Source organism: Mustela putorius, unplaced genomic scaffold (assembly GCF_011764305.1).
Source record: "Mustela putorius furo isolate JIRA1106 unplaced genomic scaffold, ASM1176430v1.1 tig00000129_pilon_pilon_pilon, whole genome shotgun sequence".
Taxonomy (NCBI): domain Eukaryota; kingdom Metazoa; phylum Chordata; class Mammalia; order Carnivora; family Mustelidae; genus Mustela; species Mustela putorius.
Genome location: NW_025421290.1, coordinates 51526955 through 51649207, shown reverse-complemented (window position 1 = coordinate 51649207; position 122253 = coordinate 51526955). Strand labels below are relative to the sequence as shown.

Here is a 122253-nt window from a genome sequence, read left to right as displayed (position 1 = left end):
CCTGCTGGGATCAGAGGCTCCGCGGTGCGCCAGAGACAGAGACACTTGGTCACAGGCCGGGTGAGCTCGGAGCGCGGCCGGAGGCCAGGGAGACGGGAGGGACTGGGCGCTGTTCTCTGAGGGCGCACTGAGGAGCAGGGCCCGAGCTCTTGGCTCCTTGGGGCCGGAGACTGGGAGGCCACAGTTTTCATTCCCGTCCTCCAGAACTCTACGGAAAGTGCTCAGGGAACAAAACTCCCGAAAGCCAACCCCAGCGGATGACTCAGCCGGGCCCCTGCTAAGGGCGGTGCAATTCTGCCTCGGGGGCAAAGACGCTTGAGGGTCGCGCAACAGGCCCCTCCCCCAGAAGATGGACCCGAAGTCCAGCCAGGACCAAGTGCACGGACCAAGGAGCGCGCGGAATTCCAGACGAGGAGGAAGCAGAGCAGGGAATTCATGGATTTCTCCCCAGGATTCTTTAGTCTTGCAAAGTTAATTAATGTTTTTAATTTTATATTTTTCTTCTGTTAAATTTTTTTTTACTTTTACCCTTTCCTCTTCTAACAGTTTTTAACTAGTTTATCTTAACAACGCCGTTCATTAGAAAAAAAATCCTTCTAGAACTTTCATTATTTTGTCCTATTTTACCCTTCATTGTATCTAACTTTGTTTTTTGTATACACATGGGGTTTTTTCTTCTAAAGAAATCTGGGATACTTCTAATAGATCAAAATATACCCTGACTCTACACAAGGCTTTGTTCTAATCTCCAGCCTGAACAAAGTCTCTCCACTTTCTTCTTCTTTATTCTCCCAACCAACTTATTTTATCAACTCCTTTTTTAGAAATTAAAAAAAAATAAATTTCATCTTTAAACTCATATTCCATCCCTTCATGGTGTTTACCCTTATATATATTTTTCATCTTTAAAATTTGGGGAGGTAGTTTCTTCTAAGAGACCAAAATACTCCCAAAATTAAGTGAGTGACCCTGTTCTCGTCACCAGGCTAATACATATATCTTTTATTATTCTTTTCTTTTTTTTTCTGAACTTTTTACCCCCTTTGTTCCCCCCATGATTTGGATAAAGTACATTTTCCTGGGGTCTTTGCCATCCTTTTAGTATTTTATTCACTCCTTCATATATTCTTATCTGGATAAAATGACAAGACAGAAAAACTCACCACAAAAAAAAAGAGCAAGAGGCAGTACCGAAGGCTAGGGACCCAATCAATACGGACATTGGTAATGGGTCAGATCTAGAGTTCAGAATGACGATTCTCAAGGTGCTAGCTGGGCTCAAAAAAGGCATGGGAGATATTAGGGAGACCCTGTCTGGAGAAATAAAAGAACTAAAATCTAACCAAGTTGAAATAAAAAAAGCTATAAATGAGGTGCAATCAAAAACGGAGGCTCTCACTGCTAGGATAAATGAGGCAGAAGAAAGAATTAGTGATATAGAAGACCAAATGACAGAGAATAAAGAAGCTGAGCAAAAGAGGGACAAACAGCTACTGGACCACGAGGGGAGAATTCGAGGGATAAGTGACACCATAAGACGAAACAACATTAGAATAATTGGGATTCCAGAAGAAGAAGAAAGTGAGAGGGGAGCAGAAGGTATACTGGAGAGAATTATTGGGGAGAATTTCCCCAATATGGCAAAGGGAACGAGCATCAGAATCCTGGAGGTGCAGAGAACCCCCCTCAAAATCAGTAAGAATAGGCCCACACCCCATCATCTAATAGTAAAATTTACAAGCCTTAGCAACAAAGAGAAAATCCTGAAAGCAGCCCAGGACAAGAAGTCTGTAACATACAATGGTAAAAATATTAGATTGGCAGCTGACTTATCCACAGAGACCTGGCAGGCCTGACCTTCAGCTCAGGTCGTGATCTCAGGGTCCTGGGATTGAGCCCTGCATCAGGCTCTCTGCTCAGCGGGCGAGCTGCTTCCCCCTCTCTCTCTGCCTGCCTCTCTGCCTACTTGTGATCTCTCTCTGTCAAATAAATAAATAAAATTTTTAAAAAGAAAGGGCAACCCAATTAAAAAACAGGCAAAACACTTGAACAGACATGGCTCCAAATAAGATATGCTCCAACAAGCACATGAGAGGATGCTAATCATCACTGGTCATTCTAGAAGTGCAGATGGAACCTTTCAAAAACTGTTACTTACCACACGACCCAATAATTTCATTATGAAGCATTTCCCCTAGAGGAATAAAGTGTGTGTCGTCCTAGAGGTTAATACACAAAGATTCATCACTTTAGTCATAATTAACCCAAACATGAAAACCACCCAAAAGCCCATCCAAAAAGGTAAACAGACCCATACAACATGCAACAGGCCCTGAGCGGCCACACACGGTCCTGCACAGGGACCTCAGGAACATGCTGAGTGAAGACGCCTGGACACGTGGAGGAAAGCCTGTGCGGGTCCACCACGTGAAGTTCTAGAAAGGGGAAATGTGTTCCACGGCTGTGGCTCTCGACCGGTGTGTGGCAGTGTCTGGAGGCGCTGCTGCTGTCACAACTGGAGAGTCGTGACATCTGGTCAGTGGAGCCAGCAGTGTTGGTGAAAAAGCACATGACAGCCTCCCGCACAACCACGATGAAGAGCCATCTGGCCCCAAAGGGTGACAGTGAGGAAGCGGGCTCTCTAGCGACAGAAGGAGGTGCGGTGGCGGCCATGGGCTGCAGAGGGAGCGGGGAACTACCCACAGCGGAGCAAGCACAAGGGGGTGTCCGGGGGCAACGGAAACGCGCATGACTGAACTGAGCTGGTGGTCTCTGGATTGTGGCATCAGTGGCCAAGGCCGCACTGCCCGCTCAGAATGGCCGTGCTGTGCTGTACGTGAGTCTGACCTCTGTACAGTTAGTTTTCAGAATGAAACCATCATGGCGCTAGAGGCGAGCGTGGGGGACATTTCCAGTAGATCAAACAAGGGGCTCTTTTCAGAAGACAGAGAAGACCCACACACCTGCCTCGTCAAAACAAAAGGTTACATTTTACACGTAAGAGGAAAACACGACAACATCGGAAGACAACGGGAAATACTAGTACCTCGTATCACGAGGAGCCGATTCCTCACTACAAAGGTTCAGAAGGGGACCTCTCACACAGAGATACACATGCCTCCGTGACGGGAAATACCAACGGCTTCGGGTGTATCAAGATGCCGGCCTCACTCGTGAGGACACACTCAAAGTAAAATGACGGACCTGCAGAAGTGGTCTCTCCTGCCACCCCGAGCTGTCCAAATACTGTGACGGAGTGACTGTGGGGGACAGGAACACCCCGTGTCGCTGATGGGAGTGCACACGCACTGGTACCAGCGGGACAGAAGGTGGCATGAGTGACAACATCCGCTAACTGAATCCTTTACTAAATACCCTGTAACCCGCAACTTCTACCTTAGGAATCTATTACACGTTCTGTAAACGTAGAAGGACACTCACGGCGACACTGCGCACAAGGCCAAGACGAGCAACGACCCGAATGTCCACTGTGGGGTCATAAAGTCAATGACGGGACAGCAGTAAGATATACCAAAAAGCGTGTGTGGAGATCAGGAACACGATCACGCCCAACCGCAAGAGGAAACAATGAGGGACAAAGCAGCGTCTGTGCTGAGCAAACACCCCAGAAAACCGACTGAGCCCGCGTCCGTGTGTCGGAGAGACCATCTCTGGAAAGCTGGGTGAGCTTTTTTGGCCGCCATATCCAGGCCCCACTTGCTGGGGCTTACAGTAACAGAAATGTGTTCTCTCCGTGTTCTAGAAGCCAGGGGCTGAAATCCAGGTGTAGGCAGGGACATGCTCCCTCCAGAGGCACCCCTTCCAGCTCCAGGGGGGCCGCTGGTGCTCCTGGGCTCACGCCACATCCGTCCAGGCTCCATCTCTGTCTTCACACAGCTTCTACCCGCTGTCTCCTCTGTAACTCTAAGGACACGCACCCCTGTCTGTAGGACCACCCTAAATCTGGGATGATTCCCATCTCAAGATCCTTAACCTACCCCACCTTCAAAGTGGTTTCAGAAGACCCCACACCTTATTTCCCAAGTCAGGTCACATACACGGGCAATTCAGGAGGTCAAGACGTGGACGTAGCTTCTGAGAGGCTACCATGTGGCCGACAGCACTGGTGGCCCTGAGACTGTCTTCTCTGGGATTTCTCAAACCTGGCCTGGGTGGCATCCGTTCTCCCACTGGAACACGGCTGAGAGTCGGCACCAGTGTCCCCCTGGGCCTCAGCTGCAGAGCGCTGACCCTGACCCCACACAGCAGCCAGGACGCCCTCTCAAGCAGTCAGTCAAGGCACAGTACAGTCTTGCTCAAAACCCTTGGAGAGCCACCCTCTCACTCAGTACGAGACACAAGCCACCCGGTGTCCCCAGACCTGACTTCTCGCGTGCGTCTCCCACCCCCCAAAGGGCTGCTGCTCCAGCTGCAGAGAGAGGCCTCCTGGCTGGCTCCCCAAGGACACCCCTTCCGCAGGGCCCCTTCCCCCAGATCCCAGCACGTATGTCACATCAGGCCTCCACTTGCTGTGTCCCCATGAGAAAGGCTTTCCCTCTTTCTCCTGCACCTGCCCCTACGGCAGGCTCGGCCAACCCCAGGCCACGGGCAGACTCGGCTTCTGCAGAGCACAACTGGCTGGCACACGGTCTCCCTTCTTCATGGGCGCACGGACTCCGGGGACTTTTGCTGAGCAAAACGGAGGCAACAGTCCCCATGTGGGCCACAAAGCCTAGACCAGCCCCTCTCTGGCCCTTCGCAGAAAGAGCCGCACACTCCTGCTGGATCCCTCACCCGTGGCACCGCCCGCAGCGTGGCCGTCTGGGCCGGTCTCACCCGCTGCAGCGCCAGCCCCGTGAGCACAGGAGACCCGCGCGCTCCTCTCCCAGCGACCAGCCAGGTCCACAGCAGCGCAGAAAGAAGCCACTGCTGAGGCTCGGTGGCAGGGTGGGGACAGGACGGCCTTTCACTCCCAACATTTCACGAAGTCTCATTTCATATCCTGTATGTGTATTATCTACTAAGAACAGAAATAACGCCTTAAAAACAAGGGAAGAGATGGTCAACTGCTCTTCAACAAAGCAGGAAAGAATAATCAATGGGAAAAAGGACATTTGTCTCTTCAACAAATGTTGGGAAACCCGGACAGCCGCGCAGGAGAGTGAAACTGGACCACTTTCTTACACCACACACAAAATAAACTCAAAATGCTTTAAAGACCTAGATGTGACACAGAAAACCATCAAAACCCTAGAGGAGACCACAAAAAGACCAAAAAGCAGAAACCTCTCCGACCTCAGTCACAGCTACTTCTGAGGAGACATGGTGCCAGAGGCAAGGGAAGCAGGGGCGAAGACGAGCTCCTGGACTTCATCGAGATCGAAAGCTCCTGCACAGCAAAGGAAGTAGTCAGCAAAACTGAAAGGCAACCTATGGAATGGGAGAAGATACTTACAAAATGTCTTGTCAGATCAAGGACTAGTATCCAAAATCTATAGAGAACTTACAGAACTCAACCCCCCAAAATAATCTAGTTAAGAAACGGGCAAAAGGCAAGAACAGACGCTTTTCCAAAGCAGACCCCGATGGCCCACAGACACATGAAAAGATGCTCACCACCACGCATCAGGGAAATGCCGATCCAAAGCACAGTGACGTATCACCTCCCGCCTGTCAGAAGGCTAAAGTTAACAGCACAGGCAACAACAGGTGCTGGCGAGGATGCAGAGAAAGGGGAGCCTCCTACACTGTTGGTGCGGCCACTCCGGAAAACAGTGTGGAGGTTCCTCAGAAAGCTGAAAATAGATCCCCCCTACGACCCAGCAATCGCACTACTGGGTATTTACGGCAAAGACACAAACGTAGCGATCCGAAGGGGCACGTGCACCCGAATGTTTATAGCAGCAACATCCACAATAGCCAAACTATGGAAATAGCCTAGGTGTCCATCCGCAGATGAATGGATGGAGAAGATGTGGTGTATATACACAGTGGACTGCTACGCAGCCATCAAAAGAAATGAGATCTTGCCATTTGCAGTGACGTGGATGGAACTAGGAGGTATTATGCTGAGCGAAATAAGTCAGTCAGAGAAAGACAATTATCATATGCTCTGATATGAAGAATGTGAGAAACAAGACAAAAGATAATAGGGGAAGGGAGGGAAAAATGAAACAAGACAAAACCAGGAGGGAGACAAACCATAAGAGACTCTTAATCTCAGGTAACAAACTGAGGGTGGCTGTGGGGGCGGGGATGGGGTGTCTGGGGACGGACAGTGGGGAGGGTGTGTGCTATGGTGAGTGCCGTGAATGGTGTAAGCCTGATGATTCACAGACCTGCACTCCTGGGGAAAATAATACATTATACGTTAATTTAAAAAACACATGGTACGCGTATATATATAAAACAGAATACGACTCAGCCACAAAAAGGAACTGAAGTCTCGCCATTTGCAACAACACGGATGATCTAGAGAGTGTGAGGCTGAATGCACTCAGTCAGAGAAAGACACACAGCTCCGTGATCTCACTCACATGTGGGATTTAAGAAAGAAACGAGCCAAGGGGAAAAAAGAGACAAACCAGAGAGACAAAGCAGCGAACAAACCGCGGTGGGCAGACAGGACGTGGGGGGCGGGGTGGGGATGGAGGGGTGCAGGCCAGGCGAGCGCCCGCTGGCGTTCGGAACGGCGGGATCGTGTACGGTGCCCCTGAATCCGGTATCACACCGCACATTAACTAGCTGGACTTTAAATAAAAACTCTAAAACACCACAGGACCAGGACACGTGCGGGTGAACAGCAACTTCAGGCCATGAGGGGAAGAGAGGCGATCAAGTGTGCTACTGGCTTTTGCAGGAGGTCGTGCGTACGAGCTCGCTGTTGTGACGACGGGGACCCTGCAGTGTGGACGCGGCTGCAGGGCTGAGGGCAAGCAGGGATGGAAGCGCGTGAAGCCTTCGGCCTGCACCGGGCCCGGCACCAAGTCAACCACGACTACGGCGGAATCGAGAATCCGGATTTACTTAACACAAGACTTAGCAAAATGCAGGCAATTCTAGACCAAAAAAAGAAGAGCCGGAATGGTTTCCTTTACGGATTAGAACCAGAGATACAAAGGAGCTGGGTTACTCAAGGCAAGCCGCCCAGCACTGGTGACCGCCTTCCCCCTCACCTAACTGGACCGCGAACACGCAGGAAGCACAGGGACCCCACCCGGCTCGCCGCGGCGCCCGCCGCAGACCCCGGCCGTGCGAACGGCCGATGCAACACCCCGCGTCCTTTCCCACGAGGCGCTGCTGGAAAGACAGGCGGAGCGCGGACCGTCAAGCCGGACAAACCCGCGACCGCTCGCGGGCATCGCGGAGAACTGGGCCGCCGCGTGGCGCCCACCCCCCGCCGCAGCTGAGCAGCGCATTCCCGGGACACCCCACCTGGACCTCCTCAGCTCACAGCTCAGCAAGAACCGGGGCACAAAGGAGACGCGGGCGACAGCACGAGGCAGGTCACGACGGCTCACTGTGACACACACACAGCGCTGGCCCCCCAGCAGGCCCACAAGGCCCAAGGGAGTGCCGGCTGGGCCCCCAGTTTACAGGAGCTCCCCAGACTGGAGGCTTCCCAGTGCACCCACATGAGCTCCCAGTCACCACCCCACGGACCCCCGGCACACACGCTCTTCGGGTTTTCTCACACGCTTCCAAGCGCCCAGCTGGAACCTGCTGGCCGAGGCGGACCGCTTTGCTCACGCTTCCACTCGCCCCTGCGGACCCCCACGGCAGCACCCCGACACCCACGCGAGCCGGCAGGGATCTCCTCCTGTGGGCTTCATGGTTGCTGCCGTTCTTAGGCAACCCCGACCCCGACCCTGACAGGAGTTCACTCTCACAAACAGGCCCGCACTCCTCTTGGTCAGTTCTCTAAATTCTAAAGCTTTAGAGTGAAATACATGGTAATCTTCTAGACTAAAAACTTCCAGAAACAGAAACTTAGTCTAAAGCTTTTATTGTTTTAACGTAAATGTACTAGTTGCCAGGTAATCAGATTTCCAGAATTTAGACTTAGAATTATAACATAGATAAAAATCTGCAATATACAAAACTGAAGTTAGTTTTACCAAAATTAAATATTTTCCCACACGGAAAAAAAAATTAGAAACTGCCACATGGTTCTGAGAAACACGCAGCTCTCCACTGTGGTGAACTGAGGTTTGGGGGTCACGGTTCCCCCGTCTCACCGTGACAAACAGAACACACTAGCACATACCGGAACCTTACGTGCTCAGCTACCTATGGTTACCTGAGTAGAGTTAAAGCAAAACAGAGCTCGTCTGCCCCACAAAGTCTTCGTTCAGTTTTCCCCAAAATCTTCAACACAGTGATTTTCTGTTTCTAGAAAAGACCAGACTCTCCAATCCTTCCCACCTGAACAGAAACACCGCTCTCCAGCCGCCGTCCACGCAGGAGGAGAAAGAAGGGGGAGAAGACCTTTCGGACGCAGCGGGCCAAGACTGTGACGTCCAGATGCCGAGAAAAGCCGGTCGGCAGGGGGAGGCTTCATCCAAAACTGTGTGTGCGGCGGGCCTCGGTGCCTTCGGGAGGAGCCTAGGTGCTGAGAACAACCAGTCTGTGGAGCTGGTAGAGAAAGGTGTTCTTCCCTCGGCCACTCTCCCGGTCAGCCTGCTCCATGACCAGCTTTGGATCAACCTGGGGACAGACAAAAGGACCAGTCGGACCCTTCTAGAAAATGGACCCTTACGGACATCAAGTAAAATACGTAAACGAGTGAATAAAATTAGACCCAGACACATGGACGTGTAGGACAGGAGTCAGGAGTCCATCAGTCTCCAAGCGTATTTCCAGAATGCTGCCCTTCTCTCTAGCACTGACTGCTGTACGTCTGACAACCCTCCTTTAACAATACAGTGACCTTCACTCGAAGGTCGCACGCACACACCCTTCCTGTGTATGCAGGAACTGTGACTTCGTTAAATATGGGTATGTTTTCCAAATCACGTCAACCACAAAATAAAGTTCTGTTTTCACAGAGCCCACAGGAGAGGCGGCGGGCGCCCCTGCTGTCGCCCAGACAGAGCCCTGTGACACAGGGAGCAGGCTCCAGGGTCGGGTCCTGAGCACTCTAAGGAGGGACCCCGGTCACACGCACACAGAAGGAGAGCTTCCTTTGGGCTCAGGATGGTAAAATAGCACCGCAGGGGCATCATCTCACTTCTACTGCGATGGTTTATTTACAAAAACACCCTTGGCTCGAGAACTAAAGTGGGAAGCCCCTCCTTAGGGTCCTGCCCCTTGAGTTAAATGTTACTGTTTCCAAAACTTGGCATGGAAATGTCCAGGCGCCCCAGATGGGCCCTGCCCTCCTTCCCCACTGCTGTGGACTGACCCGCACCCCGAATCCATAGGCTGAAGCTCTCATCACCACTGTAACGGTGTCTGGAGATGGGGCCTTTGGGGGGCGAGTGGGGTTACATAAGGTCACAAGGGGGAGGCCCCCACGATGGGCTTAGAGTCCTTCTCAGAAGAGCCATGAGGGAGAGACCCCCTCTCTCCACCACATGAGCACACAGCACGAGGGCACGTGTCTCCGAGCTGGGAAGGGGGCTCTCACCAGATCCGGGCCCGGCTGTGCCCGAAGCAGGAGAAGATAGCGTCTGCAGGCGAAGCCACCTCGGCTGCGGTGCACGGAGAGCCCGAGCAGCCCGGGGCAGCACCGACGTGCCCGGACGGCTCACCCGGACGCCTCCTCTGCTTCCACCAGAGAGGCAGGACTGTCGCCCGGGCCTCACAGAGAGCACAGCATCCAGACACAGCCACCCCAGGAACCAAAGAGCCGCCCACTCTGCCTGTCCCCTTCTATGCCCTCAGGACTTGCCACAATCCCAGCTCTGCACCTGCCAGGTCCGTCGCTCCCAGGGGCTCCCCGTGGCGCTATTTCTCACTCACCTGATTCCACTCATACGGCTTTTCATGCCACTTAGGGACAATTCTCTGTCTTGGCTTCAACTGACAGAACAAAACTAATTAAAAAAAAGTTATTTATTTTTGTAAAAGAGAGCGAGCGAGCACACGAACAGGGGAAGCAGCAGGCAGAGAGAGAGTAATTGATGCCCGTCATCCCAGTACCCTGAAAAGCACGCTATCATTAAAAAAATAACTGTTTTTTAAAAGGTTTATTTTGACCAGGGAAATAACCCCTGTCCACGCAGGAGATGCAGAAGACCAACCCCCCCCCCGCACCTCCACAGCAACAGCGCTGCCCGTCCCACACACGGCTGCCTGAGGGGACCTCGGTGTGTCCCATCTCCTACTCCTAGACACCTGGGTCAGGTGGAAATGCCATGAAAGGCACAGAGAGGTAGAGCCTCCCAGCATTGACAGAACAAAGCCTGGAAATCTCACACCCCCAAACAGCTGTAAAATTTGACAAAATTGTCCAAAAACCCACAAACCCCCAAACATTTGAAATTCACCGAGAACAGGTAGGTTAAGCATTCATTCCCAGAGCACTCCCGGATGCGGGTGAGAACAGCGGTGTCGTCGGGGCTGCAGCTCCTGCGGGGGCCTAGCTCCTCCCACCCACCGGCTCAGCCTCGGGCCCCAGCGCGGCCAAGCCCAGCGCCCTCACTGCCAGACTGAGCTCACTTGATCAGGTGCCGAGAGAAATGCTCCATCTGGCAGCCCCAGCAGCAGAAATAGTAAACCTGGTCAGAAAGAAAGGGAAAAGCCCACAGCTCTGCCAGCCTTAGGTCACGGTCCTGCTTGGGCCCAGAGCAGACCAACAGACAATCTCAGAGCCCAAGAGGGAGGTTTGGGAATGGGAGTACCAGAGGTCCACACAGGCCCCCCACACATCCCCTGGCAGCTTCAAGGCCACACACAGGCAGCCAAGACTCAGACGGCGCTGAGCCAGCCAAGCAGCCCGGGATGGCCAGGCGGGGGGTGCGCACAGCAGAGCCCTGGGGGAGTAAGAGCCCAAACTTGTCGGAACTGCGGCTGCTTTCCCCAAGCCACATACGCATGTCCCGGCAGAGGGCGGGATCCCCAAGCCACACACGCATGTCCCGGCAGAGGGCAGGATCCCCAAGCCACACACGCATGTCCCAGCAGAGGGCAGGATCCCCAAGCCACACACACACACACACACACACACGCACGCACGCACGCACACATGTCCCGGCAGGGGGCAGGAGCTTAAAGGCTTAGGGACTCAGCGCACTTCTGACTAATCACCCTCTGAGCACTGCGCGGCGCACACACAGGGACGACTCCCGGTGAGCCAGGCTGAACACAGACAGGAGAACCGAAACAGAAACAGAACGCAGGCATCGGTGGCCTCACAACACGGCGGGAAGCCTGCCCTGCGGAGCCCGAATGGGGCTTGGTCCCTACACTACTACACCACATCCCAGAAACAGGAGACATGAGCAGACAGATGCTCCTCCAGAAAAGACATCCAAGTGGCCAACAGACACACGGATAAGTGCTCAGCATGTCTCGGCATCAGGGAAACGCAAATCCGCACCACAGTGAGAGCTCACCTCACACCAGCCAGAACGGCAAAGTTAACGACTCGGGAGACGACCGTTGTCGGTGAGGACGCGGGGAACGGGGAGCCTCGCGCACTGCCGGCTCCGGCTGGGGCAGCCGCTCTGGAGACCAGCTCGGAGGTTCACCAGGAAGCGAAACCAGAGCCACTGTACGGCCCAGCAATCGCACTACTGGGTACTTCCTCAAAGAACACAACACAGTGATCCGAAGGGGCACGTGCACCCCAATCTTTATAGCAGCAACGTCCACAACAGCCAGACTGTGGAAGGAAAGAGCCGGAATGTCCGTCGACAGGTGAATGGACAAAGACGCTGTGGTCCATGTATACGAGGGACTATCAGTCGCCAGGAAGAATGAATACTTAGCATTTACATCGACGGGGATGGAACTAGAGGGTAATGTGCTGAGCAAAATAGGTCAATCGGAGAAAGACATCGATCATGAGGTCCCACTCATGTATGGAATATAGGAACCGGAACATATAACAAAGGGGGGAGGGAGGGAAAAATAAAATGAAATCAGAGAGGGAGGCAAACCATAAGGGACCCCGAACTCTAAGAACCAGAGGGCCGCTGCCGGGGAGGGGAATGGGGAGGGGCGGCGGGCGGGCATTCACGGGGCGCTGCATGGAGCGAGCGCTGGCTGTCACAGGAGACCGACGAAACACTAAATTCTACCCCGGAAACTAAAAAAATTTTGAAAAGTAAAAAAATAAAATGGGCACTTTTCAGCAAAAAACTGTGAGTCAGTTTGCAAGAAGTAGGAATGTATGACCCACACCCAGGGGAAAAAAGCAGCCAAAAGCAGCTGAGCAGGCCCGAATGTGGGTTTAGCAGGCAAGACTTCAGAGCCGCCATCGTGAGTACACACAAAGAATTCCAGCGAACCACTTCTAAATACGGGAAAATATGGCAACGACTCAGAGATAACCGCATAAGAATTAAAAACTACATAAAAGTACAATTACCGAAACGGAAACGCCCTTACAGCGCACCACAGCGGCGGGCCTGAGACAGCAGTCGGGGGGCAGTGCCCGTAATACAGACAGACATCCGTCTGGGGGCGCCTGGTGGCTGCGTCGGCTGTGCGGCCAAGTGTTAAGATTTTGGATCAGATCAGGGTCTGGGGGGGGCAGGGAGCCCCAGGTCGGGAACCCCTGCTCAGCAGGGGGTCTGCGTGAAATCTCCCTCCCCCTACGCATGCACACGCACACCCTCTCTCTCTAAAAGTAAACCTTCAGAAAAAGAAAAGGTTACAAAAGAAGATTCTCAACAACTTTCTGTAAATGAACTAGTCAATTCAAATGAACAAATCCCTAAAAGACATAAACTACCAAAACTGACTGAAAAAGAAATAGAAAATCTGAATAGACCTAAACACAAGAAATTCATTTAGTAACTAAAAATTTCCCTCGCAAAGCAAAGTCCCAGCTCAGATCGCTTCACTGGAAAATCCTGTCAAATATTTAAAACGCATTCCTGGAAGCCAGTTTCACCCTGATACCGAACCAGAGACATCACAAGACAAGGACAAACCAACCACCCTCATAAGCACAGATGGAAAAATCCTTTAACAAAACTATGTTGCAAACCATTTACAAGTCTATAAAGAGATTCCACACCATGTGGAATTCAAAACGGAAACTAAGGCTAGTTTGAACACCCCAGAAGCAAGTAATAAAATGTACCATATAAATTGGATGAAAATAAAGAAAACAAATGTAATTACCTCAAGGACAGAAAAAATATTTGGCAAAATGCCATGTCCCTTCTGACAAAAGCTCTCAGCACGCTGCGGACAGCTGGGGACATGCGCAACCTGGCAAGCAGCCTCCGTGGAGAAGCCGCAGCCAACCCCCTCCTAGCGAGTGGCCAAGACCCGCACAAGAGCAAGATTCCGCCACGCCGTCTCCACGCCCAGTGCGCTGCGAGCTCCAGCCAGTCCGGAGCAGGAGAGAAGTGAGGAGCACACGGGTCGGTTAGGAAGGAGAAAGCCTGCCTCACTCACAGCTACGATTGTGCATGAGAGAGAGACCCCAGAGAATCTACAGAAACCACCAGTACTGATAAACCATCTTAGTCAGGTCACAGGATACAGATCAGCACGTGAAAATCAGTTCCTCATTTCTAGCAACGAACAAGCCAAAAATAAAATAATTTCATTCACAATAGGATCCAAAAGACTAAAATATTTAGAAATAATTTACAACAGTCCAAGATCTACACGTCGAAAACGATAAAAACAAGTGAAGAAAAGTGAACCGAGAACCACCGAGCAAGCCCTCTTCGTGGAGCGCACAAGTCAGTACGGCTAAGCTGCTGATTCTCACCAGACTGGCGGTGGATCCAGCAAAATCCCTACCACAGGTTCCGAAGGCCAGCTGTAGACTAACAAGCTGGTCCTGAAACGGATGTGGAGGTCCCGGCTGGCTCCATAGGGGGACGCAGAGCTCTTAGTCTTGGGGTTGTTGAGTTTGCACGCCACGTGTGATACAGGGATTACTTAAAAATTAAAAAAAAAAAAAACAAAGAAAAATGTGTATGAAAAGGATCTAGAATAGTATGCATAATTTTGAAAAAAAACAAGAACAAAACAGGAAGATTAATATGAACCAACTCCAAGACCTGCCATCAAACTACAGCAATCCAGACAGTACAGTGTTGGCATAAGACAGACGTAAACAGGGCGCCTGGGGGGCTCCGTGGGTTCAGCTTCTCTCTCTGGCTACTTGTGATCTCTATCACATAAACAATCTTTTTTTAAAAAAGACAGACATAAGCAGAACAAAACAGAAAGTCGAGAAATAAACCTCTACAACATTTGTGGCCACAGGTGCCAAAGCAGGTCAGCAGGGGAGAGTGGGGCTTCCCAGCCGACAGGCTTTATAACGAGTTCATCTGTGACAAAATGAACTTAGAATTTCACATCTACACCACACAAGTGAAATCTCAAAACAGACCCAAACCCAAATACACCAAGCAAATGTGAGCGTTAAAGGGAAAAAGAGCAGAAAACTTCTATGACCTCAGGTTTCGCAAAGATTTTTCAGATATAACACCAAAAGCAGAATCCGTTTTTTAAAGAAGACAAGCAGATGCCGTCCAAATTAAACACCATGTTCTTCAGGGGACACCAGTAAGACAGTGAGGGTGAACCACGGGACAAGATCCACCAACGGCACACCCAGAGGAGCTTCCAGCCAGAACGCACGCTTCCACAGCTCAGTGATGAGACAACTCGACTTAAAAACAGGTTAAAGATTAAAACAAATATTTCACCCCAAAATACACAATCAGTTAATATAAAAAGACGCTCTCTGTCATCAGTCACTAAGAAACGCAAACTAGAACCACACCGAGCACCACGCCTCTGGCAGCCGGTTGACACGTGCGCGGATGACGGCCCCTGCTGGCAGGACGCGGTGCGCCATGGGCGCCACAGACTGCTGGCGGGGACGTGACAGGGCAGACACGCGAACAACAGTCTGGCTGTTCCTTAAGGAATTAACATGGACTCATCAGACGACCTCCCAGGGTCACTCCCAGATCTCTACCCCAGAGAGCTGAAAATCCGTGTTCACCCAGAGACCATGGACGGCCAGCGGGAGCGCCACTCAGCAGAGCCCAAACCGGCGACACCCCCACACCTCACCCACTGACAAGGACAGACACCAGAGTGTCACCCCGCAAGGGAACAGAACGTGCTACAGCACAGAGACACCGCGAACAGGCTACACTGAGTGAGGGAAGCCAGATTAAACCACCACGATGCCACTCACAGCAGGTTTTCAGGGAAAGCAAATCCAGAGAGACCCAGCGCAGAGCCACAGTCACCAGCGGCGGGAAAGGGGGGTGCCTCCAGCTCAGCAGGAATAACTTCAGTTTTTTTAAAACAGCCTTTCTGTTTTATTTATTTTTTAAAAGATTTTATTTATTCATTTGACAGAGAGAAATCACAAGTAGATGGAGAGGCAGGCAGAGAGAGAGAGAGGGAAGCAGGCTCCCTGCTGGGCAGAGAGCCCGACGCAGGACTCGATCCCAGGACCCTGAGATCATGACCTGAGCCGAAGGCAGTGGCTTAACCCACGGAGCCACCCAGGCGCCCGAGCCTTTCTGTTTTAAAAAAAACAGACGCCTGGGTGGCTCCGTGGGTTAAGCATCTGCCTTCAGCTCAGGTCATGATCCTTGGGTTCCGGGATCGAGCCCCGCATCGGGCTCCCTGATCAACTGGGGGGGCCTGCTTCTCCCTCTGCCTCTGTTCTCTCCCTGCTCACGCACTCTAACAAATCTTTAAAAAAACACCTTTGTTGAGATATCACTTATTACTATTAAATGAATCCACTTTAAGTATACAACTCAAGAGTTTCAGTGAATGTGTGCTGTGCGACCATCACAATTCAGTTTCAACACACTGCGTGAACTTTTGAGGCGGACGAAATGTAAGACGGAGTGACGGTCAGGGTCAGCACAGCTCTACAAACCTACTTACTACTGTCACTGAACTGTGATGCAAAACCCCTGCGCGGAAGGCCTAACTCGCCAGGAAGGTCACTCCTGCTGACAGAGCTCTAAGGAGCTGAAAAGGAGCATCGGTCGCTGTCCCTGCTTGCCCGAGGCAGACTCCGGGGCTGCCAGGACTCAAGCCGTGCTGGGCACGGGGCATCTGACCCGCTGGGGACATTCCACACCTTCCCATGGACATTCTGGGTGGATTTCTTTCAGCTTTATAAGGACGCTTCGTGTTTTCTAGCATTGTTTCGGACCTGGGAGCCCATGCCTCGGGCAACTACCCTGAGATGGCCTGAGTGCAGGCCGGTTCTCAAACTTCGGGGCAAAGTTCACAGAAAAACACTTGCATGTACAGAACTGAAGAGAGAGAACTGAAGTTAGCCTTTCTCACAATTGCTAAGGCAGCTTCGGATATGTAATACCTTTACAGAAAGGGCACAACTTACCCTAGAAGTTTCTGACGAGCATTATCCTGTAACTGTGCAATTCTTTCTGGCCCGAGAAACTTCGACCCATTTGGCCCATCACATACCAGCTTGTTGATAGCAGCCCTGAGAATATTAATCTGTAAATAAACAGCGGCACAAATATTCATACGGTTGCATGTAACTGAATTTCATTCTACATTTAAGTAATTCATAAGCATTCAAAGCTATTCACACTCGTTCCTTAAAGATTTTATTTATTGAGAGACAATGCATGCGCACATGTGAACACGTGAGCAGGGGGAGGTGCAGAGGGAGACCGAGAATCTCAGGCAGACTCGGAGCCCAGCATGGGGTGCAATCCCAGGACCCCAAGATCGTGCGTGACCTGAGCCAAAATCAAGTCAGATGCTCAACCAACTGGGCCACCCAGATGCCCCCAGTGTTCACATTCTTATGACTATCATCGATACGGTTTCTGGACCAAATTATTAAAACACAAATAATGGGGTGCCTGGGTGGCTCAGTGGGTTAAGCCTCTGCCTTCGGCTCAGGGTCCTGGGATCGAGCCCCACGTCGGGCTCTCTGCTCAGCAGGGAGCCTGCTTCCTCCGCTCTGTCTGCCTCTCTGCCTGCTTGTGATCTCTGTTTGTCAAATAAATAAATAAAATCTTTAAAAATAAATAAAATAAATTAAAATAAAACACAAACAACACCAATAACCACTCCCCTAATCTGAGAAACAGTAGTAACCGAACAAAGAAATAAGAATCAGCAAGAAAGGTTCAGAATGTTCAGTCTAATCACCCTCGTTTAACTCGTGGGGTCACACGGTTCAAAACCTACCTGTATCATACATACTCCTCTCGCTTCGCAACATTTCTGCTGAAGCCCCGGGAGTAGCTCACCGCAGAGGTATGACAAGTCATGTTTTGTGACAGTCTCTGTCACAGATCTGTAAGAAAACTCTCCATCCTGACCAGCCGGAGATGTGCAGCGTTGCTGCATAGACGCGCCGGACAACAAGCTGCCCCCGCACGGCCAGGAGGCGCTCGTACCCCCAGCACAAGCATCTCACTGAGAAGCCCAGGCTCCGTGTGGACGGCCCGGCTTCCCGGCACGTCCCTGCTCCGCTCCCGGCTGACCCAGGGCACTGCCCCGCGGCCGCGCCATGACTCCCCAGGACCACCGCCCTGCGCCCGCGCGACCCCCAGGGCCTCTGATCAGAGCACTCTCTCAGCCTTCCTTGTTTTTCAGAACTGGACGGTTCTCTAAGGAGTTTTGTGCAAGTCTTTCATGGGATATCCCCAGTTTGGGTTTGTGCGACGCTTTCCCATGGTCAGACTGAGGTGATGGGTTTTGGGGAGAAGCCCCCGGAGGGAAGTTACTTTCCCACCGCATCACACCAAGGCATGGGTGCCACCACCATGACAGAGGACTGTGACGCAGACCTTGAGCACCCAGCTGAGGTGGTGTCCACTGACTCTCCCCCTTCAAGGCCCCTCCTCTTCTGCTAGGAAGCATGTTGGTGAGTCCAGTCCACCCTCCAGGTGGCATCGCGGGCAGATTAAGCTCTGCTCCCTGGAGCAGTGTCTACAGGCATGTCTCCTCATTTGTTTACTGAGTCATTTCTATCCTTGTGGGCATGTAGACGACCGACAGTCACCTGACACTGAGTTACGGTCTGACACTAAAGCAAATGGTCCCGGCTCTGGCCAGCACGATCTCTCAGTCGGCCCCACATCCCTCTGACGTGCCCCTGTCCTTTAGTTTTCTGGGAGCTCCAAGGCTCTTCCTCTGTTCTCCCTGCTCCAACCCTAGAGAAAGCCATTTTTCCAAGGAGCCCTGGTTCCTTTCACTGGTAAATCCTATCAGAAACACAATCTGGGTATCAGGTCTGTTCAAGGCTAATGGGGTTGCGGCTCCTAGGCCCTCACACGGCTTGGTGACAGATGTCTGTATGTGAAGCCATCACGTACATACATGATACACATGTGTGCCTGTGTAAGTTAAACAGGAATTCATACGGATGACTGCCAGGCTCATGCCGTGCCCTGAGGTCCACTCCAGCCCTCCTATCCAGTCTGCAACTGCTCCCGGGACTGGCTCCCACGTGCGGGCCCCGGCCGGTTCAGCCCCAGCACCACGGACAGCAGCTGCAGAGTGAAGGAGCTGGACCATGGTGGGGACAGAGCTTACGCGCAGCTGCTTCTGGCGGCAGCTGTACAATTTCCAAAGCTCTTTTCCTCCTCAGTGCAATGGCCCGACGTCTGTGTGTCTGTCTCCATCGGGTACCTTAGCACCCCTCCTGCATGGGGACCGGTCTGTGGGTTGACCAGCGCGTGGGGTCATGTATCCAGCACCGGAGCAACTCACAGAGCAGCCCCTCTCTGCTCAAGAGCACAAGACAAGAAGCACCAGTCTGCTCACTGTCCTACGGCCCAGCCTTCCCCAGAGTGTGTCATGTGAACGGGACCATACAGCATGTGGCCTCCGAGTCCTGGCTTCTCTCCCACGGAGGCGGGCATTTAAGACTTACTCGAATCACTGCTCCTGCTTTTGTGCTGCCTTGCGTGGCTAGCGCACATGGCCTCTAAGCATCCCCTTTTGAGAGACATCTCGATCGCTCCCAGTCTCCAGCAAGTACGAATTATGAGTGAAGCCATCAACATTCACCTGTAGGCGTCATGTGCATGTAACTGTTCTGATCTCTTGGATAAACCCTCGGACGTGGGACTCTTGGACCTCATGGTAGACGCATTCAACTTCTACGAATCTTGTCTTTCAAAACAGGAGCTGCGCTTTGCCTACCCCCCAGCACCGGGCAGAGTCTCCATTGCCTCACATGCTTGCCAGCAGCCATTACAGCCATTACTGTCAGGTTCCAGATCGAAGCTGCTGGAACAGGCACACAGAGGACTGTCCTCGTGGTCTTGATTTGCATTTCCTAATCAACAGGACGTTGAGCATCTCTTCGTGTTCACTGCTGTCCAGAGTTTCATTTAGTTACCTTTTTAAACAACCAGGTCTTCAGACTTCCTCACGTATTATGGACAAAAGTCCTTTATCACATAGATGACCGGCAAGTGTTTTCTCCTGTGAGCAGTGCACCCCTCCATCCTCTTAGCGGGCTCTTGGGCAGAGCCAAGTTTTTAATTCCGACCAAGTCTGGCTTCCCGGTTTTTTCTCTAACAGACCAGCTTCTGGTGCTGCTTCCACACTCACCGCCAAACCCAAGACCATATGCATTTTCCCCTGTATTTTCTTCCTGAAGTTTTCTCATTTTACATTTTACAGTAACATTTTACATTTACATCTTTAAGCCGAGTACCAGCAAGTGAAAGAACGCAGTCAGGGACACAGAAGCCGCCCCGAGCTCCGAGCTGTGGCCTCTGGGAGACAAGCCGCAACGGCCGCCCTCGGCGCCGCCTTTTCCCACGCCCTCCGACGCGGCGATGCCCGCCGCACCTACTTTGTACAACTCCTGAGAACAAAAAGGGGCCAGGCACTCTGCAGCAGTGCTGCTCAGACTACGTGAGCTGAGGGCCAGCTTTATTTCTCACTTGTGACATGCAATAAAGCTGAATCACAACAATGAAATACAAGAATAAAAGCGTATGTATACCAGCCCCAATTTTTCATTATTAGATTCAAAAGCCATAAAATTACTTTGTCAAGCTGCTTCCTAAGTTGCTGAGTGCTTAACCCTAACTGCCACTGGGTCTTCCACTTACCAGGCCCCCCCGCACCCGTGAGCAGGGGGAGGCCAGGCAAGACTTCGCTTCCCCTCTCCCACCCCAACCCAGCAAGGATGTGCAGCGGGTCTGGACTGGGCAGGAGACCTGGACAGAGAGTCAGAGCAGTGCTACTGCCCTGGGGTTTACTTCCACTGCCCAGAAAAGCTTACTGTGCTGGGAGAGCCCAAGGGAGAAATTCCTAGAGCACCATCTCGGTCAGAGACTGAAGGGAAAGTGAAATAGGCAGGTGAAGAGACAGCAAGGCCCTCCAGGACCAGAGGCGCAGGTCTGTACGCAGAGTGCTGTGTCTGACGCTGCACTGTTAAATGGCTATGCTAGGGGCGCCTGGGTGGCTCAGTGGGTTGAGCCTCTGCCTTCAGCTCAGGTCATGATCTCATGGTCCTGGAATTGAGCCTCGCATCGGGCTCTCTACTCAGCAGGGAGCCTGCTTCTCCCTCCCTTTCTGCCTACTTCTGCCTACTTGTGATTTCTCTGTCAAATAAATAGATAATCGTTTTAAAAATAAATAAATAAATTCCTGTGCAAACCAACCACGGGAGAGACACGGCTGCTCCAGCGTGATGGACACACGCGCCTTACCTCCACAATGTCCTCCACGCTGAGCTGAACGTCAAAAGCCAGCTCGATGTCATGCTCCGGCAGGATAGGGGCCCCCGTAGTTGGGTTCCACCCCAAACCGCAGAGGACTCCAGTATAGCATTTTCCTTCCCGATCGACCCTAAATGAGAAGTTTTTAGAAAGAGTTACTATCTCAAAGTGATTAAACCACTGCTTTGGTATCATGGGAACAGGCCAGTGCAAGCACCCTGAGTCGTGCCGACCCCAGTCCAGCAGCTGATTTCATCTTTGCGTTTTCTCTTCCGGTTTTCATACCGGAAATGACGGAGGACACGCAGCTCTAAGGACAGTACATATGTCTTTTAATCCATCGTTTACGTTTCTACATTTCTCACTACGTCAGATAACAAAGTATATTTTACAGCATCAGTTTTTTCCCTACCTTCAAATTCTTCCCATGAGTTAAATTCTTGTAGTGTTAAATTCTCTGCAGAAAGGGTGACACACACATTTACGGCTGTGAAAGAAGTCTGGCACTTCGTGCAAGTTTACGAGACACTGTCCCACCTTCTCCCCCCCGCAGCAGCCATGCGCGAGCCCGCCCACTCCTCTCCGGCACCATGTCCCGCCACTTCCGCGTCCGAAGCCTCCCTCCCTCTCACGGTGCTCTCCCCCGTGGCCGCGGGCCGCATCTCACCAGCACCCACGCGGCCACGTTCGGCCCCATGCTCCCCACACGGACTCCTGCCTCTTCGAGTCTGGCTCCCACACAGCAAAGTGTTAGTTTTCAGAACAACTCCAGTCATCATCCTACCCCTTGCTTAAGGGCTTCCGGTGGTTTCCTGCGGCATTCTGAGCAAAACCTGAGCTACTCTGAGCCACAGAGCGTCCGGTCTCTGCTTTGCTCCCCCACGTCATCTCAAATCACACTCTCTGCCCCCTGTAGCCCTGCGCCAGGCTCCAGCCCCTCTGGCTTCCCTACAGGCCAGTTAGGCTCCTCCAGGGGGAAACCCTTCCTCCCCCTGCCATGCCCCTAAGCCCTCTGTCCCCAGGCTCCTTCTCCTGTCCCAGGCGTTAGTTTAAATGCCAGCACCATAGCCCAGAACAGGATCAACAAATAATTATATAATGAGTAAACAGATATTAACACTTAATACCTTTTTTAAAAAAGATTTTATTTACTTATTTGACAGAAAGAGATCACAAGTAGGCAGAGAGGCAGGCAGCGGGCGGAGGGGAGCAGGCTCCCTGAGCAGAGAGCCCGATGCGGGGCTCGATCCCAGGACCCTAAGATCATGACCTGAGCCAAAGGCAGAGGCTTTAACCCACTAAGCCACCCAGGTGCCCGTCACTTAACACCTTCTAAAATATTTTGTTAATTTTCTTTGACTCTCAACTCAGACTTTTCCCCCCATAATCTAGATCAATAAAGTTTTGATGAAAATAATCCAGGCAAACCTAGAGCTTTCTTCTTAGCCCTAAAGACACACATACACAAACACACAAACTTCTTTTTCACTTTCATGAAAATGAAAGAGAACCCCACTTGAAGTACACTCAAAGAAGAGCTCCAGAAAGAAGAGCGCCTTACAAAACAGCCACCGAAGTCTCTCTGAAGAGTATGCTCCCCCCGTTATTTTTAACACAACATAATTTACTCTTATTTCAATTTCTAGAAAATCCTTCCAGAAAAGAAACACTAGCCCCAGGTCACCAAGGGTAAGATTAACGGCTTTCAGGATGGTTAATAAAATGCCGCATCGCCCCTACCTCACTAATGGCCACGGACACGGACACAGGTCCCCTCGCACGTGCTCACAAACGCTCATCAACAAGGACAGTCCCCGAAGGCCCAGCCTTGAACTGAGCCACAGCAGGACAGTGATTCTCGGCTCATTGGCTCTAAACCTTCAGCCAACAAAGGTAACCAAGCACCGGCTTTAATTCTTTTCTTGGGATCCTAGAAACTCATGTGCAGTAATTAGGACCACAGACATATTTTTCCTTCCTTCATCATACCCATTCTGAACTGTGACAGAGAACTGCCAAAACCACGGAACAAAAGCCGTGTGTGTTCCATGAAGATACGGCCCAGGGCACACCGGAGACCTAATTCATTCTGAGACAACTTACGTAAAGGAACTCAAGCTTACGCAAGCTGACAACCGCTGTGCTCGGAAGAGCTAACGTCTCCAGACAATCAGGTTTGAAATAAATACAACAGAAGAGCCACCGCACTGAAAGCTAATAATCTAGAACACTCCCCATGTGAGCCAAGGAGGAAATGCACTTCCTCAAAACTTAAATGTGAGTCAGTGGGAAACAGCTCAGTTACATTGTAATCATCTACGGAGTTCAGCTGACCCTTGGACAACACCCGTTTAAACTGTGCAGCTCTAGCTATACGTGCATTCTTTTCAATGAATATACCAGAAAAATTCTGGAAACTTGGGAAAATAGTTCTTTCCGCGAGCTCACCTAATCACACCTACAGAGTACGGGTCCACCGACTCGAGGTCCTTGGTACGGCCTCCCCTCAACAGCAGGCTCTGTCGGTCGAGGGACAGCTGCACGCGTCAGAAATCTACTGGAATTTCCAAATCCCGCTGCAGCTGCTCTGTGGGAAGGACATGCCCTGCAATGCTGCCCGGAACGGCTCGAGTGGGGTGGACGCCATCACAGCGCCGAGCACCCGCAGGGTGCTGTCCGGCCCTGAAGGCTGCACACTCTGCATCGTGGGGAGCCACCCACTGCCCCGGCGGGCCCATGAGCTCCCAGCAGCCGTCCCTCGTCCCTCCACACAGGGGACCCTCCCAGGCGGGAGACCCTGGCCCCGGGGCTGGCAGCACGTGGCGAGCCTGGAGCCGGGCTAGACACACCCGCTGCCTGGGCCAGCCCAGCAGCACCGAGAGAGCCCCCTCCTACTCCATTCCCATCACCTCCCGCTCCCAGTATTTAAAGCTCTCAAGTATTCTGAGGCTTCTTAAAAACACGAGAGTTTGGGACGCCTGGGTGGCTCAGTGGGTTAAGCCACTGCCTTTGGCTCAGGTCGTGATCTCGGGGTCCTGGGATCGAGCCCCGCATCGGGCTCTCTGCTCAGCAGGGAGCCTGCTTCCTCCCCTCTCTCTCGGCCTGCCTCTCTGCCTACTTGTGATTTCTCTCTGTCAAATAAATAAATAAAATCTTAAAAAAAAAAAAAAACACGAGAGTTAGATGAAGATTTGTTTAAAGAGCAGTACGTGACTGCGCCGTAAACACTTCAGACAGGACGTCCCCGGAGAGAAGGGGGCACGCTGTACAGACGGGGTCCGGAGCTCCATCCCACGCGCCGCTGTGGATGGATCCCACGATGGCAAGCTGACACTTTCCCGAGACACATGGGGCCTGTGGTCCCGCAGCCTCGGTCTGGGTAGGACAGGGGCACTTCTGAGGCTGGTCCTAAGAGGACACAGCTGCCCCCCAGCTCTCTCGGACGCAGACCTTGGGCACCCAGCCACCACGCTGGAGGCGGACCCGGTGAGCCCACACAGAACCCCCAACAGGGAGGCCCTCAGGAGCCTCAGAGGCAGAAACGGAAGCCTCCAGCCCCAGGCCAGAGTCAACCACCAGAAGCGTGAACAGAACAGGCGGGACTCCCACCCCTGCACCACCACGGCCTCCTGCTGAAGACCCAGATGGCAAGGAGCGGGGACCAGCTGTCCCTGGGGGACCCCGTCGGAGCTCCTTGCACGGCACTGCAAGGGCTGTTGGGAGGACCTGCTGTCCAGCCAACATGGAACGGACAGTAACAAAGCCCCAGCTCCCTCGGAAGCCGCTCCCGCTGGTTTCTAGACGCTTGGCCCAGTGGGGCGGATTACTCTTTTAGGGGATTCCCCCTCCCTTGCCTCCGGGGCTGGAGCGCTGCCCTGGAAAGGCACCAGATCGGCCCGACCGGGACCCCCGGGGCTGCCCTCGCCCACCCCGGCCGCAAGAGCTAAGCCCCGGCGGCAGGACCCAGTTGGGGAGGTAAGGGACGCGTCAGGGCCACGGACTTGCAGCACCTGCTCCCCAACCCCCGCTGCCCCTCCTGCGGACGCCGGGCTCGCGACTATGGAGCGTGTCCCTCTCACCGGGGACACCAGCACCGGGAGCCTGGAGCGGACGCGAGTGGACGTTCAAGGAAGCACGTCGGGGAAGGGACCGCGGGAGCAGGAGAACTGAAGCCCACCGAGGGCTGGGGTGCCGAAGGCCGGCCGGAGGCAATGGTGACAGGAAACCCGTGCCCTTGAGGGCAGAGCCACTCAGGCCCGAGCCCCCACTGGCAGAAAGCAAAGGGGGGGGGGGGAGAGGGTGCAGAGAAGGGGCAGGGAACGGCGGCCGGCCCGGCCCGTGGTCCCAGGGGCCAGAGGGAACCCTGGCCTCTCGTGGCTCTGCTTGTTGCTGGAGATAAGCAGCCCCCCGCCCCCGCCTCTGCAGACAGTGCGCCGGGGCGACGGACCTGCCTTCCGGTCTTTAGATTGCCGTCACTTCTGACAGGACAGTGACAGAACAGGGACAGAGGTCGTGGGCTGGGACAGCCCTGTGATGGGACAGCGGCCTGCCAGCTGCCGCGACCCCACGGCCGTGCCCAGGAGGAAAAGCCGCTGAGGCAGCCGTGGGGGCCTCTCTACCCTGAATGGCCTCTGGGGCCCAGGCCTCAGGTGACAGGAGTGAGCGCACCCACAGCGGGCCCCCTTTCCCTTCAAAGCTCCTCAAATAATGGCTCCTACGGACTCATCAAATTTGAAAAAGCTCACCCAACTACTCAGAAGCAGACTTGCGAGGACAAAGCCCCAGCCCTACCTTCCCCTTCTGGGAACCACCAAGCTGAGCCTACGCGTCTGGCCACTCAGTGTCACCCACGCGATCGCAGAAACGACCCCCGCTGGCTCGTTTAAACACAACAAACTGAATACAGAGCGCCAGCTATGTGCGAAGCGCTAATACTGTCTCTGCACAAGCCTCTCCTCATAAGCTTTTGTTCTAGAAAGATGGCATTTTAAATACCAAAGACTTCCACGGTTTTTGAGTGTCTCTAACATAACCACTCGCACTTCGGAGATTTACAAGTAACACACTGTGTCACGCACGCCGTCCAGAAGATCGTATTCAAGACAAAGTCCCGGCAGGACCTGAGTCCAGCGAGAGAAGCAAGGACAACATCAGCAGCGTTGGTCGGGAGGCTGCGATTCACACCGTCCCTGAGTCGCCTCCCTACAGCCACACGGCAGCTTTCTTCCTTGATACACGATCCCACGTACTGGGCTAGTTTTACAAGTTTGTCTCCCCTGTGACGACGCAGAAGATAAATATCGTCAAGATACTCATCATTATTGCAGAATGAGAGAGAAGCCCAATTCCAACATTTAAAGGCATATTAAATCTCTTCGGGACAAGAGCGGGTCAGGAACAAACGCGTATGTAAATAAAGTGGGGCAGTGTCTATACAAGCCATTTTATGTCCACTCAGTGCCATACGATGCATTTTAATATTTTACTAAATATTCTACTTATTCTATTTAGTAAACATTCTATTCTAATAAATTCTATTTTCATGGATATTTACAAAGACATCATAATGCAAAAATGCTTTTATTTGTGGAAAAGACGTAGTATGACAAAAACCTAAAAACAAAAAATTCATGTAATAATTCTGAAAATACACTAAATGTTTAAAAAATGATTGGGTTTCTTCCCAGTCAGCTTTTTCCAGATTTTTCTAAGCAGTATTTTCAGTGCTAAAAAAGAACACACACGACCGTCTTCTACACCAAAAGCGACCGTGCTCCAGACCCTGAGGGGTGCGCGGAGGGCTGAGGGAGGCGAGAGCCAGGCCACCCGCCGCCAGCCACCCCAGCCGGGCGCGCAGAGCTGTGAGCTGCCCGGAGACCAGACATTGTTTCTCCCTAGCTGCTGCCTCTCCGCAGAAGCCCATGGGCGCTTCCCCAGGGGCGACTGCTCTGCACGCACCGAGTGGAAAAGACCCGTGGCGCGGCCATCACCACGGTCAGGTGCTGCCGAAAACTCTCTTCCCGCTCACACAGTTCCCTGTGCCGAAGCCTTCAGGACGAGTCCCTGTTCCTTCAGGACAAGTCCCTGTTCCGTCTGGGCACCAGGAAGAGCCGCAGCGGGCACAGCGGTCTGCCTTCTCGTCGCCCGGTTCCCGTCGCCAGGGGAATGGACAGGCAGCCTGCTGACAGCGGGGGCCAGACGACGGAGTGCCACTTTCACGTTCCCTTAGCGACAGGACAGCCACCTGCGCGTTATTCATTCCCGGCTCCTTACCTTCTTCCTCCGGCCCCGCTGCTCCCCAAGCCTCCACGCGGCCCTGTCTGCTTCAGGCAGGTTGACAGTGACGCCACCTCGGCCACACCAAAGCCCAGGGAAGCTCCGCGAGCGGCCACCAGGGCCCCGGCTAGGTGCTCCCTAAGTGCCTCCTCTCCCTCAGGGGGAAGCCGGAGACGCGCCCGCTTCTCCCACCGGGTTCGCACTTCACACAGGCTGGACGGACGGACGAACCTTAACTCGATGACCGGAGCGAACAGCGCACTGAGGAGAGCCGGGAGGCCGGGCACGTGCGGCAGCAGAGACGTCTCTCTCAGCAGCATGGTGGACCCTGTCGGACGGTCAACAGAGGCGACGTCAGGCACGGACTCTTCCCTGCAGAGCGCTGCACGCCCCTGCACACTCCTCGTCCCCTTCGCGGAGTGCGGCCTGGTCGGGGGGCGGCCCCCAGCCCCGTGCCGCACCCCAGTCCGAGCCCAGGGCCTCCGCGGCACCCGCCCGGCCACACACTGCCGGCCTCGCCCTGCCGGGACGTCTGGTGGGTCCCTCCTCCTCCTCCTCCTCCCCGCCCGGCCTTTCAGGTTCATCCCGGGGCCAAACCCGGGCTGGGCTGACGGAAGGAATCAGACCCAGAACCCCATCCCCACACCCCAGAGCAAAGGGAAGGCGACATGCACCATTTCTTACACTCGGATCAGCCAAGGCGCTCAGAAGCGCCCTGCAGACGGCACAGGCCCGTGTCTCCGCCCCATGGCTGAGTGGTCCCAGCACCGGGGGCGGGGTGGGGGGGCGCGGGGGGGACGGAGGCGGACAGGGCAGGCGAGGCACGAGCGCGCCCCAGCTCACCCGTCGCGTTGACGGAAAGGGAGGCCGCGACCAGTATCCTCTGGTGAAGGTCCTCGGGGGCGTCGCTGATGATGACCGAGTTGATGCTCTCCTTCTCCACCCACACACACCTGCAAGGGGCGGCGTCAGGAGACGGGCAGCTGCGTCCGACCCCCAGCTCACACGTGCCGGAGACCCCGCCACACGAGCCGGGCGCGTGCCACAGGCGAAAGCTGTCCGACATCCCGTGTCCCGTGCGCCGGCCCCTGTCGTCCCGACCACCCCCTCCACCCTCGTCTCTCCTGCTCCCGGGGCTCCCGTGGGCCACGCGCTCGCAGCGCCCAGACTGCCACCTCTGCCCCTGACCTCCGGGCCGCGCCCCTGCTTCTGAGCCGGCAGGCCGGCCACCCGCCCCGCCCTTGCACTTCTCAGCAGACGCCATGCAGGAAGGGCAACCTCCACTCGTCCCCTTCCCGCGTCACTGAGTCTAGTCACACGTCACCGTTGACCCCATAAAGCGGCCTGCTTCTGCACCTCCTGCCCTGGGCGCTGCGCGGTCACGGTGTCCCCACCAGGATGACAGCAGTGACCGGCCTCAGAAGTACGCTGCTACCCGAGGAGACTTCTCCTCCCAAACTCGACGCATTCTTCTCTGGGGTCTGCCTGCCTCGAGGTGCCTACGGGCCACCTGCGGATCTTGGGAAAATGCAGGCTCTCTGCAAAGGGGTCCTGATTCTGCATTTCTGATGGGCTCCAAGAGACTCCTGGAGGGTTTCCTTGCAGCCAAAGCAATGGTATAAAATACACATCAGGCTTTCCAAGGGTCCTCAGATGAAGTCCGGATCTTGCTGTGAGGACCGTCCCCATCGGCCACCACGCTGTGGCCCTCCGCTCCCCACCCGCTGTCCTGTCTCACTGCTCGTTCTGAAGTGCAAAGTCTAACTGAGGCCAGGTCCAGGCCAAGGAACGCCCTCCCGCTGGGCCTCACCGCCCCACTCACTGACCACAGCCAACTCCTCTGCACGTCTCAGGTCCCTCTGGAAACCTCCGTGGCCTTGCATGGCCCCAGTGTACTCGGGGCCCCTCGAGATGCTTTCATAATGTCCCACAGCCCCTTCCATAACGTTCAAGAGCCTCATCGACTCTTCTCCTGAGTCTCCCTTGCACACCATCCCCACCGGACACACAATTTGGGGGTCACCCTGAGTCTCTTTGTTCACTGTTGTTCCCCTCACACCATACCCTGTTTCCGGAACACAACAGGCATTCGTAGGTGTGCTAAGTGAAAAACAATTATAATAAGAACAGAAAAAACAAGGCCCTTGTTGGAAGATACTCAAGAATGTCTTAGACAGGGGCACCTGGGTGGCTCAGTGGGTTAAAGCCTCTGCCTTCAGCTCGGGTCATGATCTCAGGGTCCTGGGATTGAGCCCCACATCGGGCTCTCTGCTCCGCGGGGAGCCTGCTTCTCCCCACCCCCCCTCTGCCAGCCTCTCTGACTACTTGTGATCTCTGTCAAATAAGTAAAATCTTTAAAAAAAAAAAAAAAAAGAATGTTTTAGAATGACTTTCATGTTAGAAAGAGTATCTCAGATTTGGAACTAGGAGAGGAATGAGCAGGAGCTGGAAAAGGAAACATTCCAACAGTTTAAAGAAAGATCAGTTTCCATTAAACTTTGTAAATAGAGGATCAGAGAAAAAAGAAATCCAAAGGGAATCCAAGTTACTCCTACCTGAACTTGGATATTCTGGTCAAACTATGACACTTCAGTTCATAAGGGTTAAAAGGCCCATGAAGTAGCGCCTGTAGATTAAAACACACACACACAATGTTACAAACAGGCAAATGATCACTTAATGTACATTTTAAAAATCCAAAAGTTAGTTAGCTCATGTTTTGAAAAAGGAAGCAGCTACACGTTAGTTGTAACATCCTCAAGATGCAGTGGGGAAAACCTGCCTTGCGGTGCTTTTCTGGGATGGAGTGATTCTTTCAACCGTTTCAGTAACTCTCTTCAACAGATATATTTAAGGAAGAATTTGGACACAAAAAGGAAATACCCCCCAATACTTCAGAAGAATTATCATTCTTTTCATTGCATCAGACTAATCCAACTGAGTAGAGACCCCAAGAGCACAGGGCCACGGGCTAGGGTGGCAAGAGCGGAGCCGCCAACCAGGGGGAGGGCACGCAGCAGCCTCTTCTCAGAAACAGGCAAGTGCACCGACCCCAGTGCCCGCTGGGGCCGGGCCGCCTCCCGGGCTGGGGCGCCTCCACATGGGCCTGGTTCTCCACCTGGGCAAACCAGCACAGGCTGCCTTGGGAAAGGCTGGTTAAAACAGAAGAACTAGTCTGAGCATTTCTCTAGACCAGACCCCAGGTCCTCCCCTCACTAGATAGGCACCACTGTGAAACTAGTACCGGCCCTGCCAACCAGGACAGAAAAGCCCACCCTGACTGCTGGCTAGGACTCAGCATACAGATAACACGACTTCAAGTTTTAAGCTGGATTTTAAACCGGCTCCTGTCGATTACCTTGCAGTTGGGGGTACCGAGTTTATTGGAAGAAAAGCTCTCTAACAAAGCCCGGATCAGGTACTTTTCATCGTCCTTCACAGGCGAAGACGGAGACAGCTCTGCCATGTTGTCCACGGGCGTGGGGAAGAGAACCTTGAGAGCTTCGTGGCTTTGCTGAGCAGAACAAACAAAGTTCATTTTGCTTAAAGGAAAAACAGTATTAAAAGTACTTTATTCCACACTAATCAAAGATTTTATAGACACAACCTTATTCTTTTCTGATTACTAGGGTCACTAAGGTCAGGAGAAAATTTTATCAAATGAGTACACTTTAAAATCCAAATTAAAGAAATAAGATAGGAAGCGCCTAGGTGACTCAGTGGGTCAAAGCTCTGCCTTCGGCTCAGATCATGATCCCAGAGTCCTGGGATCGAGCCCCACATGGGGCTCTCTGCTCAGCAGGGAGCCTCCCTCCCCATCTCTCTCTCTCTCTGTCTGCCTCTCTGCCTACTTGTGATCTCTGTCTGTCAAATAAATAAATAAAATCTTTTAAAAATATAAAGAAATGGGACGCCTGGGTGGCTCAGTTGGTTAAGTGGCTGTCTTCGGCTCAGGTCATGGTCCCAGGGCTCCCTGCTCTCTGAGGAGTCTGCTTCTCCCTCTGCCTGTGCCTGCCTCTCTGCCTGTGCTCGCTCTGACAAATAAATAAATAAAATCTTTTTTAAAAATAAAATAAAATAAAGAAATAAGATAGGATTCATTTAAGGCTCTATTCACCAGAGTGCTTGGGTGGTGTGGTCAGTGAAGTGTCTGCCTTCAGCTCAGGTCATGATCCCAGGGCTCCCTGCTCTCCGGGGAGTCAGCTTCTCCCTCTGCCTCTGTCCCCTACCCTGCCCAGGCTTGTATGCTCTCTCTTTCTCACTCAAATAAATTAAAAAAAAAAAATTTTTTTTTTTAAAGATTTTATTTATTTATTTGACAGAGAGAAATCACAAGTAGATGGAGAGGCAGGCAGAGAGAGAGAGAGGGAAGCAGGCTCCCTGCTGAGCAGAGAGCCCGATGCGGGACTCAATCCCAGGACCCTGAGATCATGACCTGAGCTGAAGGCAGAGGCTTAACCCACTGAGCCACCCAGGCGCCCTAAAAAAAAAAAAAATTTTAAAGCATCAATTCATCAGCCTTTACTACCTTTCAGTGATCAGAAAACTGTGGAAAAAACAGTTCTTAAAAAGACCTTTCTGTACATGAAACTTGAGCTCCACACCAGGTAACACTACCAGAATCTCAGAAGGGTTCCTCACACCTGGAAACACAAATGCCGGCCGCTCTCCGGCTACTGTTCTGCCGCCTGTTTCCCTAAACCCTCCGCTATCAGCAGAAACCACAGGACAATAAACGGCCTCCAACATCTGACTCACAGGCGGCATCTCTGAAACCTTCAAAAAAAAAATGGCTTCAGAACTGATTTTGAAAGAAAGAGTTGAAAATCATTTTGAAATACCTGAAATACTTGAAACTAGTATCTTATTGTTTTCATTAGGAGCTACGTCTTGGAATCCATTTCAGAAAAAACAACTCCCAGAGACCATTTTTACATCTAATTCTCATTCTAAGACAAAAATAACCTAATAAAGGGAAACGTCAACAAAATCAACACGCAGTCACCGAAATGTCGTCTCGAAGAAACCTGCAGGCATTTCAAGGGTCCCACAACCACCACGAGCGGGAGGACAGTGCGCCCCCGCCTCTCCACGGCCCCTGCCACACACGCGCACACGCGCACACGCACGCACACTCCCACAAGGATGAAGGCACGTACCTTGGACTCATAAGGCTCCTCTGAGAGCTCTGCGTAGCCCTCCTTGATGAGGACGTCTCTCACGCTGACGGCGTCCTGGGCCCCCGCGTAGCGGTACGCGTCCACGTGCAGGACACTGTGCACCACAGAGAAGACCCTGACGAGCAGGGCGCAGCCACTCACCAGGGAGGCAAAGCGCCGGCTGGCCGCGCCGCTCCAGTGCTCACCACACACGAGGGACTTCGCCGACGGGCGCATTTTGCAAATCTTAAATTCCAAGGCCTACAGGACAGAAGAGTGTGGCTGACCCGGCTTGGTAAATGAGTGAAACACTCACCCAAATACTGCTGAAATGTGGCCCTGCACGTGGGTCTTCACTGACATTCTCCTAAAAATCCTACTAAAAACAATCTTGGTCCGTTAACAGAGGAGTGGAGGAGGCGGACACGATGGAGACACACATGGACTGTTACTCGGCCATCAAAAAGGATGTGATCTTGCCATCTGCGGGATGGAGCTAGACAATATTATGCTAAGTGAAGTCAAAGAAAGACAAACACCGTAGGATTTCGCTTGCATGTGGAATCTAGAAAACAAAACAAAACAATAAACATAAAGCAGAGACACACCGAAATACAGAGTGAGCTGCCGGAAGTGAGGAGGGCGAAACGGGTGAAGAGGCGGAGGGCATCGAGGCCTCCAGTCCTGGAGCGAACAAGTCCCCGGAGCAGGAGGTGACTGCACACGGAACGTGGTCGGTGGGACCATAGTCACGCTGCGGGGTCACGGACGGACAGCAGCTACCCCTGTGCAAGCACAGCTCAGAGTAGAGTGTGGAGTCACTATGCTGAATGTCTGAAACTAACGTCCTAGTCTGTGCCACCTATAATAAATATGTAAATCATTATATGTATTTTAAAAAAACAATTTGGGGAGTAGATTGCACAAAGTGAGGATGTCATAGGTAAAGAAATTCGACGTTGCTTTTCAACCCGAACAGAAGTCTGGAATGCCTTCTGGACTGTTTCCACACTGACAGAGGCGCATGGGTACATCTAGCTCGCCCAAGTTCTAGCTGTTTACAACACAACCAAAAACCTCAGAAACCGTATTTGGAATTAAATTCACTTGAACAGCTACTTTTTTGCTAAGTGTGAAACCACACTCCATATATTTTTAACTCCCTCCACAAACAATATTGACAAAAATATCTGTGGCAATACATTTTTGGAAAAAAGCAGAAATCAAACTTGGCTGTGTGACCAGGAAAGTCCCTTCTCACTCTGAGACCTGGCCCCATCCGTGGGCTGAGGGCAGGCCGTGTGACCTCCAGGATTGTTTCCAGCCCCCGCGTTCACAGCACAGCAGCCTCCCTCCCTTACCTGAAACGGGAGTTCAAGAAGGTGACAGGGCATCTCCATCAAGAGATCCAGATCCACACGACATCTGTTACCATAGTCCACAAAGAACACCTAGAGAATGGGGAAAGGACACGCTATAATACGGGGTCAGAATCACACGCCACCGGCCGGTGGCCTCACGAGGCCCTCTCTAGCTTGGAAACCTGGCAGTCTTACGACAGCAGCTAACATCCGCACAGCAGGGCTGGAATAACTTTCCACAAGACGAGTTTTCTAACTGAAAGGGTTCCACTTAACATCAGGAAAGGCTTTCTGTAAACTGCTCGTTCCCTTCGAGCAACTGGTTACACAGAGACACGTACCTCGGCAGAATTCCCAGAAACATAAAGGATTTGAGCTCTGAAGTAGCTTTCTTTATCAGAATCAGCAAAAGGAGCCAGACAGACCAGGTCTGGGTGCGGGCGGACAGGCAAAGGCAGCAGGTCCAGCCGGTTGATCTCGGCAGTGAGCTTTCTTAGAATCCCTGAGTTCTTTTCATCAATCCTGTATCCCCAGAAGTGTCCCACCTCGACGACCTAAAAAAGAAGGGGAAGGAACAGAGACGAAATCCAGAAAGGATTTTGATGTGCAGGATACCGGAAACTCACGCTGCAGGACGGACACTGCATACCGCGCTTCGCAAACTGGATTCCCCGGAACTCAAGTAATTCTACAGGCTTTAACACGTGTTTACAAACAAGGGGGTTCCCTGGTCCCCACAGTGAGGAAACAAACACGTATCCCAGACCCCTCTTTTGGAGGTACGAGACTTGCCAGCCCACGAACACAGGACAGGCTCTGGGGCACAGAAGGCCGGACTGTGAGACCGTCTGACTGGCAACGGGCCCCGGGGGGGGGGGGGTGAGCCCAGCCCACAGGCGCGCGAGAGCGGCAATGGCAGGTCCGGCGTGGACGCAGCCCCGGAAAACGCAGTGACAAGTGGGAGGAGGAGGAGCAGGTGTTCCGTGGGAAAGGGCCTCACTAAGCACCTCCCACCCACGCTGCTGGGCCGCTGTGCGGACCCAGGCCGGCCGCAGTCTCCCAACCGGCCGGAGCCCAAGCTTCCAGGTAAAGCCGCTGGTGAGTGTAGTCCCAGATTCACCAGGGAGCAGGTCTGTATTTGCACGGACACTGTACACTGTAACGATGCCGAGGCCAGCTCTACTGACGTGAACTGAATCACACGGCCGTACTTCACTAGGCCAGTTACAACGCTCACGTGCATTATGCTGCCGAAACTAAGGTTTTAGCATTTTAAACGGTACCTAACATTTTAAAAATTATGTTCTGATTCTAGAATGAGATTTGCTTCATTTTGTGTTGTAGCCACATTTCAATCTAACAAGTACAGTAATTCAAACCCACCCGCCTTGCCTCGATCACGAAGGTGCTCAGGCCGTGTGAGCACAGGTGTACGAGACTACCTTCATGTCTACAACGTGACAGTGCTAGGTTAAGAAGATGGAAAAGCTCTAACGACTCAACCACAGCATCTCACCTCTGTGACATCAACAGTCAGGAGGAGATCTGTAATTGTCCGGGATCTGTCTAATGCGTTAAAGGAGACTTGCATAGGATCTACTGTCTGCTTCTGAAAGTCCACATTCACCCTAGGGAATGTGATTAAAAAAAAAAACAAAAAAACAAAAATCAGGTATTGAAAGAAAACATGCTTACATGTGTGAAGCTATCGCCCCAACTATTCCATTGCTAATATAAGAAAAGAACATTTTAAGAAAATACCTAACCTGGAGATAACTAATTTGATTTTCAGTGACTTCCTGAGCTGCCCTGGAGGTCCGTGCACCCCCCGAGTTACACACTACCCTTCAACAATGGATTCTAATGTCAAGACTCTGCCAGCAGACTGACTTCTAAGGGTACACATTCTAAATCTAACACCAGCAGTGTTTCCTGATTTCCGGCTTCAGAGGAGAACTTGACCTTTTGGCAAGTACCAGAATCCATGCCCAGCTCAATGCCGTTAGAAAAGACATGCATGATTTTCTAATAAACCAAGGGGTTAATCATTCATCTCTTAAAATAATAACATAGTGGGGCGCCTGGGTGGCTCAGTGGGTTAAAGCCTCTGCCTTTGGCTCAGGTCATGGTCTCAGGGTTCTGGGATCGAGTCCCGCATCGGGCTCTCTGCTCCACAGGGAGCCTGATTCTCCCTCTCTCTCTGCCTGCCTCTCTGCCTACTTGTGATCTCTGTCTCAAATAAATAAATAAAATCTTTAAAAAAAAATGAGAATACATTCTCTTTTTAAAAAAAAAACACACAGTAAACACTCAAGTTTGAGAATGTGAAATACAAATTTGATAAAAATGGAATGTCCCTTTCCTAATGCTCTTATTAATAACTAAGATGAAGAGGAAGAATTATACAAGAGACCCTGACCCAACTTTCTCCCAGCTTTCAGATCCATTTCTGAGAGTGACTCAGGCAAAGCTACCAGCAGGAAAGTTCCTCCCTGTGTTACAGACCTAACTCCGGGGCACTCCAGAGTAGCAGAATCTAACCGTCTCCCACGGGACGAGACCCAACGGGACATATCTCCCTTTCTCACCAACTCCCTCAAACTCCTGTCAAGTTCCTCATGGAATTAAAAAGATCACAAGTAAGAAAGGATGACTGAGAATTCCTACACATGGTACTTGGAAAGTGTGACCAAAAAGCAACGGAATCCATTCTAAACCCCAAAGGGCGATTTAATGTGGTCCAAGAAAGAAAATCCACACATGGCCCGCCAGCTGCTGAACGGCGAGCGCCAGCACGCGGGGCCAGCCACGCCGGCCGCGCAGCCTCCCTGTTCCTCCGCGAGGAGAAGGCAGCTGGCGCTGGCCGGCCCCCGGGCGCTGCTCCATCGCACCGTCCACTCTGCTGAGAGCAGAGACTAGGACAAAGAAAGGAAACCAAAACCAGGTCTACTCCCCGCCGTCTAAACCGACAATCACTTACATGATCCCGCTCAGCCTCCTCAACAGCCTTACACAGACACAACTCAGTAGGCAAACAATTTTTTAATGGCCAAAAAGACTTGAATAGCGATTTCTTTGAAGAAGACACACAAAAGGCAAACAGGTCCGTGAAAAGGTACTCAGTATCACTGGTCATCAGGGAAATGCAAACAAGAACCAGGACAAGGTATCAGCTCGCGGCCGACCGAATGGCCGTCGTCAAGGAGACAAAGGCTGGCCTGGGCACAGAAGGAAGGAAGCCCTCGCGCGCTGGTGGGACTGCAGACCGGTACAGCCACTACGGGACACAGTATGCACGACCTTTAAGAAATTAAAAGGAAAAAAAAAAAAAGAAATTAAAAGGAGGGGGGCGCCTGGGGGGCTCAGCGGGTTGAGCCTCTGCCTTCGGCTCAGGACATGGTCTCAGGGATCATGGGATCGAGTCCCGCATCGGGCTCTCTGCTCAGTGGGGAGCCTGCTTGCTCCCCCCCCCCTCTCTGCCTGCCGCTCTGCCTACTTGTGATTTCTGTCAAATAAATAAATAAAATGTTTAAAAAAACAATGAAAAGGAGAACCACCACACGATGCAGCAATTCTACTTCCGAGTATATAGCTACTAGTGACAAAAACACTACCTCAGAAAGACCCTGCACGTGGCAGCAGCAGGTCCAAGAACCGAGACGCGGACCAACCCCCGCGTCCATCACTGGATAAAGGAGCTGCACCGCACACGCACTAGAGTATCTCTCAGCCACAGAAACAAGAAAACTACCATTCGCGACAACACGGATAGATCGCGAAGGCAACGCGCTGAGTGAAGTAAGTCTGGCAAAGACAGACACTGTGTGGTCTCACTTACGTGTGGAATCTATTTAAAAAAATAAATAAATAAAACTCACAGAAAAAGAGACCAGACTCGAGGGGCCAGAGGCGGAGGTGGGAGAAGGGGGTGCGGGAGCAAACCGGTCAAAGACACAAGCTTCCGGTTCTGTGCTAACCAGTCCTAGGACAGACTGTGCAACTTGCTGCCTGCCGCTAACACTGCTGTAAGACATAAAGGACAGCCATTAGGAGAACAAACACTGAGCATCCTTGTCACACGGAGAAGTTTCTGTGTTAGCGGAACATATTGTGGTGGTCATTTCACAGCACAGGGAAATCAAACCACCTCCTGAACACCTACACCTGAACTTTCACAGCGATGGACGGCGATTATTTTGCAACAGAGCTGAAAAGGCAAACAAATGAAAACAGCACCAAGGTTCAGAGAGGTCAAGGAATGTGCCTAAGTACACACAGCCAGGAGGTGAGGAAACCAGGACTCGGGCTGTACAGCCTGTGCTGCGCGTGTGAACGCAAGCGAGGCGCATGTGAACACGGCCTCTGACCCCGTGCGAGCAGGCGGACAGAGCCCCGTGCGGCCAGCCCCGGGGGTACCTGGTGCTCCTGAGCTTCGAGACAGCCCCGCCTTGCACCTTCCCTTCGATCTCCTCTGCAGAGTGCACGTTCAGTTCAAGGGAGACCTTCAGCTGAGACATCTTAATGGCCATATACACTGCAGGAAGGGTTTTAAACCTCTCTGTCGGGTTACGTGAAAACTCCACAAAGGCTCTGCTCCACAAAGAGAAAGAAAAAAATTAGTTGTATGGGCATCTGGGAAAAAGGAGCTAAGTGCATATTAATCTCTCTCAAGACTAGATGGAAATTTTTAGCTCCGCCTCCCCTTGAAACACCAGTAATTCTGCATTCTATAATTAACCAAGAAGGGTTTCCCCAATTGAAATTACTTAAGAGAAATGAAAATTACAATGATGCACCATTGGAGTAAAACCAGGGACCAGCCTTCTACAAATGAGGGTAACGCAGAATAAACCCCAACACTAATGAGATTTTCAGCTACAGAATCTTAATTCTCAAAATGAAGGAAGACAGCTTTTTGAGTTCTGGGGGTTTTTCTACTTTACTGTAAAATAAAACACAGTAAGATAAAAGCACAAAGTGAGGTCGGCGATCTCTGTGATCTCCCTCTACAAAGCCCATCGAGTTTACCACCAGTCGTGCTGAAGGCGCCCCACGCCACCACCCCCTCCTGCATCCCTGGGCGCCCCTCCCATCCCTTTCTCTGGGAGACGAGAACCAAGCAGGCACGGGGTGTCTGCTGGGCATTTCCTGGTATAAAGAAAGCAAGCTTCAAGTTCACATTTGCTTGTACATGAACGCTCCTGGGTCAAAACATCACACTCACGCCAACAGACCTATGACTCCGACAAGCACCGGCACGGAAATGTGTGCCCTGAGCCCTGGAAAGGACACACCCCGTGTAGAGCGCCCGGCAGGTCAGAGAGGCAGCGCCTAACTCTACGGGCGTGTGCGTCCCTGCGCCTCGCTTCTCTGCAGGGACCTAGGGCTCTCCTCTGCCCTCCTAAACCTGCCCCCTGGTGGACGCCCTGCTGAGCACGTGTACCTTCCCCCAGGTCTGTGCTCGCTCACACGCCCCCACCCCGTCATGTCCGCCTTCTCTAGAGGGCTCCTGAGCCCCTCCTCAGAAGCAGCTTCTATCGCACTCAACACCCCGCTTCCGTAACGCTCAGCTTGCAGCAGAACCCCGAAGTCCCACTGGGACCCCCCATACCTCCCCGTCCCCCCCTTGGGAGTGGGTCCTCCCAGCCCTTCTCTGGACAATGCAATCTCGAAGACCTGCCCTCCTGGGCCCTCCACTCTTCTTTGTCCTGCACAGGCCATCAACAGCGAAACCCAAGAGAGCTTGGTCTCACCTGTCACCTCCTTTGTTTCCAATGTTGCCTCTGGTTTAGGTGACCACGTCATTTAGGTAACTGATCATTCCCTGACCAAGTGCCACAAAACAGCGCAGCTCGGAACACTCAAGGGTCTCCACACACCCCTCTACTCGTGCCCATACTGATCAGGCAGCCACGAAGGACCACCCAGCACACAGCACCTGGTCCCCCACCACACAGACCTAACACAAAGCCAGCCACTGGCAAAAAGGTCTCGGCCGTGCCTTGCACACACCCCACACTCTCTGAAGTCCCGACTGGGCTTACACTGGGCTCCTACAGGGTCAGCACCCCCTCCTGCCCTGCCAGCCCCTCTGCTATCCACCTCACACACCTTCTTAGGAAGTCCCAGTGAATGCTACTGCTCCTGAGGCCCAGAAAGAAGGTCCTCTGACCACCTGGGCCTCTCCCATGACATTTCACGACAAGCCATTGTCTACAGAGCCCCACAACTGGGTTGAAACTTTATATGGGAGGAAACGGTACATCCCTATACTTGCTACCTGTGCTCGGATGCCCTTCACACCTGACACAGGCTCCCTGCTCCCGGGGGCCCTGCATGGTCCCAGAAGGAACACAGCCTTTACTCCATCCAACAGTGACCCACGTCACTGCCTCTGAACACTCGGTGTGTGAGAACTGCTCCTGGCACACCCAGAAGAACACCGCTCCTTCTCCAGGGAGCTGCCAGGACATCGCCGCGGTGACTAAAAAGCCAGAAATACAAGGAACCATGCAAAATAAAATTGAAATCCCTCCAACAAAGGCTTAGACAGGAAGCATGTGAAACAAACACAGAACCCACCCCGAGATGCAGATCTGCAAGAGACCAGACTGCCAGCCCCTCGAGCCATCAGAGGGCGCCCGCCGTGATAGGAACCTCAGCAACCCAGCAGACAGACTTGCAGCATTCAAGAAAGAGAACTTCACCATGAGTCCAGTGTCAAAGAAGTGATTTTGTAAATGTGATTAAGAACTTCCATGTAGGGGCGCCTGGGTGGTTCAGTGGGGTAAAGCCTCTGCCTTCAGCTCAGGTTATGGTCTCAGGGTCCTGGGATCGAGCCCCACATTGGGCTCTGCTTGGCAGGGAGCCTGCTTCCTCCTCTCTCTCTGTGCCTGCCTCTCTGCCTACTTGTGATCTCTGTCTGTCAAATAAATAAATAAAATCTTGAAAAAACAAAAGAATTTCCATGTAATCTGTATTAGGATATTTGAAAAAACTAGAGACATTACAAGCTTAATTAGTTCAATCGGTAACGGTTGTTAAAAGAACTTAGGAAGACTTCCTCAGGCTATGACTTTGCCGTGCGAGCACACACAGGGCCAGGGAAACACAGGCAGCTTACCAAGAACATCAAATATTAAATCATAGGAACAGAACTTAAAATGTCTAAGGAAATTAACCCAAATAGAAAAGGGACTGAACATGCTCTGGGTGCATTACTGGACATCGGTCCAGACCAGAGTGCACGTGTTTCTTACCCCCTAGATTTACAAAGTTTTATAAGTGAAATAGTTTATAGAACATCAGAAGAAAGTTTCTAACTGAAAACTAAAATTCAATTTAAAACTGTAAACAGTCCTTTCTGCACATCAGCAACCCCTCTTGGAAATAAAAATTCAAAGTGATACTTCCAAACATGCCGTCTCGTCTCCTGTATCTGCGACTAAAACACGTGCGATACGACCGGGTTTTCGCAGGAGCTGTCTTCCAGAAATGCGAGCAGATAAACCCTACTCTGGGGCGTCTCTGTGACCAACAAAGTGACATCTCGCTAGGGACACCCCATGAAAACCTAAGGACAGGCTCACACTCCAAGCGCCTGCCGCAGCACCAGACGGCACCACCGAGCCTTCCTGGTATCAGACCACCAAGCTCCCAGCTCCTCTAGGAGCTCCCCTGGTTGAAAAAGAGGATACATCAGTGCGGACAAGATAAACGCAAGCTGTGTTCCGAGGCCATGCGGAGTGGCCCGGACAGGGACCCATCTCCACAAGCACTCGGTGTTAAGATTTAGTTACTGCAAACACTGAACACGTGATGGCCCTTTCATAATGGCAGCTGCTAAGAAACACGCGACTTACTTTGCACCGTCAAAGACAATGGATCTGACTTGACCACACTGTCGGAAGAGAGACTGCAGCTGTTTGTAGTAGAGAAATCCGTAGGGCGGGATGTGCTTCAGCTGTAACACAGGGGGCAGTTCATCAGAGCAGGCGTCGCAGTGAACACAGAACACAACAGTGAACCCAACAGTTACAGTGTCCGTGAGCTAACGCGGCTGCACATTAGCTCACAAAAATGAAATTCACGGTCTGTAACCGTAAGACGTAGACTCTGTGGTTAGGTATGGTAAATGACTGATGACTTTTACATTATAACTAAATTTTAATGACAAGTATATGTTAAATAAAAGGTCATTCTTTCTCTGTTAAAATAATCCAAAATCCAACACAGAAAAACTAAGCTGTGTTTTATTCAACTTTCAAGTAAGCAAGCTAACTAAATGCATGTCTTTAAAAGATTCTTTCTACGTAAGGAGTAGGAGCTCTGCGGGGAGCGCAGCACAGGTTAGGGACGGGGCGCGCCCACCACCACAGCCGGAAATGCAGCGCACTGAGCCGGGGCAGATGCCTCCCACCCCGCAAGGCTCACTCCCCCCCTTCTGTCCCGGTGACTCGGTGACTCGTTTCCAGGCTTTGGCAGAACATCTGAGGCCCTGCCACCTGCCACTAGTCCTGCTTGTCTCAGGACCCACCCCGGCCCCATGAGAGAGGCTCTGAGCTGTCTTGGCGAGTCTCCTGAGGCAAAGGACGGAGTCGCCCTGGGACTCAACCACCCGTAAATAAGCTGATGGTAAACCCCACCTCGCCCCACCTCGAGGGGTCAGTGAGAGGCTCAGAGAAGCACATCACAAAGGGCATCTCAGGCAAGTGCAGGGTCAGTACCAGCTCCAGTCTGGCTTCCACTCACGGGGAAGACAAGTTTGTAGCCCCCAAAGTGCCTAGCAAGCAGGCGGCCTCGTGGATGAGGGAGACAAGCATGGCTCCAGGTCTGATTCCAGGTCTGATTCTCCAGGAGAATCCTCAGGCTCCTTCTCCAGCGGCACAGGGCAGCAGAGAGCACCACGAGGGCTTCGAGGAAGCCAAGCAAAGGAGCCTGGTTGGCCCTGAAGGTCACAGGGCAGGGTTCCCAGCAGGCCCTGAAGGTCACAGGGCAGGGTCCCCAGCAGCGATACAAGGCCAACGACCACCTTGTAAACGAAACCCCCGCCCCTGGACTATGAGGCGCATCTCCGCGGCTGGTCTCCAGCCTAAGCGCCGGCAGCTTCGAGGCTCTTCAAAGATCTGCACAGTGCGCCGGTCATCGGCGACCCCCGACCCGCGCACCCATCTCTTCGGGAACCGTGGGCACTTCCACAACAGCAGGGAAAGCTGGCACACGGGGCACTTACTGCACGCCAGCCAGTCTGCTGAGGGCCTCCCCCTGCCGCTGTCAGGGACACCGAGGGAACCGAGAAGGCGGACAGAAGCGCAGGCCCCACACGCTTCGTCCTGGGTGTGTGTCCTGAGGTCGCCGTGCGCTCAGGTGTAAACGAACGCCTATGACGGGTCAGAGTCACTGAAAATACATGTTCTCTGAATACTCCATTCCATGCCATTCCTTCTAGTCTAGACTCTGGGGCACGGAGCCCTCACATATGAATTTAAAAATACCCGCTCTCTAGCTGATTCTACTAGAATACGTTCAAGCCTGGGGATGACAGTTTAAATCCCAGTACAAAGCTGCCAACCAGTAACACTGTACTTTGTGTGAAAGGAAATTGCTAGCTCAAAGTTCTTAAACTTAGGGAGAAGTGTCCTAAATCCTTCAAAACAGCACATGATCAATCAACATTGGTCATAAATATATAATTTCTCAAGGCTTTCTTTCAAGGGCAGGTCTGCAAAATAGGAAGCCAGAGTGAGGAGCACGTAGATGTCTGTGAAAAGGTCAGATGAGCCATAATATTCACTTTAGGGGAAAAAAAATCCACCGGGTCCCTGTAAAAGTGGGAGCCCCGGGAAGGATATGGCACCCGCGGCAGCCACACAGAAGGGGAGCCCCTACCACGACAGTGGTCTTCGGGTCTTTGCCAGCCAGCTCCCTCACCGCCATCTCCTCGTCAGGCTGCCCAAATGCGAAGTAATTGGGGTAGAAAGCTCCGGCCAACACCACCTGGGGGAGGAGCAGACTTTCATGAAGCGGCAACATGACTCGTGGGTCTGTCTCCGCGAACCGCTGGCCTCTTCCCAGAACGACGTCACGAACATCTGGAAGCTGAGGAGGATTTATATTAAGACACTAGAGCTTCCACAAATCAAGTGGAAAGTCACGATTCTGATTATCTCACCGTCACCAACAGAAGCACTCCGGACATGTCCTCCTCGAGGAGCCTGTCTCCAAGGGAAGCTTAGGAAGCATCGGCGAGCTGAGTGAGGGCGCGAGTGACGGCACGCGCTCTCCCACTCCCTCCCTATGTGACACACTCACCTCTGCGGGCCGGCGCCTCCCCAGACCCGAGCCCCCAGTGCGCACTTCCAAACGGCCCTCTGCAGACAGCCCCTCCTCCGTCAAAACCCCCCAGCACATACACTCAGGGAGGACTCTCCCCAGCCGCAAAGCAACTTGACATCCAGAAAACACCGTCCTCCAGCACCGCTTCATTCACAGACACCCGCCTGCGACCCAATGCTGCCTGCTACTGTGGACAGACGGGGTCCTGCTCGGAACCCAGAAGCAGAAGCCCCTTTGTGGGACGTGCTTCCCTCTACACAATCCCTATAAGGTCCCGTCCAACAAGCTGGCCTGATCCCACCCTCTAAAGTTAGTATTTCCAGTGTAAGAGAAGAGCTACATAATGCTGAGTTATGTTAAGAACATTTTTAGTATCTTAAAAGCCAAAATGCAAGGACATGTCCTAAAGCGCATCAGCAGCTGGTGGGCTCCAGAACGCACCCCTGCGGACAGCACTGGGCTAGAGGGCCAGCTCCGAGACGTGCGGAACTTGAACTATGCTCTCCCCCAACACAGCGTGAACATCATGGGCCTAAGATCTCTCGAGGCCCGATTCGCATCGGAAAGAAGCATGGGCACTCTCTCCACCACGGCGGCCGGCGAAGAGAAAGGACGAGAACAGACGTCCAGCGGCCCCAGCGCACCTGCAGGATGAACCGCTGCTTGTACGTGTACTCCTGGTCCATGACGGGCCGCCGGGGCTCAACGTGCATGTTGAACTGGGAGACCCTGTTCTTCAGCTCTTCATACAACTCGGCCACCTAAGGAAACACGCCGAAATGGGACATCTCAAAAGCCTCGTGCCACGCAGAGCAATGAACACACTGGAAAACAAGTGCACGATGGGGAAGACACACGTTTACAGGATTAAACACTGCATTTATTAAGAGTCATCTTATTACAGGTGGATGAGTAAGGAATGGAAAGGACCTGGGTGCCTGGGGGGCTCAGTCAGCGAAGCGTCTGCCTCCAGCTCGGGGCATGATCTCAGGGCCGAGGATCGAGTCCCATGTCAGGCTCCCTGCTCAGCTCCCTTTCCCACTCCCCGCCTGCTTGTGTTTAACCTGTATCCCTTAGCTCCAATAAACTATAACCCTAAGTAGAAAAGCTTTTCTGAGATCTGAAAGTCCTTCTAGCCAATCACTGAGCCGAGGGTGGTCTCGGGGACCCCCTCAACACACAAATCTAATCAAGAATCTGAGCGGGCACAAGTCCACAATATTCAGAACGAGCAAATGATTTTATCGCTTTTGAAATTATAAGAACACGTGTACTCTATATCATACTTAAACACGCATATTCATACTGGCTAAAATTAACAAGTCAGGAAATGACAGATGCTGGCGAGGATGCGGAGAAAGGGGAACCCTCCCACACTGTTGGCGGGAATGCAAGCTGGTGCAGCCACTCTGGAAAACAGCATGGAGGTTCCTCAAAAAGTTGAAAATAGGGCTACCCTACCACCCCACAATCGCACTACTGGGTATTTACCTTAAAGATACCAATGTAGTGATCCGAAGGGGCACATGCACCCGAATGCTTACAGCAGCAATGTATTATGCTGAGCGAAATAAGTCAACCGGAGAAAGACAACTATCATATGATCTCCCTGATATGAAGAAGTGGGGATGCAACATGGGGGGTTTGGGGGGCAGGAACGGAATCAATGAAACAAGGTGGGATTGGGAGGGAGACAAACCGTAAGAGACTCTTAATCTCACAAAACAAACTGAGGGTGGCCGGGGGGAGGGGTTATGAACACTGGGGAGGGTTTGTGATATCCCGAGTGCTGTGAAGTGTGTAAACCTGGTAATTCACAGACCTGTACCCCTGGGGCTAGTAATACATTATATGTTAATTTTTAAAATTTTAAAAAAATACATACATTTGCATAAAAAGCAAATAATGCATATTCATGAATTGCCTACCATGAAAACTGCAGCAAGAACATGTGCCGTGCTGCGGACACAGACCCACGGGAGGCAGAGAGCTCCCCACCACGCCGCCCAGCCCAGGCCCTGCACAAACACCCACAGAACACACAACTCACCTCTCGGATTCTCTTGATCTGAATGTAATTTAACCGCCCCCAGTCAAGTTCATCCTTTAAATAAAGGCACAACACAACGTTAATGAACAAATTATAGAGAAATGTGGCTACCATAACACATCTACGTCATCAGAATTGTAAGTCAAAAAGAACATGGACACCAACCAGAGAAAAACCATGGCTGACTTTTTAAAAGGAAGCTTTAACCTTAACATAAGTAGCTGTTCTAACGGTACCTCTAGACTTGGCAAATCTAAACACAAAAACCCATCGACAGTCTTTTGGAACTAATCAGTTTAGAAGGAGAGCAAAACCTGACCCAAAAAAAGGGAGGCCTGCATGTTGAATTCTCTAAAACTGAGCTGACAGCACCAAAAGCAAAGGCTTCTCAGCTGGGAACGGATGCCCCGAGGGCCACACCCACAGGCACAAAGCACGGGCAGCTGAGGGGGCTCCTGACCCTACGGAAGACCACGGGGACTCGGAGGCGGAAGGCCAGCCACATAGCCGGCCTCGGCCGCAGGCCCCAAGAGCCGCCTCTGCGAGGGTCCACTGCCAGCAAAGCAGGCTCTTTGCCCTTGGACGGCCTGCTCACTGCTACAGTCTTGCCCTTCTGAGGACAGGCTTGGCGCTCTCCTGTGTCCCCTACAGTGTTCAGGCCAAGAAAAGCACCCCTGGACGGTCTCCCCGGGTCGCGTACCACCGGCCGCAGTGAAGGAAAGAGCCAACCAACCTTCGGGTGCCGCAGCTCTCCACTCTGCCTGCAAGTCCGCCAAGTCTGAAAACAAACGGACGGACCCATTGCAAAAACAATGCATCATTAGCTGATTAAAAATTGTTAAAGTCTCATTTCAACACATTTTGACCACAGAAAACTTACAAATTTAATTTTTTCCAATCAATTTCATAAAACCGGACCCTCACCCCCATCCACTTCTTCCGACATGGTCTTTCATGTCGGCTGGCAACAAGCCTCACAGTGTTTCAGCAGAGACAGGACGAAGGCAGGAAAATGGACTAACAACCCGAGGCAGGTGTTTCCGCGCTCACACCGAGATTACTTACTTTAAACGCTTCAACGAGTGCAATACAGTCGCTCTTACTATTGCCAGAGAAATTCACCTTGTTCCTACAAGCGGATAAAAAACAGCGTCATGTGATACCATTAGAACAAACTGACTTTAAAAAATATGAATTTTACGTACCTGTATCCATCAAGATGCTGCCTAAACGGCATTGCAAAAAAATTCTTCAAAGAAAGAGCTGCCGCTAGCAACAGAAAAACAAAGACGCGGGGAGGTCATTGGAGTGCTCCAACCCCTTCCAGCAAAGTCCCGTGGGCTCACACTTACCTATAATAAGACATTCGTCCAGACATCCAAATACGTGTCCAAGGACTATGAGTTTACCGAGCTGCTGATTAACGGGAAGCTGGGCTAGAACTCTTCCCAAGAAGGTCAGTTCCCCGTCATGGGGGTTCTCGCCTTCTCTCTGCCCACTCACGGCCAGCGCCCCAACCTTAATGAAATAAATTAGCCCCGTTAGCAAGCACTGATGATTTCTTGCTCCTTTTTCCCTTAAGGCAGGGAGTCTAAACAGGAAATGAAGACCAAATTCTGGTGATTAAGATTCTAAAAGATATCTAAATTGACTTAGGAAAACTTAATGCTACCAAAAAGTTCTTTCAATTTGCTCTCAGGAAGTGAGAACACAGCTCATTGTTTCTTAGAGGGGTGGCCCTCCCTCTAAGGGGTGACCCTACCCACACTGTAGCACTCGGCGCCACCATATGGGACCAAACGCCTAACTCCGCACCGTGGTCGCTCACGATGCCAGCCACAGTGGGGAGCAACTTCCTTAACGTGACGAAGTATTTCACAGAAACCCACACAGGAATCAAAATAAAGGCAAACGCCAGAGCAGCCCAACTTCGAGACCAACGCCGGGGAGGCAACGCAGTCTCCAGCAAGGGAAGGAGACGGAACCGCAGCGAGCGAGCGCAGAAGCCGACGGGCTGCTCAGACCCTCATCGCGCAGCCTCCGTAGAAGACAGACAGCGTCTGGCGGCAATGACTCCGCCGCGCAGGGAGGTGGATTCCAGAGCGCCGCTCCGCTCAGCAGCAGCACACGGGTCTCTCCCCGTGGCACTCGAGGGAACCCTGCGCACAGCCCGCGGGGAGGGGGGACGCCGCGGAAGGCTGGGAGCCTCGAACTTCGCAGGACAGCTAACAAACCTGGAGCAGACAGCACGTGTGGAGTCTGTAACCACCAAGCGGCATCACAACACGTGCTTTTCCCAGCAAAGGCCTACCGTTTACGACAACCAAAATACTTTAAAGATCTCCACATCACAAAACTTCTAAAATTTATCCGACAAAATCTTAGCTTTTCCCAACACCGACGTACATCAGACAGACGTACCTCCTTTAGCAGAAGGATGGTTCGCTCAATGTCACTCAGACTCGGCGGAGAAAGGGCAGTTGCCAGCAGAGCTCTTGGTTCCCCCATGTCCAACAATTTCACTTTCAATATTGTGCTTCCTAACGGACAACGCTGAAAAGAGCAAAATTGAGAAATAATAAAGTAACAAAGTAATTAACCTGCCCTCATGACCTCAGACCCAGCAGCAGAAGAGAGGGGGAGAGAAACGTCAAGAAACACCGAAGATGGAGAGAGAGGGGACGAGAGAAGAAGGGCAGGAGAGAGATAGGAGGAGCCGACAGACAGGGCGGGAGAGCCCGGAGGGGGAGGGGAGGGAGGGAGAGAGGGAGACAGACCTATGGGGGAGGGGGAGGGAGGGAGAGACGGGGAGAGTAGAGCGGAGAGAGGCGGGGCGGGGCGGGGCGAAGAGAAACGGGAAGAAGTGGGGAGAGAAAAGGCAGAGAAAGACGAAGCAGAGGAGGACGGAGAGAGGACAGACGCGTCCAGGAAAGGCAGCCAGCAGCCACCCTGACCCCACGCCCGTGGGCTGTACGGGGCTGTGGAGCCCAGGAGGAGCCACCCCTCCCATGAGAAACGGAACCTGCAGTGGGAAGGCCTAGCATAGTGCCCCGGGGCTAAGGGCGTGGCCAGCCAGCACCGAGATTAGAGACCGGTTTGGTCACGTGACTTTTCTGGAGTCAAAATTATAGAACACCTAAGGTTATATTACTTAGACCATTCCGTAAAGCTCTGTCTACAAAAAATAAACTTTGCAAATGACCAGAGTATTACCAGCATCTCCGGAACGACGTGGTCGGGGATGGAGCTGTCCCAGAAATCCTTGTGGATCAGCCGGTAACAGTACCCTTTGGATACTCGCCCCGCGCGGCCTGCAAAGGGGACGCATCCACGCACCATGTGACATGAATCACTTAACATTAGCCTAAATATGTAAGAATAACGACTAAATATTAAAGAAAACCTCTGTTATCTCCTAGCAGACCAGGTCAGGTAGCACTTTGGAATAAATCGGCGTCACAAGGCCTCCTACGGGAAGATTGAGTGCGGACGTCAACTCTACAGCGTAAGATCCAACGCGTATCTTTAAACCAGCATTGGTTCCGATATGCAATGGAAATCATAACATCTCAAATACAAGACACTTCCTTCCAATGCAAAGGTCATAGTAAGTCCAAGCTGGAGGGAGCGGGTGCAGCCCCCCACCCCCGAGTGGCAGGGCTGGGCTGTGCCCTGGGCTCTCCGCCGGAGCAATGGCAACCGTCACGACAGCTGCTTCACACGAGATGAGGGATCCCAGCCACACAGCTCAGAGCCAGGCCTGGCCCTCACACGCCACCATTCCATGACCCTTCTCTTACCGTTGTATCGCTTATGGAGTAAAAACTCCTTTATCCCAAAACATACTAAAATCTGCCAAGGAGACAAAACGGGGTCAGGGGGAGGGGTGTCCCGAATAAATCTCCGGCTTGAAAAAATGGGGCAGCGCAGAAAGGCGCTTTCCTTCCCCACGTGGAGTGTGAAAAGATGGAGGGGGCGTGTGCACTCCTGCCCCCCTCTATCGGGGTAGGTCCCCTCCCCGCCCGGGAGCTCGAGGGGAGAGCCCAGACTTCAGCACGGCCACCGCCCCCAGCCTGCACCTAGGTGCACACGGCAGGACCCTCTAAGAAGAAAACTGCAAGGTAATGACCAAAAACAAAAGCAAAACAACTCCTAGAACCAATTAATGACTTTGGCAAAGTCACAGAATAGAAGACTGACACACAAAAATCTATCACATTTCTACACCTCAGTAATGAACATGTAAAAACCGAAATTAACAATGCAATGCTGGGCACCTGGGGGCTCAGTCAGTCCAGCATCTACCGATGCAGCCCCAAGTCCACGGCTCCTCACGCTCCCTGCCCAGTGGGGCCTCGGCTTCTCCCTCTCCCCCCACCCCCACTCCTGCTCTCTCTCAGATAAATAAATGAAATCTTTTTGTAAAAGGCAACGCCATTTACAATCATCTAGGTAAAATTAAACACTTGGGATCTCTATGCTGGAAACAAGGCATCGCTCAGTAAAGACAATGAAGACGACCTCCATATACGGAGACGCACGCACTGTGCTCGCGGCGGGAAGACCCAACAGAACAAACCCGCCCCCCCTTTCTGAACAACCCGACCCACGGGTGTAACACAGCTGCCGGCAAGCTCACAGGACGGTGCTCCTGGAGACCTAGACAAGTGCACTCTAAGATCCATACAGAGGACAAAGTAGAACAACCCCAATGGTCTTGAAAGGAAAAAATAGAGCGGGAGGAACCTGTCACTTTTAGGCGAGTCCCACTTTGAGCGGTGCTGCCGATGGGGAGACGCGCACGTCGGGGTCCCACAGGACGGGCCGCCACAAGCGTGCCCCCGGAACCTCACCAGGTGCAGGAGCCACCGCGTGGGGAAATTCTGTGGTGCTGAAACCAGAGACACGAACCTCACCCCAAACCTCACAGAGTAATTACAAAATGTCATTCAAATGGGTCGCATGCAGCTGGAAGGCTCAGAGCATCAAAGTGGGGGAGCCCCTGGCACGCCGAGACGAGGGGCTCCGGGCTGGGCGCCCCGTGCACACGCCACGGCCGAGCACTGGAAGGCTCTGTGAACTCAGCCTGCAGCTTCTCGGAGGACAAAGAATTTTTATTATAGAAATTTCGAACACACAGAAAAGCAGACCAAAGCCAAAAATCCTATAACCTCCAGACTTCCCCAACGACAATCCCTTCCACATCTCCACGTGTTTATTTCTAGTCATGTCTTCTGCGCACGGGTTTTCGTCCGGGGGGGCAGTTCTGGGTGGGGAGGGGTGTACCTCCACTTGCGGCTTTCCCACGGTGCCCCAGCAGAAGCTGCTCCTGCCCAGAGGAAGGGGCTGCCAGATCACTCGGTCTCGCCCCCTCTGGGCGCGCCTTCCCAGGGTGGCAGCAGGGGCGCAGGTTCCCGACGCAGCCGTAGCCCCCCGCTGTCCGCGGGCCAGGGCAGCCCAGACGGCTGCTCCTCTGGGTCTCAGCTGTGCCACTGAACACGAGGATGTCAGCCCGGACTACGTCACAGAGCAGGACGAGGACCGAACGGGGTCACATCAAACACTCAGAACCGTGCCTGGCACCTGGTAAGCACTCAGTAACTGTCCCTCTCCTCCATCTGTGACGCAGAAGCGTCACTGCCCCACAGATATTTGGGGCTGGCCCACCACCCACCCTCCCGGGAAGTTCTCCAACAAAACACAAGCCACTGCTCAGTCCCTGCCAAGAACTCTGTCCCCTGGGGCCCGCCCCCCCAGGTGACAGTAGCAACCTGTCCAAGTGCATCACAGCTGCACGTCCACTGTGGCTAAAGCCCTCCCGCCCCAGACCGACAGATGTGTCCACACCCTCGGCCCCCAGGGAAGCAGCACGCACACGCCACAGCAGACGCCGAGCACGCTGTGGAACTGTTTTAGGAAAAACATCCCGAGAAGGATCCAAACTTGGAGAGAAGTCAAAGGAAGGATTCCCAGAAGTTCATTAAAAATTATAAAAATTAACTCAGTCTCCATAAGTCTTCCCCAAACACTTTTGCATTCGCTCCAAAAACCAGTAGTGCTGGGATGAGCAGATGCTTCTCCGCTCGTACAAGCCCTGGCACCTCATTCCAAGGACGAACAGAGAGCCGCGGGTTTAGAGGAGGAGTCTGACGCGCTGTTAGTGTCCTTAAAAGTTAGAACCGGTTTCAAGAAAGTGTCAGCGTAAGAGTGAAAAGAACAAATACCAAACACGTTCAAAGACGCGGGAATGTGCCCCCATTCGTTTGAGCGCGAACACCTTACCTTTCCTCTGGTCGCAGCTGGTTTTGGAGGCCCAACTCAACCGCAGACTCTGATAATTCGTATCTTCGTCGCAAACCAGAGTTCTAGTCAAACAAAAATCTATAACTGTCATTTAAAAAAAGGAATGTAAACACCAGGCTGACAGAGAGCGCGACATCATCACAATGCACAGTGAGAAAGCAACACGAAACGCGCGTCTACGGAAGCCTCTGGAAATGCGTGGGCCACTCCCACCACCCAGGCTCACGTTTTCCTCTAGGGACTGGGAGCCTTCAGACAGAAAGGACGAGAGCCCCGTGGACCCAGCGCGCCATGCAAGAGCCCGTGTAGATGGCACCCACTAGAGCGTGGCCAGAGGGACCCAGGACGGCAGCGCCGGGGTGCGCGGGCTCAAATCTGGGCCAAAGGGGCAGCTGCTCAGCTTCTCGGGCTTCAGTGTCCTCATCTGTGACACCCAACTGATGGAAGCCCCTCCAAGGCCCCCCGGCCACAGCCTCCAGGCCCTGACGGTCTCCAGCTGCCGTCCAGCTCCCGCCGGTCTCCCTGCTCCCCTCGGCAGCAGAACGCCTCGCGAGTGCTGCCCTCGTGGCCTCCGATGCCCTCTCCTCCCGCCCTCTGGGACCTCCAGCAGAACTGCTCTGACCAAGGTCACCAATGACACGCATGTTGCTAAATCCAGAGCCAATTTCCCGTCTTCTTCAGACTCGACCCATCATCAGCACGACATGCTTGTCCCTCCTGTCTTCCTCACAACCTTCTGATCTGGTTTCCAGGACTTCGCTGGCCGCCCCCCCCCCCCCGCAGCGGCTCATTCCTGCCCACCCTGAGACGCCAGCAACGCCTTCCCCATGGGCACTCGCTGGGGAGCACGGCCTCCATGGCCCGCTGGCCTCTAGGCCACACGGCCCACTGCTCTGGACATGCAAGAGCTGTCCCCACCTTACATCTGTGTCTCCCGCAGCCCAGCAGACCCCCCCCGCACACCTCCCCCCATCGCACTGCAAAACACCACCGCTTCCTGCCCTCACCAGTCCTACCCTCCTCACGCAACGCCCCCCACCCCTCTGCCCCAGGGTAGTCTGTCCCTGGATGAACTGGAGACGATGTCGTGCCTACGCTCAGAACTCACTCACATGCCCTAGAAGGCCTCGCACAACCTGGCAGCGCATCGCTTTATCTCCCTGACCGCTTCCCCAACCGCGTCCTTCCGGCTCACCTGGCGCGGCTCTCCCGGTCTCCCTGCTTCCTGCACTTGCTGGCGGACTTTGCACACTCTGTTCCTCCTACGAACACTCTCCCTCAAACCTCCACCCCTTCCCCGGCCACTCCATCCACAACCTCAGTCGCCTTTCCCTGCTGCTCCCTGCACCCCCACACACCATCAGCTCACGTCCTACACGTCTGTTTTGTCTTTCAATTACCCACCCCTGAAGCTATCTGAGAACAAAGACTCTTTGCCTGTTTACTATTTCTCCAGCACCTAGAATCATCCCTGGCACAGGGACAAGACACAGTCACTCCCCCAAGTTCACGTGTTTATCTGTCCAGGCACACCGTCTTCTACAAACGTCCTGCTTCTCTTCAAACCCGCTCCCTAAGCCCAAACCACGTCTTTCCATGCGGCTCATTCCTCATTCAACTCAAGTCTTGTTCAAATACAACTTCCTTAGCCAGGTGTTCCCATACCACGCTGTCTCCAACATCATTTTTCCCAACAGCTGGAACCCTCTGTCTGATGTACTGTCCGGCCAGCTGTCCCTGCAGTGACACCTGTCAGCCTGGGAACCGGCCGTCTCTCCCATGAGAGAGGGCCACCATGAGACAGGGCTGCGGCTTATCCAGCCCTGCCCCTCCAGCCTGGAGACGGCGCCTGGCACCCGTCAGCCTTCCAACTAGGAATTAAGGAACTTAGAAAAAGAAGTCATCGAGGACCCAGACGGAGAATACCGCATCAGGAGTGGTTTCCCTCCGAGCGGACACGGTAACCCACGAAGCTAACCTGAGTGACCGAGATCAGCCAAGCTCCTGCCCACACCCGCCCTCCAGCCACAGAGCCCCACCTGGGGCAGCCCCAGGCCCTCCTGCCCATTAAGAGCCTCAAAATGCCCGCAAGGAGGAGACGTGGTGAGGTCTAAGCACAGAGAAACTGTACGAGCCTCCTTTTCTCAAGTCTCTCTTCCGAAGAGGGGAAGAGACGGGCAGGAAGATGACGAACCCGAGGGGCAGATGCGCCACAAACACTACAGCGACCCTCTGCGCCAGACGCGGGGCGCCTTACCGTATTTGACATCCGGAACTGTGACGGAGCTCTCTGCGATGTTGGTGGACAGGATAATCTATCAAACATCAAAAACAAAGCATCTGACATTCCTACTGTCTACGGGAAACAGTCAAAGAAAAAAAAAAGCTCAAAAATTATCCAAAAGCTTTTTAATGTAAACACTGGACTCCAGTTTTTAAATTAATAGTTCTTCTATTTTCAACAAGCTACACGGCTCAAGGGGTCAGGAGAAGGGCGGAGGGACTTGGAGCAGGGCGGCCCCAGCTCTGCCCTACACCGGGCTGTGCCGCTGGGCCAGGTGCTTACCTCGCGGTTCCCAGACACCCTGAGCACGGAACGACGCTGCCGCCGCCTGCCCCAACAGGGTTGTTGTGACCATCACAGGACTTATCAAGGGCAAAGTGCTTAGAACTGCTGCTGGCTCAAACCGTGATCAACAAACAGATCCACCTCCTCGTACGGCTCGCACGCGGGCACTGCACCACTACGGGGGTGTCAGTCCGGACACACCCTCCTCCCATTCACCATCTGAACGCTCCGGCATTCACCAATTAAAGTCTCAGAGAGGCGATCTGCTGACAGTCCCATGACGACAGATGACGGGGCCCTGGCTCTGTCCAGCTCTCTGTCCACGTCCACACACGCCAACCCTCTCCCCGATGTGATCCCGCACGCACAAAGCCCAGCACCACAGCAGTGCTTTAGAACAACAGGCAAGAAGCCAGGCAAAGACAGCTGCCCCATATCTGAGACATGGGACTGCAGGGGTGCTGGGACTGCCCCGAGGCCAAAAGCACAACCAAGCTGACACACAGACGCAGGGCTGGGCCTGTGACCACACCGGGACGCCAGGCCAGGTCCCGGCTACCCAGAGTCAGGACTCCTGTACTGGACACAAGGGGGCTGAACGGTGCACGCAATGTTCCTGACCATCTCGGGCAGCTCTAGGAGGGCTGGGCTAAGACACTGCCATGGTGCACACGTAACTGGAGAGTAAAGAAATCTTCTTTATCCGGGACTGAGAATGTGGGTCCTAACCAAAGTTGCCAGAGCAGTCCCACAGCTTGAGAAAGAGCAGCAAGTAAAAGGCATCAAAATCCACCAGCAACAATGCCCAAAAGTTGAGGGAACTGAACAATGTCAGCAACCGACTCACAAAATGAAGACAAAATTAAACAACATACCTGGCTCATCAGGCACTTAGCTGCTGAGCGGGCAACCACCAGCGACAGGACACAGGGTACAAGTCAGTGCGAACGTGAGCGCTCGCCGCTGGCACAGGCTCTAAGGAAAATGTACCCGAAGTGCTTGCAACTTGCCTCCCGGTTCCTACCTTTCTGTACCCAGGAACTGGGCTTAAAAACACATTATTCTGTTCTTCTAGAGTCACGCTTGAGTGGAGTGGGTAGACCTGTAACCTGGGGACAGATTAACGAGGTAAAATGTCCATGAAGAGTAGATGCACGTGAGAACACAGCAAAATGACGGACGTCGCGGAGACGACCAGAATTCTTCAAGGCAGAAGCGATGCGATAGCGTATCGGAAAAACAAAGCTGCGTCATGCGAACCCACCTTTTGTGAACCATGTTTGTGAGAAGCTCGTGCATGTAGTTGATCTCACCCAGGCCTGGGGAAGAAAGGAAACTGGAGGAGCATGTATTTATTACAAAACACCGAAAAACAAAAACGCCAACAACAGAAAAAACCTTTAAATTAATATGACATCTTTTGCTAAAAAGGCCCAACCAATTCATCTTATTTGACTTTTTTATACTCTTTGCCCAGTAACGTCACAATTATAAATAAACTGTACAATGACACTGACCACTAGTAACTCAAAAACACTGAGAAAACCCCACATTCTTCTAGTGTTTCACTTTCCACAGCAGAGCCTGCCTGCAAGTCTGGCCACCTGAACAATTTTACATGTCTTTTTTATTCCCCACTGACTTTTCCAAATTTCCTACGATAAACATGCAACATTTTACAACCAAAAAAATAGTTTTTTAAAGTCTTGGTCCCAGAGATATGCTAAGTTATTTTCATTATGTTTAAGTAACATCTATAAACCGGGGCACGTGGGTGGCTCAGTTAAGCCTCTGCCTTTGGCTCAGGTCATGATCCCAGGGTCCTGGGATCGAGCCCTGTGTCGCGCTCCCTGCGCATTGGGAGGCCTACTTCTCCCTCTCCCACTCCCCCTGCTTGTGTTCCCTCTCTCACTTTGTCTCTGTCAAATAAATGAATAAAATCTTTAAAAAAAAAAAAAAAAGAAAGAAAGAAATGTCTATTGATAACGTAAAACTTCCACGTGCTTTTCCGTCATCCTGAATTATCAACTCTAGAATGGATTGAACTGTGCCCCCCCCCCAGAGACGTTCAAGTCCCAGCCCCAGTACCTGAGAACATGGTTTTATTTCCAAACAGTCTCACTGCAGACCTAATGAGCTAAGGTGAGATCATACCGCAGAAGACAGGCACTCACTCCAGAATGACTAGTGTTCCCGTCAGAGGGAGCGAGAGACAGGCGCGTCGCGTGGCATGCGCACCACGCTAACAAGGGAGGCGGGACAGGCGGGATGCCGGGAAGGGAGGGCAGCTGGCCACCAGGAGCCGGCAGAGGCAAGGGAGGGCGGTACCCAGAGCCCCAGAGGGAGCAGGGCCCTGCCAACAGCCTGATTTTGGACTCCTCGTCTCCAGAACAGTAAGAGAATAATTTTGTAGTTTGAAGATGTACAGTTTGTAGCCCTTTGTCACAGCAGCCCTACAGAACAAGTACCATTCCAGAAAGATCATAATGAAATAAACATATTCCAAACCTGCATTCACATAAACACAGGACAGCCAAGTGAACTGTGAAAGATTATTTGTTAACATTTTACATTTTCTGCAGACAATATGTAGCACGTACAAGGGATTCACCTCACTCTGAGGTATCCTTGGGCTCAAACCTCCGTGGCTCTGCTCTGATCGGCCTCCCCTGACCGCTGTTAATGCGCGCAGCAGGCTGCGACAAACGCTTACTGGGGTGAACACAACTCCAGCCCACGGTCAGCCAGTGGCTGCTTCCTGGGGACAAAACTAATCCAGATCAACTAAGCAAGACAGGACCCAAGCTGTAACTCAAATGCTATACCGCAAAATTAAGAGTTAATTATTTTTATTCAGGTTTTTGTTCTCCGAATCTACCAGCACAAATACTCGCATGCTCTCTATTACCTTTGGCAGCAAAAAAAAGTGAATTATTGTCATGTTTCACCAAACGATACCACTTGATTAAGAAAAATCAAAAACATCATTTTGGGGCACATGGGTGGCTCATTCAGTTAAGCAATAGCCTTCGGCACAGGTCATGATCCCAGAGTCCCGGGATCAAGTCCCACGTCAGGACTGCAGCTCCATGGGGGTTCTGCCTCGCCCACACAACTTCTCCCCACTCATGCTCTCTCTCTCTCCCTCTTAAATAAATAAAATCTTTATAAAAAATTTTTTTTAAAACGTCATTTTGAAAAATTGACAATTTAACATAAATTAATCTTTTCGGATATCTGAGGGCATTTTCTCAAATACCAAGAACAGGACAGAAGGACCCTCCCAAGGACTCCTGTGGTGTCCCAGTGACCGTGCTCTCGCTCAGACAGCTTCGGACGTACACCGATGGCCGCTGCACCTCGCACTTATACATGGAACAGTCAGTTTAAGAAAGCCAATCACTACACTGAAAATTGTGAAGGGGGCAAGACTACCTTCAAAAACCCAAACTCTTCGTGACCAAGCGCTTTAGCAACATGAAGTGAGAGCTCCAACCGCAAGTCGCAGCTGTTCGAGTTCTCGGGGTCCAGGAACCACTAAACTCACACGGCGAGTACCACGTTTCACAGTACGGGCTGGGCGCGCGCAGCCTCCATCCGGGACACGGCACCCCCAGGCCGCAGGTGTGGCGCTCACCTGGCAGGAACACCAGCACGCTGCTCCGCTCCAACACAAACTGGGCCCCCGACCAGGTCTTGCTCCTGTTGCAAACAGGAAGGCACAAACGTTAGTCCCGGGAGCACAGCCACGGCTGGCCCGAGCCCCAGCAGGCCCAGGCTCTGATCACGAAAATCTCTTACAGATGGTTGCTGTAACATTCCTTTTCGCATATAAGAAACCACAGAGGCCCCAGGACACGGCCCCACAATCACTAGGGTCCCTAAGGCCCTCAACTCCCAGCTTTCTCCCATAAAGACTCATTATTTGCCACAGTTCCCTTGAAATTTAGCTACTGTAATCCAGATTCTCAAAATACAAAACTTTAAAATCAACTACAAGTAAAACTTAAACTCAAACCACCATCTCACCTTCCTGCTCCCATCAAAATACTTGCTTTGTGTGAAATCAGAACTTCCGTTCTCTGCACCCTGAGCTCTCCTCCTGCAAGCAGGTAAGGTAAGGCGGTAACAAGACAGATAAGGTCCCTGCTCTTTGGAGCTCACATTCTAGCCAGAGAGACAGAGCAGGGATGGGCAAGCACATCAGGTGCCTTGGGTTGAGCGGGCAGACGGCCGGCAGGAAGAGATGGGGGCCAGAGCCGCTGCGTCGCAGTCCGCAGCCCACCCGCACATGTCTTCTCTTCCTCCACAGGTATCGTTCCCAGGCACGGCCTGACTGTTGTTGCTTGGCTCCTCCAAGGGATGATAAAGACTGGGGCGCCTGGGTGGCTCAGTGGGTTAAGCCTCTGCCTTCAGCTCGGGTCATGATCTTAGAGTCCTGGGATCCAGCCCCGCATCGGGCTCTCTGCTCAGCAGGGAGCCTGCTTCCCCCTCTCTCTCTGCCTGCCTCTCTGCCTGCTTGTGATCTGTCAAATAAGTAAATAAAATCTTTAAAAAAAAAAAAAGTAATGATAAAGACTAGAGTGAAAACTAATAAAATAGAGAAGTAAAACAACAGAGAAAAATCAACAAGAGCCAAACGTGGGTCTCTGAAAAAAAAAAATGAAATGGACAAATCTTTACCTAGTTTGACCAAGAGAAAAAGAGAAGATTCAAAATACCAGACAGAATCAGAAATGAGAGAGGGCATTCCTACTGACTTTACAGAAATGAGAAAGATTACATACAGGAACACTATGGACAGCTGTACACCCACCACGTACATGGCTGACATGAAATGGACACAAACTACTAAAACTGACCCAAGGAAGGAACAATCTGAAGAGATTCACAACCAAGGAAGAGAGATTTCGTTCAAGACTCCCCATAAAGAGGGGCACCTGGGTGGCTCAGTGGGTTAAGCCGCTGCCTTCGGCTCGGGTCATGATCTCAGGGTCCTGGGATCGAGTCCCACATCGGGCTCTCTGCTCAGCGGGGAGCCTGCTTCCCCCTCTATCCGTCCTGCCTCCACTCATGATTTCTCTCTCTCTCTCTCTCTCTCACACACACACACACACAAACTCTCTCACTCTCAAATAAAATCTTTTTAAAAAAATTATTTTCAAAAATCTAAAGAAACAGAAAAACATCCCATACTGGAAGACTTAACATGGTAATAGTTAAGATGGTAATACTCTCCCCAAACTGACCTACAGACTCTACACAGTCTCCCTCACAGTTCTGCCTTCTCTGGAGAAACGGACACGCTGATTCTAAAATTCACACGGAAATAGAAGAAACTCAGTACAGAGACAACAATCCTCAATAAGAAAAAGTTAGGAAGACCCATACTCCTAATTTCAAAATTACTTCAAAGCACTGGTAATCAAGATAGTGCAGTATTAGCCCAAGGACAGATATACAGATCAACAAAATAGAATTTAGAGTCTAGAAATCAGCCCATACATTTATGGGCAACTCATTTCCAATGAGGGGGCCAGTGCCGTGCAACAGGGAAAGAGGAGTCTTGTCACCAGCAGTGCTGGGACACACGGACAGGACACATGCTAGAGAACGAAGCTGGACTCTCACCTCACACACACGTGAAAATTAACTCAACAACCTCAGACCCAAACAAAAGATCCAAAACTATAAAGCTCTCAGGAGAAAACACAGGGATAAATCTTCCTAAGCCTGAACTCGGCAATGGATCTTTAGCTATGTCACCAGAAGTATGAGCAACAAAAGAAAACGTAGACAAATCAGACTTTACCAAAATTAAAAATTTTTTGTGCTTCAAAAGACATCAGCAAGGAAATAAAAACACAATCTACAGAGTGTGAGAAAATATTTGCAAATCATGAATCTGGTAAAGGGCTTGTTCTGGCATATATAAAGATCTCTTATAATTGAATAATAAAAGGATAATCCAATAAAAGATAGACAAAAGACTTATGTCTCTATAAATAAGTGTATCTTTAAAGAGGATATACACATGGCCAATAAGCTCGTAAAAAGGATGTGCAACATCATCAGTCATTAGGGAAATGTAAATCAAAACCACGATGCGACACCACCGCACACCCACTAGGAAGGCTTCAAGCAAAGGTCAGAAATCCACCGGGAGAGCTGAGGACATGGAGAAACCAGGCCCCTCCCAAGGTGCTGGCGGGAAAACGATACGGATGCTCCGGAAGCCAGTCTGGCACTTCCTCAAATGCGCACACAGTGACCGTATGACCCAGCAACTCCACTCGTGGGTGCAGACACGCAAGAAGAATGAGCCCGCACGTCCACACAGGTCCCTGCGCATAAGCTTTCTCAGCAGCATCATTCGTAAGAGCCAAAGGAGAAAGCCAACCTAACTCGCCATCCGCACACACGCAGCTGAACAAACTGTGGGGTACAGACCCCACCACGGAGTATTACACGTCCATAAAAAGGAGTAAAACACTGACGTGTGCTACAACATGGATGAACCTTGAAAACTTACACTCGGTAAAGAAGTCAGCCACGCAGGACCAGACTCACTCATACGAAGGTCAAGAACAGGGAAACCTACAGAGACAGGGAGTTCGAGTGATGAGCTGGGGGGGCGGGGAAGGGGAAGGATGAGGAAAGAGAGCAAAGGGTCATGGTTTCGTTCTAAGGCGATGCAAACATTCTAGCACGGACTATGGTGCGGGCGCCTGGGCGGCTCCGTCAGCTGAGCGTCCGGCTCTGCGCTTGGCTCTGCGCTTGGATCGGGTCGTGATCCTGCAGTCTCGAGCCCGCGCCCGCGTCGGGCTCTGCTCTCAGGGAGGGCATGCTTCAGAGTCTCTCTCCCTCTGCCCCTCCCCTGCCTGAGTGCTCTCAAGTAAGTAATACATACACAAATAAATTTTTTTAAAAGAATGAAAATAAAGAGATTGCAAAGGTTTTAGAGGCAAAAATAAAAAGCAGGGGCTGTGATCTTAAAACATGACAAAGTAAATCTGAGCCCCGAGCATTAAGCAAGACCAGAAGGGGACAATAGAACGCCGAAGGTCGTCATTCACAGCAGCACGGACAGAAAGCAACAGCCGCAAGCCCAGAAAATAGGGAGCAGCCAAAATCCGGAGCTCGGGCAAAACCAGATGCCGGGGAGGATGCGCAGCAACGGGGCGTCTCATGCCTTCGCTGTGGGGAGGTGAAACGGGACAGCCGCTCTGGAAGACAGTCAAGGTTTGTTTTGGGGGTTTTTTTTAGATTTGATTTATTTGAGAGATGGCAAGAGAGCATGCACAAGCAGGGGGAAGGGCAAAAGGAGAGGGAGAAGCAAGCTTCCCGCCGAGCAGGGGGTCCCACTTGGGCTCCATCGTAGAACCCCGGGATCATGACCTGAGCTGAAGGCAGACGCTTCACCCACTGAGCCACCCCGGCGCCCCACTTGGGTGATTTCGTACACACTAGACAACTCGCATCGCACGATCCAACAATTGTGCTCCCTGGTGCTTACCCAGAGGGGTTGAAAACATACATCCCCACACAGTCTGCACACAGACAGTTACAACAGCTTTACTCAAATTGCCCAAACTTGGAAACAACCAAGATGTCCTTTGGTAGGTGAACAGAGAAATAAACCGTGTCCACCCCGATGAAGGCAGGCTGTTGGGCGCTAACCAGAAAGGAGCCATCGAGCCGTAAGACGACGCGGAGGACACGCCTGTGCCGCCAAGGGAACAAAGGCAACCTGAAAAGACCGCACATGCATGAGCTCCAGCTGCAGGACATCCCGGAGCAGGCAGAACCACGGCGATGTTAAGAAGGCTGTCACGAACAGGGGAAAAAAAAGGTGGTCATGGGTTACAGGGGTGGGTGGGACGGACAGGCAGCATGCAGGCAGTCCGAGGGCAGGGAGCCGTTCTGCATACGACAGTGCTGGCCAGGCGTCATCCTGCGCTTGTCAAAACCCATGAGATGTGCAACGCTAGCAGTGAGCGAGCCCCCAAGTAAACCACGGCCTGCGGGCGACAACGGCGTGTCCGGTAGCAGAGAGGTGTGGCCGTAGTGCGAGATGCGGACAGCGTGGGGCAGGGGGAGGGCACATACATGGGAACTCTGTGCGATTTTCTCCCCAGTATTGCTGGAACCTACAACTACTCTAAAAAATAGTCTACTCAAAAGCAAAAAAAAAAATCCACAAGTCCCCTGCGACATAAAAGAGAGCACGAGGAGGCGGTAATGAAAGGGGAATTCCTCTTCACAGAACAACCCCGGGGAGTAAGAACGAATGACCACGGGAGGCCACCAGCCGCGCGGCAGGACATCGGGACCGCCCACACTGCTGGACGAGAGCTGGCCAGGCAGCATCAGAGACACCGAGGTCCGCACTCCTCGAGCCTGCCGAATCTCAGGCAAGATCAATGATGAGTAATCCCCACCTGCTCACCTTAGTCGCGCCGGCGGTCCCCCAGGACTAACGGGGTGGCTGAAAGTCAGCTGGAGCCAGATGGCAGAGATGCCTAACAGGAGGGATCAGACCATAAAGCTGACTTCTCGCTGCAGTGAGAGAGGCCAGACTGTACAGAGACGTCATCAGAACGCAGAAGGAAAAATAAAAATGCTGCATCTCCTGTAAATTACAGCTCACTGAAGCTGCTTAAGTGGGAAAAAAAGAAAAAGCAGAAATAAGGAACCACCTACATTCTACAACCAGACAAAACTATGTCAAGAGAAAAAGTGAAATAAAGACATTTTCAGCAAAATAAAAACATCTACCAAGAGACTCTTTAAAAAGTTTTTGAAGGATGTGCTTTAGGAAGAATGAAAATGATCGAGTCTGAAAAGCAGGACCGAGCGGCGAGTAAACACACTGACAGACAGTGAGTAAATGTCAACACAGAGATGACCGAGAAAGAACAACCGGCGAGAGCGCAGAAACGCAGCAGAAATACCCCCCGCCGCGCGCACGCTGGAGGGTGGGAGCCTGGATTCCGGCCGACTCAGCGGTAAGACCTGAGGAACTCTACCCCGCAGGGGTTTACACCTGGCAGCTAACCATCAGGGTGGCGGGGCGTCAGGCTGAAGGACCCGCAGCTACCCCACAGTCACTCCCTGGCTGTCGTGACGAGGGGACTCTACGTCCTCCATGTCTGCTGTTCCGACAGATGGATTCTGTTCATGAACTGTAGTAAAACGAGCGCAGAAAGGTTCGTCAAACAGTTCATGTTTTCATGTTTCAATCGCAGGCTCTACCCACCCGACGACCTGCCGCTGTTCCTAAGGGAAAATGTGTTCCAGGTTCGAAAGGCCCAGCTCTGCGCCAGAGCGGGAGAACGGATGACTAGGAGGCCACCGTCGGGGGCCCGTGTTCCCAACAAACACGAACCCCGGCAGAGAAAGGCTCTCCACCGCTGCTCCCAGCCTGGTCCCGTCCACTCTGCCTCAGACTAGGAGTCACAGGACTCCGCACGTCTGGAAACCACTCTCTCTTCAGGCTGTGCTTTCTGACTTTTAAAACTGTCAGTCATTAAACTGTACTTGGTTTTAACTACTTTAAGTGGAAATTTCCAGTAAAAATAAGCACAACGTACTAACATGATTCTAAAACACATGCAGCAGCCACTGGAAGACTTATCTACGCCCCCTCTCGCCGCTGGAACAGCCCTAGCAGCCACCTACACGAGTCACTGCATTTTTAAAGATCCTGCACTTCGAGCACACGCCACGTCCAGCGGGTCTTACCCTCTCTCTTTCATGTCCAAGTCGTCGAACATCTGGATCAGGGAGATAGCGACTTCGTAGATGTCCTTCGTGATCACCGGCTCCTCCAGGACACAAGGAGGAAGCTAAACACAGAGAAGGGAAAGGCTGAGACACCAGAGCAGGACTGCAAGAGGACCTGGGGACTGCAAGGGCAACTCTCTTTAGTCTAGCAGTAACACGGGAACGAATACCCCAGGGAAAAGAACATCCTACAGCCAAGATGGGAGCACCTGCTGGCGTCGAGCTCTCCTCAAGGCTCCCACAGCCTCAGTGCCCGCAAGGATGTCCCTGACCTTGGCACTGGAGCAAGGATGCAGTCAGGGCCAAACACACAACTGAAATGTCTGTCGGGAGGCCGGTCTGCGGACGGAGCAAGCTGCTCTAAGCGTGACGGAGCCAGTTTCTGATCCCGGCACCAGCGCACGACCCCTGTCAAGAAGCCCTGAGCTGTCAACACCATCCCAATCATAAGGACCAGGCACAGGTAACCGCCTACCTACCTCTGCCAACTTACGGTCAGAATATAACCACGCCATCTAGCTGCCAAGGGTTAGAGGATCACTGGGCTACTTTTATTTATGTTTTGTTTTAATTTAGGTTTAACTAACGTACACTGTTACCAGTTCCAGAGGTAGAATTTAGTGATTCATCGGTCTTCTAGAACACCCAGTGCTCACGACATCACGTGCCCTCCTTGATAGCCATCACCCTGTCACCCTCTCCCCCCGACCCACCTCCCCCCCAGCAACCCTTAGTTTGTTTCCTCTGCCTCTGCCTTCGGCTCAGGTCATGATCTCAGGGTCCTGGGATTGAGCTCCATATCGGGCTCCCTGCTCAGTAGGGAGCCTGCTTCCCCCTCTATCTCTGCCTGCCTCTCTGCCCACCTGTGATCTCTGTCAAATAAATACAGTATTTAAAAAAAAATAAAAAGGAATCTCTTATGGTACGTCTCCCTCTGTGATCTCATCTTATTTCCCCTCTCTTCCCCATGATCCGGTTTTCCTAAATTCTGCATGTCAGAGAAACCATGTAACTGTCTTTCTCTGACTGACTTATTTCGCTCGGCGTAACACCCTCTAGATCCACCCACGTTGGCGGAAACGGTCAGGAGTCCTCCTCCCGGCGGCTGAGCAGCCGTCGGCTGCGTAAATACACCACAATCTTCTTTACCCGCTCCCCTGCCGAGGGGCATCTCGGTTCTTTCCAGACCGCGCATTAAAACAGACCACAACTGAGCCTGCCTAAATGAAAACCACCCTCCGGGCACTTCCGCACAATGCTGGGCTCAGCCGCAGCTGCAAACCCCCGGAGGAGCGGGCCCCGCCGGCCTGAGCCGTGGGCTTCGTGGGGCCAAGGCCGCCGCTACAGAGGAGTCTCTACAACGGCCGACATGGCAGCATTTGCACAGAATCAATCCATAGCCGCACTGGGTTTCCTGCACCGAGCGTGAGAAGGCTTCTTAATTTAATCCTTGTACTTATCAAGTGCTATGTTCAAGGTGTTGTACCTGACTGAGTGGAGGACACATCAGAAGTCTCTTTAACCACAACTGCAAACTTTCTTCCCCAATTTTTAGAGTAAATTAAGTCAAATGGCAATAAACCACTTTTCATTATTATTACAATCCTAGTAATGTAAGTATGACAAAGTTTTATTTAATCAGTAATTGTGAAGAAGCGTGCCTAATAAATCCGTTCTTGTCCAACCTTTACCTGAAATTATTTTCTACTTTATCCAAACAAGAACTGTAACAAAATTGTACAAAACAGAAAAAGAAAAAAAGTACAATTTTCATAAATTCCAATGTAGCATTCAGATCCATCTACAACGGTTTTCCTACACACAAACCCAGAAAAGATGTGCCGTCGGTTCAGAAGTATTCGCAGAGTTCTAGAAGCCAAGCCCAAAGAACGTTGCTTAAACTCCACGCTAAGGTGCCAAACGGCCACGCCTTCTCCAAGCTGGCTTCCCACAGGCAACAAAGGAAATACAAGTAGGTAGGTCAGGGCCGACCTATCCAGCACTGATTTTCTATCTTGCCACTTTGCTCAATTCCTGTAGGAGTTACAAATACTAGGGTAGAGTCTTTTGGGTTTTCCACAGAGTATCATGTCATCTGCAAAGAGTGACAGTTTGACTTCTTTGCCAATTCAGACACCTTCTATTTCTTTTTGTTCTGATTTCTGCAGCTGGGACCTCCAGTACTATTCGAACAAACAATGGTGAGAGCAGGCATCCCTGTCGTGTTCCCGACCTTAGGGAAGAGCTCAATTTTTCCCCACTGAGAATGGTATTCACTGTGGGCTTTTCAAACATGACTTTTATGATATTGAGGTATGTTCCCTCTATCCCTACACTGTGAAGAGTTATAATCAAGAAAGGATGCTGTACTTTTGTCAAGTGCTTTTTCTGCACTTCCTACTGAGAGGATCATAAGGTTCTTGTCCTGTATTAATGCATGTGGGTATTGAACCACCCCTGCAGCCCAGGAATAAATCCCACTTGGTCGTGGTGAATCATCCTTCTAATGTATTCTTGGATCCCATTGGCTAGTATCTTGGTGAGAATTTTTGCATCCACATTCATCAAGGATATTGGTCTGTTAATTCTCCTTTCTGGTGGGGTCTCTGGTTTGGGGATCAAGGTACTGCTGGCCTCATTTCCCTTCCATTTCTGTTTTTTGAAACAGCTTCAGAAGAATAGGTATTAATTATTCTTTAAATGTTTGAAAGAATTCCCCTGGGAAGGCATCTGGCCCAGGGATGCTGTTTTGGGGAGATTTTTGACGACTGCTTCAACCTTCCTGCAGGTTATGGGTCTGTTCAGGTTTTCCATTTCTTCCTGGTTCAGTTGTGGTAGTTTATATGTCTCTAGGAATGCAGCCATTTCTTCCAGATTGTCAGATTTGCTGGTGTACAATTGCTCATATGTTCTTATAATTGTTAGTATTTCTTTGGCGTTAAGTTGTGATCTCTCCTCTTTCATTCATGAATTTATTTGGGTCCTTTCTCTTTTCTACATCTTTTTAAGATTTTATTTATTTGAGAGACAGAAAGCATGAGACGGGGGACAGTCAGAGGGAGAAAAAGATTCCCAGTGGAGCTGGGAGCCCAGTGTAGGTCTCGGTCCCAGGACTCTGGGATCATGACCTGAGCCAAAGGCAGTCAATTAACCAACGGAGCCACCCAGGCACCCTTTCTCTTTTCTTTTTGTAAGTGTGGCCAAGAGTTTATCGATCTTATTCTTTCAAAGAACCAATTCCTAGTTCCATTGCTCTGTTCTGTTCTTTTGGTTTCTATTTCAGTGGTTTCTGCTCTGATCTTAATTCTCTTCTCCTGCTGTGTTTAGTCTTTATTTGCTGTTCTAGCCCCAGCTCCTTTAGGTGGAGGGTTAGGTTGCGTATTTGAGATCTTTCTTGCTTCTTGAGAAAGGCTTGTATTGCTATATACTTCCCTCTTACAACTGTCTTTGCTGCATCCCAAAGGTTTTGAAACACTGTTCTCATTTCCATGAGCTTTTTCAATTCTTCAATTTCCTGGCTGACCCACTCACTCTTTAGCCTCCACGTAGGAGTTCTTTCCAAATTTCCCCTTGTGACTGAGCTCCAGTTTCAAAGCACTGTCATCTAAAAACATGCATGGAATGATCCCAATCTTTTGGTACCAGTTGAGACCTGATTTGTGAAGCAGGATGTTACCAATTTTGGAGAACATTCCGTGTGCGCTAGAGAAGAGTGTGTATTCTGCTGCTTTAGGATGAAATGCTCCAAATGAACGGTGATGCCCATCGGGTCCAGTGTGCCATTCAAAGCCCTTGTTTCCTTATTGATCATCTGCTTAGATGATCAATCTGTTTCAGTGAGGGGGGTGTTAAAGTCCCCGACTATTGTATTATTATCAATGTGTTTCTTTAATTTTGTTATTAATTGGTTTATATAGTTGGCTGCTCCCATGTTAGTGGCATACTGTTAGATCTTTCTGTTGGACAGACCCTTTAATTATGACATAGCGTCCTTCTTTATCTCTGATTACAGTCTTTGATACAAGGATTGCCACTCCAGCTTTCTTCTGACGTCCATGAGCATGGTAAATGGTTTTCCACCTCCTCACTTTAAATCTGGAGGGTCTCTGGGTCTAAAATGAGGCTCCTGCAGACAGCGTATGGATGGGTCTTGCTCTGTTATCCATTCTGATAGATAAAAATGTCTTTTGATTGGGGCATTTAGCCCACTCACACTCAGTTAACTACTGAAATACATGAATTTAGTGCCACTGTATTACCTCTAAGTTGACTGTTACTGTATATTGTCTCTGTTCCTTTCTGGTCTGTTACTTTTGGACTTTCTCTTTGCTTAAAGGGTCACTTTTAAAATTTCTCGGATGGCTGCTTTACTGATCACAAATTCTTTTAGTTTGTCCTGGAAGCTTTATTATCTCTCTTAATTTGAATGAGAGCTTGGGTGGATCAAGTATTCTCGGCTGCACATTTTTCTCATTTAGCTCCCTGAATATATCCTGCCAGTCCTTTCTGGCCTGCCAGGTCTCTGTGGATAGGTGCCAATCTATATTTCTACCATTGTAGGTTACAGGCCTCCTGTCCCAAGCTACTTTGGGGATTTTCTCTTTGCCTCTGAGATTTACAAGTTTCATGATCATACATCAAGGTATTGACCCATCTTCATTGATTTTGAGGGGGGGTTTCTCTTGTGCCTCCTGGACTTGGATGCCTGTTTCCTTCCCCAGATTAGGGAAGTTCGCCACTATAATTTGCTCCAATGTACCTTCTGCCCCTCTCTTTCCTCTTCTTGTGGGATCCAAATTATTCTAATATTTTTTCACTTTATGGTATCACTTATCTCTCAAATTCTCCCCTCATGATCCAGTAATTGTTTATCTCTTTTTCTCAGCTTCTTTAGTCCCATCATTTTGCCTTCTATATCACTAATTCTCTCTTCTGCCTCATTTATCCTAGCAGTTAGAGCCTCCATTTTTTACTGCATCTCATTAGTAGACTGATTTCAACTTGATTAGGTTTTGGTTCTTTTACTTCTCCAGAAAGTGATTCTCTAGTGTCTTCTATGCTTTTTTCACACCCAGCTAGTATCTTTGTAATCGTTATTCTGAACTCTAGATCTGACATCTTACCTATATCCATACTGACTAGGTCCCTGGCAGTCTGTACTGCCTCTATTTTTTTTTTTAAGATTTTATTTATTTATTTATTTGACAGAGAGAGATCACAAGCAGGCAGAGAGGCAGGCAGAGAGAGAGGAGGAAGCAGGCTCACCGCTGAGTGGAGAGCCCGATGCAGGGCTCAATCCCAGGACCCTGGGATCATGACCCGAGCCGAAGGCAGTGGCTTAAGCCACTGAGCCACCCAGGCGCCCCTGTACTGCCTCTTGTTCTTTTTTTGAGGTGAGTTTTTCCATCTTGTCATCTGGGAAGAAAGTGGAAGCTTTTCTAATTATAATCATCAAGACAGTATGGTACTGGCACAAAAACAGACACAGCGACCAACAAGGACACACAACAGAGACCCCAGAAATAGACCCTCAACTCTATGGTCAACTGATCTTCAACAAAGCAGGAAAGAATGTCCAACAGAAAACAGTCTCTTCAACAAATGGTGTTGGGAAAACTGGACAGCCGCATGCAGAAGAATGAAACTAGACTGTTCCCTTACACCACACGCAAAAATATACTCAAAATGGATGAAAGACCTCAGTGTGAGACAGGAAACCATCAATATCCAAGAGGAGAACACAGGCAGCAACCCCCTCAACCTTGGCTACAGCAACTTCTTCCTAGACACGTCTCCAAAGGCAAGGGAAACAAAGGCAAAAATGAACTACTGGGACTTCATCAAGATCAAAATCTTTTGCACAGCAAAGGAAAGTTAACAAAACCGAAAGACAAGAATGGGAGAAGAGTTTGCAAAAGACATTATCAGATAAAGGGCTAGCATCCAAAATCTATAAAGAACTTATCAAACTCAACACCAAAAGAACACATAATCCAATCAAGAAATGGGCAGAAGACACGAATTTTTTTTTTAGGATTTTATTTGTCAGAGAGAGAGAGCGCATCAGAGAGAGCACAGGCAAAAGCAAGCAGAGTGAGAAGCACGCTACCCGCTGAGCAAGGAGCCTGATGCGGGACTCGATCCCAGGATCCTGGGATCATGACCTGAGCCAAAGGCAGTAGCTTAACCGACTGAGCCACCCAGGTGTCCCTGAACAGACATTTCTGCAAAGAAGACATCCAGATGGCCAAAAGACACATGGAAAAAATGCTCAACATCACTCGGCATCAGGGAAATACAAATCAAAACCACACTGAGATGCCACCTCACACCAGTCAGAGTGGCTAAAATCAACAAGTCAGGAAATGACAGATGCTGGCGAGGATGTGGAGAAAGGGGAACCCTCCTACATTGTTGGTGGGAATGCAAGCTGGTGCAGCCACTCTGGAAAACAGCATGGAGATTCCTCAAAGAGTTGAAAATAGAGCTACCCTACGACCCAGCAATTGCACTAGTGGGTATTTACCCCAAAGACACAATTGTAGTGATCTGAAGGGGCACATACTCCCGACTGTCTACAGCAGCAATGTCCACAATAGCCAAACTATGGAAAGAGCCCAGATGTCCATCGGCAGATGAACAGAAAAGATGAACGTGGGATACACACGCACACAACGGAATATTATGCAATCACCGAAAACCAGTATCTTGCCATTTGCAATAATGTGGATGGAACCAAAGGGTATTATGCTAAATTAAATAAGTCAATCAAAGAAAGACAATTACTGTGTGATTCCACTCATATGTGGAATTTAAGAAACAAAACAGAGGAGCACAGGAAAGAGGGAAAAAATAAGTCAAAATCAGAGAGGAGACTAACCATAAAAACTTCTAATCACAGGAAATAAACTGAGGGTTGCTGGAGGGGCAGAGGGTGGAGGCATGGGTGACTGGGCGATGGAGATTTAGGAGGGCCGTGATAAAAGGAGTACTGGACATTACACAAGACTGATGAATCACTGATCTCTATCTCTGAAACTAATAGTACAACATACATTAATTAACTGAATTTAAATTTTAAAAAAACATTTTTAAAAATAAATAAATGGGGACAAGAAAGGGACAGGAAAGAAGGAGCTGGGTAGGGTAAAGTGAGGAGGGGAACAGTGAATCAGAAAAGGTCCCTATGGGCGCCTGGGTGGCTCAGTGGGTTAAGCCTCTGCCTTCGGCTCAGGTCATGATCTCAGAGTCCTGGGATCGAGTCCCACATCGGGCTCTCTGCTCAGCGGGGAGTCTGCTTCCTCCTCTCTCTCTGCCTGCTTGTGATCTCTCTCTCTCTGTCAAATAAATAAATAAAATCTTAAAAAAAAAAAAAGAAAGAAAGAAAAAGAAAAGGTCCCTAAGAAGGCAGGAAGGTGAAAGCCTGGGTGCTTCTCCTAGTGACATAAGATAGTACACCCAGGTAACATGATGGCAAGAGTAACAATAAAATGAGAATTATAACCAAAGTTCTCTGACCTCAAAAACCATCCAGAAGAATCTATACAAAACACAACTTTAGTAAGTTAATATCTAGTTAATATCTAGTTAGGTCTTAAGTTTCCATTCATAGGAATATTTACTGAGCACCTATAAGCCCCGCGCTGTTTGGTACAGAAGGCGAAGACGCAATGTTCTGCAGCCTGTGGGACACAAGCCATTGGCTGGTGAGGGGCCCCGGCCACCCACAGCATATAGACTCCGAGGGCAAATGCTCAGGCCTAACCCAGCTTCTCTGCACATCCCGGAGTAATCATCTAAGTGATTCCGACACTTAGCGGCCAGTTGGAGAGAGACTTGCAAACCACTGTTATTCTCACATGCTGAAATGGGACAGAAAATGCAAAAAAAAAAAACTAAGAAAATGAAATTTTCTAAATATGACAAATCAGTGCCCTCTCCCCTCCACCTTGAATATGGGGTGCGCTTAGCGCCTCGTTCCCAAAAAGCAAAGAACAGAACATGCCCCTCCTTACCCTGCTTACATCTCATCAGGGTGACAGGCAAAGAGCAAAGAAACAAACCACACATGTACACAGTGTGCATGCGCGCGCGCGCGCGCACACACACACACACACACGAGAAACCAAGGGGCAGTAGCGCTACAGCGGAGAAGCCCGGCAAACACCTCCTTGGCCAGGAGGTCACAGCCAGCATCGCCAGGGATGACCCAAGTGGTGGTCACGGTGTGACAGTACCAGACCTCACCCCTGGGGGCTTCCTCCACCGACACACAGCCCCAAGTGCACTCTTGAGAAAAACATCAGAAAAATTCTCATAGCAAGGGCACCTGGGTGGCTCAGTGGGTTAAAGCCTCTGCCTTCAGCTCAGGTCATGATCTCAGAGTCCTGGGATCGAGCCCCGCATCGGACTCTCTGCTCAGTGGGGAGCCTGCTTCCCCCTCTCTCTCCCTGCCTCTCTGCCTACATGTCCTCTCTCTGTCAATAAATAAAATCTTTAAAAAAGTAAAAATAAAAATAAAAATAAATTTCTCATAGTGGGTGTCCTACAAAAACCTAAGTCGAACTCCTAAATACAAGGTCCTCAAAAATAAGAAACATCTGAGAAACTGTCCGCCCAGAGGAGCATAAGGACACATGACAAGTCTTAGCAATGTGCGACCCTAGGACAGAAATAGGAAACTGGGGGAAAATCATTAAAATCTAAATAAATACAAGTTCAGTTATAGCAATGTAACAGTTTCTTCACTCTGACGGGTATTAAATGCTACAAACTAAACGTGGCCCATAGAAGCCCGGTGACAGGTATGGAAGACATTCGTTCTAAAATCCTTTTGACTCTCCTGGTTTTTGAAGCAGGTCCCCTAGAAAACTGGAAAAACAAGACATGCTACATGTTCATGCCCACCACTGGCCTCCTCCGACATAATTAGATTTGACAAGCTGCGCCTTCTTACATTAGGTGGAACCTGGTTAGCCGACTCAGGGGCAGTCCAGCTACGGCCCACGTCCGCACAAGTGTCTGTAACGAAGGTCAAACTCCTCCATGGGCCAGTCCGGCTCACCCGTGGGAATTACAGACGCCCAAACCGGCCGACCCAGCAATGCCACCTCCGGGAACTGATCTTCTAGGAAGGCCTCACCTACACAGGGGTCTTCCACGCGGGCGGCTTACTCCCCAGGGAGGGTCTGCATACAGTTTTGGTTGTCACAGTGCAGGGGCCTGCTTGCTTCTAGTGGGTCAAAGCCAGAAGTGCCGCTAGGCATCCCACGGTGAATGCACAGGCACCCCCACCACACACCACACAGAAGTGCCTAAAATGTCACCAGGGCCCCTGAGGTTACGAGAGCCTGGCCTCTAAGACACACTGTCGCAAGCGAGAGCTGTTCTCCCGCAGCACTGTTGTTAGTCAGAGAAGTCCAAGGGCACCTAGGCGGCTCAGTGGGTCAAGGGGCAGACTCGGTTTCAGTGCAGGTCAGGATCCCCAGGTGCTGGGATGGAGCCCTGCACCCACCTCTGCCCTCAGAGAGGAGTTGGCTCCCACTCCTGCTGCCCCTGCCCCCTCTCTAAATACATCAATAAATCAATCTTTTAAAAAAAAAAAACAAAGCCCAGAAACACCAGAGACGAGGGAGACAGAGAAGGACACATGCACGGAAAGAACACAGCTCTAGAAAGAGAATGAAGCAACTACACACGGACAAGAAAAGACCGGAAAAGCTGAGCGAGGACGCAGGCGCGTGCGGAAGGAGCCTGACCTTTCCGTGCAGGGAAGCAGCACGTTTGCATCCGCTAGCGCAGGCGTGCCAATTTTTTTTTTTTTTTATCGTTTCCTAAGAAATCAGTAACAGGTTTCCTGTTGTCAGCAGGGAAGCTGGGCAGAACAGGAGCCAGAAGGAGACAGTTTACACCTGCTCATACTTTCTGATTTTCAAATCCTGTGAATGTCTTGTCCACGTGAAAATCAGCTGACTCAGCTGCAGCGATTCATGGGAACACGCTGCCAGGGTTCTTCCCTGCAACCACACGCCCTCCTCCAGGCCACGGCAGTGAAGTTTATATTAAAAGAAGCAGTTTAGGGGCACCTGGGGGGCTCCGTCAGTCAAGCGGCTGCCTGCGCCCAGATCATGATCATCAACAAAGTAGAAAGCCAGTCCGATTACTTTCACCAGAATATAGAATGTGAGTTTACACGCTCACAGTTTACAAGAAAGGCGGGAGGTTCCTTCTACTTATCCTTCTCCAGTCCCCCCCCAACCCCCACCCAGCATCTCCCAGCTCGGACTCAAGCTCGGCTGCGGTCCTAACAACCACAGCTGATGAACGCAGGTTTGACCAAAGACAAGATTCCATTCACTGTAAAAGAAGCTATGCACTCCAGCGCACCCTGCCGTGATACGCGTGCCCCAAATCATCGAGGTAATACTCTTCAATTGAATGGGGCTTTCCTTCCACTTCAAAAATATATGCAGGGTTCATCTTGTTCTGAACAGGAACAGCAAAGTAGTCTGCAAACTCCTTACAGTTGATGGTGGCCGACATCAGGATTACCTACAGAATAAGAGAAACTCTTAAATAAAGTCATCGTAATAACAACTGAAATGAAATACTGTTACAATGCCAAGCTTGTCTCAAAACCTTAGCAGAATACACTGACTCCTCTCTAGTGTCGCACAAATCACTACAGTTGGAAGACCGCTCGGAGACTCCGCCCCCTCAGAGACTCCACCTCTTATTACTGAAATTATTTATGATCTTAAATAATTTTATCAAGTGAGAAACTACATGTCCAATAAAGCTAAATTATGACCATACATATAAAAGGAAACTAAGAGAAAACAAAAGTAAAACAGAGTACATTACCAGATGAGGTGCTCCAGAAAAGTGAGGGAGCAGAGCGGCAGAGGCAGACACGGAGTCAGAAAACCCTGCTTCTAAGCCGAGAGGAACCAGACCAGACGTGAGCAGGACACACAGGTTTGGGCACTCACCTCAGGTGCTGGTTTTGCCAGAAAGCCAGTATGAGACAACACCTTTAAGATACTCAGCCGTGAAGACCAGGAGCAGCCCCCACAGGACATCACATGCGCCCTAGACAAGGCAGCGGCTCCATGAAGGATGTCCGCCACCCACCAGCCTCAGAAACGCTCACCAGAGGTAAACACAGCTCCGCCGGCTGCTGACTGCCCACCTGGTCCTGGCAAGCAGGATCTCCCTGCACCTCTCAGCAGAAAAGTAGCCACTTTCTACAAGCCGCTTACTCCCCAGGGAGTAAGCCACTTTCTACAAGCGTTATCAGCAGTTAGCGGGCACACAAGCCATGCCTGTTTTCTCCTTTGACATTAGGTCAAATGGGTAAAAAGCTTATTAGCCAGAATTCACTTTAAGAAGAGATGCCTGATGTTGCAAGAAAGGCTCAGAGGAGCCACTCGGGTGTAAAAGAGGCGCCCACGGCACTCCGAGACACAGGTGATCTCCACCGTCCGCCGGCGCACAGTGAGGCTAATGACGTGAGGACCTTGGTCCCGCTGAGGCGGCGTGAGGACATCAGGCAAAATCGGACTGCTCAGGGCAACTGAGATTCCATACTGCCACTAGCCTCTCCTCTGAGAGACAACATGGCAGCCCAAGACACTTGCTGGTCCCGGGTGGGACTGGGCTGAGCAAGGTCAGCAGCTTCGGGGACAGCACAGAGCCAGGAACCTCGACAGGTCTGTGGGGCAGAAGGGGAGACCTTCAGGCCCATCTGCTCAATCCTAAACTAAGTATCTGACAGAAGCTCTTTTTGTAAAAAGTAATACAAAAATAATTTTTGAACATTTCAAAAAACTTGGAACAATGCAATCTATAACTTGACTTCTAATATCTAGGCCCAGAAAATATTCTGCTTCATGTTGCTTAATAAATCAAGAAAATACTGAAACCTAACGGTTTCCTACGATTTATATGAGGGGTACCAAGTTCCTGACCACCAGTCTCCGCACTGTGGCAGGCTTTTCAAATCCACTAGTACTCTTCGTTCTCTTTCTTACTGAAAATTTTAAAAGAATATAATTAATAGCTAAAAGTAAAAAGGAAAAGTCTTCAGATGACAACCAAAAAAGGCCCCAATTTGTTCAATAATCTCTAATGCCATCTTTTAAGAGTCCAAAAAGGAATAAGAAAGCCCAATTCCTGCTCTGTTTTTACAATCTCCTTGAGCAGTAAGACAATCGTGCGCAAACGTCAGCTTCCATTCCTTCAGCGCCCGCGCGGGGAGCAGCCGGTGGCCCATCCTGGGGGCGGGCCGAGGAGGAGCAGCGCTCCCTCAGCAAAGGCACAGACGACCCAGCAGAAGACAAGGCACTAGGGTTAGAAAGAGGCTTGCTCTCCGACAGCAGCAAACACGGTCGCCGCCTGTACACGATGATGCCGCCCCCCAGCCACGGCTGCCCTTTGGGAACCTGTCCCCACATACAGGGATGGCCTGTGTCTACGACGCACAACTGTCATAAGCACTCATTATCTTGGTCCGGGTCACAGCTCGCTCCTCTTAGCTCACGTAAGACGCAAACAAAGCTCACACCGCACCGACTCCGTTAGCTCAAGACCTAGAGTCTGCAGGACGGCAGTGCCCGCGACCGCACTCAGGCTTCCCGTGCTCATGCTGTGTGCAGAGCAGAGCGCAGACGTGGTCACACGCCTTCACACCGCAGTCACTTTCCACACAAGCGCTGCCACGTGCAGCCCTTCATCGCGGCCAGCCGCTCGCACATCATTTCCTGCCAGGAGAGAATGTCAGAACTGGATGCAACATAACGGCCGAAAAGCAATCCATACTCCGGCCCTGTGGGGCGTCTGGGTGGCTCAGTTGGTTGGGCTGCTCAGGTCATGATCCCAGGGTCCTAGGATCAAGTCCCACCTTGGGCTCCTTGCTCAGCAGGGAGCCTGCTTCTCTCTCTGCCTCTGTCTGCCGCTCCACCTGCTTGTGTTCTCTCTCTCGGACAAATAAATAAATAAATAAAATCTTTAAAAAAAAAAAAAAGAAAACGCCTCTGAGCCAGCTTCCCAGCAAGACATGGAGACACATACATGACAACAAATTTTAAGAGTCACTGCTCTCAATTCTTTCTATAAAAGAGAAATACAGCTAAATAATAAACCTCAACCCCACGTATTTCTGTTACTCATAAACTCAAATTTACCTTCACAAAACGAGAATTTGTTCTTAAAAGTTTGCGGACTACCAACAGCAGGAAATCCATTTCTTCGGTTCGCTCGTGGACCTACAAAACACAAAAGTGGGGGGCACCCCCCATGTGAAGCCACACACGCGGGGCTGCCCAGCGAAGGGGTGCGAAGGCGGGTCGTGGTTTCCCTGGTGCACCCGGGGCCTGGGCACAAACCCGCTCTCTCGGCCAAACACACTTCCTTGGGACTGACGCACCCCGGTGAGAGGACGCCAGGAATGCGGGCCACCAACGGGAGGACACAGAAGAGGCGCGTGGGTCCCAGTCTGCCCGCCCCCCCGCCCCCCACCCTGTCTCCCAGCGTGTCTCTGGGGCCCTGCTGGCAAGAAACGTCTCGCACCCTTGGGCCTGGCCTGGCCCTTCAGAGCCGGTCCTGCCCCGGTCACTCTAACGACAAGCTCACCCGCCCCCACACTGCACGGAGAACCCGGCCCCGCGGCCCAGGCCGCCCAGACAGGCGCACTCCTCGGCCTCGGTCTGCGCTGGTCGCAGCAGCTCAGCTGGGCGGCCGGGCGGCAGCGTGTCCCTCCTCGCCGCGCAGAGCCGGGGGCGCCGGGACGCCCTGAACAGTCCCAGCGTCAAGGGGGTCACCCCTGGGTGGGTCCCTCAAAGCTCCGCCGCTCAGGGAAAGCAGCTGCGTCCACTCCGTCAGGGGCGCCCTCGAAGCAGAGCCCCCGAGGCCCCGGGGCCCCCCACCCCCCGGCCCCACTCGGCCGCCCCAGGAGCAGCGGGCAGCAAAGCGCGGCCCCGTGCGGCCGCTTCTCCGCCCGAGTCCGTGGCTTGGTCACTTAGCCGGGATCCCGCGGGGCCTAAGGGACACAAGACTCTACTCGGGCCGCCCCACCACGGCAGCGGAGCGATGAGCCCCGGCGCCTGAGAGGGGCCACGGCGCCAGGCCCGGCCTTGCTCGCGGCCTCTGAAGGCGGAGGCCGGAGAGGACGGAGGAAACAGAACAAGCACAAAACAGCCGCGGGAAAGTACGGAACGGTCGCGCCCACGGCGGCAAACGTGAGAAACACGGAGAGAAACGGATCCCTGCCGCGCTCTCCCGCCACACTCCGGAGCAGCCCCGACACGCGCGCCCTCGCCGGGGAGGAGCCCCCGCGCCGCCTCCTCACGGTCAGCTCCTCCGTGGCGCCCGCACGCTGCCTCTAAGCACCGGCCTCTCCCCGGGCTCCCGCGGCCACCCCGCTGCCTCCTTCCCCGCTCTGAGGACCCCCCACTCGCCCCCCGCCCCGGGACGCCCAGGCCCCTCCGCGCCGCAGCGGGAACCCGCCCCGGGACTCACTCGGAAGCCTCGGCCCCACGAGGCCAGCGCCGGAAAAACGCTTGCTGAGTGAGCGGCGCACCCAGAACCAGTTCGCTGTTGTTCAAGAGCTGAGAAGTCATAAACACGATCAGCCCACGTTCAGCCGCCGGGCTACCCCCAGCCTCCGCTCTCACATTTCCTGTGACATTCGGTCACCCCCACGACAGAAACGGCACCGCTGATCGCCCTAAAACTTCAAGTACAAGCCAATCCCATCTCGGCTGCCCGTCAGGTGCCAGGGGTACGCGACAGCCGGAAGCTGCTGTAACGGTGACAAGAGTCCTCTGCGAGTGGCCAGGCCCCTGCAGGGCGAGACCCTGCCTCAAGCGGCCAGCTGCTGTTCAGCTGCGATGGCACGGCTTCAGGAAAGGAGCAAGTCGGTGCCACAGGAGGCTGGGTGTGTCTGCACCGCGCACGGATGTGTGCACAAGAAGCCACTGAGACGGTCAGAAAACACATGTGCCAGCTGTAGGGCTCCAGAGCCAACTGCCCAGGGCAAACCCTCAGGGCATTTGCTGGGCGGAGCCAGGACTGGAAGGCTCAGTAAGCGGCCACTTCTGTGAACCTGGCCATGCCACCTTCGAGTAATGAAATCTGCATTTCCTCTCTACGTAACCCAAAGACACTCAAAAACACCAAAAATCATAAAGTCCTGAAACGTACTACAATGCCACGCTATTTTGCAAAGAATAAGAGATCACTTTCCTACCTCCAACTCTCCCAAACACCCCCTAGTAACTTAAAACCACATTTAGGGGTGCCTCGGTGGCTCAGTGGGTTAAGCACCTGCCTTCGGCTCAGGTCACAATCCAGAGGTCCTGCGATGGAGCCCCGCATTGGGCCCCCTACTGTGGGGGACCTGCTTCTCCCTCTGCCCCTCCCCCACACTCATACACGCCCTCAGCTGTCTTCTCTCAAATAGAATCTTTAATAACAATAGTAAAACCGTAACAGTACACAAGCTAGAACATGCACCCACTCAGCTCTCCCTGCCTGAAGCATGCGTCAGTGTTATGAATGGTCACACACATTTCCAGAGGGCCGAGAGGCCTGACCCTCCACGCCCACCCGGATGGCTTCATTTCAGCTTCTGTCTTCGGCCTCATCTCAACCTTCCATGAATCTCTGTCTTTGCTCATGCTTCTCATGCCTCAAGAAGTAAGTAAAGGTCCGTAAGGCATAATTACTGGGGTTTAAAACACAAGAATTTGGGGTGGAGGTATTTCCAAAACTCCTGGGGAAACGGTCTGAATATAATATCCTCCCCCTCAACAAACTCTTGTTTAAAATACGAACAAATTCAATTTACTGTCCCATCTTAAGCAAAGCCCAGAAAGGTGAGACTAGCACAAAGATTCTTTACTGAGTTGGGGTTTTTTTTTAAGGAATTTATCAGTATCTTGTATATACTTCATTGGTTTTGTTAAAAAACACTATTCTCCTTGTTTTACCAGACAGAAAATACCTGTGATGCATACAAAATACCTACATGCAACGTCTGATGGGGCTAACACTCTAAACCAGGGTCAGCAGACTGTCTCTACGAAAGGCAGACAGTGAAGATACCCAGCTTTGCAGAACACGGTGGCTGACGCAGCCACGCGCTCTTCGGCCGCCGCGCACCCATAAACAAGCAAGGAAAACCACGTTCCAGTGAAACTTTTTTACAAAGACAGGTGCCAGATTTGGCCGGAGCGCTGTGGTCTGCCAACCCCACCCTAAACAAGGAATGTGGTCGTAGTCCCCAACCCCCAAGCCTGCATTTTAGAACTAAGAGCAAAACAAAAAATCAACATTCACGAACAGAATAAGACAAATGCAGACCCACAGTGCTTTAGGACCCTTCACAAGTAGGGCGCGTTTACAGTAACCTGCAGTGTTCCTTCTACAACGGGAGCGCGAGTCGGCAGAGCGGCGCCAAAGCAGCACTTACTTCATCAATGAAGACATGGGTGAATTCCATCAAACTCTTAGCGCTGACAATTTTCTGAAGCAGGACCCCTGTTGTCATATAAATTAACTTGGTGTCCTCTGTTGCTATTTTCTCTAACCCTACCTAAAAGTAGGGAAGAAAAAGAGAAAGGAGAAAACTTTTAGGTTTAAATGATTTGCATTTACCTACCCAAAAAGACTATGACCAGTCATTACTGGAGAGAAGCAAGAAAAGGAGTAAAGAATACAGAACTTAAAACTATTGTTCTTGGAGGGCACCTGGGTGGCTCAGTGGGTTAAGCCTCTGCCTTCGGCTCAGGTCATGATCTCAGGGTCCTGGGATCGAGTCCTGCATCGGGCTCTCTGCTCAGCAGGGAACCTGCTTCCTCCTCTCTCTCTGCCTGCCTCTCTGCCTACTTGTGATTTCTGTCTGTCAAATAAATAAATAAATAAAATATTAAAAAAAAAAAATACTATTGTTCTTGGAGTGCCTGGGTGGCTCGGTTGAGTGTCTGACTCTTACTCTCAGCTCAGGTCGCGATCCCAGGGTCCTGGGATCAAGCTCAGCATCAGGCTCTCTGCTCACCAGGGAACCTGCTTCCTCCTCTCTCTCTCTCTCTCTCTCTCTCTCTCTCTGCCTGCCTCTCTGCCTACTAGTGAGCTGTTTGTCAAATAAACAAATAAAATCTTAAAAAAAAAAAAACAAATTCAGTCTCACTGTTCTTGGGGGCCCCTGGGTGGCCTGGTTGGCCTGGTCAGCTGAGAGTCCAGCTCTCTTTTTTAGCTCAGGCCGTGGTCTTTAGGGTCCTGAAAACCAGCTATGTGGTCCAGCTTCACGCTCGGCACAGAGCCTGCTCGTCCCCCCCCACGGTCCTCCCACTTGCACACGCACTCACTCACGCCCGCTCCCTCTCACTCTCTTTTGAACTGAATAGATACAATATTTAAAAGAAAGTGGCTAGAAGATTCAGTTTCACTATTTTTTTTACTCACACCACAGTTCTGCTCTTTAAGGGTTAGGGTTAGACTTCCAGCAGAAAATGACTCCTTATCATCAACTTATATGGAATAAAAATTCCCAAGGAGGGAGACGGCTTGCTCAGTCTCACCTGATAGCCCACCAGACCGCCCAGCGTCCAGGCTCGCTCTCTACTGATCCACCTGGCGATACTGCTGGCCCCGATCTTGCGGGGCTGCGTCACGACGATGTTGCAGTAGGCAGAGCGCTGAATGGAATGGTCCAGGATGTACTGTGGGAGCTGAGTACTTTTCCCACTGCCCGTGGCACCGTGTATAATCACCACAGAATTACTCTCTATCAGAGAAATAACCTAGAATTAAAAAAAAATCCTTTTGAGGTTGCCACAAAATTAACGATGACATACACTATTGCCTATAAGACAGAAGTCTGTCTTCAGACAATGTTCAGCATTTATCTTCCTTTCATTTTTGAAAGTTAAATCATTATCTAAGCATCTAGATATCACAGATAAGAGGAAGAAGACCGCTAAACGGCTGCTGCTGCGGAAACCAACCCGACCACTGAGGACGGGAACTGTCCACAGGCCTGCAAGCCGGGCAGGTCAGCCAGAGCGCTCCGGCCTCCACGTCTCCTGCTGAAAATGAAAACACGTGGGCACCTGGGTGGCTCACTCGGTTGAGCGGCTGCCTTCAGCTCGGGTCATGATCCCGGGGTGCAGGGATCAAGACCAGCATCGGGCTCCCTGCTCAGCGGGAGTCTGCTTCTCCCTCTCCCCTCCCCCTGGCTTCTGTTGGTGAACTCTCTGTAATAAATAAATAAATGCTTTAAAAAAAAATGAAAACACACTCAAGGATTTCTATAGTTCTTGCTAAGTCTAAAGGTCTATTATTTTAAAATTGTGTAATGAATCTTATGTAATTCTCCTGAGAAACATGAAAGCACTGCTGTTATTACCCTGAGGTGGTTTAAAAAATTTTTTTTTAAGATTTTATTTGAGAGAGAGCAGTAAGCAAGCACGAGCTGGGGGGATGGGCAGAGGCAGAACTAGACTCCCCGCTGAGCAGGGAGCCTGACTCAGGGCTCCATCCCAGGACCCTGGGACCATGACCCGAGCCAAAGGCAGACGCTTACCCCACTGAGCCAGCCAGGCTCTGGTCTTAAAATTTCAATGGAAAACCTGCAGATTCACTTCCGCTGCTGCACGCACAGACCTGACGAAGCATCCTCAACCCGCAGTCTGACTCCCACCACCACCCACCGGTCTCAGCTCTGCTCTCCCTGGCAACTGCTGCGGTCGGGAACACGAATTAATTCGCATATAGGCCTCTGAAAATAAATGAAGGATATCCACCCTACAAAAGCTTCTGGCTCACTAAAATAAAATAAAACTTAAATTTGGAACGTTTATGGTTTAGTTTTACCTGTAAGTGACCCTTCTACTAGTATATATAAGGTTCCAACACGCTCATTTCAGACCTAGTTTAATAATGTGTAATGAATGAAAAGCGTAATCAGCCTGCTCCGATATCTGGCCCAGCATTGTTTAAAAAAAGGTCTATTAATGACTGATCAAATCACCGAACAGGCCAGCAGAACGCTAGAGAGGGCTGTGGCCCGGAGCAGTATTGAGACTTGGCAGGGAGCTTCCCCCGAAGCAGCTCTGCCGGGGACGACAGAGGCGCCCCGGACCAGCGATCTGCGCCGAGGTTGGCTGAACCAACGAAAGCGCCGCCGGAAAGGGAGGCCACAGACACCGGGACTAAGAGGCCCCGGCTCGGGCTCCTACAGGCCCCGGAGTCCGCCACAAACCAGGTATGCTTGCCGGGTGCCTCGTCACATTCAAACTGTAAACCAAAATGTTGGGCCATGGACGTTTACTCAAACAGCAGAATTATTATCAGACAAAAATAATTTTACCTCTTCCTTACACCGATTTATAGGCAAATCAGGATATTTATAACTGGTCTCTGGGATGCGTATCACATTGCTTAATTTAGCTGAGGATGGCCTTGGACCTGTGTTCAGACAGAACAAATACAATGCTATTAAGTATATGAAAAAGGAAAACCTAAACAATCCAACATATGTCTATCTACACACACAGCACGTACACATTCACACACACAAACGCAAAAGTACATCCCACAAGCTAACAACACCAGCAGGGCAACCAGGAAACTCCCTTCATACCCACCGCGCCAGAGTCCCTTCCCGCCGGATACACACGTTCTCAGGCTCATCACTAGTCTAATAATAATTAAAATATAACTATTCTTCTATATTTGAATCGAGGTCTGTAGTACTTATTCCAGACTTTAAAAACAGAGAAGCCAGACCTGTTTCAATCTCGCCAAACAAAGGTAGCCTTTTACAGCCAGCAGCGCTCTTCCTAGGGCGCCAGGGGCCACAGCCACAGGAGAACTCTGCAAACCCTGCCCTCCACTCTCCGACCTTCTGGTCAGACCCTCAAAAACGTGCATTCTTCTCCCATTCTCCTGTCTCACTTTCCTGTCAATCTTCTCAGCTTTTAAAGAACCCCATCACCAATGCAACCCCGTTTTCCCAAGTGTACCCCCACCGCTGGTCTCACCCCCTCACCCCTGGTTCTCTCAACTAAGGACTCCTTAGAATCAACCACACTACCTGCCAAACATTGAGTTGGAGCAAAATTCGATGCCTGGACAGTTCCTCATTTAAAACCTGTTGCGACAGTTCATTAAATTATTTCGAACTATGAACGGTGGCTGGGTATCCCGGTCAACCCACAAATGTACGAACTCATATATTTACAAAAATGGGGAGAAAATAAACACATTCCCATGCTTGATGCTGGTAGGTTTATCAATCAATAAAAGGCCTTTTTTTTTTTTAATTTGACAGAGATCACAAGCAGGCAGAGAGAGAGGTTCGAAGCAGGCTTCCTGCTGAGCAGAGAGCCTAATGCAGGGCTCAATCCCAGGACCCCAGGATCATGAGCTGAGCCGAAGGCAGAGGCTTTTAAACCACTGAGCCAGCCAGGCGCCCCAAAAGGCCTTTTTTAACTACTAGAGAAGAGGGATGAGAATCCACACAGCAGCGGGGGCTCCTGAGCTGGGACACCGCTGCCAGACAACAGGTGGTGTACACAGTGTGGGACTGAGAAATGCAGGAGGAACTCGGCAAAGAGGAGCTAAAGTTGAAAAGACCCAGAATTATAGGTGTGCTTGGAGGGCTCAGTTAAGCATCTGCCTTTGGCTCAGGTCATGATCGCAGGGTCCTGGGATTGAGCCCCACATTGGGCTCCCTGCTCAGAGGGAAGCCTGCTTCTCCCTCTCCCACTCCTCCTGCTTATGTTTCCTCTCTCGCTGTGTCTCTGTGACAAATATATAAATAAAAAATCTTTAAAAATAAAAATTTTAAAAATGTTTTTTACAAAACTCAGAATTATAAGAAGGCAGCAGCTAGGCTGTTTGCTAAGACTTTAAGACACAGTTCACTGTGCTGCAAACAGAGCCATTACTTGGACAACACTGATGTGCCTTACTTTCCTTCATCACGTGCATCTTGAAGGTTGCTTCTTAAAGACAGAAATCTTGTAAGAAAAAAATACTGAAGTCTTGACTCTATTGTCTAAACCCTAGCCCTCCCTCCCCAGAACCCAAACACAGTTGGACGTTTCCAGGTCACTGGCTGAAGCATACCCAGCACAAATCAAGTCCTGTCCCCACGGCCACCGCCAGAGGGGACAGGAAACCGAACAGGACAATGTCCATGGCCACCTGGTTCTTTCATCTGTGCAGCAGCAACAAAGTCAAAGGAAAAGCATCACTCGTTAAGTTCTCAAAGAAAAGAAAATGGATGATTCAGGGAAAAATCAGCAAACTACAAAAGGCAGAGGGTAACCCAAGAGCGCCGTGAGAAACACATCTAGCTCAGAATTCACTAATTTTCCTGTTATCTTTTTCTCCTCAGTTATTAACATTAAAATATTTTACACGAACTGGAAAAAAAACAAAGGAAACCATAAAAACTGTCTTGATGAAGCCGCCCCACCACATTCCCACCAAGCATATATAAAAGTCTGAGCAAAAAATTCAGCAATTAAGGGTTCCAACAGTATATGACGGATTCGAACTGGAGAACATAACATTTCTTTAATTTTAGACACTGTACATTACAGAAATAAGTTTAATTACTGCATCACCAATTAAAAATCTTCAAAATAAGTCATTATACATCACTCTTTCACGTACGAAATGGCATTCTGAATACGAAATTAAACTTGACGTGTTTCCCTTTGGACTCAGTCTATATTCCACACACTCCATTCTCTTAAAGGCAAAAAAAAAAAAAAGCTCTGAATGGGGTGGAAACAACTAAAAATATCACCACATGAAAAGGGCAGCAGCGTAATCACAAGCCGAAGACTCCATCCCAGGACAAACTCAAAGCCGTTCCAGGAAAGCATACGGGGCACGGGGTGGCTCCGTCAGTTAAATGTCTGCCTTTGGCTCAGGTCATGGTCTCAGGGTCTTGGGATCGAGTCCCCCGTCAGGCTCCCTGCTCCACAGAGAGTCAAGAGTCTGCTTCTCCCTCTGCCTGCTGCTCCCCCTGCTTGGGCTCTCTCTGTGTCAAATAAATAAAATCTTTTAAAGGGGGAGGCAACATAAATGCTGCAGGAGTCCACCATTTGGGACCAGGCTCAATCAATCAGAAATACCATTAGATCTCAATTTTTTTATTTAAATTCAACTAATTAACATAGAATACATTATTAGTTTCAGATGCAGTTGCATGTAGCCCCCAGGGCTCTTCACATCACGTGCCTCCGTCATGCCCGTCACCCGGTTACCCCGACCCCCCACCCACCCCCTCCAGCAACCCTGTTTGTTTCCCAGAGTTAAGACTCTCATGGAGAATCCTTACGGTATGATTATATAAATTTCCAGAGAACACAAATCTATAGGAAAACATCACGTTACCTTGGGACATGAGCAGGAGTGTGTTGCGGGGTGAGGGGTGGGGAGAGGCAGGAGTGACAGATTCTAAAAGAACATGAAGACACTTGCAGGGGGATGAGTACGCGTGCTACCTTGCGCTGACGGATTCATGAATGTGTACCTGCGTCAAAACTTACCAAATTGTACTCTTCTGTACATAGTTTATTGTGTGTTGATTATACCTTATTACAGCTATTTTTAAATTAAAAAATATTTTTTAAAAAGAGTCTCTTGGGGCGCCTGGGTGGCTCAGTGGGTTAAAGCCTCTGCCTTCGGCTCAGGTCATGATCCCAGAGTCCTGGGATCGAGCCCCACATTGGGCTCTCTGCTCCGCGGGGAGCCTATTTCTCCTCTCTCTCTCTGCCTGCCTCTCTGCCTACTTGTGATCTCTTGTCTCTCAAATAAATAAATAAAATTCTTTTTAAAATTTTTAAATTAAAAAAATATAAGTAAATAAAAATAAAAAGAGTCTCTCGTGGTTTGTCTCCCTCTCGGACGACTTTCCATCCAGTGTTCCTGCCCTTCCCCGATGCCCCTCTGTGCTGTTTCTTATATTCTACATGAGTGAAACCACATGATGATTCTTTCTCTGACTTATGTTGCTCAGCACACTACCCTCCAGTTCTATCCACGTCGACGTAAATGGTAAGTAAGCCCTCCTTCTGTTGACTGATATTCCGTTGCACATATGGACCACAGCATCTTTCTCCACTCATCTGTGGATGGACGTCTGGGCTCTTTCCACAGCCTGGCTATTGTGGACGTTGCTGCTATAAACATTGTGGTGCACGTGCCCCTTCAGGTCACTGCATCTATAGCTCTGGGGTAAATACCCAGTAGTGCGATGGCTGGGTCGCAGGGCAGCTCTATTTCCAACTTTCTGAGGTCCCTCCACGCTGTTTTCCAGAGCGGCTGCACTGGCTTGCATTCCCGCCAGCAGTGTAGGAGGGCTCCCCTACAAATAATTTTTAAAACCACTTACTTAGATCAAATAAAATCTGTATCACAGCAAGATCAAAAGTACGAGGAAACGAGGTATTTTGTAACTGGATATAGCCTGTGCTGCAGCACTGGGACTGGAGGTATGGGTGTGAGCTCCTGGCTGTGACACAGACCAGCCCGGAGACAGGCAGGACAGCTGTGCGTACACATGCGCACACACACACGTTAGCTTCATCTCTCTTCCCCGGGGCTCCAGAGGCACCTCAAAACGTGCGGCCCCAGCTTCCTGCCTCCTGCGGCCTTCTCCTCCCTCGCCCGGATCCAACCCGTCGCCACACGCTGCGCAGTTCTTCCCATGCCTGCCCCTCCCCCTCCTGCTGTCATCACGACCGAGTCTCCCCTGGGCAGGACCACCCCTCCTAACTCCCCTTGGTCTGTTCGGACCCCCCAATAGGACAACGGTGGTCTTCCCGAAACACAGTTCTAATCATACAACATCCCCCTCCTCCTCTCACGCTCGTCCCAGGATGAACCTAGAACCTCTAATGGCTTCCCACTACTCGGAGTATCAAGACTAAAACTCGTAGCTATGCCCACAGCCTCTGCCATCAGCCGTGCCTCTCTCATCCAGCCCCATCCAGTACAGCTGCACTGGTTCCCTACTGCTCCTGCATAAATGAAGGGGCTTAAAACGACACAGTCTCACAGTACGGAAAGTCCGAAGTCCAACATCCATCTCACTGGGCTAAGCTTGAGGCGCTGCACGGATGGCTGCTGCACGGACAGTTCTGGATGGATGGTTCCGGGAAAAATCTGTTCCCGTACCCGCTCACCTTCTGGACGTGCCTGCATTCCTTGGTCTGTGGGCGCCTTCCTCGAATCACTCCAAACCACGGCTCCCACCATCACATCTCCTCCGACGGACTCTGACCCTCCCACCTTCCTTGTGGAAGAACTCTGTGACGACCCTGGGTGCCCCCTGGGGCGATCACACCATCCCAGCTGCCAGGTTCCTTTTACCCTGGAAGGTACCACAGTCACAGGTTCAAGGAATTGCAAAGAGGACCTCTTGTAGGGGTATTATCCAGCCTACAACTGACCATGCCCAGGCCTGCCCACCTCCACCGTCGACTCTCAGCAACAATGCCTGATTGAGGGCCGGAGCCCCAGGCCTCCCCGTCACAGACTGCACATGTTCCCTCCGCCCTGACCCCCGGCCCACCCCGGTAACTCCTATCACCCTTCAGCTCCAAGCTCAACTCGTACAGAACCCTTGTCTTGGGCCCCCGTAGAGCTGTCTTTCAGAGCATTTATCTCCAAAAGCGTGTGTCTGGGTGACTACACGATGAAATGGTCATCTCCGGGGAGGGCAGCCCAGGTCTTACTACTCAGCACACCTCCATGACCCCATACAGGCCCTGGCGCACGCCTTGACCAATCCTTGTTGCTGAATGAATCCTCTGGATGTAGTCAAAGCTGTCATTTATGTGACTGCATAGTGAAAAGCTCCAAACATGAGGCGGCCAGGGACAGAGAAAACAAACAGCTGCTCCAAACACTAAATATTAACCCAAATCAAAAGTTACTAGAGCAGACATTTCCAATTACAGGCGCTCACTGGAACCCTGCTAGCTCAGACAGGGGCGCTCCCACGGGGCCGGCTCCAGGACCAGCTCCAGGACCAGCAGCCGGTACGCCCCAGGGTCAGTACATATGGTGGAACCAGAAGGGCCACATCACAGTCAGCTGAAAACTAGTAAGCTTCCCCAAATGGAAAGAGGAGATGATGGGTATCTTTGCACGGCAGGACATGGCTCTCCCAGGCTTCTACGGAAGCTGTGTCACAGTCCAGAACACATCCCCTGTGCACTGGCAGTTAAGAGACCTCCAAGGCTTCCCACAGGCACGCAGCGAAGCAATCGGCCTTCTCACACGTACAAGTCTGTAGTTCCCTTAGCGTGAGTAAGGACTGGTCAAGGTGCACCACGTTTTGAGCCACCCTTTCCGGTGACAGTACGGCAGACTTGTCCGACAAACATTCCTCCTCGGGGCAACTGAGGGCAGGAGAGGAAATACTCTACTGCGAAGGGCACCTGGCGGCGGGGCCCGCAGTAGGGAAGCCCACGGTGCGGCCACAACCCAGGGAGGGAGGAACAGGACCCCACGCGCTCCTGCTGTACGCCGAAACCCAGGCAATGGGAAGGTGACCCGGATACAGTACGGGGACCCACACGATGAGAAAACAGGACTAAGTGAGACACGCGGCACAGACAATGGCTCAGGACTTTCTCAGAACTGGGGAAAGATACCAACATTCTGCACCCTCCAGAAGCCCGAGCAAATCCCAAGAAGGACACAGACGAATGCGCTGTCACATATGCGCTGAATTGTGCAGTTTTTGAGAAGAAAATGACTCTAACCCCCGCGTCTGCCCCTAAGTACGAGGAGGTGCGTACAAAGGGTAGAAGGAAAGGAGACAGAGCTGCTTCCTGAGCTGACAGGAAGTCGGTGAGAAAGCAACACGTCGAACACTGACTTCTGTCGCACACGCCGGGCCCAGGGCTAACCAGCCGCCAGCTGAGGAGGCGACACCGCGCCCTCGCAGAAAGTGCGCAGCTTACCCGGACTCGCCAGCTACAGCCAAGTGGGGAGAAGCTGTTCAGAAGAAACTTTCACTTTGTACAGTTTTAATATGTTTGTTGTTTTAAAAAACTGTAGTCATTTTTAAATGAAAATTTTAGGCAGTTGTGGCGGGTGCCCAGTGCCCGTCAGTGCTGTGAGCAACTCCTGACCTTGGGGCTCAGCACCAGTCCTTCTAAAACAGAGTCTTTAGAAACTATGTTTAAAAGAAAAAAAATGATTTACAACCCAATATACACTCCCCCTGAATTAACTAGCCATATGCATTCTTTCTTGAGGGCACAGTACATCTGCTACAGACTTGACAACCGCAGTGTCTACCTGTGACCGGCTGTGCACACGCAGACGCACTCACCTGGGCCGCGGGCCGGCTGCTCCCCGCCGCACGCGTCCAGTTCTCGGGCTTCCCGCTGCCGGAACTCGGCGATGTACTCCACTCCCGAGCCCCTCCGGCTAAGCGGCCTGCGAAGAACACGCAGTCAGTGCACCGCGTCCGCGGAGCCAAGGGGCCCACGCGCCCCGGGTTCTCGAACGGTTCCTTCCGCCTCGCGTCCCCGAAGCAAGCGGCGACGGTCCACCGGCCACCGCGAGCGCCGCGTCCGCTCGCCCCTTAGCGCAAATTCTAACGGAGGAACCTGCTTCCTCCTTCGGAGTGAGGAAAGAGGAACTCTCCGGTCGCGGCGGAGAGCGGGGAGTGGCAGGAGCACCCGTCTTCCTGAGCGGCCATCCGCCCGTGTTGCCGGCCAGCGCACTGCGCTCACTCAGCCGGCGCTCGCTCCCACACGCCCAGCTCAGGCGAGGCCCTGCCTGGCCACGAGACATGCAGGAAACAACACAACGTCCTCGCCCTCAACGACCCGTCCCTCCAGTGCAGGAGCCATCACACACACAACGTCCTCCTTAGCGACGGGCCATTTGAACGGGACTCCGGGGTGGAAGGGCCCAAACACGAGGAAAGGTTAAGACCTGAAAACCACGTCCGGCAGAGAGCCGAGCTCGGCCACGGCGCGCTCCCACTTGCTATGCATCTCTGCAAGGACTGTCATAGCTGTTTCCGTACTAGCAGGTAAAAACATCCAAGATGTTAAGAAAAAAAAAAAAGGGACAACTGCAATACGACATGCAAAAGACACTATGAGTTCTGACCCGTTCTCAGTACTTCATGCCCCTGCTGTCACAGAGAAGACCATACAATACCAAGTCTTGAAGTAGAAGATTTACTTTAATAAGATGCTACTTGCATTAAATTCTACTTTCCGCCGGACAGTCATGGCTAACCGCGGCATTCCTTTGGTTACCATTTACCTGACACTCATTAATCAAATTAGTATTCAGGGCGGACTCCACACCAGGCACTGTCGTAAGCTCTTGGGATAAGGCAGCCCCGGGGATGCCTGGGGGCCTCCGTCAATTTAGTGAAGACTCGATTTCTGCTCGGCTCACGATCTCAGGGTGGTGGCACCAGGCCCCACACTGAGCCCCACACTGGGCCCCACACTGGGCCCCACACTGGGCTCCACACTGGACACGGAGCCTGCTGAAGAGTCTCTCTCTCTCTGCCACGGCTCCTCCCCCCACCCCCAAAAAGCAGCTGGCAGACGGTCCTCATGGAGCTTCCAGTCTAGTCAGGAAAAGAAAAATAAAGGCAAGCACAGTAGGCTAGACAGAGAGCAGTCCAACCAGGAGACGAGACGCTGGGGCGGCTGCCACGTGACCCATGCTGAGCTGACATCAGAGCGAAGACGGGCAGCGAGAGGAGGGCCGTCACCCCACGGAGGGGCGAGGGCTCCTGAGGGACAGCAGCGGGAAGCCGGAGCCCGGGACAAGCGTGCCACCGGAGTCAGGATGCCGAGGAAGCCAGCAGCAGCGGGGAAGCCCAGAGGTACAGAGAAGCGGGGTGTTTCCTGGGGACGGTGGGGCAGGCTGCCGGCAGGCACTGGTGACAAAGAGTGTGACTCCTGCTCTAAGGGCCAGGGGCTCTAAGCGGGGACGGAGAAACAGCAACACCGAACTCCTGTTCGAGCGGGCTGGCTCACGGCCACAGAAGCCGGGTGAGGTGGCCCGGGACGACGCAGCCAGAGCGGGGAGAGCACCGGACACCCTAGCTCAACAACCCAGGCCAGAGACAGGCAGCCCAGACCAGAGCGGCGGCAGCTGAGGGGAGCCGCGGATGCTGGTGAACTAGGTCCTTGCGAGAAAGCAAGAGTCAAGAATGATCCCCTGGTCGGCACTGCTGGGAAGACCAGACGTGCGGGCTGCACCCGTGCCCGCAGGATGACGCGGGCAGACGGGGAGCCAGACCAGCAGCCCGAGCATCGAGCAGGCCACCAGCGGTGCACCTGCCACCGTTTAATTCTGCTGTCCCCTGAGCTGAACTCACCGCAGGACCCAATGCAGACACAGGTCCTGGCATAGAGCACCCCGGAAGTGCTCTTGGGGAGCAAGAAAAGGGACCCCAAATGCTCAAAGTGCTGGCAGTCCCCAATTTTTCTCTTTTCTCCTTTCTCTATGTTCCAGGGCTCAGCAAGAGCCTCAGGCTCTAAGGAGGGGGAACCCCATCTCCCAGAGGATAGGGAAGACCCTCACTCCTCCGGGGTCCTCCCACTGCTTGACCCCAGAGGTGAACGCAGGCAGCTGCCCTGGCAGGAAGCGCAGGGTGGAGCGGAGCAATGAAAGACCGAAGAGACAGAAGAGCCTCTGGGAACTCGAGACCCACCCCCCAAGGCCGTCCATAAGCTAGTGGGCTCCACCGGAGGCTGGAGGCTGCGGGAGCATGCGCAGACCGCAACAGCCCCCACCCCCACCCCCCACCCCCCACCCCCCCGCCCCGGACTGAGGACCCAGGACTGAAGTACACAACGGCCAGCAGGTGGCACCACGTGGGACAGACACAAGGGAACCCCGAACCCAGGCAGCTGGGAGAACTCGCCCCCGGCACAGAGCTGCACCCACCAGAGGATTTAAACAAACCCCAGGGCCCATCACATCAAAACACCCAGGACACACACAACTACTTGGCATGCGGAGAACGTGGAAAATCTGCAGAACGGAGCAATGACCACTCGGTTTAGCTACTGGCTCTCCAGTTTGGGAACCCTACACCTCACACCAACCTCAGATCAATTCCAAACGGGTTCGAACCCCAGGTACTTATGGTTTTAGGCCTGTAAAGCTAATGTTCTCCAACATTCGAGAACTTTGGAGTACAGAAGGCCTTCCTGAACAGGGGCACGAAAAGGAAAAGTCAGAAAGGACCATATCAACAAACTAGATGCCGTACAAGCTGACGAACGACGTCTCTAGCAAGGCTGAAGGGCGAGAGCAAGAGCCACTCACAAAACACCCACCGCCCGCGGCCCTGAGTACACCAGCAATTCCCGCAGATCAGGAACATTCGCACAACCCGATATAAACGCGACTTTTTTTTTTTTAACATTTTTTTATTTATTTACTTGACAGAGATCACAAGTAGGCAGAGAAGCAGGCGGGGGGGCGGGAAGCAGGCTCCCCGATGAACAGAGAGCCCGATGCGGGACTCAATCCCAGGACCCCGAGACCATGACCTGAGCCTAAGGCAGAGGCTTAACTCACTGATCCACCCAGGCGTCCCTATAAACGTGAATTTTAACTTTAAAAAGTGTATGCATCTGTGTATTTTTAAAATACTAAGAAAAAACATACCGGGAAAAGAAATTTAACACAGTTTTAGTGTCTCCTTAAAAATTAACTGCATCTTGGGCACCTGGGTGGCTCAGTCATTAAGTCTCTTGCCTTCAGCTCAGGTCATGATCCCGGGAGTCTGCTTCTCCCTCTCCCACTCGCCCCGCTTATGTTCCCTCTCTCGCTGTGTCTCTCCTCTGTCAAATAAATAAATAAAATCTTTAAATATAAAAAATATTAACTGCATCTTTTTTTAAAGACATATTTATTTACTTATTTATTATGTATTGGGGCGGAGGGGCAGAGAGAGAGCACCCCTGCTGAGCATGGAGCCGGACGCTGGGCTTATCAACCCTGCTATCATGACCTGAGCCAAAACCAGGCACCCCTTAACCGCATCTTTACCAGCTAATAATCCAGAACTTTAAATCCAGTAGCAAAGGAATTTATTTTATTTTTTTTTGCTCTCCGTGTCCTTACAGTGATGAGTCTTCCCTTCACTGCTATCAGATGCTGCTGGACACCGCGCGAGAAGACAATGACAAAGACCAAAAAAGAAACTGACCAGCTTCATAGTTTTAAATTTTATATCTTCCACACAAAATATCCTAAGGTAGTAACTCATTAGAAATGACTCATTTATTCAACTTACTAAAATACTTGAAATCCAAGTTAATCTGACCACAGCCTGACAGAGAGGAGCAACACAAGGCGCTCTCTGGTCCTGACCTACCAGGACTTATACCCCCCATCTCCGTCGTACGGTAGGAGCGTGACCAGAGTACTCGGGCTCTAGGACAGAAAAAATACAATGGATAATACGATACCAGTAGTGTACCCGGAGTACGACAAACACAGGTTTCTACAAGCAACACCTCAGAGGAAGGTGTCCCAAATGTCAGCTGACTCCTAAGGAAAGCTCCACGAGGGTCGGACGTGCGCAGTCGTCCCAACGGCAAGACAGGTGCTAAGAGGAAGGCGGTCTTGGAGAAGCTCTCTGTGCAGTAGCTCAGTTCTCTTCAAATCTCTATTCAAAGGACTCCCTCTCCCCAAAAAGCCCTCCTCTGACCTCCCCACGGAACTGGGACGGGCCTCCAGTGGGTCCGCCACCCCCAATCTGTGATCAGCTGGCTGACGACGCAGGTGCTCCTCCTTGGCCTCCCACTGGAAGGTGGGCTCCGCAAGGGAAGAGACTAGGTCCTCCGGTGTCCCTGGGCCCCCAGCCAGCATCAGGCCACCCACAGGCAGCAAGCACGTGCTGCGCGAGGGGAAGCCGGCAACCCCAGCGGAGGGCGGAGCACAGCCTGCTCAGGAAGTAGAACGCAGGGCGGAGAGTGAACAAGAACATGGACCGAACTTGCTAGAGGTTCAAAGGAACACCAGAGCCCAGGAAAACAGGCTGCTGTCTCCCTCCGACGGAAGAAAACTTAGGTGACTTTAAACTGGGTCCTGGAAAAAAGAATTATGATGCGGGTAAATGGAAAAGAGAAAGAGAATAAACATCTCAAAAGACAGAGTCAGTGTGAGCCCCTGTGACGGTCCGCGTGGGCTCGGGAGGCATCAGGACACGCTCCGGGGCAGAGCAAGCGACAACGCAAGACAGCACGGAGCCCCAGAAAGAAACCGGGTTCATGTTCCATACCCGATCTCGGTCCGATAGCTGTTCTTACCACCTCAGAGACCAAAACTTTAGGAATTAAAGCAGTAACGAGGTTATTCAAAGGGAGACAGGTCAGGATTCTTCGTGACTTTGACAGAAAATTTGGTAGGACACTTGTGTCGTGATAAACTTTCCTCTCCTCTCCTTCTCATACTCCCCACAATGTGATGTGAAATCCTTCTCGTTGACGAGAACACGGGCTGACACCGGCTTTTCTCACATGCAAGCTGCAGCACCTCCGGGCTGACCACACGCGTCAGTCCTGATCAGGCATGACATTCGGGTCTGATGTAAACCCTGGCTATTCTTCATGGTTCACTTGTCGGAAAAGGCAACCGAGAAACAAATGTTATAAAAGGAAAAGCCACTATGTAGTCACTTACCAGGGAACTGGAGAGCGAGAGGCCCGTCCGCTCCTGAGCACGACCACACGCCCCCGACCCGCGCGCCGCCGGCCAGGAGCATCCCGTCGGCGTCTCACCTTCAGCTCCAGGAGAGCGCCCCGGGATGTTCGATCTGCCGTAGGGAATCGTAAGACCTTGTTTTCAACTCCGTACGTTCTTAGATCTCTAATTTTTCCCTAACCTTAATCTACTACTGCTATGTTTTTAAAGAAATTATAAAGTATATTTTAGGAGTCACCTACTTCAGCATTTATGTCCTCTGGCATTGTGACTTGCTTAAATACATAAATTTAACTACTATTTAGAAAAAGAAACAGAATGAGTATAAAAAATAACCTTTACTAAATGTTTCACAAGGCAGATACCAGCATTCTTTCATTTTTTAAAGATTTTATTTGACACAGAGACACAGAACACAAGCAGTGCGAGCAGGAGAGGGGGAAGCAGGCTCCCCGCTGAGCAGAGAGCCGGATGTGGGGCTCGATCCCAGGACCCCAAGATCATGATGTGAGCCAAAGGCAGACACTTAACCCACTGAGCCACCCAGGCGCCCCCAGATATAATAAGCCTTCTTTGCCTACTTTGCTCAATCACAACAAATGTTCTCAAAATGGGTATTTCGCAAATCATCAAGACTGTTTTTCCTGCTTTCAGGGGAGGGGACAGTGACCTGGCTTCTAGATGGCCTGCGAGGTAAGCTGAAGAATAGAGGCAGCGAGGTTATTTTTAGCGCTCTACAGGCATAAAAATACAGCACGAAACTGTGACCTACAGCTACGCACGGCAGAGCAGCCACCACGCGACCGTCTCCCCGTAGCCGGGGGCGCATCCGTGCTGCCCCACACTGTCGCTCCCGTTTCGTTACCAAACAAGTCGGAGCGCGTTTAGGACCAGAGCCCACTGCTGCCGGCATCTTTCTCAAACAGACGGAGCTACATTCAGAAGGTGGACTGTTCTGTGTAATTCGTGCAGAATAGTAAGTTATTTTTGTCATTTCGTCTAGCTCACTTACAAGGTGAATTAATGAGCATTCTCTCTAAATGAAGACATCACAACCTCATTCCTAACACAGAAGCTTATTTATTTCAAATACAGCTTCTGTGGGTAAACAAGGGGGCTCCCTCCTTCCAACAGGGGCCACAGCCAGGAGCCCAGCGCACGCCTGAGTGACCACAGCTTCACCGCCAAGTCAAGCAGAGTCCCTGGGAGCACCACCACAGCGGACCCAACGCACCAGGTACGCTCGAAACCCTTTCTGCACCAAACCTCGGTCCGAGGGGCGCTTCCAGATAGCACTTCCTCTCCGTTCATGTTTTAAAGCCTCCTAAGAACTTTTAATAGCAAGTGTCAATGTTATTTTCAGAGAACGTTCAGTCCCCAGATCATCTCTGACTGGGTAGATTTCGTTGCTGCTTAGCCACGTAAATGTATTTTCAAAGCTTGGTTTTTGGTACTGACCTAGTTAGAAAACGCAAAGCTTTAATCCATGCTCTAATCTCATTCTGACCTGCATACCTAACCAGTGAAAAACTCATACACTTTTCTGGCAAATTTATTTGCTCTTTGCTCATCAGAACCACAACGTTTGGTGCAAATAAACAAGTGAGAATATTTCCACAGGCTAAAAATGCCACTTTTTGGCTGGATGAAGTGGCCAAAATATGATTCCTACAAACCCACACACTACCCTGGCTCCGAAGCCGTGACGAAGACTCTGCTTCGGGAACTGAAATGGCATCTGCAGGAGCGAGAGAGATTAATACAAGAGATCGAAAATGAACAGAAAGTGAGAAAAACAGGTGTGGATTACAGCTGGCTGAGAAACTACCAGAATCCCTACGCGACCATTCCAGCTACCGAACAAAGACAACTTGAAGTCCTTTGCTCCCAAGTTCAGCCTTGTCAAACTGGAACTATTCTCAGCAGGTAAAAATACTATGTTCTCTTTTATGGTATTTTGCTACTGTAGAGTCTAAGTTCCTCATACAGCTAGACTGGAAATTGTATTCTATCATGTAAATTCTTTAACAGTGGGTATCAAAAACCTAGAACCAAAATCCCCAAGGACAGACTAGCTAAGAAATATTTTTAAGTCATATGCAGAATTTCTTTACTAAGATGCATAATTTTAAAGGAATACGCAGATTACGCAAACAGCAAGCAACTACTGTAGGATCACGGTATTTAGGCTGTATTTTGCAGATACACACAAACGACAAAAGAAAGTCTCTGAACTGAATATTCATTACTGGTTTCCCCACAGATTTCGAGAAGTTTTAGCAGAAAACGATGTGCTGCCATGGGAAATAGTCTACATCTTCAAGCAAGTTCTGAAAGACTTCCTAACCAGTCCTAGCAAAGGTAACCAGCAAGAAGGCCCAGAAGAGTCAGGGGACCCAGACCGTCCTGTTCCGTCTGTGATCCTGGGCACAAGCTCCAGGAGTTCCGATAAAGACGAAATACCCACGATTTCCAGCTACGTGGACAAAACCACAAAGAACAAGTTCCCAGTGTTCTCACATAGGATATGGAACCTACCCTATTATTACCCATCGAGTTAAGTTACTTATAACCGGAAGAGTTTTTATGGCCCTCTTTAGAAGAATTCTTAGTATTAAGAATATGAAAAAGTGATGTGATTTCACGTTTCTCTGTTAAGTCGTGTTTAACTGTGCGTCCCATGTTTTAAATAGTGTCCCGTTTTTACCCACTCTAAGAATGCGATGTTTCATTGAACTGTATACTTTTAACTAAAATGATTCCTACACATTTTGAAAAAAATGTTTGAAGTATTTTCTTATACTTCAAACATCTCACAGGAACAAGTATGGAATTGGACAAATTCTGTGTGAAAATTAGACATTAACCTTTTATCCTGAAGCCACGCAGAGAATAAAACAAGTGACTGATGGGAATCGGACTTTATAACACAGAACTGACTCGAGCTCAGTCATTCTCCGCAGGGAAGGGGAGATGGGCTGTGACAGAGGAAATCATGTGCAGTTTAAAGACTAAGTTAGGTGTTTTACTCCGACATTCAGATTTGTTACAAATTACATTTTTAATCCCAATTAACATTATGGGAAAGTAAAAAAAAAAAAAAAGAGCTCTATATGGTATCAATAAAAAGAAACAGAGTGGGTTCATTAAAAATAGCAAATATTCTGGGGGCCCTGGGGGGGCTCAATCCGCTAAGCCTCTGACTCTTGATTTCAGCTCAGGTCATGATCTCAGGGTCATGGAGTCGAGCCCCAGGTCAGGCTCCCTGCCAGGCACAGAGCCTGCTTAAGATTCTCTCCCCTCCCCCCCCACCCCTCCAGTTCTCTCTGAAAATATAGCAAATATTCAGTATACAAAATTCAGTATTTTATAATTTCATTAAAGTAGGGAAACTAATCTTTGGATTTACTTTTTTTTATAAAGTCCAAGAATCTTTATCATTCTTAAAAATTAAGTCCAAGGTACCCAATATTTACAACTTTATATTTGGAGATTTGTTTTTTCCCCTCTAAAAGAAAACTATTCAAGACTAGAATTCAGTATCTGCTCCCAAAAAACCCTTCTGACTTGTTTGTTCCTGGCCTCTTGGCCAACACCTACACCATTCTGAAAGGGCCTCCGTTTGGTCTTTAATCCTGTGTCATAAATGATGTCAGCCGGACCAGAGTTTAATAAGACAAGGTAAGTGGAAACACAGCCCTAAGTAGATCTAAAATAAAGACACCTCTCGCTCCTCCTCCCTTTGATTGTTTTCATGAGCGAGCTATGACTCTCTAATCACTATAAAAGCCTCAGAGTAGGGACGCCTGGGTGGCTCAGTTGGTTGGACGACTGCCTTCGGCTCAGGTCATGATCCTGGAGTCCCGGGATCGAGTCCCGCATCGGACTCCCAGCTCCATTGGGAGTCTGCTTCTCTCTGACCTTCTCGCTCATGCTCTCTCTCACTGTCTCTCTCTCAAGTAAATAAATAAAATCTTTAAAAAATAAAAAAATAAAAATAAAAGCCTCAGAGTAGAAACTGCTTGTGGGAGAGCCAAGTACCCCCAGAACCCCATAACTGCTTACTGTCCAGTGAACACAAGATAAACAAGAGTTTTATTATTACTGCCTCAACGGTGGTAACAAAATTTCTGCTTTAAACAGGGAGGGGCACCTGGGTGGCTCGGTGGGTTAAGCCTCTGCCTTCGGCTCAGGTCATGTTCCCAGCGTCCTGGGATCCAGCCCCACATCGGGCTCCTTGCTCAGCAGGGAGCCTGCTTCTCCCTCCGCCATTCTGTCTGCCCGTGAACTCGTGCACGCACACGCTCTCTCTCTCTGACAAATAAATAAAATCTTAATAAATAAATAAATAAATAAACAAACAACAGGGAGTCTGTGACATGTGGCACTAGAACTGGCCACCTCACCCCACCCCATTAGTGAACACACACCACAAAAGGGCCCCAAACGCTCCTTTCTCCCCACAAAGCACCTCCATCAGCCGCCACACAAAAGACGACCAATCCCACCACCCTCCTGAGAGGACCCACGGTCCCTGCCCGCCGTGAAGAAGAGGACTTTGTTAAGTCCCTCCCATCCGAAGCTTCCCGCAGCGGCGGAGGCGGCAGGCAGCTAGCGACCCTCCAGCCCCGGAGGAGCACGACCCCCACACTGCCCCAGGTCCCCACGACACAGTCGCTTAGCTCCACAACCAGACGTTCAGGGCAGCGGAAGGAACGCACGGCATCGTGGTATGCAAAGCCTCCATCTCTCACTTCACTCGGGCAATGACCTAATAACCACATTTCCTGCGAGAGCACGGGGGGAATTTAAAACTACAGTTGTTCTGAGAAAACCTACAAACCAAATAGGAATTTTAACACAAGTAACTTCCAGAATATTAACAGCCCGCGCTCTACATGCTGGGCTGCTTCCAGTCCGCAAAGCCGGCCAGAAGATGAAGGTCAAAAGGGGGCGGGCGGGGGCGGTGGTGCAGATGGGGAGTTAGAGGCCGAGTTTCAGGCCGGTTCTGCAGAGACGGAGCCTGGCTCAGGGGCTAAAAGCCTGAGCTGGGAAACCGTTAGCAGCCGCCGCCCCCGGCCCCGCCAGCACCCGCGTAGGGGACACACGGCGAGCTCCGCGGAGTCCGCATCTGCAGCAAGCCCGGCCGTTTGACCGTGAGGTCGCTCGGCCACGGGCCCGGCACTGTGTGGAGCGCGGCAGGCGGCCCCTCATCCAGTCCCTGACGGCACGCAACGTTATTCCCACTTGACAGATGAACGAGCGGCCTTGGACGCAGCCGCCGGCCTGTCCGGTGTCGGGGCACACCCGGCGGGGACGCGCGTCTGTCGGGCCCCGCACGCCTCCAGCCCCGACGTCCCCTCTGAGCTCCAAAGGCGGTCAAGGGCCCACCTGACACCTCCTCTGGGATGGCCACAGGCAAGCAAAGACGCAGTTTTGCGCCTTCCAGTTTTCTGGAAGGATAAATAAAAACCAAGAAAGAAACAAAGGAGTCGACACACACGCACACAAATGAACACGCGGCTCTTGAAAACCTTCAGCTCGGAGGGAGCCGCCCGCGCCGGCCGCCCGGCTCTCCGCGCCAGGAAGCTCGGCTCCGTCCTGCGGGACGGGGGCCGAGAGCTCGTCACCCGCCAGACAGACCCGGGGCACACGGCAAGCGCTTCAGAGGAGGAAAAAGTGTTGAAAGAGATTGGAGAGGCGGGGAGAGGTGCGGGGGGCCTGCGGCTGCGGAGGCACCGGAGAGTCCGGAGAGTCCGTGAGAAGACGGCGAACGGGCCGGCAGGCGGCCGTGAGTCTCGGGCGACACCGGCCCGGCGCGGGGTTCTCCGGGTAGAGGGGCAGGTGCGGAAGCCGCGAGGCAGACAGGAGCTCAGTGTCCTCCGGACACAGGGACAACGCCCAGGGCCCGCGAGCCGCGGGAGACAGGCAGCCCCCAGACGGAGGAAGGCCGGCCGGGCCGCGACGGTCTGCGTGTCGGCCCGATGGCCACCGTCCCCGGCGGCTGCACGCCCGCCCGAAGACGCCGAGCGACCAAGGCTTACTCGGGAACGCGTGCGCTCCACAGACGGGGGCCACAGACGGTGACCGCACGGTGACCGCGCGGCAGGACCTGTGCGAGCTGCTGGATGAGCCGCTGCGGGCGAGAACGGAGGCGGCTTCCGCCACGGCCGGGCCACGGGGCCGGCGGTTCGCGCAGCGGCCAAAGCAAGAGCGGGGAAGGCTCCTCTGATCCGGGAAACCCGACAGCGCAGCTGCCAGGATGCTGAGATGTTCACCAGCCCGCCCGGCCGCTCACTCGCGCGCACGAACCCCTCTGAGGGAAGTCGGCCGGGCGCGGGGGAGGAAGGCCGACCGCGCGCCTCGGGCCAGGAGTGGGCAGCGCACCCCAGTCCACAGCGGCGGGTCACCACGGCAGGTCGTTCATGCGAACAAGAGTCTGGGCTCCTACCCCAGGTCAGGCCCGGCGCTAGGAAGTGGGGACTTGGTGATCATCTGTTCCGTCAGGGAGCGCGTACGTGGGGAAAACAGCACAAAGCAGTCCACACAAGTACCGAGAGACGCGCACAGGGGTACTAAGCAAGCTTGTTTACCGAGAGGAGGGACGGCCACCGGCGGGTTTTCCTGCGAGCCTTCCAGCGGCCCCGTCTCTCCCCCCTTTGTTCGCGCCATCTTGTCAGTCTCTGCGCGTTCGAGGGCTCCCGGCCTGGGTCCTTGGACCGTCTCCCTCAGCACTCGCCCGCTAGGATCCACCACCCGCAGTCTGGGGGAGCTCACTGGTCTCTAAGCCTTAAACTGCCAAACACCGGGCTCCAGCCAGGTCTCTGTCCTCACCGCCAGACCGCCTGCACTTACTGTCACCTACTGGTAATGTCGGGTCCAAGCGTTCGGATCAAACTCCTCCTGCAGCCCTGCCTTTCTCAGAAGACGGCAGCATGTCGCAGCTGCTCAGCCAGAGACCTTGGTGTCGTCCGTGGTCACACGTGGTCCCCACTCCCGTTCCGTGTCTGATCCAGACGCAAAGCCCTCGCCTCCGCCTGAGGAACACACGCAGACCACACGCCCGCTTACCGCCTCCACGGTCCCAGTTCCGCTCTAACCCGCCACGCGCTCTCTGCTTGGAAGATGCGTTAGTGAGCGTCTCCGAAGAAACAAAACCAACAGGACGCGCGCATACACAGAGAGATTCGTTTTAAAGAATCAGCTGAGTGAAACCTGGGTGGCTCAGTTGGTTGAGCAGCTGCCTTCGGCTCAGGTCATGATCCCAGCGTCCAGGGATCGAGTCCCACATCGGGCTCCTTGCTCGGCTGGGAGCCTGCTTCTCCCTCTGCCCCTGCTGCCAGTCGGCCTGCCTGTGCTCGCTCTTGCTCTCTCGCTCTCTCTTTCTCTGGCAAATAAATAAATAAAACCTTAAAAAAAAAAAAAAAAAGAATCAGCTGAGCCGGCAGCCTGGAACCCCAGGAAGGGCAGCAGTCGGAGTCTAAAGGGACTCGGCAGAGTTCCTTCTTGCTTTAGGTCTTCCCTCTAGCCAGATCTTCAACTGATTTGATGAGGCCCACCTACAATCTAGAAAGCAATCTGCTTTACTAAAAATCCATCAACTTGAAGATTAATTTCATCCAAAAAACAGCTTCACAGAAACATCCAGAATCATATTGGCCCAAATACAGGCATGATGGGTCAGCCACGCTGACACATAAAGGAAATGTCACAGAGGACACCAAGAGACTCTTCCCTGAGGTCCCTGTTTCTGCCCTAGGCCTGCTCTAGTCCATTCCACACAGCAGGGATCGTCAGAGTCCTAAGTCGTGTCACAGCTCTGCTCAAAACCCCAGAGTGCCCTCCAGCGGTTCTCAGTAGCCTCAGATGAAGCAGCCAAGTCCTCCCTGGTTTCAGGGACAGTTCCAGACCCAGCTCCGTCCCATTCTCTCTCACAGCCACTCCGCTCCGGCTGCACACAGACACTGAACACTCTAATTAATGGCAAAGTGACCTCCCAACTTAAATCTGCTAAAGAAACAATAAGGTCTTTAAAAAACCATGGCCTCTGTGAGTGAACAGAAAATAGAACCCCTGGAGAATAACACATCGTTAACACCTGTGCAAAGCCTACGCTCTGAGAAGCAACAAGGCAACAAGGGAAAAGTAAGATACTCTGGAGTCCAACATATCCATCCTCACACCACAGTAACCCAGCGATGGGGTAACTTTCTCAACCAGTTATCTGACCCTCAGCTATACCGTGCGACCTCCCTTGTCGGAAGGGCCAAGCCCGTGTCCCCTGACACAAAGCTCAACACAGCAAGCACTAAATCCACATACCAAGAAGGAAACACTGAGTTCCGTAAAAAGGAGCCACCAGATACACTGGTTTGAAATGGTGAGTTTCTACGGGAAAGTTTTCTCTGGGAAAAAGTACACTTTAAGGTGTTAAAGGGCCTGATATGTTCTATTTCTCTCCTTTTAATGCTGGTGGTCACCACTCACACGACCTGTAAAGCCGATTTAACGATGCTCATGTGGCCTGAACCCCGGAGTCGGAACACAAGCCACTCTTGCACTGTCCTCAGACCCGGCTTCACCATGGGACACCCTGGGCTCGGGAAGCCTGTCTTCCTCTCCGCCAAGTGTTTTCTCACCAATGTCAAAACCTCACTCAAACCCTCCTTTCTGGAAAGACATCAGTCAACCAGCCAGGCACTGTGGTTGAGGCTGGTTTTCAGGTCAGCTCCCCCGACATCAATCCCAGCTCTACCACTGTATTCGTTTGCTGGGGCTGCCCTAACCGTGGCAATCCGGCAGTTCAGAACATACTCGTCACCTCACAGCTTCTGTAAATCACGACTTCAGGTAGACTCAACTAGGTCCTCTGCTTAGGGTCCCATGAGGCCAAAATCAAGATGCTGGCTGGGAGGCTCAGCTGGTTAAGCCTCTGTCTCTTGATTTCGGCTCAGGTCATGATCTCAGGTCCTGAGACTGAGCCCCACATCTGGCTCCACACTGATCATGGAGCCTGCTTAAGGTTCCCTCTCCCTCTGTCCCCCGCCCCGTCTCTCTCTCAAGAAAAATAAATAAATAAATAAACGTTGGCAAGGCTGCATTCACTGCAAGAGTCCCATTCGGGGTGCCTGGGTGGCTCAGTGGGTTAGGCCACTGCCTTCGGCTCAGGTCATGATCTCAGGGTCCTGGGATCGAGCCCCGCATTGGGCTCTCTGCTCAGCAGGGAGCCTGCTTCCCCCGACCCCCACCTTTCCCTGTCTCTCTGCCTACTTGTGATCTCTGTCAAATAAATAAATAAAATCTTTAAAAAAAAAAAAAAGAGTCTCATTCAGCTTGTTGGTCAAGTTCAGTTCCCTTAAGTGGTAAGACGGAGGTCCCCATGTCCCTAGTGGCTGTCAGCGGGGACTCCGTCTGTGCTCCCGGCTGCCCACATTCTCCTCCTGTTTCCTTTGTGGCCCAGTCCAGCAGCAACTGGTCAAGTCCGGCTCACGTATCAAATCCCGCTTCTACAGCTCATGTGATTAGACAATCCAAGTACTGTCCCCCTATTTTAGGACCTATAACCTTAGTTATACCAGCAAAATCCCTTTTGTCATCTGATATAAGGCAGTGACAGGTTCCAGTGTTATTTCGGGGGGGGGGGGGGGACATTGTACCTACCGTGACTATTTATCACAAGGAGTTAAGAAAGGCACTTTACCACCCAAGTCCGTTCCTTTCGGATTTCTATAAAATCAAGATAAGACCATCCATCTCAACGGGTTATTTCGAAGTTTCAGTTGTATGACTCTATTTGAGTGCCTTCTACACGGCAGCACTCTGGCATTAGGCAGGGGGCAGGGGCGCAGGACGGGGCTTCCAGAAGAACCCCTCAGACTCAGAGCACCTACAGACAAGCGAACCTCCACGTTAAGTCCATCTCCAGTTATTTCCAGTTTCCCGTCCCCTACGGAAGTTGAACTGTTTAGGGCAATCTGACAAAGTAATTTTACATGTTGACTGTCTTAGACGGGACGTACATTTTGTCCGTTTTCATTCCATCACTCCGAAATTTCGTTTCTATTGATATTTCAAACTCTGAGTCTCTGAAGGATTAGAAATTCGAAAAACTGATCCTTGGTGGTGAGAAGAACATTCGAATCCGTCGTTTCCGTCTCTAGAAAGGTCGGTCCCTTACTTCCCCAGCGCGGTGGGTCATCTGGACGCGACGCTGCTCTGCCTGTTACCAGCAGCGGGGACAGGGGCGGCCTGTGGGGTCCTCGCCAGCGTCATCCAGGCAAAGTGCGCAAAACCCGGAGCGGAGCAGCCACGCCCACCTTCACCGGGGTGTCCTGCCCGCCCCGATCCCACGGAGAGCCCCCGGACCCGAGCTGCCCTTGCCGTTCGCGGGCCTCCAGGTCGCCTACGGCTGCTCGAACCCCGCGTACGAAGCTCGCGGGCGCCAACAGCGCAGACCGACTGCAGCGACCGGAGACCCGAAGCGTCCCCGCGGCCGACGCCGTGGACCCGGGTGCACGCCGCGGAGCCGGGTCTGCGGGCGCGGACGGCCTCCTCGTGCCGGTTCCGCGAGCGCCGACAGACGGGCCGGAGGCAGGCGGGGCGCTCCTCCGCCGGACGCGGGAGCCCGCGGGCGCCCCCGGAAACCGCGCGGAGGCTCGAGCCCACGCGGAGAAACCACCGCAGCCGGCGGCGGGCGGCCCGGCTCCGGCCACGGGCTCCGGCCACGAGCCCCGGAAACGCAGCGCACGGGCGGGACCCGGCGCAGGAGGGACCCCGGACGCTCGCCCACGCCCGGGGAGCTGCGGGCCGGCCGGGCGGGAACACGGCACGCGGGGCCCCGCCTGACCCCGCGGCCGAGGCCGACCCTGGACGCCGAGACCCGGGACCGGGCGTCCGGGGCGGCTCGGCCCCCGGCAGGCGCGACTTCCCGGGCCGGGGTCCGCCAGCTCGCCCTCGGCGGCCGGGGGCAGGGACGGGGTCGCGCGGCGCCGGCGGAGGCCGCGCACCCACGGCCGCCTCCTACCTCCGGGACGCCACGGGCGGCGGCGGCGGCGGCTGGGCCGCGGCGCCCACGGCGGGGCCCGCGTCCCGGGGCTGCGCCTCGTCCCTGCCGGCCTCGGCCGGAAAGGCGGGCGGCGAGCCGAGCAGCTCCACATCCGCCACGGCCTTGCCGATCGTGAACCAGTCGTTGATCTGGTCGACGGTGAGCTTGCGCAGCATGCCGCCCGCCGCCGCGACGCCGCCTCAACTGCCCCGCGGAGCGGCGGGGCCGACGCCGGCGGGAACGCCACGGCGCGACGTGGGGACGTCGGAGCGCAGCCCCGCCCCGCCCGAGCCCGCCAATCAGAGCGCGCCGGCGCCCACGCGGCCGGGACCTCCTGCCTCCGGACCCGCCCCGCCCCGCCCGGGCCCGCCAATCAGAGCGCGCCAGCGCCCACGCGGCCGGGACCTCGTGCCTCCGGACCCGCCCCACCCCGCCCGGGCTCTCCAATCAGAGCGCGCCGGCGCCCACGCGGCCGGGACCTCGTGCCTCCGGACCCGCCCCACCCCGCCCGGGCTCTCCAATCAGAGCGCGCCGGCGCCCACGCGGCCGGGACCTCGTGCCTCCGGACCCGCCCCACCCCGCCCGGGCTCTCCAATCAGAACGCGCCGGCGCCCACGCGGCCGGGACCTCGTGCCTCCGGAACCCCCCCCCCCCCCCCCCCGCCCGGGCTCTCCAATCAGAGCGCGCCGGCGCCCACGCGGCCGGGACCTCGTGCCTCCGGACCCGCCCCGCCCCGCCTGGGTTTTCCAATCAGAACGCGCCGGCGCCCACGCGGCCAGGACCTCGTGCCTCCGGACCCGCCCCGCCCCGCCCAAGTCCTCCAATCAGAACGCGCCGGCGCTCACGCGCCACGCGTCTCGCGCCTCCGGCCCCGCCCCGCCCGAGCCCTCCAATCGGAACGCGCCGGCGCCCACGCAGCCGGGACCTCGTGCTGCCGGCCCCGCCCCTCCGCGCGCGGGCAGGCCTGCGGCCACGCTGCGAGCCCGGAGTCGGCCCGCGGGACGCCCCGGAGGTGCAAGAACTAAGTCCGGACTCGCTCTCCGCCGTGTCTCAGGATCGCGCCCGCGGCGTCGCGCTGCAGGCCGGCGAGGGCCAGGCCCGGTGCGGAGCTGCCGGGCGCCTGCGGCGGTACCCAGTGCGGGCGCGGAAGGCCACCGGGAAGGGGCGAGCGCGCACCGTCGAGGGGCGCGGCTGGCGGCTGCCCTGGGTCGCGCCGCCCCCTCCTGGGCGCGGTAGCAAGGAGGTGGGAAAGGCTCGTGGGAGAGAAGGACCGTGCGCGGAGGCGTGCGGGGCAGCCGGGAACGGGGCAGCCGAAGGCCTACGGCTGGGGGCCAGCCCCGGGGAGGGCACGCCGCGGACGAAGGCCGGGCTGAGAGCTGGAGTTCTGTGTGGCCGCGGCAGGAGTGCTGGGCTTCGGCTTCTCCCCTACGTCCGCACGGGACGGGCCCCGCCGTCCACGCGCCGGGCGGGAAGCAACGGCGAGAGGCCGCGTCGGGCGGCCGTGGGCCAGCGGAAGGGGGAGACGCTGCGAGCCGCTGCGGTGGCGCAGGCCGCGCTCCCGAGGCGGGAAGGCGGCCCGAACCGCAGCGATGAGGCCGCGGTGGAGGGAGGAGCGCGGCCGGGACCACGAGGACAGTCGCCCGCCTGCCGCCTGCGGTCAGCGCGCGGCCCCGCACTCGCGGACGGTCAGCGCGCGGCCCCGCACTCGCGGACGGTCAGCGCGCGGGCGATCGCAGGGTGCGCCGACCAACCTGGGGAAGGCCGGCTCGGCCGGAGAATGCTCCGAGGGCGGCGAGCCAGAGTCCGCGCCAGGGCAGCCCGGGCCGGGGCGGGGGGCTTGGGGGGCTCTCCGTGTTTCACGGGAAGATGAGCCCAGCCTGGCTCGGGCCCGGGGTCCCAGGCCCCGAGCTGGACCACACCTCTGGCCCTGGCGCTCCCGCTCGGACTGGTCCGCACACCGCGGCCTGCAGAAGGGTCGCGCGCACACCCTGGGGCGGCGGGGAGCAACCTGTTGTGCTCTAATGACCATGTGACGTGACCGTCGAGTCACGGAGACTGCGGTATGTCGTCCAGCGCTGGCGGAAAACACGGTCACCTGATGCTTCGTGGAAGGCCAGCACATGCTCTGAACGTCCCAAAGGACACCGAAACCACTTCCCGCAACTGCAGAACTCACATTTGTGTCTCCGCACCGCGTCGTCCCTGGCCGGCGTCGGAGCACCTTTTCAGGGGGCAGCTGCTTTTCCAAGAGTTCTGTTTTCCCGAGGAGACTGTCCGGGGGGGCTGTTCTGTTCTTACTGGAGTTGATGCACAATGTTACTGGAGTTGATGCACAATGTTACAGTGTTTCAAGTGTGTGACAGTGAGTCCACGTCTACATGTGCCGCCATTCCCACCACACGTCCGGCTGACACTAGGACAGCGCCGTCCACTATATTCCCTGCCCTGTGTCCTTCACTCCCACGAGTATTCATTCCCCCACTGGAAGCACCTCCCACCCCTTCACCCATGCACCCAATCTCCCTTCCCTCTGGCAGCCATCACTTGTTCTCTGTATTTATAGGTCTATTTCTGCTTCTTGCTTTATTCATTTCTTTAGATTCCACATATAAATGAAACCATACCGTATTTTTCCTTCTCTGACTTATTTTAGCATAATATCCTCTAGGTCTATCCACGTTGTTGTGCAAATGGCACAATTTCACCCTTCTTATGGCTGAGTAATAGTCCTGTGTGTGTGTGTGTGTGTGTGTGTGTGTGTACATGTGTTTTCCTTATCCGTTTGTCTATCACTGGACACCTGAGCTGTTTCCATTTCTTGGTTATCACAAATAATGCTGCAATGAACATAGAGGAACATTATCTTTTCAAATTAGTGGTTTTGTTTTCTTTGGGTCAATATTCAATATTGGAATGACTGGACCATATCCTATTTCTATTTTTACTTTCTTGAGGAACCCCCATACTGTTTTCCGTGGTGGTTGCACCAATTTACATTCCCACCCACAGTGTTCAAGGGTTCCTTTTTCTCCCAAGTGTTTCTCTTGCCAACACTTATTTGTCTTTTTTTATTTTAGTCATTTTAACACGTGTGAGGCGATTGGAAGGCCCTTCCTATGTTCTTTGAACCTTTCAGGTTGCTGTCGCCTCAGTCGTCTTGAGTCTTGAGTTTTTAACTGCAGTACAAGAAGACTGACCTGATGCTTCAGTTCCAAAATTTGTTCTCATTTCATTGCCATTTTCCCGAGTAGTAGCTAACATTCTGGGCATCACAGAGAATAGCTTTGATCCCCTTCGTTTGAATGGCAGTTCTGGGTGCTTCATACTCAGCACAGCTCAACTTGCATTCCTGTCCAAAGTCAAAAGAGACAGTCTGACAGTTCTCAGTAGGCTTGTAGACGTTTAGACCCTAGCACAGAGGAAGCCATGAGCCTTGGTGAAGGTTTTGCATGTTGGCGTCCGCAGAACAGCTTGAGTCACAGACCCAAAGGGAAAACAAGCAGCTCAGACAATGACAAATGATGCTGGTGCCAGCAAGCAGCACTCTGGACAGAGTGGGAGAAGCCGCGTCCCAAGGACCTTCATGTCTTCTCTGACCTGTTCAGCTGCAAAATGTGGAATTCTGCACAAATCTGGGTAGTCCTGTCTTCAATCATTGTTTCCTTTGAAGATGTATTTTTCATAGGGTGTTTTGGCTTTGAAACAAAAGACATGAAAATTCTGTTGATCTCAAACAGAGTTTGAAGTTCAAAAACTTTTTTTTAAAAGATTTTATTTATTTATATGACATAGAGATCACAAGTAGGCTGAGAGGCAGGCAGAGAGAGAGAGGAGGAAGCAAGCTCCCTGCAGAGCAGAGAGCCCGATGTGGGGCTCGATCCCAGGACCCTGGGATCATGACCGGAGCTAAACGCAGAGGTTTAACCCACTGAGCCACCCCAGTGCCCCTGAAGTTCAAAAACTTTATCATTTTTTTTAAAGATTTTATTTATTTATTTGATAGAGATCACAAGTAGGCAGAGAGGCAGGCAGAGAGAGAGGGGGAAGCAGGCTCCCTGCCGAGCAGAGAGCCCGACGCGGGGCTCGATCCCAGGACCCTGAGATCACGACCTGAGCCGAAGGCAGTGGCCCAACTCACTGAGCCACCCAGGCGCCCCACAAAAACTTTATCTTAAAATAGATTAGGAGGATACTCCTAAGTTCCTGAAATGCTTGTCATCAGCAGTTTCCGACCATATTATAAGTCTCAAACATTCTTTCCCAAGACAGTGGTTCAGAAATCAGGTCTTTAGCTCAGGACCCGTTACACTCTGAAGCCCCTAGAGAGCTTTTGTTCATGTCCATTGCATCTACTTTACTAGGAATTACAGCTGAGATACTTTATTTATTAATTCATTTAAAAATAATAAACCGATTTGGTGTTAAAGGGAATATTTTGATGAAAAGTCACTATATGTGTGCAGAGTGACACTCTGACATTTTTGTAGATCTCTAAATGTCTGCCTTCATAGGGGATAGCTGGATTCCCGTATCTGTTTCTGCATTCATTCTGTTGTGACGTCACAAGTCAGCTTCTGGAGAACTCCACAGAACACTTGTGAGATAATTCTGGTGAAAAAGACAAGTCACCAAATTTTACCATTGTTACAAGAATAGTTTTGATCCCCAGGGTCCTTCGGAACCCCCAAACCTCACTTTGAGAACCACTGCCTAAAATATTTTAGCAAGATTTTCAGGTGGTGAATACAGCTTCCATTTGATCCGAAGCTTTTGTCCCTTCTAAGCTGGACCCTGCTTGTTGTTCTTCCTTCCTGTGTCCTCGTCCTTCTGTCTGAGCTCACTGTCCTTCTGCAGGAATCGTGAGTATTGATTTTTTTAACTGCACATCTATCTACTGGGATCATTCCCTTAGTGTTTGGTTTTCCAAAATGTCTTTACTTCGTCTTCCTTATTGCAGGTTAAATTCTGTATGCTTAGAAGTCTAGATTGGCAAGTAGGATTTTTCTCCTCATTTTTGGTTTTCTGTGATTTTATGATGATGTTTCAAGGTGTTGGTCTATTTTCATTGATCTGCCTGCTGGGCTTCCTTAAGGCTTTTTGAATCTTTGGTGTGTTTTTGCCCCATCACTTTTTTAAAACTCTCAGCCAGCCGTTATCTCTCCTAATATTTCTGCCCATCTCACACTCCTTTCCTTCTGAGCCTCCAATTACACACCTGAGGGACTTTCCTGCTGTACCCTAGCTCTCCAATCTCATCTTTTAGATTAGATTAAACCTGTCCAATTTCTATTTGGCTCGTTTTCAGATCATCTAAGCGGTTTTTGGGTTTTGGGGGGTTTGTTTTTACAATTTCCAGTTCTCCGCTGAAGTTTTCCGTCTCGCTTCCTCGCCCGCAGTAAGCAGGGCTGTCTTCGAAGCCGGTGTCCGCCAAGCGCAGCGTCGGCCGTGGACGCTCGTAGGCGCGGGAGTCCCGCCGCGCACAGTACCGCGGTTAATCCACAGAAAGAGAGCGAGCACGAACCTGTGACCAGTACCGCGGTTAATCCACAGAAAGCGAGCGAGAAGACCACGGAGGGGAGACGGCTTCTCGGCCTTCAGACAGCACGTAAAGACGGCCCCTTTCTCAGGTTGCCCAACTCGTCCGCTTGTGCGGTTTCAGCACCGAAAGTCCCGCGCCCGGGGCACCCCCGCGCGGTTAATCACCGTTCTCCGCCGCGCGCGCGCGCACCCGCTCGGGGCTCGCCGGCCTGCGGCACCGGCGCGGCCGCTGGGGGCGCTGTGGCGCGCAGACACGGTCGGGGCGGCGCTCTGGCCGCCGAGCGCCGCCGCTCCTTCCGCCTTCCCGGCGGGCCCCGCGCGGCGCTTGCGCTTTCGGTGACCTTTCCGAGCGGCTGGGAGTGGGCGCCGCGGCGGCCTGAGCCAGGGGTCTTCGGCAAGGTGAGTGCGCGGGGGCGCGGCCGGCTGCTCCGAGCTGGGCGGCGGGGCCCGCGGGGCTCGGGGCGACGCGCGGGAGTGCCGCGTGCCCCCCGCTGACCTTGGGGTCCTGCCGCGGCGCCCGGGCGGCGCCCCGCGGACTGGTGGGGCTCGGGCAGCCGCGTCCTGTCCTTCGGGCGGAGCCGCTGCCCTTCTCGGACGGGGAGCGCGGGGCGGGCGAGCCAGGGCCGGGCCCCGGCGGAGGGCGCGGCGCGCTCAGGGATGGAGCCCCGACCCCGGCCGGGCGCGGCCGCCCCGCGCTCGGCACCGTCTCCGGGGTCCCTGGGGTTCGCCGCCACGCACTGCCCCGAGGGCCCGTGCTCCGCCGCAGGATCCGCGTCCTGCAGTCCCGGTGTCCCGAGGGCCGTGCTCCGCCGCAGGATCCGCGTCCTGCAGTCCCGGTGTCCCGAGGGCCGTGCTCCGCCGCAGGATCCGCGTCCTGCAGTCCCGGTGTCCCGAGGGCCGTGCTCCGCCGCAGGATCCGCGTCCTGCAGTCCCGGTGTCCCGAGGGCCGTGCTCCGCCGCAGGATCCGCGTCCTGCAGCCCGGTGTCAGGGCCGTCCCGCCGCAGGATCCGCGTCCTGCCCCCGACGGGCCCGTGCTCCGCCGCAGGATCCGGATGCAGTCCCGGTGTCCCGAGCGCCGCCTCCTGCAGTCCCGGTGTCCCGAGGGCCGCTCCGGCAGGATCCGCGTGCAGTCCCGGTGTCCCGAGCCGTGCTCCGCCGCAGGATCCGCGTCCTGCAGTCCCGGTGTCCCCGAGGGCCGTGCTCCGCCGCAGGATCCGCGCCCTGCAGTCCCGGTGCCCCGACGGGCCGTGCTCCGCCGCAGGATCCGCGCCCTGCAGTCCCGGTGCGCGCCTCCGCGGGTCGGGCGGACATGGTCTCCCGCGTGGGCGGGTGGGCGTCGGCTGCGGGCGCCCCGGACCCGGACGGAGCGGGCGCTCCGACCCGGAGATGGGCCTTGGCAAGGACGGGCGCCCCGGAGCCGCCGCACGGCTGCGAGCGGGACGGAGAAGGGCCTCCCTTAAGTAGTGGGGGCAGCTCGCGGGTCCGGGCCCGCGTGAGGAATGTCGGGCCGGGCTGGGAAGGTGCTGGCGGCGCGGCGGCGGCCGAGGTGGTGCGGGAGAGGAGAGGGGCCGCGGGCCGCCTGCGCAGAAGCGGACGGACGTGTCTGCGGCGCCTTCCTCGCGCTCCGCTCTTTCCCACCCAGACGTCGTCCGGCCGTGGCGAGGGCGGCCTCTAGAGCCAGAGCCCGGTCCGGTGCCCGCCGCCGCGCCTTGTTCTGCTGCTGCCGCTGCTGCCGGCCGCGGGGCCGTCCACGGCCTCCCCGCACGCCCGCGAGAGCCCAGTGGGGCCGGTGGACACGGCCGTGCCTCGCGGAGGGCGGCCTTCTGTTAGGACGGCTCCCGGCGCGGCCAGCGTTGCGGTGGGACCCGGCAGCCCGGCCCCGCGGGACCTTGTTGCGCTCGGAGGAGGGCCCTGGCCTCAGTCCCTCCGAACCCGCCTCCCCCTGCGTCCCCCTGCGGCTTGGCGAGGCCGCTCAGGCACCTGCTCGGGGCAGGGCTGTTAGTTTCCGGGATCCTCGGGCTGTGACAGCGTCGCGGACTGAGGACAGGAAGCCTGGGGGAGTCGTCGCTGCCGGGAGTCCAGGAGGACGACACAGCCGCATCCTTCAGGGTCACGCAGGGGTGCAGGCGGGCTGGCTCGTCGTTAGGTGTCTCAGCCCCAGTGCTCCTCTTCTCGGAAGAGCTGGCAGCCGTCCTGGGAGCCGTCCTCCCTAGCACTGAGGACAGGGCAGGGCGGCTCCTGGGTCTCGGCGTGTGGCGGCCGGCAGCTCTCGCAGGGAGCCGCTGTGTAGGGCGGGCAGCGGTGCAGGAGCTGGTGTGGAAGCACCTCGTGAGTGCCGCTGCGTTCCGTGACCTTCTGAGAGTAAAGGCCGGTTCTTCACCGTGGCCTGCGAGGTGCAGCTGACCCAGTTCCCCGCCCGCCCGGAGTCCGGATGTGGGCTTTTACGTGACCGCGCTCCGGACACGGCAGGTACGAGATGCAGAGGCCCGCCTCTTCGAGAGCGCCCTTGGGGGTGCTCCGTGTTTGCATGCCTGTTTTCCAGAGGAGGAAACTGAGGCCCCTGAAGTGAGCGGGATTTGAATCTGCGCAGCCCCTGTGGCTTCCCTACCCCACCTCCAAGCTCTCCAAGTCCGGCCTGACCTGGGGTCTTCGCACACACGCAGCCTCTGCCAAGGCCACTCTTCTCCCAAGTTTTCTGGCTCCTTAGGAGCCGGTCTCTCGGCCCCTGAACAGTGCCTGCCACCTAGTGCGAGCTCGGTTCCCGGGTGCTGGGTTCCCGGGTGCTGAGTGGGTAATGATCACCCCGGAGAAGAGTGAGAAGTACGATTTGTGTAACCCAATTAGTAGAGAAAAGGAACATAGATGGGGCTCTGGCCGGGGTGGGGACGAGGGGCATGAGTAACTGAAGCCCAAGGAGTGTTTTCAAGGAAAATGCAAAGTGCCTGGGTCTAGTTATTGCTGACAGTGACTTGAAGGCCTGTTGTTTGACAGGCCCCTTGAGACATCACAAAGCTACAATGAACACGGGGGCATCAGACTTTAAGGTCCGTAGTGAGTTGTAATCAAAAGCCTTATGTCGAGACCTCATAAAAGGAAACCAGCATTCGGTGGCTTTTCCCGGTCAAATCCAGTAATTAGGTAACTGTTGTTACTCATTAAATAAGTGATGATGTAACGGCGGCTCGCAGGAAGTGACCTCGCACCCTGGGCTGTGTGCATCCAACAGCAGATCGCGAGGCTGAGTGTGGGTCTCACTAGGCCCCGTGTTCTTTTCCAGCTCCGGATGCCAGCAGCGCTTCGCGCGGTGATGCGAGCGGACTAGGGATTCGATGTAAAAGTTTTAAAAAGTGCGTCGTGATTCGCGGTGTAGCATCCGTGCAGAACAGCTGTGAGGGAGAGGAACGCTCGGGACCCTGGGAGATGGCGTGGGCTGGGCGCTCTGCGGCATGAGGGGGAAGGGGGGCGGCGCATCAGGATGGCAGAGGTTGGCAGCCTGGGGGCGGGGGCTTGACGAGCTGCTGAGCGGGCCCCATGTCAGGTAGGAACGGCTGCCAGAGAGTGGCCGGTGTGGAGCACTTGTACGAAACGGTCACATTTAAGAGTATATGGGGGGGCACCTGGGTGGCTCAGGTCATGATCTCAGGGTCCTGGGATGGAGCCCCCCATCGGGCTCTCTGCTCGACAGGGAGCCTGCCTCCCCCTCTCTCTGCCTGCCTCTCCACCTACTTGTGATCCCTCTCTGTCAAATAAATAAAATCTTTAAAAAAAAAAAAAGAGTATATGGGAACCTCTTTCCAGTTAGCTTTAAGACGATGGTCACAGTGGGCACCTGGGGGCTCAGTGAATCTGCCTTCAGCTCGGGTCATGATCCCGGGGTCCTGGGGTGGAGCCCTGCATCAGGCTCCCTGCTCGGTGGGGAGTCTGCTTCCCCCTCTGCCCATTCCCCGCTACTTGTGCTCCCTCTCTTACTTATTTTAAAATCTTTAAAAAAAAAGATAGTCATGGTAATATTTATCACTGTGTTCCTTTTCAGATGCTTCAAAGCTTTATTAAAAATGTTTGGATCCCCCTGAAGCCCTACTATACCCAGGTTTACCAGGAGATTTGGGTAGGAATGGGGTTGATGAGTGTCATCATTTATAAAATCAGGAGTGCTGGTAAGTTCTTCATGTCGATTCGTTAGCAGTCAGGAAAATGAAAATCATTTTCAAAAGGAATCACCGCTCCTGTTGTGGAGGAACATTGGTTCTTACCCAGAAATGAGCATCAGAACCCTTCGTTAGGTTGTGGGGGGTACATGTCAGCTCCTAGAGACATTTGGGGACAACTAGGAAAATTCGAATAAGGCCTTAATAAGAGGGGACCCTGAGCTTCCTAGGTGTGACCGTGGTGTTTCAGGTCTGTAGGACGTGTCCCCTCTTTAGAAGAATTGGGGGCAGGAGTCATTAGGGGTAGAGTGTCCTAGTGCGTGGTGTGTTACTGTACCTTTCTCATTGTGTGAATATTTTAACTGTTTCCATAATAGAAGTGGGGGCAGGGTGACCATTGGTTCTCAGCGGACAGACACGAGGCCAGTCAGGGATTAATAGCAGTTGGTTTAGAAGATGCGGGAAGGGAGGAAACTTGAAACTGCAGGACCGGAGCCTGGGGACGGGAAGGAGTAGAGAGGCCTGCGCATCTGAAGGGCTCCTCAGCTGTTCGCAGAAAACTCCGGTGGAGGCGGTGCCGCTTCTTGGCTGGGAGGCACTGTGAGAAACGGCCATAACCACTTTACCTAAGCTGTGAGCTTTTCAGCCCAGTGTCTATTTCAGGAATGGATTGACCAAACACATTTTTGTAAAGCGTTGACTGATACAACCAATGTTTCCTTCTTTTCATTTCAGATAAAAGAAGTAAAGCCTTGAAAGGTAAGATTTTTGCTTCTTCAAATGATGGGGAGTGAAAAACACCGTCACACCTTTCCCGGACAAGGTGTGTCGCTGCTCACTGTGTGAGGAGCAGGGGGTCCTTGAGAACATGGAGTTTGCTGTCCCTGCTGGAAAAGCGAATTCTGCAGTTCTTAGAGTCTGAGTGCTAAAGACCTTTGCTCACCCCCTTGGGCCAAGTAAAACGTGTGGGGGCACTAGAAGGACGGGTTGCTGCTGCCAGCAGGAGGGCGGCCCAGGCTCGCTGTGTGGGAAGCCATCCCGTGAAACGTATGTCCTGGTGCTGGACGTGTCTTCACTCTTCTTCCCAAATGACAGTGAAATTATAGTCATTCAGGTCCTCCCAGAGCCAGGGCCAGCCGGTGACCCCTCCGGCCTTGTGCTGGCAGGCGAGCCCCCTGGGTATGTGAGGGGAGTCCACGAAACCCTCACACCTGCCGGACGCTCTGGGTAGAAATGCCCCTCCACGTGTCTTCATGATATTGAAAATTGTGGTTTACGGTTTCTGACTTGTCAGTACTCCCATAATAAGCTATCACCCATGGTTCCCTTTCTTGCTCAACGGTAGCCGTGCTATGCATCTCTTTCCACAGCGTCAAGTCCTGCGCCTGCCCACGGCCACCACTGACCGGCTGTACTTGGAGAGCGTGGCACGGAGCGTCCGTCTGGTGTGCGTCTCAGCATGCTGTTAGTGGGGAACGTGGAGCCCTGCACACACTTACAGACATGTTATGTCCTGTGTGGCGTGAATAAATGTCACTGAGGTGCACCACTGCCTGTGCCTGTGTCCCTCTATCAGCCCCCTGTGCGCCTGCCATGCCCGGAACAGTCCCTGTCATGCGGCAGTCAGCCCCCCGCTCACCCACCCCCCCGTGCGCCCACCGTGCCCAGAGCTGTCGCCGTCACCCATCCCCGTTGCTGTAGGAATCGGGGCTTCGGGGTGGCCGTCACTGCTGAGGTCTGACGCACACCAGCTGCACCGAGGATTCTGCCACTTACTCTTGTGACCTCGCTGAGCCTTGTGCTTCTCGTGCGGGCGGTGGCGGGGGCGGCGCGTCAGTTCTCACTACAGTCACTGGCGGGCGGTGGGGGAGGCACGGAAGAGCACTGGTGGAGCTGTCAGACACTGAGAAGTAAGGGATGAGGTCATGGGGCAAATGCGTAAGCTCTAGAAGATTGTATCAGGAAGTCACTGACAAAGTACGTAATGTAAAAATATCTAAAACTTACTGCTGTTTTCCTAGTTTGGCTGAAATAAACACTATGTGGTGTCTACCTCCGCCTAAGGCAATTACCAAACCCTTAGGATTGCACTTTATTTGTTTTTTTTTTTAAGATTTATTTTTATTTTGGAGAGGGAGCCGGGGAAGGGGTGGAGGGAGAGAATCCCAGGCAGACCCCACTGAGCGTGAAGCCCGAGGCAGGGCTCAGTCCCACGACTGAGATCATGACCTGAGCCAAAATCAAGAGTCAGTCACTTAACGCACTGAGATACTCAGGCACCACTAGAATTGTCCTCACAGGGAAGATTCAAAACCAGATCGAAATAGGGGTGAAAGTGAGACTAATTTTGAGATCTGGTGGTTTGCAGGAATAGAAAGGAGAGGCCCCGGTCCCGGTCTCTGGCTGTCTTTCTCCTAAAAGCAGAGGCCATCCTACTTTTCATCTGTCTCTCCAGCATGTGACATAGGTCTGGCCAGGGGGTCTGGGCCTGAGAAATGCCTGCTGCTGCCCCCTGCACGGTCTGTATAAATGGGTAAAGCCCACCTTCAGCTTTGCCACCCGCTCACCGCTGCGGCGCGCTGCGGAGTTGGTGTGAGTGCTACCCCCAAGGCTTCAGTGCGGGAGCCTGGGCAGGGCTGGGGAGACTGTTACCAGGGACCAGTAGGCCCCCGGGTTCCTGATTCTGTGGGTCTGGAAAGGAGCCCGAGAACTGGCATATCATCATTTGCCAGGATGTGCTGATGGCTGGGGACCACATTCTGGAAAATACTGATCCAAAGAACATGACCCACCAGGGCCCTTAGGTCCACCCCCCCCCTCCCCCCGCTGCTCCCGCGGTGCCCCAGGACACCAGTCCGCGTCTTAGCTCATGCAGCCCTAGGAGCTAAGCTAGGTGGAGCTGTAGTCCCATTTTACAGTCAAGGAAACGGATGGAGAGAGCGGCTCGCCGGGGCTGGGGCTGGGGCTGGCACTCTGGGGAGCTGCACTTGTCCAGGGGCGGGGGAGAGGGGCACCCAGGGAGCTGGCTCCTGAAGCCGGCCTCGGGCGCAGCTCCCTTTCCCACCCGGGCCTCGTTTGTTTCTTGTCTGGTGCGTAAGTGCTTGCAGAAGACGCTTCATAGGCCATTGCGAACCAACTGCGTGGGGCGAGGGACCATGGGATTTCTTTCACAAAGGGACTTCGTTTGGGGCGGGGGTGGGGGGATATGGTGACACCTGAAGGCAGGGGGAGGATGTCAAAGATCAACGCCCCACCGCCACCCCCAGAAACCCGCCAAGAACCAGCCATGCTTTCAAAGTGAAGCGCATCGACCTTCCTGCCAGGCCAAGTGCTTTCCTGTCCCTGAAACCCTCAGTGCAGCAGCGTTTTGTAGCTGAAGCAGCAGCCTTGCCTTGCCAGCAGGGACCGCACCTGCTGTAGGAACGGGCCGCCTTCGTCCCCGCTGCGGGAACAAGCAGGTGTCCTGAGGCCGCCGGTAGGTGGAGCCAGAGCCTGCCAGCAGCCCACTAGATGGGGGCGCGGGTGGGCCCTCCAGTGACCCGGTGACCGCGCCTGGCCCTGTGCCAGGCACGGGGGGAGCACACGGAGAGCAGTGCCTCTCCACCTCACCCATGGGAGGGAGCACGCAGTTTCCAGAAGAAACAACAAGGAGGCATTGTCCTAAAACCCACGTTTGTCCCATCCTGGCTTGGTGCTCGGGCTTTCGTGGTGTCCTTTAAAGGCAGAGGGTCGAGCAGGCAGGGCTGGCTTCGGAAGGTGTGACTTGAAACCCTGCGGCTGTAACTTGGTCTTGGGAGAGCCTCTGGGAGGAGGCACATGTTTCTTTGTGCTTGTCACCGTGTATCCCAGGGGTCGGGAGCCACAGTGGAGCACCTCGGAGGATGTGGTCCCTGCCCCCGGGGTCACATCTCTAGAGACCCAGGCCCCCAGTCCATCTGCATGACTCCCTGGGAGCTCACACCGTCACCCTGTTTCACAGACAAAGCCTCATAGGTCTTGACAATTAGCCCGAGTTCGAGGATAACTAGCTGGTTACCAGACAAGCTAATTAACTGGTAGAGCCAGGGTTCCCAATCAGACCATCTGCTTCCGAAGGGGGCTGCCGAGACGACTGGCCCACAGTTCCCTGCCCCTCCCCAGCTCCAGCTGGGATCTTGGCGCACACAGTCCTCGCCGGAAGGCATTCCCGGCACATTTAGGGAAATTCGAACATGGGCTGGGTGCTAAGGGACATTAAAGCACTGATGTTACCGGGTTACTTTGTTAATGACAGTGTGATTGTTGTAGAAAACGTGTTTGGTGCAGACGAGCAGATGTGGGCGGAAATAGGTAGGGGGAACGCGATGTCTTGGGTCCACCCTCACATACATGAGCCAACATTAACCAATCCGAATAGCCTGGGGAATGAGGGTGGAGCCGAACGGGGGCGGCTGTGACTTGCTGTTGGATGCGGGGGGGGGGGGGGGGGTCATTGCACGAGTCAAAAACGCTCAAGCAGAAGTACAGTGCCAGTTTGAGGAGCTGCCACTGTGCAGCCCCAGGAAACGGAGGGAACACTCTGTAAGCTTCTGTTGATTCCGTGGGGCAATGGTGACCTCACTACCACACCACAAAAAGCTGCTGCTGAAAGGGCGAGCGTCAGCGCTTACATTTGTTTCCCTCCAGGTCTGGGATGACAAATGCCAAAATCCAAAAAGAAAGAAAAAAATGCCATGAGGCGCCTGGGTGGCTCCGTCGGTTAGGAGTCTACCTTCTGCTCGGGTCACGATCCCGGGGTCCTGGGGTCGGTCTGCTCTGCCGGGAGCCTGCTTGTCCTGCCTCTGCCCCTCCTGCTGCTCAGGCTCTCTCTCTCCCTCTCAAATAAATAAATAATACCTGTTAAAAAAAGAAATGTCGGAAAACTCCTGTTGTAATGATGAGCAAAAACATTTTCATTTTAAAATTACAACTTGGAACTGAAATGTTCATGATTATAACCGCCCCTTCGCTGGTCAGCCTGGTTCGCTTTCATCCTTTCAAATCACACGTACTTGGCCTTTTCCTACCATCTTTATGTAAAAAAAAAAAAAAAAAAAAAACACACACACATTCTCCATAATG

At 52.6% G+C, this 122253-nt stretch overlaps 3 protein-coding genes across 3 annotated transcripts; 2 read left to right on the top strand and 1 right to left on the bottom strand.

Moving 5' to 3' along the window:
• Positions 1-8000: 8000 nt before the first annotated feature.
• TDRD9 (tudor domain containing 9) lies at positions 8001-107694 on the bottom strand. The gene is made up of 36 exons (XM_045074462.1): positions 107446-107694; positions 91054-91160; positions 84055-84152; positions 82265-82486; positions 81157-81279; positions 77870-77950; positions 75072-75236; positions 64644-64747; positions 58537-58601; positions 56164-56218; positions 55924-56008; positions 54588-54645; positions 52310-52414; positions 49241-49338; positions 48449-48580; positions 47380-47545; positions 47233-47296; positions 47093-47156; positions 46761-46805; positions 46028-46081; positions 44622-44738; positions 43531-43638; positions 41505-41605; positions 38059-38232; positions 35159-35270; positions 33984-34196; positions 33643-33732; positions 32282-32542; positions 30481-30636; positions 29678-29748; positions 27966-28075; positions 27354-27450; positions 20838-20976; positions 16523-16641; positions 9964-10036; positions 8001-8706 (listed from the first exon to the last, which is right to left on the bottom strand). Exons 1-36 carry the CDS (start codon positions 107640-107642, stop codon positions 8605-8607), a joined length of 4131 nt encoding a protein of 1376 aa, XP_044930397.1. The 5' UTR covers positions 107643-107694; the 3' UTR covers positions 8001-8604.
• Positions 97563-99335, top strand: RD3L (RD3 like). The gene is made up of 3 exons (XM_004754605.2): positions 97563-97659; positions 98043-98348; positions 98686-99335. Exons 2-3 carry the CDS (start codon positions 98050-98052, stop codon positions 98981-98983), a joined length of 597 nt encoding a protein of 198 aa, XP_004754662.2. The 5' UTR covers positions 97563-97659; positions 98043-98049; the 3' UTR covers positions 98984-99335.
• Positions 107695-113276: 5582 nt separating the features above from the next.
• On the top strand, positions 113277-118699 carry ATP5MJ (ATP synthase membrane subunit j). The gene is made up of 4 exons (XM_045074421.1): positions 113277-113403; positions 117039-117162; positions 117889-117912; positions 118524-118699. Exons 2-4 carry the CDS (start codon positions 117039-117041, stop codon positions 118556-118558), a joined length of 183 nt encoding a protein of 60 aa, XP_044930356.1. The 5' UTR covers positions 113277-113403; the 3' UTR covers positions 118559-118699.
• Positions 118700-122253: the final 3554 nt, after the last annotated feature.

Coding starts and splice junctions, on each gene's coding strand:
- RD3L (XM_004754605.2), top strand. CDS start 98,050: ATGCCACTTTTTGGCTGGATGAAGTGGCCAAAATATGATTCCTACAAA. Junction 98,349..98,685: donor ACTGGAACTATTCTCAGCAG/GTAAAAATACTA, acceptor GTTTCCCCACAG/ATTTCGAGAAGTTTTAGCAG.
- TDRD9 (XM_045074462.1), bottom strand. CDS start 107,642: ATGCTGCGCAAGCTCACCGTCGACCAGATCAACGACTGGTTCACGATC. Junction 54,646..55,923: donor CAGTTCCTGGGTACAGAAAG/GTAGGAACCGGG, acceptor GATGTTTGATAG/ATTATCCTGTCCACCAACAT. Junction 34,197..35,158: donor TGACTGTTGATGTCACAGAG/GTGAGATGCTGT, acceptor CTTCTTTTTTAG/GTCGTCGAGGTGGGACACTT.
- ATP5MJ (XM_045074421.1), top strand. CDS start 117,039: ATGCTTCAAAGCTTTATTAAAAATGTTTGGATCCCCCTGAAGCCCTAC. Junction 117,163..117,888: donor TTATAAAATCAGGAGTGCTG/GTAAGTTCTTCA, acceptor TTTTCATTTCAG/ATAAAAGAAGTAAAGCCTTG. Junction 117,913..118,523: donor AAGAAGTAAAGCCTTGAAAG/GTAAGATTTTTG, acceptor CTCTTTCCACAG/CGTCAAGTCCTGCGCCTGCC.